The sequence below is a fragment of the Macaca fascicularis genome, chromosome 2 (assembly GCF_037993035.2).
Source record: "Macaca fascicularis isolate 582-1 chromosome 2, T2T-MFA8v1.1".
In the NCBI taxonomy this organism is placed as follows: Eukaryota; Metazoa; Chordata; class Mammalia; order Primates; family Cercopithecidae; genus Macaca; species Macaca fascicularis.
This window is the reverse complement of record NC_088376.1, coordinates 15628780-15772958: the sequence shown is the minus strand read 5'-3', so window position 1 is coordinate 15772958 and position 144179 is coordinate 15628780. Positions and strand designations below refer to the sequence as shown.

General features: G+C 43.1%; 1 protein-coding gene and 1 pseudogene across 18 annotated transcripts; both read left to right on the top strand.

The window, feature by feature from the left end:
* Positions 1-42973: 42973 nt before the first annotated feature.
* CNOT10 (CCR4-NOT transcription complex subunit 10) lies at positions 42974-142894 on the top strand. 18 transcript variants are annotated; one of them, XM_074030833.1, is made up of 21 exons: positions 42974-43268; positions 55434-55526; positions 55612-55868; positions 66215-66309; positions 67802-67963; positions 71982-72132; positions 76106-76248; positions 77606-77692; positions 78541-78624; positions 81730-81847; positions 86642-86791; positions 89159-89361; positions 95929-96050; positions 97298-97474; positions 100505-100585; positions 127195-127308; positions 131601-131731; positions 133338-133373; positions 133564-133691; positions 139142-139217; positions 142631-142894. In XM_074030833.1, the coding sequence occupies exons 3-21, from the start codon at positions 55652-55654 to the stop codon at positions 142783-142785; spliced, it is 2430 nt and encodes an 809-aa protein (XP_073886934.1). In that variant the 5' UTR covers positions 42974-43268; positions 55434-55526; positions 55612-55651; the 3' UTR covers positions 142786-142894. The 18 variants fall into 18 exon arrangements, with proteins under 18 accessions (XP_073886934.1, XP_045243017.1, XP_045243016.1 ...); XM_045387082.1 differs by lacking the exon at positions 55434-55526 and having other exon boundaries at positions 55776-55868; positions 100508-100585; XM_045387081.1 differs by lacking the exon at positions 55434-55526 and having other exon boundaries at positions 55776-55868.
* Positions 119646-121159, top strand: LOC102121568 (protein SGT1 homolog; annotated as a pseudogene).
* Positions 142895-144179: the final 1285 nt, after the last annotated feature.

Genomic DNA, 144179 nt, shown 5'->3' with positions numbered 1-144179 from the left:
AACTGTTGGCTGGCACTGGGGATTTTTCAAGATCTGGTTTTTTTTTTTAAAAAAAAAAAAAAAAAAGAGGAATACGCTTACCCTATGCCACATAATTTATTCTTGGTTAAATATCCCAAAGGAATTTTGATACTGGCCCATCTGAAGACAAAGGAAACAGTATTATCATAGTCTAGTTTGTATTGATGGGAAATTGGATGCAGTCTGAGAGGTCACACTGGAGGAGTCAATAGGCAAAATATGGTGGAACACCATGCAGCTGTTAGAAGAAAGGGATTAAATAAATATATAGCAACACGAACAAATCTTTAAAACAGTGCTGATGTAATTATGAGAATGTCACTTATGTTAATTCAAAATACATGCATACAAATCAGCAATACACATTTAGAAGGAAGACCGGTAAACAAAATGTGGATTTTAAATGCCTGCGAGTGTTTGCCAGCAGTGGGAAGAGGATGGAAAGGGAAACGGGAGTAACAAGAGGATCAAGAAATAAAATGCAAGAGGTCTTGTGTGGACTGTGATAATGATGTCATGAACAATGACATCACTAACTCAGCCCCCTACATCTGAGGTTCAGCAAAAGAGAAACGTAAGAATTGCCCCGATCAGATAGATGTAATTGAGAATATTTTTTTGTGTGAAAGAAATGGTTTAATTCCCAAAGGAAATTAAAGACGGCCACAAACTCCTTGGTGCACTCTATTTCTCTTCCCTTAAATCTGGGCTCTGTGACTGCTTTACCAATAGAACTGTGGCTAAAGTGACTGTGTACTAATTCTGGGCCAGCAAAAGTTCTGGGCTTCTGCTTCCTCCCTCTCGGAATCCTCACTCTTGGGAAACTCCCTCTCAGAACCCAGACACATGCTGTGAGAAGCCCAAGCCACGTGGAGAGGCCACGTGTAGACGTTTCATCAGAGCGGCCCAGCTGAGCTCCAGCTTGGAGCTGTGAGCCGTGACAGCCAGCTAGGCTTTCCAGCCCAATTAAGCCCCAGGGCAACTACAGCCCCAGCTGATATCACAGGAGCAGGAGACCCAGCAGCTGAGCCCAGTCAATCCACAGAATCATGAGGGTTTACACATATTGTTTTAAGCCTGCCATATCTTGGGAAATTCGTTACACAGTGACAAATGAACCATATAATTGCCACATCGTTAAAGAATAATCAGAAGCATCCAAATCGCAGTAATGCTCAGAGTGATCCCCAAACCACAAATCGTTTCTTCAAAATTTACAAAAAGAAAAGGCAAAAAGCAAACTAATACTTTAAGAAGGGATGTGGTGATATTGCAAATCAATCAAACAGGATGAGATTTTACAGCTTCAGAAGGGTGGAGGTTTAGTGGTCTGCCAGATGTCCTACGCATCCCAAATGGCCCCGAATGTTGGGGAGGCCACAAGGTCTCTGTTTCTTTCTCACTTTTCCTGTCCTCTCATACCTTGGTATTTCAGCCCAACTATTTGATCTGTAAACAAGAATTCTCTAATTTATTGCATGAGATAATGTATATAAAAATACTTGATAAAATGTAAATACCTATAAAACAGTTTTTTTTAAATTTTAATCTATTTATTTTGAGACCAGGTTATGAGACTGGCTAATTTTTGTATTTTTGGTAGAGATGAGATTTCGTCGTGTTTTCCAGGCTAGTCTCAAACTCCTGAGCTCAAGCAATCTGCCTGCCTCAGCCTCCCAAAGTGCTGAGATTATAGGCATGAGCCACTGCACCTGACCAAACAGTTATAATTTTTAAGTTTAATTAACAAAAAGGCCTTCTATTACTGTATCCTCAATTTCTAGGTATAAAGAATTTTAAAGGCCGGGCACAGTGGCTCATGCCTGTAATCCCAGCACTTTGGGAGGCCAAGGCAGGCAGATCACTTGAGGTCAGGGGTTCGAGACCAACTTTGGCCAACATGGTGAAACTTTGTCTCTACTAAAAATGCAAAATTTAGCCAGGCATGGTTGAGTGTGTCTGTAATCCTAGCTACTCGGGAGGTTGAGGCAGCAGAATCACTTCTGGAGGCGGAGATTGCAGTGAGCTGAGATCACGCCACTGCACTCCAACCTGGGTGACAGAGTGAGACTCTGTCTCAAAAAAAAAAAATTTTACAAACCACTATATTCAGGTTGCTTTCATATTTAGTCTGATGAATATTTGATCTGGACAATGTTATATGTATTTGGGACATCCATTTACAATCAGGAGATTTCACACAAAAATGTAAACGTTTATTTTCTCCTGAAAAATTGGAAGACGTGACAACATGAAGTCCTTGCATTTTCTAACGTCAGCAATGGATGTCTTACCCCAAGCTCCACTCAAAAAAGCAGAAACAGAGACAAGGATATGTGTTCGGGAGTTTGTTTTGGGAAAAGATCTGGGGACAAGAGAGAAACAAGGAAGGGATGCCAGTGCAAGGATGTGTTGCAAGGTCACTGCTGTAGGCACCTGGAGCTCAATTCCACTGGGGACTCTAAGGAGCTGTGTAGGATGAGCCTCAGTTTTGTGCCAGAAAATAGAAGAAGGGTTATTTATCTATTAGTTCCTATCTCCCCTTGGTCAACAGTTACACCATAAGGTGTTAACTCTCGAACTTCCAGGTTTGCCAATGCAACCGCATGGCTGAACAGATTCTTGCAGCCATCTCATTCAGCAGCATGGCTTTCAGAAGCCCCAGGGGCAGAAAGCAAGAGATACACAGGGCAGCTGAGGCAAGGTATTGTTAGGTTACACTTGTTCACGGCCAGTTTCTGCAGCAACTACTGGAAGAGATGGTCAAAAGGGGGGAACATGATGTGGAGGAGCTGAGCAGCAAGTACCTCAGGTCGCCAAATTTAACAAATTAGGATGAGCTTGTTTTCATCTATGAGAATCCACTGAGAGCTGTTGATTTTTAAAGCTTTTATTTATCATTTTCTTCTATTTTTGAGCACCATGGGCTCCTCCGCTCCTGCCCCAGTGTATACAAGTCTCCACAGAGAGGGCAGCAACGTGTTATATCTGCACAGAGACTCTAGCTTGGACGAGCTACAAAGAGGTCAGTGACCTCCCAGGATGCCAACCTTCTGTTTCCATAAGTCAAGACATAAGTGCCTAATAACCAGCTAGGAGGATCTGACTCTTCTTAGGTTCTGCTCCTGCTTATATTTCCAGATATTAAAAGGCAGCCGATTTATTAAAAGTATAAACTTGCCCGAGTTTGAATTGGCTCCACCTCTTACCGTGTCCTCTCTGTACCTGAGATTTCTTATCTGTAAAACAGAAATTTAATATAACCTATGTCACAGGCTTATGGTTAAGATTCACTGAGTTAAGCTGGACATGGTGACTTACACCTGTAATCCTAGTGACTCCGGAGGCTAAGGCAAGAGGATCGCTTGAACCCAGGAGTTAGAGGCTACAGTGAGCTATGATCATGCCACTGCATTCCAGCCTGGGTGATGGGGAGACACCTGTCTGCTAGAAAAAAAAAATTCCATGAGTTAATACATGTTAAGTATTTAGAACATTGAGTAAGCCAGCCCTTGGTAAAAATCCAGTTCCGTGTTGTGCACACACAGAACCAACTCCAGCTGTTCTCTTTGAGTAGGAGGAAAAACTGGTATGCATCTAGTTATTGAGGGGTTAACAATGCCAGAATCCACTGCCTTTGTTAAATTCCCCACAGTGCAATACATAGAAAATACTATTGATGGGGATCAGGACATGCCACCCTAAAATATGACGGTAGAAGACCAGAATATGCTACCCTAAATGTGCCCCTGTGGCATAAGGATTATTTTTGAGAAACTGCAGACACAGGAGAAGCTCAGAAAAGTTACCCTTTTGAAAGACAAACTGACATTTATGAAGGAAATCTCCATTTTTAAAGGTGTGTTTCTCTCTGCACCAGAAAGAGAAGGATAACTAAATCACTAGAGACTCTTATCAATGGAGAAATAATTGACTTAAAATGTCATAACAGGCTCACACCTGTAATCCCAGCACTTTGGGAGGCTGAGGTGGGCAAATGGCTTGAGCCCAGGAATTTGAGACCTGCCTGGGCAACATGGCAAAACCCCATTTCTACAAAAATTAGCTGGGCATGGTGGCACATGCCTACAGTCCCAGATACTTGGATGACTGAGGTGGGAGGATCACCTGAGCCTAGGAGGTAAAGGCTGCAGTGAGCTGAAATAGAGCCACTGCACTCCAGCACTGGCAACAGAGTGAGACCCTGTCTTAAAAAGAAAAGAAAAAGTCATAACAAACCTTGCCCTTATTCAGATGCTTTTCTTGATCATCTCTCCCTAACCAGGCTTTCCCCATACCCTTCTTCCTTTGTTTCAGGAAACATAGTATTTAAGCCCGAACTCTAAGACAACTTTTTGAGATCTATTCTAGGAGATTTACTTATTTCTCTGGGTATCTCTCATATGTACAGGAGATACACTGCTATTAAACTTCTGTTTGCTTTTCTCTTGTTAATAAAGAGTAATTAATAATGCTCCTCTTTTTACAAATGGGGATACTCAAGTATCAGAGTGATACAAATAATGAAAGCTCACACCACTTGTTCCTGGAGGTGAGATTTAAGCCCAGAGGTTGGGTGCTATGGCCACTCCCTTAACCATTCTTCTAGAGCTGGTGTTCTCCTGCCTCTGCTCCTGGCCCTTCCAGGATGCAGCTCTCTAAGGCAGCTCAGGAGGGTGATCATGTCCTCAGGCCTTTTGTTTTTTGATTGGAACATCTGGAGCTACAAATTCCTTCATGGCCCAAAAGGAATGAGGCTACATTGGTAGAATTAATAGGCAGTGGTAAGACTTTAAGCTTGTGCACTCAGCCTTGCAATGTCAATAATCTTCCTTCTAAAAACATTGTCACTGCAATAACCCCAGCCCAGTTAAAACTGCTCAATGTAGGCCAGGTGCAGTGGCTCATGCCTATCATCCCAGCAATTTCAGAGGCCAAGGTGGGCGGATCGCTTGACCTCAGGAGATCAAGACCAGCCTGGGCAACATAGTGAGACGCCATCTCTACTAAATATACGAAAAAATAGTCAGACATGGTGGTGCACACCTGTGGTCCCAGCTATTCAGGAGGCTGAGATGAGAGGATCGCTTGAGTACGGGGGCAGAGGTTACAATGAGCTGAGATCATGACACTGCACTCCAGCCTGGGCAACAGAGTGAGACCCTGTCTCAAAAAAAAAAAAGATTGCTCAATGATAAGGACAATAATAACAAACATTACAGAGTACTTACTAGGTGCCAATTCCACAACAAGTGCTTGACAAGTCTCATTTAATCTGCTAAACAATGAGTTGAGTACTACTGTTACCCCACCATGTTTCAGATGAGGAAACTGAGGCTTACAATGCTTAAGTTAGGGTCACATGTAGCCAGGAAGCAGTGCTGCTGAAATATCAATCGAAGGAGCCCAATCACTTCCTTCTGTAGTATTTTATTTCCAGAATGTCTCCTAAACCACTAGCTTTTCTATAAATCTGTATGCACGCACCATCACCCGGACTACAATAAAAAAAAAAAAAATCAAATGATAACCTTAATAAAAGCATTTAAAACATTATTTTTCATTTCCAAACCTGTATTTGTTCCAATCTGTGTTTGAATGGGAAGGAGGAAATTCTGTTAACCTCCTTGTTAGTCAATCCTCCCCCACCAGACTGATTCAGCCCCATAAACAATGGATATAATTATACTGAACAATGGTGTGTTCATTTCTATGTCTAGACATAGAGTTTACATTTGAAAACAAAAGAGAACAGAAAAGAGAAGGCACCCTACTGGTTTCTTCGTTTTAAGACAGAGTCTTGCTCTGTCGCCCAGGCTGGAGTACAGTGGTGGGATCTCGGCTCACTGCAACCTCCACCTCCCGGGTTCAAGCAGTTCTCTTGCCTCAGCTTCCCGAGTAGCTGGGATTACAGGTGCCTGCCACCACGTCTGGCTAATTTTTGTATTTTTAGTAGAGACAGGGTTTTGCCATTTTGGCCAGACTGGTCTCAAACTCCCAACCTCAGATCATCCACCCACCTCGGCCTCCCAAAATGCTGAGATTACAGGCGTGAGCCACTGTGCCCGGCCCCTACTGTTTTTTAATTATTTGTAGCAAATTTTTCTTAGCCTGGATGCTTCCCTTTTGATTAGGATATTCAGAGTATCAGGAATTTTCTTGAAAAACATTCTTATGTAAAGCTAACAGTGTTAATTTAGGAGTAAAACACAAATACATTTACACAGTCTCTAGTGTGAGTAGAAACAAGTCATTTTAAACCATAGAGGATTTAGAAAATCATGAATGTGTGAAAGTCTGATGAAGAATAAGTCATTTTCATAGTATCAAAGTATCTTCCCACAAACTACATGTTAATTGTAAAAAGAAAAATAGTAACTTGACAGTGACAAAACCTGGACAAGCTTCATCAAATGATCCAAGTTAACATCATCAATATTGGGACAAAGTGACATCAGGAAAACCGATGTTGTGTGTCTCCAGAAATGATACACTAAGAATGGCACATCATTTCTGCTCAAAAATGCATAACCTGAATCTAATCATGAAGAAATTTCAGATAAATTCAAATCAAGGGACATTGTACAAAATAACCAGCCTGTGTTCTTCGAAGGTGTCAGTGTCACAAATAACAAAGAAAAACTGAAGAACTACTTTCAGATTAAAGAAGAACAAAGTACAGTTGAATGGGTTTCAGCACGTTTACAGAGTTGTGCAGTCATCACCACTATCGAATTCCAGAACATTTTCATCACCCCCCGAAAAAGCCCATTCCTATTAACAGTCCTCCCCACAGCCCCTGGCCATCACTGATCTTTCTATGACTATGGATTTGCCTATTCCAGACATCTCTTATAAACAGAATCACAATATGTGGCCTTTGGAGGCTGGCTTCTTTCACTTAACATGTTTTAAGGATAATCCATGTTGTCATGTGTATCAGTACTTCATTACTTTTTATGGCTGAATACCATTACATTGTATGGATATACCACATTTTGTGTATCTATCTGTCATGAGTTGACGAACATTTGGGTTGTTTGAATATTATGAATAATGCTGCTAGGAATATTTATATATAAGTATGTATAAGTACTTGGGGGACTTTTTTTTTTTTTGAGACAGCCTCACTCTGTCACCCAGGTTGGAGTGCAGTGGTGCGATCTTGGCTCACTGCAACCTCCACCTCCCAGGTTCAAGTGATTCTCCTGCCTCAGCCTCCCAGGTAGCTGGGATTACAGGCATGTGCCACCATGCCTGGCTAATTTTTTGCATTTTTAGTAGAGATGATTTCACCATATTGGCCAGGCTAGTCTTGAACTCCTGGCCTCAAGTGATCCACCTGCCTCAGTATCCCAAAGTGCTGGGATTACAGGTGTGAGTCACCACACCCAGCCTCAAACATATGTTTTCAATGCTCCTGGGTATATACCTAGGAGTAGAATTGCTAGGTCACATGGTAACTCTATGTTTACGTTTTTGTTTTTTTTTTTTTTGAGATGGAGTCTCGCTCTGTCACCCAGGCTGGAGCGCAGTGGCCGGATCTCAGCTCACTGCCTCCCGGGTTTACGCCATTCTCCTGCCTCAGCCTCCCAAGTAGCTGGGACTACAGGCGCCCGCCAACTCGCCCGGCTAGTTTTTTTTGTGTGTATTTTTTAGTAGAGACGGGGTTTCACCGAGTTAGCCAGGATGGTCTCAATCTCCTGACCTCGTGATCCACCCGTCTCAGCCTCCCAAAGTGCTGGGATTACAGGCTTGAGCCACCGCGCCCGGCCATGTTTACGTTTTTTATGAACTTCCAAGTTGCTAGCAAAAGTGGTTGTACTGTTTTACATTTTGACCAGGAAATAAATATATAAGGGTTCCAATTTCTCCACATCTTTGCCAATACTTGTTACTGTCCATCTTTTTTATTATAGCCATTCTAGTGAGTATGAAGCAGTATCTCATTGTGATTTTGATTTGCATTTCTTTAACAATTAATGGTGTTAAAGATCTTTTCATGTGCTTTTTGGCAATTTGTATGTCTTTACAGAAATGCCTGTTTAGATCCTTCGTCAATTTTTAAATTGGGCTTTTTATGACAGGGTTGTAAGAGTTTTTAAATATATTCTAGATACTAGACCTTATCAGATATATAATATTCGAAATATTTTCTCCCATTTTGTAGGTGGTCTTTTCATTTTTTTGAGAGTGTTCTTTGATGTTCAAAAGTTTTTAATTTTGATAAAGTCATTTTATCTATTTTTTCTTTGGTTGCTGTACTTTAAGAAATTACTGCACGATCCAAGGTCACAAAGTTTTATGCCTATTTTCTTCTAAGGATTTTATAGATTTAGCTTCTTGGGATTTTGAAAGCAAACATACTATATTTGGGTGTGCTGCTCCAACCCACTTAGCGTAAAGGAACCAATTTTGAGTGATGTCCCAAAGCAATAAAAGACTCTGCAGCAAATCCAGGCTGTGGTGCAAGCCACTGTGCCACTTGCGCCTTTGGACACATAACACTTTGAATGTTCTTTGGTTAAAATATATATTTTTTTATTTTTATTTTATTTATTTATGTATTTATTTTTATTTTTATTTTTTTTTGAGACAGAGTCTCACTCTGTTGCCCAGGCTGGAATGCAGTGGTGCAATCTTGGCTCACTGCAAGCTCTGCCTCCCAGCTTCACGCCATTCTCCTGCCTCAGTCTCCCCAATAGCTGGGCCTACAGGCACCTGCCACTACGCCCAGCTAATTTTTTGTATTTTTAGTAGAGACGGGGTTTCACTGTGTTAGCCAGGATGGTCTCGATCTCCTGACCTCTTGATCTGCCTGCGTCGGCCTCCCTAAGTGCTGGGATTACAGGCGTAAGCCACCATGCCCAGCCAAAAAAAAAAAAATTTTTTTAAAGGCACTAGACAAAGCCACTGGTGAGCCCCAGGAGGAGAATCTTAGCACACATATGTATAATTCTGGAGCAAAGTCATGCCCTCTTTTGCTGTTAATTATTCTCCTTTTAAGAAACAGTTTCTGATTTACTACTAAGCCCTGCTAAAGACTGAATGTTTGACTATGGGAAGTCAAGCACAGCCATGTGCTTTATCATGACATTTCTTTTTTTTTTTTTTTTTTGAGATAGAGTCTTGCTCTGTCGCCCAGGCTGGAGTGCAGTGGCACAATCTCTGCTCACTGCAAGCTCTGCCTCCCAGGATCATGCCATTCTCCTGCCTCGGCCTCCCGTGTAGCTGGGACTACAGGTGCCCTCCACCGCAGCTGGCTAATTTTTTGTATTTTTAGTAGAGACGGGGTTTCACCGTGTTAGCCAGGATGGTCTCAATCTCCTGACCTCGTGATCCTCCTGTCTCGGCCTCCCAAAGTGCTGGGATTACAGGTGTGAGCCACTGCGCCCGGCCACTATCATGACATTTCAATCAATCATGAACCACACATACAACAGTGGTCCCATAAGATTATAATGGAGCTTAAAAATTCCTGTTGGAAGGTTGGGCATAGTGGCTCATACCTGTAATCCCAGCACTTTGGGAGGCCAAGACAGGAGGATCACTGGAGGCCAGGAGTTTGAGACTAGCCTGGACAACACAGTAAGACTCTGTCTCTACCAAAGTAAAAATTTAAAAACTCTAAAAATGAATTCCTGTCACCTAGTGACATTGTAGCTGTTATAACATTGTAGCACAACACATTACTTGTGCATTTATGGTGATACCGATGTAAACAAATCTGTACTGCCAGTTGCGCAAAAGTGTAGCACATACAATTAGGTAAGCAGATAATACTTGATAATGATAATAAATGACTTGTTACTGGCTTATGTATTTACTTTTTTTTTTTTTTTTTTTTTTTTTTTTTTTTGAGACCGAGTCTCACGCTGTTGCCCAGGCTGGAGTGCAGTGGCGCGATCTCGGCTCACTGCAAGCTCCGCCTCCCGGGTTCCCGCCATTCTCCTGCCTCAGCCTCCTTAGTAGCTGGGACTACAGGCGCCCGCCACCACGCCCGGCTAATTTTTTTGTATTTTTAGTAGAGACGGGGTTTCACTGTGGTCTCGATCTCCTGACCTTGTGATCCGCCCGCCTCGGCCTCCCAAAGTGCTGGGATTACAGGCTTGAGCCACCGCGCCCGGCGTATTTACTATACTATATTTTTAATCATGGTGTCTACTCTTTGTACTCATTAAAAAAGAAAAAGGGGTTAACTGTTAAACAACCTGAGGCAGGTCCTCCAGGAGGAACTCCAGAAGAAGACATTGTTATCATAAGAGATGACAGCCCTATGCATGTTATTACCTCTGGAGATCTTCCAGTGGGAGAAAATATTGAGGTAGAAAATAGTGACATTGATGACCCTGACCCTATCTAGACCTAGGAGAATATTTGTGTTTGTGTCTTACTTTTTTTCTTTTCTTTTCTTTTTTTTTTTTTGAAGTAGAGTCTGGCTCTGTTGCCCAGCCTGGAGTGCAGTAGTACAATCCCAGCTCACTGCAACCTCTACCTTCCAGGCTCAAGCGATCCTCCCACCTCAGCCTCCTGAGTAGCTAGGACCACAGGCATGCACCACCATGCCCAGCTAGTTTTTTGTATTTGTAGTAGGGATGGGATATCACCATTTTGCCCAGGCTGGTCTTGAACTCCTGAGCTCAAGTGATCCTCTCTCCTCATCCTCCCAAAATGCTGGGATTACAGGCATGAGTCACTGTGCCCAGCCTTGTGTTTGTGTCTTAGCTTTTAACAAAAAATTTAAAAGTAAAAAACAAAATAATTTTTCTTTTTTTGATACAGCCTCACTCTGTCACCTAGGCTGGAGTTCAGTGGCGCAATCACAGCTCACTGCAGCCTCAACCTCCTGGGCTCAAGCTATCATTTCACCTCAGCCTCCTGAGTAGCAGGGACTACAGGCACACACCATCATGCCCAGCTAATGTTTATATTTTTCATAGAGACGAGGTTTCACCATGGTGCCCAGGCTGGTCTCAAACTCCTGAGCTCAAGAGATCCACCTAGCTTGGCCTCCGAAAGTGCTGAGATTACAGGCACACACCCCTGCCCACTGTGCCCAGCCCAAAAATTTTAAAATAGAAAAAAACTTGTATAATAAGGATATAAAGAAAGAATATTTTTGTACAGCTGCGCTGTGTGTTTGTATGTTAAGCTAAGTGTTATTACAAGAGTCAAAAAGGTTTCTTAAACTTTATAAGGTAAAAATATTATTGAAGAAAAAATATTTTTTATACATTTAGCATAGCCTAAGTGTATAGTGTTTATAAAACCTACAGTAGTGACTGGGCACAGTGGCTCATGCCTGTAATCCCAGCACTTTGGGAGGCCAAGGCGGGCGGATCACCTGAGGTCAGGAGTTCGAGACCAGCCTGCCCAACGTGGCAAAACCCCATCTCTACTAAACATACAAAAAATTAGCCAGGCATGGTGGTGGATGCCTGTAATCCCAGCTACTCAGGAGGCTGAGGCAAGAGAATTGCTTGAATCCAGGAGCCGAGATTGTGCCACTGCACTGTAGCCTGGGCAACAAGAGCAAAACTCCGTCTCTAAATAAATAAATAAATAAATAAAACAAAGTTTACAGTAGTGCACAGTAATGGCCTAGGCTTTCACATTCACTCACTAACTCACCCAGAGCAACTTCTAGTCCTGCAAGCACCATTCTTACGTGCCCTGTACAGGTGTACTATTTTTCATCTTTTACACTGTATCTTTACTGTACCTTTTCTGTGTTTAGATATCCAAATACTTACCACTGTGTTACAATTGCCTACAGCATTCAGCACAGTAACATGCTGTACAGGTTGTAGTCTAGGAGCAATAGGCTATACCGTATAGCCTAGGTATGTAGTAAGCTATACCACCTAGTTTTGAGTAAGCACACTCTATGATGTTCACACAGTGATGAAATTGCCTAACAATGTATATCTCAGAACACATCACTGTTGTTAGGTGACGCATGACTGCAACTCTATGAACAAGGAACTCTCTGACCTGCTGATATGAGTTGGCTCTGTGTCCCCACCCAAATCTCCTGTCCAACTGTAGTTGCCAGTGTTGGAGGAGGAGCCCGATGAGAGATGATTGAATCATGGGGGTGGACTTACCCCTTGCTGTTCTCGTGATAGAGTTCTCACGAGATCTGGTTGTTTGAAAGCATGTAGTACCTCACCAGATGCAATGGCTCACTCCTGTAATCCCAGCACTTTGGGAGGCCAAGGCAGGTGGGTCACCTGAGGTCAGGAGGTCAAGACCAGCCTGACCAACATGGTAAAACCCTGTCTCTACTAAAAATATAAAATTAGCCAGGTGTGGTGGCGCATGTCTGTAATCCCAACTACTCAGGAGGCTGAGGCAAGAGAATTGCTTGAACCCAGGAAGGGGAGGTTGCAGTGAGCTGAAATCGTGCCACTGCACTCCAGTCTGGGCAACAAGGCAAAACTTTATCTTAAAAAAAAAAAAAAAAAAAAGGTCTTTAAGTAATTTTGAGTTGATTTTGGCTAGGCATGGTGGCTCATGCCTGTAATCCCGGCACTTTGGGGAGCAGAGGCAGATGGATCACCTGAGGTCAGGAATTCAAGACCAGCCTGACCAATACAGTGAAACCCGATCTCTAGTAAGAATACAAAAATTAGCCAGGCATGGTGACCCGCACCTATAGTCCCAGCTGCTGGGAAAGCTGAAACAGGAGAATTGCTTGAACCTGGGAGGCGGAGGTTGCAGTGAGCTGAGATTGCACCACTGCACTGCAGCCTGGGCGACAAAGTGAGACTCCATCTCAAAAAAAAAAAAAAAAAAAGAAAGAAATAAAGAAAGTGTATAGCGCCTCCCCTTTTTCTCTCTCTCCCTCTCTCTCCCGCTAGCCATGCGAAGATGTGCCTGCTTCCCCTTCACCTTCTGCCGTGATTGTAGTTTTTCTGAGGCCTCTCCAAAAGCAGAAGCCTGTACAGCCTGCAGAACTGTGAGTCGATTAAATGATTAAATCTCCTTTCTTTATAAATTACCCAGTCTCAGATACTCAGGTATGTCCTTTTTTTTTTTTTTTTTTGAGACAGAGTTTCTCTCTTGTCGCCCAGGGTGGAGTGCAATGACGCAATCTCAGCTCACTGCAACCTCCGCCTCCTGGGTTCAAGCAATTCTCCTGCATCACCGTACCGAAGTAGCTGAGGTTACAGGCACCTGCCACAATGCCCAGCTAATTTTTTTGTATTTTTAGTTGAGACAGGGTTTCACCATGTTGGCCAGGCTGGTCTTGAACTCCTGGCCTCAGGTGATTCACCGCCTTGGCCTCCCAAAGTATCAGGATTACAGGCATGAGCCACCGCACCCAGCCATCTTTTCATTGAGACAGAGTTTTGCTCTGTCGCCCAGGCTGGAGTGCTGTGGTGCAATCTCAATTCACTGCAACCTCCACCTCCCAGGTTTAAGCAATTCTGCTTCAGCCTCCCAAGTAGCTGGGACTACAGGCACCTGTCACCATGCCTGGCTAAATCGGGTTTCACCATGTTGGCCAGGCTGGTCTTGAACTCCTGACCTCAAGTGATACACCTGCCTCAGCCTCCCAAAGTATTGGGATTACAGGCATGAGCCACCATACCTGGCCTCAGGTATGTCTTTATAGCAGTGTGAGAATGGACTAATACACCTGCCAAGCCATGAAGTGAGGCATGTGCAGCAATCCATCATCAGATGGTGGTGGTATATATGATACGGAATGAAGCATGCCTAGAAGGCATAAGTAAGTCATATAGGCACATGGCTCTGACTTGTTCAATATCTGCTCCTCCTTTGACACCTACTCTTGATGCATTGCTGCCCCTCCATCAATCCACATCCATGGTCTTGTGTAGACTCTCCTATGACCAGCTTTGCCAAAAAGCTCACACCTGGCTGACAGATATGTCCGTACAATGCACTGACTAATGGCTACTGGACAGTGCAAATATTGTATATTTTTATCATTGTAGAAAATTCTATTAGAAAGTGCTGACTCAATTTTGTTGATACATTCTTCCTGGTTTATTTAACATGTTCTTCTGCCTTCCAAATTTTCTGTAGTTGGATCTAGAGGCTTAATCAACTTTGTTTTTTTGTTTTGTTTTGTCTATTTGCTTGCTTGCTTGATTGATTTTTTGCCAAGACTGCTTCATATTGTGTTCTTCAGTTAGGAGGCACATAACAACTTTATCTCTCATCATCAGCTATTGATGGTCAATAATAGATCAACAACTCCATTAGGGATTTACATGTAGTTATATTCTAATTTTTTCATTTCTTCTTTGTGTATTAGCTGGACTACTTTTATAAAGAACACTTCCACTTCCCCTCACCTACTATTTGGTGACATAGAAGTACTGTACCAAATGGCGGTACTGGAAAGGCAGCAAACATACCTGATTCTCTACTTTTATTTTCAAGCTTTCCAAATGAGTTATTTTCTACCATCCTGCAACAGTGACTAAATAATTTGTTTGAGCAGCACTATAAACTCATGAATTTACATTTATTTTATGTGTTTCAATCCATTGCAATTTTTTTCTTTTTCTTTTTCTTTTCTTTTCTTTTTTTTTTTTTTTTTTTTTTTTTGAGGCAGAGTCTCTCTCTGTCACCCAGGCTGGAGTGCAGTGGCGCGAACTTGGCTCACTGCAAGGTCTGCCTCCCGGGTTCATGCCATTCTCCTGCTTCAACCTCCTGAGCAGCTGGGACTACAGGAGCCCGCCACCACACCTGGCTAATTTTTTGTATTTTTTTTTAATAGAGATGGGGTTTCACCGTGTTAGCCAGGATGGAACCATCCATTGCATTTTTAAACACTCAGATTATCTCACATTTGACCAGCGCAACCTCTTTAAGGTGATTTCTGAATACTTTTGACACCAACCTCTTTGATAGCTTCCTAGAAAGCTGCTTTGACAAGATGCTCCAGGCTTATCTTGCACGTTTCATTTTCTATCCCAGACTTCGAAGCAGCCATTTTCCCCAAAGAGTCTTGAGTTTCCCAGTATGAAATGGTCTTTGAAAACCACTCGCTGGGTGCTTGGGGTGCTCATTTCTCTTTGGTTTATCACTGTTTCTAGACCTTTTCAATGGACAGATCTAGGAAATGTAGAGAGAAGAAAAAGACCATCAACCTTATAGAAAAATGGACTAGAGATTTTAAAAGACACTTCACAAGAAAACAAAATGCAATGTCCTTTAGCCATAAGAAAAGATGTACAACCATGTTCATAATAAGAGAAAACTAAACTAATTCTGACAATTTCTCATCTCCTACACAGACAAAATCTAAAGTTTGACAACACACTCTCTTGGCAAGTTTGTGCAGAAACAGACACTCAAGTGTTGCTGGGGAAATGCAAACTAGTAAAGCCTATGTGGAGGAATCTGTCTATATCTAGCACAGTTACATATGAATTCATTTTTTAACCCAGGAATCTTATCTCTCAGACTCTATCTTAGAATATCCCGATGGGAAACGGCCGGGCGCAGTGGCTCAAGCCTGTAATCCCAGCACTTTGGGAGGCCGAGACGGGCGAATCACGAGGTCAGGAGATCGAGACCATCCTGGTTAATACGGTGAAACCCCGTCTCTACTGAAAAGTACAAAAAACTAGCCGGGCGAGGTGGCGGGTGCCTGTAGTCCCAGCTACTTGGGAGGCTGAGGCAGGAGAATGGCGTGAACCCGGGAGGCGGAGCTTGCAGTGAGCTGAGATCTGGCCACTGCACTCCGGCCTGGGCGACAGAGCGAGACTCCGTCTCAAAAAATAAAAACAAAAAACAAAAAACAAAAAAACAACAACAACAACAAAAAAGAATATCCCGATGGGAGATGATTGAATCATGGGGGTGGACTTACCTCTTGCTGTTCTCGTGGTAGAGTTCTCATGAGAACTGGTTGTTTGAAAGTGTATAGTACCTCACCAGGCGCAGTGGCACACGCCTGTAATCCCAGCATTTTGGGAAGCCGAGGCAGGTGGATCACCTGAGGTCAGGAGTTTGTGACCAGCCTGACTAACGTGGTGAAACCCCGTCTCTACTAAATACAAAAAAATTAACTGGGCATGGTGGCGCATGCCTGTAATCCGAGCTACTTGGAAGGCTGAGGCAGGAGAATCGCTTGTACCTGGGAGGTGGGGGTTGCAGTGAGCCGAGATCGCGCCATTGCACTCCAGCCTGGGCAACAAGAGCAAATTCTGTCTCAAAAAATAAATAAATAAATAGGTAAATAAATAAATAAATACAAATAAATGTAAGATATATACAGAATAAAATACTATTCAGCACCCCAAAAAAGAAAAGAAAATTCTGTCATTTGTGGCAACTTGGATGAACCTGGAGGACATTATGCTAAGTGCACTAAGCCAGGAACAGAAAGACAAACACCCCATGATCTCACCTGTAATGGAACTCATAGAAGTAGAGAGTAGAATGGTGACTACCAGGGGCTGAGGGGAGGGAGTGGAGGGAGAAAGAAGAACTGTTAATCAGTTTGGCGAGATGAGTAAGTTCTAGTGAGCCACCCCACAGCATGAGTATAGTTAATAATAGTGGACTATATCTTCCAAAATTGCTCAGTGAGATTTTCAGTGTTCTTATCACAAAGAAATAAGTATGTGAGGTGATGGATATGTTAATTAGCCTGATTTAATCATTCTACAATGTATTCATGTATCAAAACATCACACTTTACCCCATAAATATATACAATTATCATCTGTCAATTAAAAATGAAATATGGCCAGGCACGGTGGCTCATGACTATAATCCCAGCACTTTGGGAGACCAAAGCAGGCAGATTGCTTGAGTCCAGGAGTTCAAGACCAGCCTGGGCAACATGGCAACATGGTGAAACCCTGTCTCTACAAAAACAAACAAACAAAAATTAGCTGGACATGGAGGTGCATTGTTATAAACCTAACTACTAGGGAGGCTGAAGTGGGAGGATCGCTTGAGCCTGGAAGGTCGAGGCTGCAGTGAGCTGTGAGCATGTCATTGCACTCCAACCTGGGCAACAGAGCAAGGCCCTGTCTCAAAAAAATAATAAAATGAAATAAAAGATAAGGGACATGAAATAAAGCAAATTACCATGACAGGAAATCAGATAACAAGCCTTGCCAGTCTACAAGTGCTTTGGGACAAGATGTAGCGACAGCTGAGTGGGATTTCCCAGCGTTTCCCGCAATTGAGCAAGGTCCAACTGCTTGCAAGGTTAATGAAATATGGCTGGTCACCAAAGGAAGTTAAACAGTAGCAAAGATCCAAAACAAAGTTACCTGCAGGACAAGATACCTAGGTTTATTTCCATTTGCATTATTTGCTATAAATAGTGAGGCCTTGGCCTCCTTGTACGACCCTAAGGAAATGGACTATTGTTCTTTCTTTGGTTTTATTGATAAATGAAAGGGCAAAGGTGGAAGACGTAGCCACAGTCAATAAAGTTCTCAGACTGAACCAGTTGAACTGAGGAGGAGAAACAAGAGATGGTATGCATAGGGATATCTGGTAGTCCAGACAGAAATAAGTCAGAGAAGAGATATTTCTTCTCTGAGATGTATCAGAAAGATAGTGGCTAATCCATCACAGACACAACAAATACAAGTTGAGTGGAGGAACACAGACCCCAATCAGTCTCACTATGTGGTTACTTATGTATGTAGTTCAGCTAAGTTCTTTACATTCATATTGGAACTGGACCCACAAGGTTTAAACCTGCCAGTTTTGAGGGAGACATTATCAGACACTCTCAAAACAAGAAGCCTGTCTAAAAATGCCTACCCTGACTGTAGAATAATTTGTGATATGGTACCACCTAGTGGTCAATGGCAAATGTGTGTTTTCAACTTAGGTATGTACAAGCAAAGGCACAAAAGTATTCAATACTTACGTAAAATGCATGTCTCCAAGGATCACTGTCCTTTATAACCTGATAGTCAATGTTTTGAAAACCATTGTTTTTCATATGTATTTTTTCCCCCTTTTAAATTGTTTTCTCTACCTTTTCCTTAATGGTAGTTAGTATTCCATGATAGTCTCCATTTATCTAGCCAATCTTCCACAATGATCATGTGAGATATTTTCCAATTTTTTGCTATTTCAAAGAATATTACAACCACCATCTTTTTACATGTAACTTGTCTTCCTTTGCATGATAACTGTGCAGACACATGTCAATAGAGGGCTCTGGCCGGGGCCGGTGGCTCACGCCTGTAATCCCACCACTTTGGGAGCCCAAGGCTGGCAGATCACCTGAGGCCAGGAGTTCGAGACCAGCCTGGCCAACATGGTGAAACCCCGTCACTGCTAATAAAACAAGAATTAGCCAGGAGTGGTGGTACACGCCTGTAATCCCAGCTACTTGGGAGGCTGAGGCAGGAGAATTGCTTGAACCCAGGAGGCAGAGGTTGCAGTGAGCCAAGTTCGCACGATTGCACTCCAGCTTGGATGACAAGAGCAAAACTCCATCTCCAAAAAAAAAAAAAAAAAGTTCATTGCTGTCTTGTGCAGAAATAAAGTATAACACATACAATTATGTAGAGCACATAATACTTGGTAATGATATTTTAAAATTATGTTACTAGTTTATGTATTTACTATGCTGTACTTTTATCATTATTTTAGAGTGTACTCCTTCTACTTATTACAAAAAAAGTTAACTGTAAAACAGCCTGAGGCAGGTTCCTCAGCAGGTATTCCAGAGGAAGGCATTGTTTTTCTTTTTGTTTGTTTTGAGACAGAGTCTCACTCTTTCGTCCAGGCTGGAGTGAAGTGGCATGATCTTAACTCACTGAAACCTCCACCCCCGAGGTTCAAGCAACTCTCCTGCCTCAACCACCCGAGTAGCTGGGACTACAGGCATTCGCCACCATGCCTAGCTAATTTTTGTATTTTTAGTAGAGACGAGGTTTCGCCATGTTGGCCAGGCTGGTCTCAAACTCCTGACCTCAGGTGATCCACCTGCCTTGGCCTCCCAAAGTGCTAGGATTACAGGCGTGAGCCACTGCACCCAGCCAGGCATTGTTATTATAGAGTTAACTAAGGTTAATTTATCATTGAAGAGAAATGGTGTTCTGGCCAGGTGCAGTGGCTCACACCTGTAATCCCACCACTTTGGGAGCCCAAGGCTGGCAGATCACCTGAGGCCAGGAGTTCGAGACCAGCCTGGCCAACATGGTGAAACCCCGTCACTGCTAATAAAACAAGAATTAGCCAGGAGTGGTGGTACACGCCTGTAATCCCAGCTACTTGGGAGGCTGAGGCAGGAGAATTGCTTGAACCCAGGAGGCAGAGGTTGCAGTGAGCCAAGTTCGCACGATTGCACTCCAACTTGGATGACAAGAGCAAAACTCCATCTCCAAAAAAAAAAAAAAAAAGTTCATTGCTGTCTTGTGCAGAAATAAAGTATAACACATACAATTATGTAGAGCACATAATACTTGGTAATGATATTTTAAAATTATGTTACTAGTTTATGTATTTACTATGCTGTACTTTTATCATTATTTTAGAGTGTACTCCTTCTACTTATTACAAAAAAAGTTAACTGTAAAACAGCCTGAGGCAGGTTCCTCAGCAGGTATTCCAGAGGAAGGCATTGTTTTTCTTTTTGTTTGTTTTGAGACAGAGTCTCACTCTTTCGTCCAGGCTGGAGTGAAGTGGCACGATCTTAACTCACTGAAACCTCCACCCCCGAGGTTCAAGCAACTCTCCTGCCTCAACCTCCCGAGTAGCTGGGACTACAGGCATTCGCCACCATGCCTAGCTAATTTTTGTATTTTTAGTAGAGACGAGGTTTCGCCATGTTGGCCAGGCTGGTCTCAAACTCCTGACCTCAGGTGATCCACCTGCCTTGGCCTCCCAAAGTGCTAGGATTACAGGCGTGAGCCACTGCACCCAGCCAGGCATTGTTATTATAGAGTTAACTAAGGTTAATTTATCATTGAAGAGAAATGGTGTTCTGGCCAGGTGCAGTGGCTCACACCTGTAATCCCGGCACTTTGGGAGGCCAAGGTGGGAAGATCGCTTGAGCCCAGGAGTTCAAGACTAGCCTAGGCGGCATAGTGAGACCCTGTCTCTTTTTTTTAATTAAAAAATTAATAAATAATGCCTGGCGCAGTGGCTAACATCTGTAATCCTTTCACATTGGGAGGCCAAGGCAGGTGGATCACCTGAAGTCAGGAGTTTGAGACTAGCCTGGCCAACATGGTGAAACCCCATCTCTACTAAAAATACAAAAATTAGCCGGGCATGGTGGCACGTGCCTGTAATCCCAGCTACTCGGGATCCTGAGGCAGGAAAACCACTTGAACCCGGGAGGCAGAGGTTGCAGTGACCTGAGATCATGCCACTGCATTCCAGCCTGGGCAACAAGAGCGAAACTCCGTCTCTATATAAATAAATATATAAATAATAAAGAGAAAATTTTGTTTTCTATAAATGCAGTGTAGTTTAAGTGTACAGTGCTTATAAGGGCTACAGAAGTGTACAGCAATGTCGTAGGCTTTCACATTAACTCACCACTCACTCACTGACTCACTCAGAGCAACTTCAAGTCCTGCAAACTCCATTTGTGGCAAGTGCTCTATAAGGGTGTACCATTTTTTATCTTTTGTACTATCCTTTACTGTGTCCTTTCTATGTTTAGGTACACAAATATTTACCATTGTATCACAGTTGCCTACAGTATTCAGTAAAGTAACATGCTGTTCAGGTTTGTAGCCTGGGAGCAATTGGCTACACCATAGCCTAGGTGTGTAGTAGGATATACTATCCGGGCTTGTGTAAACACACTCTATGATGTTCACACAATGATGAAATCAGCTAATGACACTTTTCTCAGTAGGTATCCCTGTCCTTAAGCAATGCATGGCTGTATTCCTGTAATATCCTTTCCCAAAATGTATAACCTTATTCTAACCATGAGAAAACATCAAACAAACCCAAATTGAGGGACCTTCTCCAAATTTCTCCAAATTGACCAGTAGTCTCCAAAAACTGTCAAGATCATTGGAAGATAAAGAAAGACTGAGGACATTAGGAGAAACTCAGAGTCTGGGCCATATGGCAAGACTCTGTCTCTCAAAAAAAAAAAAAAAAAGGTTTGAAAAAATTAGCTCAGCATGGTGGCATATGCCTGTAATCCTAGCTACTGGGGAGGATGAGGCAGGAGAACCACTTGAGCCCAGGAAGTCAAGGCTGCAGTAAGCTATGATTGTGTGACTGCACTCCAGTCTGGGTGGCAGAGCAAGACCCTAACTCTAAAATAACAGCAGCAAAAGACTAAGGAGAAGGCTGGGCAACAAAGTGAGACTTCGTCTCTACAAAAAAACAAAACAATGAGGTGAGTGTGGTGGTGTGTGCTTATAGTCCTATCTACTAGCTACTTGGGAGGACTATAAGTACACACCACCATACTCACCTCATTTTTTTTTTTAGGAGGCTGAGGTGAGAGGGTCACTCGAGTCTGGGGGTAGAGGCGGCAGCGAGTCATGGTCATGCAGTGCACTCCAGCTTGGGCGACAGAGTGAGGCGCTGTCTCAAAAAAAAAAAAAAAAAAAAAAGAGAGAGAGAAATAATAACTAAATGCCATGTGAATGTGAAATCCTGGAATAGGAAAAGGACATCATTGGAAACGCTGCTGAAATTTGAATAAGTTCTATGCTTTAGATGATAGTACGGGCACACCTTGGAGATATTGCAGGATTGGCTCCAGATCACTGCAATAAAGTATTGCAATAAACCACACCACATAAATGTTTTAGTTCCCCAGTGCATATAAAAATTATGTTTACACTATACTTTAAGTCTGTTAAGAGTGCAATAGGGAGCATGCCACTGCACTCCAGCCTGGGTGACGAGCAAAACCGTGTCTCAAGAAAAAAAAAAATACTTTATTGCTAACAAATGCTAATAATCATTTGAGCCTTCAACAAGTTTTTAATTATTTTGCTGTTAGAGGGTCTTGCCCCCATGTAGATGCTGCTTACCGATCAGGGTGGTTGTTACTGAGGGTTGGAATGGCTGTGGCAGTTTTTAAGGTAAGACCACAGTGAAGTTTGTCACATCAATGGACTCTTCCTTTCATGAAAGATTTCTCTGCAGCATGCGATGCTGTTTGATAGCATTTTACCCCACAGTAGAACTTCTTTCAATATTGGAGTCAAACCCTGCTGCATCTTTATTAACTAAATGTAGGTAACATTCTAAATTATTTGTTGTCATTTCAACAATGATCACTGGCCGGGTTACAGTGGCTCACACCTGTAATCCCAGCACTTTGGGGAGGCTGAGGCAAGCAGATTCCTTGAGCTCAGGAGTTCAAGACCAGCCTGGGCAACACTGTGAAACCCTGTCTCTACAAAAAATACAAAAATTCACCAGGCATGGTGGCATGTGCCTGTAGTCCCAGCTACTCAGGAGGCTGAGGCAAGAGAATCACTTGAACCTGGGAGGCGGAGGTTGCAGTGAGTTGAGATCACACCACTGCACTCCAGACTGGGCCACAGAGCAAGACTCCATCTCAAAACAAAACAAAACGAAACAAAACAAAACAAAACAATGTTCACAGCATCTTCACCAGGAGTAGACTTGGTCTCGAGAAACCACGTTCTTTTTTTTTTTTTCTCAAGACCAAGTCTTGCTCTGTCACCCAGGCTGGAGTGCAGTGGTGCAATCTTGGCTCACTGCAACCTCCACCTCCTGGGTTCAGGCGATTCTCCTGCCTCAGCCTCCTGAGTAGCTGGGATTACAGGTGCCCACCACCACGCTGGGCTAATTTTTGTACTTTTAGTAGAGATGGGGTTTCACCATGTTGGCCAGGCTGGTCTCAAACTCCTGACATCAAGCGACCTGCCTGCCTCAGCCTCCCAAAGTGCTGGGGTTACAGGCATGAACCACCATGCCTGGCCAAGAAACCACTTTCTTTACTCTTCCGTAAGAAACATCTCTTATCTATTTAAGTTTTATCATGAGGTTGCAGCAATTCAGTCACATGTTCAGGCTCTACTTCTAATTCTAGTTATCTTGCTATTTTCTACCACATCTGCAGTGACTTTTCACTGAAGTCTTGTACTCCTCAATGTCTTCCATAAGGATTGGAATCAACTTCTCCCAAACTCCTATGAATCCTGATATTCTGACCTCCTTCCATGAATCATGAGTGTTCTTTAATGGCATCTGGAATGGTGAATCTTTTCCAGAAGGTTTTCAATTTACTTTGCCTGAATCCATCAGAGGAATCACTATTTATTGCAGTTATAGCCTTACAAAATATATTCTTTAAATAATAAGACTTGAAAGTTGAAATTACTTCTTGATGCATGGGCTATAGACTGAATGTTGTGTTAGCAGGTATGAAAACAACATTCATCTCCTTGTACATCTCTTGGGTGACATCTCTTGGGTGACAGAGCTCTTGGGTGACAAGGTATATTGTCAATGAGCAGTAATATTTTGAAAAGAATCTTTTGTCTGAGCAGCAGGTCTCAACAGTGGGCTTAAAATATTCAGTAAACCAGATGTGTAAACAGATGTGCTGTCATCTCGGCTTTGTTGTTCCATTTGTAAAGTACAGACACAGTAGATTTAACACAATTCTTAAGGGTCTTAGGATTTTCAGAATGGTAAATGACCATTGGCCTCAACTTAAGGTCACCAGCTGCATCAACCCCTAACAGGATGAGTCAGCCTGTCCTTTGAAGCTTTGAAGCCAGGCATTGACTTCTCCTCTCTAGCTATAAAAGTCCTAGATGGCATCTTGTTCCAGTATAAAGCTGCTTCATCTACGTTGGATATTTGTTGTTTAGTGTAGCCATCTTCACCAATGATCTTAGATCTGGGTAACTTGCTGCAGCTTCTACAACAGTGCATGCTGCTTCACTTTGCACTTTTATGTTATGGAGATGGCTTCCTTCCTTTACCTCATGAATCCACCTGTGCCAGCTTCAAACTTTTTCCTGAAGCTTCCTAAACTCTCTTAGTCTTCATAGAATTGAAGATAGTTAGAGCCTTGCTCTTGATTAGGCTTTGGCTTAAGGGAATATTGTGACTGGTTTGATCTACCCAGACCAGTCAAACTTTCTACGTATCAGCAATAAGCCTATTTTACTCTTTTAGCATTTGTGTGTTCACTGAAGTAGCACTTTTATTTATTTGTTTGTTATTATTTTTTGAGACAGAATCTTGCTCTGTTGCTCAGGCTGAGTGCAGTGGTGTGATCACAGCTAACTGCAACCTCGAACTTCTGGGCTCAAGCGATCCTCCTGCCTCAGACTCCTGAGTACCTGGGACTACAGGCTCATGCCACCACATCTGGCTAATTTTTATTTTCTATTTTTTATAGATATAAGGTCGCATTATGTTGCCCAAGCTAGTCTTGAACTCCTGGGCTTAAGTGATCCTCCTGCCTTGGCCTCCTAAAGCACTGAGATTACAGGTGTGTGCCACCATGCTTGGCCTAGAGTACTACTTTTAATTTCTTTCAAGAACTTTTCCTTTGCAATCACAACTTGGCTAACTGTTGGGAGCAAGAGGCCTGGCTTTCAGCCTGTCTTGGCCTTCAACATGCCTTCCTCACTAAGGTTAATCATTCTCACTGCTTATGTTCAAAATTGTACTGAAAGTTCTAGCTTTTGGTTTAAAGTGAGAGATGTGGGACCCTTCCTTTCACTTGAGCACTCAGAGGCCACTGCAGGGTTATTAATTGGCCTAATTTCAGTATTGCTGTGTCTTAGGGGATATGAAGGTCCAAAAAGAGGGAGAGAGAGCAGCAGTTCCCACCTTTTTGGCACCAGGGACCAGTTTCGTGGAGACAATTTTTCCATGGACTGGGGGATGGGGAAGTAGTTTGGGGGTGATTCAAGCGCATTACAATTAATGTGCACATTATTTCTATTATTATTACACTGTAATAGGTAATGAAATATTTTTACAACTCACCATAATATAGAATCAGTGGGAGCCCTGACCTTGCTTTCCTGCAGCTAGACAGTCCCATCTGGGAGTGATGAGATACAGTGACAGATCATCAGGCATTAGATTCTCATAAGGAGCACACAACCTAGATCCCTCACATGTGCAGTTCACAACAGGGTTCACACTCCTATGAGAATCTAATGCCGCTGCTGATCTGACAGGAGGTGGCGCTCAAATTGATTTAACAAACAAATTCTTCAATGTGAGCAATGGGAATGGCTGTAAATACAATACAGATGAAGCTTTGCTGGCTCGCCCGCCTCTCACCTCCTGCTGTGCAGCCCGGTTCCCAACAGGCCATGGACTGGTACTGGTCTGTGACCCAGGTGTTGGGGAACCCTGATATATGGGAATGGCCGATCCACGATGTAGTCAGAACACACATATTGATGAATAACCTTGCTGTTCTATGTGGGCACAGTCCATGGCACCCCAAAACAATTACATAGTAACATCAAACATCACTAAATACAGATCACCATAACAGATACAATAATATAATAATAATACTAAGGTTTGAACTATTGTGAGAATTACCAAAATGTGACACTATGACGTAAAGTGAGTACATGCTATTGGAAGAATGGTGCTGATAGACTTGTGTGATGCAGGGGTGCCACAAACTTTCAATTTGTTTAAAAAAAAAAATTGCAAAGCACAATAAAGCAAAGTGCAATAAAACAATGTATGCCTGAGTTATACCAAGATTAATTTCCTGGTTTTAATGACTACACTATGACATATAAGAAGGTAGCATTAGATGAAGCTGATTGAAAGGTATATGGGAATTCTCTGAACTTTTTTCTAAGTCTGAAATTAGATAAAAATAAAAAGTTTTCTGGTTTTTTTTTTTTATTTGTTTTTTCGAGACAGGGTCACTCTGTCACCCACGCTGGAGCACAGTGGCATAATCTCGGCTCACCGTAATCTCTACCTCCTGGATTCAAGCAACTGTCCCACCTCAGCCTCCTGTGTAGCTGAGACTACAGGCACACACCACCATGCCCGGTTAATTTCTTTTTTCTTTTTCTTTTTTTTTTTTTTTGTAAAAAAAAAAAAAAAAAAAAAGGCGCGGTGGCTAACACTTGTAATCTCAGCACTTTGGAAGGCTGAGGCGGGCGGATCACGAGGTCAGGAGTTTGAGACCAGCCTGGCCAACACAATGAAACCCCGTCTCTACTAAAAAATACAAAAATTAGTTGGGCATGGTGGCAGGCACCTGTAATCCCAGCTACTCAGGAGGCTGAGGCAGGAGAATTGCTTGAACCCGGGAGGCAGAGGTTGCAGTGAACCAAGATCACGCCACTGTACTCCAGCCTGGGCGACAGAGTGAGACTCTGTCTCAGGGGAAAAAAAAAAAAAGGTGTGTGTCTACAAATGTCAGTAGAGCATTTGGTGTAAAAATATTGAATATAGAATGATGTGAATATTAAAGCCAGTAGTTATTTCATATTCTTTTGCCCAGTTTTTAAAAAGTATTGTCTTATGTTTTAATAAGAAAACATATCTGAACTCCCAGAATGAGGGAATGGAACTAAGAAAGCAGTTAAAACCACTGTCATCCTGGAGTGACAGTGGGCACGCAGCCTTTTCCCTTAAGGAGCAGCAGTCTTTTCCCCAAGGAGCTTGATACAGTGAGGGGAGGCAGCGAGAACAGACTACACTAAAAAACCTAGCCAGTCACTAGATAAATCAACAGAGGAAGGGGACAGTATACAGAGTTACTATAATGTATTATCTAAAATGTTTCTGACAAAAACAATTATAGACATCCAAAGAAACAAGAAAGTGTGATTCACACTAGAAAACGAGCAACAAACAAAAAAAACAGGCAACAGATACTGCATGTGAGAGCAACCAGACTTCAGATTTAACAAACAAATTCTTCAAGGTATAATAGTGGTTAGAGATATGTTGGAACAAACTAAAGGAAACTATGATTAAAGAAGTAAAGGGGCTGGGTGCGGTGGCTCACGCCTGTAATACCAGCACTTTGGGAGGCCAAGGCGGGTGGATTATTTGAGATCAGGAGTTCAAGACAAGCCTGGCCAACATGGGGAAACACCGTCTCTACTAAAAACACAAAAATTAGTTGGGCGGTAGTGGCGTGCGCCTGTAAACCCAGTTACTCAGGATGCTGAGGCAGGAGAATCGCTTGAGCCTGGGAGGCCAAGGTTGTGATGAGTCAAGATCACGACCACTGCACTCCAGCCTGGCCAACAGTGTGAGACCCTGTCTCAAAAAAAAAAAAAAAAGAAGAAGAAGAAGTAAAGGAGGCTGGGCCCTGTGGCGCTTGCCTGTAATGCCAGCAGTTTGGGAGGTCGAGGTGGGTGGATCATTTGAGGTCAGGAGTTTGAGACCAGCCTGGCCAACATGGTGAAACCTCGTCTCACTAAAAATACACACACACAAAAAAAATTAGCTGGGCATGATGGCACACGCCTGTAATCCCAGGTACTTGGGAAGCTAAGGCAGGAGAATCGCTTGAACCTGTGAGAAGGAGGTTGCCGTGAGCCGAGATTGGGTCACTGCAGTCCAGCCTGGACGACAGAGCAAGATTCCGTCTCAAAAAAAAAAAGGTAAAGGGGTTGGGAGCAGTGGCTCACGCCCCTAATCCCAGCACTTTGGGAGGCTGAAGCTGGCAGATCACTTGAGGTTAGAAATTCGAGACTAGCCTGGGAAGCATCGTAAAACCTTGTCTGCACAAAAAAATTTAAAGATAAGTTGACATGGTGGCGCATGCATGTAATCCCAGCTACTCAGGAGGCTGAAGTGGGAGGATGCTTGGGCCTGGGAGATCAAGGCTGCAGTGAGCCATGACCGTGCCACTGCACTCTAGGATGAGTGGCAGAGAGAGATCCCGTCTCAAAAAAAAAAAAAAAAAAGACAGTTACAGACTGATTAGTAGTGAAATTACAGGTGTGGGCCATCGCACCTGGACTAACCTGCATATTTCTCAATAAAATATCCCAAGTAAATGTGGCAAACATTGAGCTTTTTTCAATCTGGGTGGTAAATAGACTTATCATATTATATTCTGTACTTTGCAGTGTTTTGAAATATAATGATGATGATAAAAATATTATTCCTCAAATTCCTTATACTTATAGTTGAAATAATTGATTGGATTTATGTTTTAAAGAGTAATAAAAGTATATCTAAAATATATATTTTTTCTTCACATGTAAATTTAAAATGTCCACAGGAGATGGCACCAATAGATCATTGAAAAACACTCTTCATTGGTAATTGGACACAGAATTACAAAATACAGATATAATAGGGAAAATCTCATTGTATTATTAATACTTCTATTAAAAATATATATATATATTTTTGAGACAGAGTCTTGCTCAGTTGCCCAGGATGGAGTGCAGTGGCGCGATCTCAGCTCATTGCAACCTCCACCTCCTGGGTTCAAGCGATTCTCCTGCCTCAGCTTCCCGAGTAGCTGGGATTACAGGCACCTGCCACCATACCTGGATAATTTTTGTATTTTTGTTAGAGATGGGATTTCACCATGCTGGCCAGGCTGGTCTCAAACTCCTGACCTCAGGCGATCTGCCCACCTCAGCATCCCAAAGTGCTGGGATTACAGGCATGAGCCACCAAGCCCAGCCTATCAACAGTATTTTGTATCTGCATAGAGATTTACTTTTCGGAAATCAAAAAAAGCCCCCATTTCCTTATCTATAAAACGGGTATGAATATCCATATCACAGGAATGTTAAGGATAAAAAGAGAAATAGGCCGGGCGCGGTGGCTCAAGCCTGTAATCCCAGCACTTTGGGAGGCCAACACGGGCAGATCACGAGCTCAGGAGATTGAGACCATCCTGGCTAACACGGTGAAACCCCATCTCTACTAAAAAATACAAAAAACTAGCCGGGCGAGGTGGCAGGCGCCTGTAGTCCCAGCTACTTGGGAGGCTGAGGCAGGAGAATGGCGTGAACCCAGGAGGCGGAGCTTGCAGTGAGCTGAGATCCGGCCACTGCACTCCAGCCTGGGAGACAGAGCGAGACTCCCTCTCAAAAAAAAAAAGAGAGAAATAATTGTATAAACTCTGCATGAAACCATCAAAGGCCATACAAAAGTAAAGACTGACAGCCTGATACAGTGAGGAGTTATATTTTAAAGTTGTGTGCTCACAGATATTACAGTGCTTACTAAGCATCAGGCACGTATACAAACTAATGGAAATACAATATGGATAATATTTAAAAGGCAGAATTTGGAGATTACAGTTAGGGTGGTAACAAGGGGATTTGTGCCAAGAGATTGTCCCCAAAGTGTAATAGAAGATTTGAAAGGTATTAGTACAGTCTTTTTTTTTTTTTTTTTTTTTTTTATTGAGACGGAGTCTCGCTCTGTCGCCAGGCTGGAGTGCAGTGGCGTGATCTTGGCTCGCTGCAACCTCTGCCTCCCAGGTTCAAGCGATTCTCCTGCCTCAGCCTCCCTAGTAGTTGGGACTACAGGTGTATGCCACCATGCCTAGCTAATTTTTGTATTTTTAGCAGAAGCAGGGTTTCACCATGTTGGCCAGGATGGTCTCAATCTCCTGACCTTGAGATCCACCCGCCTTGGCCTCCCAAAGTGCTGGTAGTACAGTCTTTGACAGTCAAAAAGTCTTCTTGGGAAAATGACACTTGTCCTTCCTTGTAAGGAGATGGCATTGCCTATACAAGAGAGTGTGTGACCGGCGCAGTGGCTCATGCCTATAATCCCAGCACTTTGGGAGGCCAAGGCAGGTGGATCACCTGAGGTCAGAAATTCGAGACCAGCCTGGGCACATGGTGAGACCCCACCTCCATTAAAAATACAAAAATTAGCCAGGCATGATGGTGCACACCTGTAGTCCCAACTACTCAGGAGGCCGAGGCAAGAGGATCGCTTGAACCCAGGAGGCAGAGGTTGTAGTGAGCTGAAATTATGCCACCGCACTCCTGCCTGGGTGACAGAGAGACTCAATCTTAAAAAAAAAAACAAACAAAGTATGTGGGGTGGAAGCTAAAGGGGATTATAGACAAATGCCATGGCAAATGCAAAAAACAATGTAGTGCCTCTGAGGAACCCCAGTAATATGGCCAAAGTGGTGAGTATGGAGACATGAAGCCAAAGGTCAGAGACAGATTGTGAAGGGCCTTAAAAGTCCTTTTAGGCTGGGCACAGTGGTTCACACCTATAATCCTAGCACTTTGGGAGCCTGAGGCAGGTGGATCACCTGATGTTAGGATCTCGACACCAGCCTGACCACCATGGGGAAACTCTGTCTCTACTAAAAGCACAAAAAATTAGCCAGGTGTGGCAGCAGGCGCCTGTAATCCCAGCTACTCCAGAGGTTGAAGCAGGAGAATCACTTGAACCTGGGAGGTGGAGGTTACAGTGAGCTAAGATCGCGCCATTGCACTCCACCCTGGGCAAGAGCGAAACTCTGTCTCAAAGAAAAGAAAAAAGAAAAAGAAAAAGTCCTTTTAAGGAGTTTGGACTTGGTGCTAAGAGCATTGAATTGTCTTAAATGGGTGTGGATATAATCCGATTCGTATTTTTAAAAATCTTTGGCAAAATGGAAGCATTCTGGGCCGGGCGCGGTGGCTCAAGCCTGTAATCCCAGCACTTTGGGAGGCCGAGACGGGCGGATCACGAGGCCAGGAGATCGAGAGACGATCCCGGCTAACACGGTGAAACCCCGTCTCTACTAAAAAATACAAAAAAACTAGCCGGGCGAGGTGGCGGGCGCCTGTAGTCCCAGCTACTCGGGAGGCTGAGGCAGGAGAACGGCGTAAACCCGGGAGGCGGAGCTTGCAGTGAGCTGAGATCCGGCCACTGCACTCCAGCCTGGGTGACAGAGCAAGACTCCGTCTCAAAAAAAAAAAAAAAAAAAAAAATGGAAGCATTCTGGAGGAAAACAGAAAAGATGACAAGGTTGAAGTGGCGCTGGTCTCAGTGGGAAAGGATTTAGGCTTAGGAACGGAGTGGCAGTGAGAATGGGAAGATCCAGCCTATTTAAGAAGTAGAACGCACAGACCTTGGCTGGTTGAACCAGATGGGGAAATGAATTAGTAGATGTTTCAGTTACCTGTTGCTGCACAACAAAGCATCTTCAAACTTAGCAGTTTAAAAGAATAACATGGACATCTACATGAAAAGAATAAAGTTGGACCTATAGTTCACACTATATGTAAAAATTAACTCAATGTGAATCAGAGACCTAAATGTAAGAGCTAAAACTTTATAATTGTATAACTTTCAGAAGAAAACATAGGAGTAAATCATGATCTTGCATTAGGCAGTGGTTTATTACATTTGACACCAAAAGCAAAAGTGGTAAAAGAAAAAGTTGATAAATTGGACTTCAGTAAGATTAAAAACTGACCCGGCATGGTGGCTTACACCTGTAATTAATCCCAGCATTTTGGGTGGCTGAGGCAGCAGGATGACTTGAGGCCAGGAGTTTGAGACCCGCCTGGGTAGGATTTTGTCTCTACAATGAAATAAAAAGCTTAGCCAGGTGTGCTGGTGCATGCCTGCAGTCCCAGCTGCTCGGGAGGCTGAGGTGGCAGAATCGCTTGAGCCTAGTAGTTTAAGGCTGCAGTGAACTATGATTGCATCACCACAATTCAGCCTGTGGCAAGACAGCAAGACCTGTCTCAAAACAAACAAATAATAGATTAAAAATTTTTGTACATCTTATATCAGATAAAACACTTGTATCCAGAATATATACTTTTACAACTCAACAATAAAAAGACAAACAGGCCAGGCACGGTGGCTCATCCCTCTAATTCCAGCACTTTGGGAGGCTGAGGCAGGCGGATTGCTTGAGTCCAGGAGTATAAGACCAGCCTGAGCAACAGAGCAAAGCCCCGTCTCTACTAAATATACAAAAAATTAGCTGAGCATGGTGGCACGTGTCTGTAGTCCCAGCTACTCTGGGGGCTGAAATGGAAGAAGTGCTTGAGCCCAGGAGGTCTAGGATACAGTGAGCCCTGATCACACCAGTGCACTCCAGCCTGGGTGACAGAGTGAGACGCTGTTTCAAAATAAATAAATAAATAAATAAAATAGAAATAATAATTTTTTTGTTTGTTTGTTTTGTTTTTGAGACAGAGTCTTGCTCTCTTGCCAGGCTGGAGTGCAGTGGCGTGATCTTGGCTCACTGCAACCTCCGCCTCCCAGGTTCAAGTGATTCTCCTGCCTCAGCCTCCCAAGTAGCTGAGATTACAGACACCCGTCACCACCCCAAGCTAATTTTTTTTATTTTTAGTAGAGATGGGGTTTCACTACGTTGGCCAGGCTGGTCTCGAACCCCTGACCTCAGATGATCCACCCGCCTCAGCCTCCCAAAGTGCTAGGATTAGAGGTGTGAGCCACTGTGCCTGGCAATAAAACGATTTTTTTTTTCCTTGAGATGGAATTTCGCTCTTGTTGTCCAAGCTGGAGTGCCTCAGGCTCCCAAGTAGCTGGGATGACAGGTGCCTGCCACCATGCCTAGCTAATTTTTGTATTTTTAGTAGGGATGAGTTTTCATCAGGTTGGCCAGGCTGGTCTTGAACTCCTGACCTCAGATGATCCACCCACCTTGGCCCCACAAAGTGCTGGGATTACAAGCGTGAGCCACCACACCTGGCCAAAAAAAATTGTTTTAAAAAGACAAATAATAGCCAAGCATGGAGGCTCACACCTGTAAACCCAGCACTTTGGGAGGCTGAGGCAAGAGGATCACTTGAGCCCAGGAGTTTGAGACCAGCCTGGGCAACATAGTGAGCCCCATCTCTACAAAAAAATAAAAAAATTAACTAGCATGGTGGCACATGCCTGTGGTCCCAGCTACTCAGGAGGCTGAAGTGAGAGGACTGCTCAAGCCCAGGATGTCAAGGCTGCAGTGAGCTATGATCACACCACTGCCCTCCAGCCTGGATGACAGAGTGAGACTCTGTCTTTAAAGGAAAAAAAAAAAATGACAAATAATCTACTTTGGGGGAAAATCTGCCAGGTGTGGTGGCGCATGCCTGTAGTCCCAGCTACCAGCTGCTTGGGAGGCTGAGGTGGGAGGACTGAGGTTGCAGTGAGCTATGATTGAGCCACTGCACTCCAGTCCCGGGTGAGGCCCCAACTCTTAAAAAAAAAAAAGACAAATAATTCAATATAAAAATGGGCAAAGGACTTGAATAGACACTTCTCCAAAGAAGATGTACAATGGCCAATAAGCACATGAAGAGGCTGGGCGCGGTGGCTCAAGCCTGTAATCCCAGCACTTTGGGAGGCCGAGACGGGCGGATCACGAGGTCAGGAGATCGAGACCATCCTGGCTAACACGGTGAAACACCGTCTCTACTAAAAATACAAAAAACTAGCCGGGCGAGGTGGCGGGCGTCTGTAGTCCCAGCTACTCGGAGGCTGAGGCAGGAGAATGGCGTGAACCCGGGAGGCGGAGCTTGCAGTGAGCTGAGATCCGGCCACTGCACTCCAGCCCGGGCGACAGAGCAAGACTCCGTCTCAAAAAAAAAAAAAAACAAAAACAAACAAACAAAAAAAAAGCACATGAAGATAAGCTCAACATTACTAGCCATCAGAGAAATGCAAAACAAAACCACAATAAGGTAACCCTTTCCATTCTCCTTGGATAGCTATAATCAAAAACACAATAACAAGTGTTGGTGAGGATGTGGGGAAATAAAAACTCTCATACACTACTAGTGGGAACATAAAATGCTACAGCCACTTTGGAAAACAGTTTGGCAGTTCCCCCCAAAATTAAACAGTTACCCTATGACTCAGCAATTCACTCATAGCTACAGATACAAGAGAAAACATATATCATACAAAAACTTGCACATGAATGTTTACATAACATTATTTCACAGTAGCTGAATAACAGTAACAAATCAAATGTCCATCAGCTGATGAACAGATAAACAGAATGCGATTTTTTTTTCGAGACAGTGTCTTGCTCTGTCGCCCAGGCCATAGTGCAATGGCTTCCCGAGTTCAAGCGATTCTCCTGTTTCAGCCTCCCAAGAAGCTGGGATTACAGGCATGTGCCACCATGCCCAGCTAATTTTTGTATTTTTCGCAGGGATGGGGTTTCACCTTGTCCAGGCTGGTCTCAAACTCCTGACCTCGTGATCCGCCTGCCTTAGCCTCCCAAGCTGCTGGGATTATAGGTTTGAGCCACCACACCTGGCCCAATATATTCTTACAATGGTATATTATTCAGCCGTAGAAAGGAATGAACTTCTGATACTTGCTACAATGTGGATGCATCCTGAAAACATTATGCCAAATTAAAGAAGCTAGACATAAAAGGTCACATATTGTATGATTCTCTTTATATGTGATGTCCAGAATAAGCAAATCTCTAGAGACAGAAAGCAGATTAGTGGCTGGGGGCTGGGAGAAACGGACAATGACTGCTAATGGGTACAGAGATTCTTTGGGGGGTGATGAAAATGTTTTGCAATAGATAGTGGTGACAGTTGCATGACTTTATGAATATACTAAAACTCATGGAGTTGTGCACTATAAAGGGATTATTTACATGGTATATGAATTATACAATTTTAAAAATTAGATATTAAAAGAACACAAAAGACAATGGTTTATTACTTTTCACAATTCTCGGAGTTAACTGGGCAGGCTTTCTGCTTTCATATAGCTAGGATCACTCATGTGACTGTATTTAGCTGGTAGCTGGGCTGGACTGGATGATTCAAGGAGGCCTCATTCATATGTCTGGAACCTTGGTGCTGGCTGTCAGCTGCAACACCTTGGTTCTCCTCCACATCTTCTCTCTCTCTTTCTCTCTCTGTCTCTGTCTCTAGCAGAACAATCTGAGCCTCCTTACAGCATGGCAGCTGAGCTCCAAGAGAGAGAAATGGAAGTTGTCATGCCTTTTAAGGGCCAGGCCCAGAACTACCTCCGCATCCCTTGTGCTGCATTCTATTGGTCAGAGCACAAGGCCAACCCAGACTCAAGGGAAGGAGAACTTGACACGACCTTTCTTCACCCCCCAGCTTTACTGAGGTATGATTGAACAAATAAAAAGTGCATATATTTAGGGTATGCAATGTGATGTCTTGATATACATATACATTGTGAAATCATTACCACAACCAAGCTAATTAACATATCAATCACCTCACGTAGTTACCATTTTCTGTTTGTTTGTTTGCTTTGAAAAAGGGTCTTTCTGGTCTGTCAGAGTGACTGATGCCTGTAATCCCAGCACTTTAGGAAGCTGAGGCAGGTGGATCACTTGAGGTCAAGAGTCCGACACAAGTCTGGCCAATATGGTGAAACCCTGTCTCTACTAAAAATACAAAAATTAGCCGGGTATGGTGGCTCATGCTTGTAATCACAGCTACTTGGGAGGCTGAGGCAGGAGAATTGCTTGAACCTGGGAGGCAGAGGTTGCAGTGAGCCGAGATCACACTACTGCACTCCAGCCTGGGCAACAGAGGGAGGCTCCATCTCAAAAAAAAAAAAAAAAAAAGCAAAAGAAAAAGGGTCTTTCTCTGTCACCCAAGCTAGAGTGCAAAGTGCAGTGGCATGATCACAGTTCACTGCAGCCTCCCAAGCTCAAGTCATCCCCTCATATCAGCCTCCTGAGTAGCTGGGACTACAGGCGTGCACCACAACACCCAGCTAATTTTTAAAATTTTTGTAGAGACAGGGTCTCACTGTGGTGCCCAGGATGGTCTCAAACTCCTGGGTTCAACTGATCCTCCCACCTCTGCCTCCCAAAGTGCTAGGACTATAGGCATGAGCCACTGCGCCTGGCCCGTGTGTGCGTGTGTGTGTGTGCGTGTGTGTGTGTGTGTGTGTGTTGTGAGAACACTTGAGGCCTACTCTCCTAGCAAATTTCAAGTACAGAAGGACTTTTAAAAGTTCATGCAGGCCCAGCGCGATGGCTCACACCTGTAATCCTGGCATTTTGGGAGGCCGAGGCAGGTGGATCGCCTGTGGTCAGGAGTTTGAGACCAGCCTGGCCAGCATAGTGAAACCCCATCTCTACTAAAAATACAAAAAATTAGCTGGACATGGTGGTGGGTGCCTGTAATCCCAGCTACTTGGGAGGCTGAGGCAAGAGAATCACTTGAACCCAGGAGGCGTAGGTTGCAGTGAGCCGAGATCAAGACATTCCACTCCAGCCTGGGCAACAATAGCAAAACTTCATATCAAAAAAGAAAAATCAAATTAAAAAGATAAACTTCATTTCTTAACATAAGCTTCATTGAGTTCGAGACACTTGTAAATGATGATACCAGCCATTTAGTTCATCCCTAAAGAACTGAGGGGCCTGGGAATTTAACCTATGTCAATACATGTCTTTTTTACATTGTTAGCTGAAGAAACATGGGTGCCCTTTAAGATTTTTTTTTAATGGAGTCTCCCTCTGTTGCCCAGGCTGGAGCGCAGGGGCATGATCTCAGCTCACTGCAACCTCCACCTTCCAGGTTCAAGTCATTTTCATGCCTCAGCCTCCGGAGTAGTTGGGATTACAGGTGTGCACCACCACACCCGGCTTATTTTTAGTAGGAAGAGGGTTTCACCAAGTTGGCCAAGCTAGTCTCAAATTTCTGACCTCAAGTGATCTGCCTGCCTCAGCCTTAAGGTTAGAAAAAAATAAATAAATCAGAAGAAGGCAAATCATGACTGTAAGGTGGATGCCTAATGATTTCCCATCAAAACTCTCAAAAATTGCCCTGTTTGATGAGAGGAATGAGCAGGAGCGTTGTTGTGGTAGAGAAAGACTCTCTAATAAAGCTTTCCTGTGTGGTTGTTTCTTTTCTTTTGTTTGTTTGTTTGTTTGTTTGTTTGTTTTGTTTTGTTTTGAGATGGAGTCTCACTCTGTCGCCAGGCTGGAGTGAAGTGGCGTGATCTCGGCTCACTGCAACCTCCGCCTCCCTAGTTCAAGCGATTCTCCTGCCTCAACCTCCCAAGTAGCTGGGATTACAGGCACACGCCACCACATCCAGTTAACTTTTGTATTTTTTTAGTAGAGACAGGGTTTCACCATATTGGCCAGGATGGTCTTGATCTCCTGACCTCGTGATCTACCCACCTCGGCCTTCCAAAGTGCTGGGATTACAGGCGTGAGCCACCGCACCCGGGATTTTTTTTTTTTTCTAAATCTTCAGCTAACTTTCTTAAAACACTCTCATAATAAGCAGATGTTATTATTCTTTGGACCTCCCAGAAAGTCAAGAAGCAAAATGAGTTGAACATCCCCAATAACTGTTGCCATGATCTTTGATCTTGATTGGTGTGCTTTTGCTTTGACTAGACCCCTCCCACCTCTTGGTAGTCATTGCTTTGATTATGCTTTGTCTTCAAAACTATACTGGTAAAGCCATGTTTCATTTTCTGTTACAATTCCTAGAAGAAATGCTTAAGAATTTCGATCCCATTTGTTTAAAATTTCCATTGAAACCTTTGCTTGTCTACAGTTGATCAGCGTGCAACTGTTTGGGAAACTATTTAAGGGAAATTTTGCTCAACTTTAATTTTTTAGTCAGACTTGTGTAAGCTGAACCAATTGAGATGTTTGTGATATTGGCTATTGTTTCTGTTGTTAATTGTCCATCTTACTCTATTATGGCACAAACCAAGATATATTTTTTCCTTGAAAATTGATGTGGATGATCTGCCACTTGGCACTTTGTCTTCAACATTGTCTCATCTATTCTTCTTCTTCTTTTTTTTTTTTTTTTTGAGATGGAATCTCACTCTGTCACCCATGCTGGAGTTCAGTGGCACGATCTTGGCTCACTGCAGCTCCACCTCCTGGGTAGGTTCAAGCAATCCCCCTGCCTCAGCCTCCTGAGTAGCTGGGACTATAGGCACGCCCCACCATGCCTGGTTAATTTTCGTATTTTCTCAGTAGAGTCAAGGTTTCATCATTTTAGCCGGGCTGGTCTTGAGCTCCTGACCTCAAGTGATCCATCCACCTTGGCCTCCCAAAGTGTTGGGATTATAGGCATGAGCCACTGCACCTGGCCATCTCATCCTTTCTTAAAACGAGTTATGCATTTGTAAACTACTGATTTGGGGGGGGCATTCTCTTTATAAACCTTTTATAAAGGATAAATTATTTCACCATTCTTCCATCCAAGCTTTATCATAAATTTGGTGTTTGTTCTTGCTTCAATTTTAGCAGAATTCATATTGCTCTGAAAGGGGCTCTTTTCAAACTGATGTCTTATCTTTCTTAGTGCCTCAAACTGGATCCTATTTTGACATGTTATAATAAGTTAGTATGAGTTTATTTTGGTGCAAAAAGAGTTTGAAATCCATGCATAGTTTTTTCATAATACATATTTTCCATGAGCTTTTTGAAGACTCCACATATACATTATTATTATTATTATTATTGAGACAGGATCTTGCTTTGTTGCCCAGGCTGGAGTGCAACCTCTGCCTCCTAGGCTCAAGCAATCCTCCCACCTCAGCCTCCCAAGTGGCTGGGACTACAGGTGCATGCCACCACATCTGGCTAATTTTTGTATTTTTTGTAGAGACTGGGTTTCACTATGTTTCCCAGACTGGTCTCAAACTCCTGGGCTCAAGTGATCCACCTGCCTCAGTTTCCCAAAGTGCTGGGATTATAGGTGTAAATCACCACACCCAACCTTACAATATATTATTATTAACTATAGTCACCATGCTATACATTGGGTTTGACTCAATCTCCTGATGGGTGGGAGGAGCAGCATGTGCATATTGGGATGGTAAGAGTTGTCAACCAAGAAGCTAGACGTAAAAGGTCACATAGTATATGATTCTCTGGAGGCAGTCTTCCACAAGCAGTAAGAATCACATATAGGCCAGGCACGGTGGCTAACACCTATAATCCCAGCACTTTGGGAGGCCGAGGTAGGTGTATCCCTTGAGCCCAGGAGTTTGAGAACAGCCTGGGCAACATGGCAAAACCCGGTCTCTACCAAAAATACAAAAAATTAGGCCAGGCGAGGTGGCTCATGTCTGTAATCCTAGCTCTTTGAGAGGCTGAGGTGGGTGGTTCACCTCATGTCAGGAGTTCGACACCAGCCTGGCCAATGTGGTGAACCAAAACAACAAAAATTAGCCAGGCATTGTGGCTTGCACCTGTAATCCCAGCTACTCGGGAGGCTAAGGCAGGAAAATTGCTTGAACCCAGGAGACAGTTGCAGTGAGCCAAGATCATGCCATTGCACTCCAGCCTGGATGACAAGAGAGAAATTCCATCTCAAAATAAATAAATAAATAAATAAATATTTTAAAAATAAAAAAAATTAAAAATAACAAAAATACAAAAAATTAGTCAGGCATGGTGGTGTGCACCTGTAGTCCCAGCTACTTGGGAGGCTAAGGTGGGAGAATCACCTGAAACTGAGAGTTAGAGGCTGGAGTGAGCCATGATTACACCACTGCACTACGGCCTGGGTAACGGAGTGAAACCTGTCTCAAAACACACAAACAAACCTACCAACCACATACAGTCTAAAGTACTGTGAATGGATAGTGGTATCATTATTAGCTAGAGGCAAAGTGACTCACCATAGTTTATGACAGAGCAAAGTCCTACTGAGTTTTTCCAACTCCCACTCCTGAATTAATTCTCTGTCATTGATGTCAGCCTGACTGTGATAAAAGGGAAAGCTGCTGATATTGAAAGTGGAGGGAAGAGAGCCCAAATATCTTCAATATAATAGCAAATCCTAGAGTCTAGAATGTAGTGGTTAAGGTAATAGCCATTTACCAGTCTGGTGGCTTGGGAAAGTGGATTAACATCTGTGCATCAGTTTCCCTATCTATGAAATGGGGGACAAAAACCAACATACATGTGACCACATGTGAGAAAGTGAAAGGGGGACTAAGAAAATAAAAAAAAAAAAATAGTTCTGTTAGTAGAATGTTCCCAACTAGACACAAACAGCACTCACAGAATATGAACAATGTCCATAGACAGTTTCACCATGATCATGTTTTGGACAAGACAGAAACAAGGCCCTCAACAACCATAAAAATGAGAAAACATCCCCTTCTTCTAATATGAGTAATTCTGGGTTTTTTTGTTGTTGTTGAGAAAGAGTCTCGCTCTGTCCCCCAGGCTGGAGTGCAGTGGCGCAATCTTGGCTCACTGCAAGCTCCGCCTCCCGGGTTCACGCCATTCTCCTGCCTCAGCCTCCTGAGTAGCTGGGACTACAGGCGCCCGCCACAGCGCCCGGCTAATTTTTTGTATTTTTTAGTAGAGATGGGGTTTCACTGTGGTCTTGATCTCCTGACCTTGTGATCCGCCCGCCTCGGCCTCCCAAAGTGCTGGGATTACAGGCTTGAGCCACCAAGCCCGGCCTGTTTTTTTTGTTTGTTTTTTTTTGTTTTTTTTTTTTTACCAGTGACAGCTGTAGCTTGCTTTGTTCCTCCTTCTGTTTAGATAAAACCAAGACTGAATTGCCTGTTTCCTGACAGCATCCAATTCAAATTTGGCCTCCTACTTTCCCAATCCCGTTAGCATAAGCCCAAATTCTATAGGAAGTTCCTCCTAATTCCTTCTCATTAAGAGGCTCCCTACTACACTTCAGGTGTGCATTTTTATTATTTTTAATTATTTATTTATTATTATGTATATATTTATTTTTGAGATGGAGTTTTGCTTTTGCTGGCCAGGCTGCAGTGCAATGGCACGACCTCAGCTCACTGCAACCTCCACCTGCCGGGTTCAAGCAATTCTTCTGCCTCAGCCTCCCAAGTAGCTGGAATTACAGGCACCCGTCACACTGTCCAGTTAATTTTTGTATTTTTTTGAGTAGAGGTGGGGTTTCACCATGTTGACCAGGTTAGTCTCAAACTCCTAACCTCAGGTAATCTGCCTGCCTCGGCCTCCCATAGTGCTGGGATTACAGGAGTGAGCCACCGCACCCGGCCAGGTATGCCTTTTTATGGTGGGCACATATTCATCAAAAGTCATACTAGAGTATTCATATTGGCCATATTTGAAATAGATATAATATCCAAATGCCCAACAACAAAATGAATACATAAATTAAGGAACAGTCACATAATGTAACATAATAATATATGTAACAATGAGAAACAAATACAACCTCACTCAACAATGTGAATAATCTCATACTATCAAGCAAAAGAAGCTAGATCCTAAAACATATATTGTATAATGTGTATTCATTAAGTGTAAAAGCAGGTGAAACTAATCCATAGTGTTAAATGTCAGCATAATGATTATCTTTGTGGAGAGATGGGAAGAGGCATGAGGGGAACTCCCAGGTACAGGTAAAGCTCTGTCCTTTCTCTGGGTGCTAGTTACATGTATTCGTTAAGTTGATGAAAAGTCAATAAGCTGTACTTATGATTCATGCACTTTTCTTTGTGTATGTTAGCCTGAATTTAAAAGTTTAAGAAAAAACAAATACCTTTTTTTTTTTTTTTGAGACAGAGTCTCACTCTGTTGCCCAGGCTGGAGTGCAGTGGGGCGATCTTGGCCCACTGCAATCGCCGCCTCCTGGGTTCAAGCGATTCTCCTGCTTCAGCCTTCCAAGTAGCTGGGATTACAGATGCACACCACCACACCCGGCTAATTTTTGTATTTTTAGTAGAGACCGGGTTTCACCATGTTGGGCAGGCTGGTCACGAACTCCTGACCTCAAGTGATCCACTGGTCTTGGTCTCCCAGAGTGCTGGGATTGCAGGCATGAGCCGCCGCGCCTGGCCAAAAACAAATACTTTTTTAGAAGAAAGTTTAAAACAAAAGTTTTTTTAAAAAAAGAAAAAAACAGGTATAAACCTGAAAAATCTCCCAATTAACAAAGCTGGGACAATTTTAGCAACAAAATAATGTAGTATTGGAATGTAACCAGTATAAGATAAACATCCATGAGTCCATACTGATACAAATAGCTAAATGAGGGAGAAGAGGCAAATTTCCCTGGGGGAAGATAATTTATGTACATACTCCCCACTGCAGGAGGTTGAGCTTAAATACCCCACCTTCCCACCTTGAGTGTGGGTTGCATTTATTGACTTGGTTCCAATGTAGTGTGGAAGGGTAGGAGGAGTAACTTCATAGCGGAGAAAACTGGCAAGCACTACCTTCGAAAGGTAATCAAGGTTAACATGATCAGTGATGTCATTTTGAGAGCAGGTACCTTTGATTCTATGTGATGAGAATAGCCAGTCACCTTGTGGTCTTCCTCCTAAACACCCAAAACACCAGTCTAACCATGTGAAAAACATTGGCCAAACCCAAATTGAGGCACATTCCACCAAATATCCGAGGAGTAACTCTTCAAAACTGTCAAGGTCATCAAAAACAAGGAGAATCTGAGAAACTGCCACAGCCAAAAAGAGCATAAGAAGACATCATGAATAAATGCAATATGGTGTCCTGGACAGGATCCTGGAACAATAACAAAGAAAGGACATTGAAAGAAAGCTGGTAAATGTGAATGAAATGTGTAGTTTAGTGAGTAATAATGCACCTATCAAACTGGTTTATTGGATGTGATCAACGTACCATAGTAAAATAATTAAGATGTTCATACTAGGAGAAACTAGGTGAGGAGACAGGAACTCTAGGTGTCATCTTTGCAACTTTTCTGCACAACTACAACTATTCTAAAATAAAAAGCGTTTGTTTTTAAACGGGGATCCTCAACAGCGCCTCTCTCACGGGGTTGCAAGAAATCATGAGATAGTACAAACCAAGTGCAGGGCTCAGTGCTTAGCACATAAATGTCAGATGTGATTACTGTAATCTTATGTGACATTGAGGGACAAAAGCTCTGACACTTTGGTATTTTAATCAGAATAACCAAAGGACAGAGGTGCTTACGTCCCACCGCATCCGCCCTGCGAACATGCAGAGGTTCCAGCCAGAGTACGTCCGGCCGGGGGCGGGGCGCGGAGGGGACGTCGGCGTGGGGCGGGGCCAGCAGCAGTTCCCACGCCGGCGCTCCAGGCGCGGCAGGCTGCCGCCCCCGGAAGTAGTGGGTACCGGGACGCCGTGGGGCGGAAGCTGTGGATGGCGGGAGGCTGTGGCGCTCTCTGGGTGGGGAAGCTGTTGCTGTTGCTAGACGACGCGAACTAGCGCTCGTCACTTCCTCAGCCAGCCGTCTGCCCACTCCCCAAGCCGGAACCTGAGGGCCCAGAGCCGGGGTAGGCACAGAGTTGTCCTCATAGGTCCAGGACAGCGGCCAGCCCGGCGGCGGGAGTCAGGGCCACGCCACCTGCAGGGAAGAACCCAAGCCGAAGCGGGAAGATGGCTGCAGACAAGCCTGCAGGTAGGACGCCAATGTCCCGAGCGACGAGACGGCGGGACGTGCGGGGCCGGGCGGACCCTGAACTCGGAGGCGCGGGGCCCCGGATGGGGACTCCAGGGCGACTTGAATTTGGGCGTGCATTTCTTTACCCCATCCTCTATCTCGGCTGTCGCTAACATGAGTCTTCGGGCCCCGGGTCCAGTAGTTGTTTTACTCAAGTGCAGTGTGAAGTCGCTGCTGGCCGCCTTTGCCCTGCTCTCCAGAATAACTCCGGCCCAAAAAGCTTAAGTGTATTTTGCCGCTTCGCAGAATTTTCCGCTTCTTCGTGGGAAAAGCAGACAAGAGAAAGTCACCCTGGAGCACACATTTGCCTATATCTCGTGGTTCAGGCTGGGATTCACCTGGGCTGTTCTGGTCACACGTGGCTTCGTCTGGTCATTGACTTCTATGGAATTAACTTTGTAAAAACCACTTTTTTTTTTTCCTTAATAGAGACGGGTGGGGGTCTCGCTCTTTTGCCCAAGCTGATCTCGAACTTCTGGGCCCAAGCGATCCTTCCGCCTCGGCTTCCCAAAGTAAACCACTTATTTAAATAGGCATATTGCCTCTCTACAGTCTATGCTTGTAAAATCTTGGGTTTGGTACCTAATTGCCGTAGTTCCTCGAAATTACTTAATCTCGATGGTTTTCTTTATGGATTATTGCTCCCATTCCTAGAATCTTCCCCATTAAGGAACATAAAATTATTTCCTGACCGTGTCCGGAATGTTTCCCGCAATAAATTAATATTCTTTGTGGCATCCAGGTTTTATTGGAAAGAACTTAAGTGACAGAATTTAAAAGTGATGGAACTTAAAATTTTTACAGTGAATTTAGTTTAAAATCTCAGTATCCTGTGGATTTTAGTAGGTTCTGATCGCAGTAACTGACAAGTGAACTTCACTTGGAAATTTAAGCCAATTATATTTTAGATACAGAGGAATAAAAATCGTTAGAGGATCTCTTCAATAATCTTCTAAGAAGAAAAACAACAGAACAAAGACCTAGAGAGGGTATAAGGAATGTGCTGTGAAATTTTGGATAGGTTGATCAGGGAAGGCCTCTGGTGAGATATTTGAGCAGATACCTCAAAGAAGTGAGGGAATGAGCGGATATGGAATGGGGAAAGGTGGATGAGGGAGAGACTATTAGACAGGAAAGAGGCATGGCCTGTCCAAGTCTGGACAAGGGGACCAACATCCTCCTGATTTTAGAATGGTGTCTGTGTTCCCCACATTTACCATTCCTACTTGCTCATACCATTGCGCTTGCCCGAAATCACCTTGTTAGACCTAAAGCCTATCCAGTTTTCAAATCCTCAGTCATAAAGTCTTCTACTCGTTCATTTATTCATTCGCAACGATTGAGTGTTGAATAATAGATGTGACACACTCCCTGCATTTGAAGACCTGCTGTTCAGTCTGTTGGAGGAGACGGACATATCCTAGCTGCACTCCTGTTTAGTAAGAGCTGTGTAATGTGTGTAGTTGAAGAATAAGGTCCACAGGGATTAGGAGACTGTTTTATTCGTTGGTTTAAGTTCAGAGGCCATGTTGAAGGAAACTTCCTGCTTAGATATAAGGTTAAATTTGTATAAAATAGATGAATGTTTAGTGTGGCTCCTTTGAATTTCTGCTCATGTCCATCTCAACTGCTGTGTTTCTGGCCTTTGTCTTTTAGTATGATCTATGTCGCACTAAGTAGTCTCACTGGTGTTTGTCTCTTGTCTCTTCCTATCCCATCCATTTTCCTCACTGTCACCCTGCCCCCCCCCTTTTTTTTATCCCCTAAGGCATTCATTGAATCCTATCATTCCCCTTCCTATGAAGTTTTTAAGACTGTACATGCTTTGGGCATCAAGTCATTCTTTTTATTTAATTTTTATTATATTTTCTTTCTCCTTTTAAGTCCTTTTTTTTTTTTTTTGAGAGTCTCCCTCTGTTGCTCAGGCTGGAGTGCAGTGGCAGGATCTTGGCTCCCTGCGAGCTCTGCCTCCTGGGTTCCCAGGTTCACATGGTCTCCTGCCTCAGCCACCCCAGTAGTGGGACTACAGGCACCCACCACCACGCCTGGCTAATTTTTTTGTATTTTTTAGTGGAGACGGGATTTCACGTGGTAGCCAGGATGGTCTCGATTTCCTGACCTTGTGATCCTCCCGCCTCGCCCTCCCAAAGTACTGGGATTACAGGCGTGAGCCACCGCGTCGGACCGTCCTCACTCTTTAATGTGGTTTGTGAGCATCTTCAAAATCTATTTCCAGCTGGTTTTTCTATATCAACCTACCCAGCTCTTCACATCATAAATTACTGTTGCAAAGCATTGTGCTTTTTGAGCTTCTCAGCCGTAATGTCCTTTCTCTTCTCAGTCTGTTGAACACCATTCATTCAAAGTCTGTCTTACACGCTGCTTCCTCTCTCAGCTCATGAGGTCAGTATCTTTGTCATGGAGGGTCTTGTGTGTGTGTTCTTCATCAGGTAAGAAAAAAGGGTCATGAAAGGACCTAAGATGAGTGATCTGATCACGCTGAGAGTTGTAGATGGTGGATTTAAATGAAGCAAGATGGGAAGCCCAGAGACCACCTAAGACGAGCTAATGTTGTGATATTAATTTATTCAGTAAATATTCACCAATGGCCTGTTTTGCCAGGTACTACTTTAGGAACTGGGCAGGAACAAAACAAAGTCTCTGTTCTGGAGCTTATGTAGTATGAAGGACAGATAAGCATGTAAACAAAATGAAAAATAAGATGATTTCAAGTTGTGATAGATACTCTGAGGAAGGCTGAGTGTGGTGGTTCACGCCTGTAATCCCAGCACTTTGGGAAGCTGAGGAGGGTGGATCACCTGAGGTCAGGAGTTCCAAACCAGCCTGACCAACATGGTGAAACCCCATCTCTACTAAAAATACAAAAATTAGCTGGGCATGCTGGCCCACATCTGTAATCTCAGCTAGTCAGGAGGCTGAGGCAGGAGAATTGCTTGAACCCGGGAGGCATAGGTTGCAGTGAGCCGAGATCGCGCCACTGCACTCCAGGCTGGGTGACAGAGTGAGTCTCTATCTCAAAAAAAAAAAAAAAAAAAAAACTCAGAAGAAAAAAATGAGGAAGAGAGGCCGTCTGCAGTTGCTTACGCCTGTAATCCTAGCACTTTGGGAGGCTGAAGTGGGAGGGTTGCCTGAGGCCAGGAGTTTGAGACAATCCTGGGCAGCATAAGTGAAACCCTGACTCTAAAAAATAAAAAGCCAAACATTGTGGTATGTGCCCATAGTCTCAGCTCCTAGGGAGGCTGAGGTGGGAGGATTGCTTGTACCTAGGAGTTAAAGGCTGCAGTGAGCTATGATCAGGCCACTGTGGGCAACAGAGTGAGACCCTCTCTCAAAAAATAAAATAAAAGGCCGGGCATGGTGGCTCATGCCTGTAATCCCAGCACTTTAGGAGGCCGAGGTAGGCGGATCACAAGGTCAGGAGATCGAGACCATCCTGGCTAACACAGTGAAACCCCTTCTCTACTAAAAATACAAAAAAATTAGCTGGGCGTGGTGGCAGGCACCTGTAGTGCCAGCTACTCAGGAGGCTAAGGCAGGAGCCTGTGAACCCGGGACGCGAAGCTTGCAGTGAGCCAAGATTGCACCACTGCAGTCCAGCCTGGGCGACAGTCAGATTCCATCTCAAAAATAAATAAATAAATACAATAAAAATCAGTAAGAGAGTTGGGCGCAGTGGCTCCGCCTGTAATCCTAGGACTTTGGGAGGCTGAGGTGGGCAGATCACCTGAGGTCAGGAGTTCAAGCAGGCTGGCCAACATGGTGAAACCCTGTCTTAACTTAAAATACAAAAGTAGCTGTATTCCCAGCTACTCGGGAGGCTGAGGCAGGAGAATCACTTGAACCCAGGAGGCAGAGGTTGCAGTGAGCCAAGATCGTGCCATTGCACTCCAGCCTGGGCAACAAGAGCAAAACACCATCTAAAAAAAACGAGAGAGAGAGAGAATAGAGGATGACTGAAAGCAGAAGCCCTATTTTTCAGATAGGTTAGTTAGAGAAGGGCTTTCTTAGAGTTGACGTTTAAACAGAGACGCTAAGGATAAAGAGCCATCTGTGTTGGGAAGAATGATCCAGGTAAGAGGAACAATGCATGTACAAATGTACAGAACCCTCGCTTGGAAAATGTTTAAAGAACATCAGGCTGACCTCTTGAATACAAGCTCCCCGAGGATACAGACTTTTGTCTGTGTTAGTTGTGTTCTAGCTCTAGTCCCTAGAACAATATCTGACAAATAAGAGACAACACATAGTTTCAGGCTGGGCAGAGGTGCTCACACCTGTGGGAGGCTGAGGTGGGAGAATCGCTTGAGGCCAGGAGTTCAAGACCAGCCTGGGCTACATAACCAGACTCGTCTCCATAAAAAATAAAAATTAAATAAAAAATAGCTAGGCATGGTGGCGTGACCCTGAAGTCCTTGCTACTCCAGAGTCTGAGGTGGGAGGGTGGCTTGAGCCCAGGAGTTCAAGGTTGCAGTGAGCTATAATTGGGCCTCTGTACTCTAGCCTTGGTGACAGTGAGACCCTATCTCAAACAGAGAACAAAACAAAAAAGCCAATACACATAATTTATAGCATAGTGAGCAAAGGCAGCATGGCAAGAGATGAAGTCACAGTTGTGTCAGGAGTTGGTGTATGTTGGGCATTATAGGCTATGGAGGGAGTTTGAATTGCCAATGGAAGTTTTCAACAAGGGCATGATGGTGTGATCTGATTTATATTTAACTGAGCCAGGTGAGGAATGATAGAATTAAGAGTAAGGGGTTTGAAATCAGACAGTTTAGATTCATCCTAGCTGTACTACTTGGTATTTGTGTGACATTGGGCAAATTTCAAGAAGCCTTTTTTTTTAAACTTTAGCTTTCCTGCATGTAGAATGAGAATGATGAAAGTGTCTACCTCACAGGTGTAGTAACAGGTTAAACGATACAATCTCAGGCCCTGAGTTTTTTTGTTTTTTTGTTTTTTTGTTTTGTTTTGAGACAGGGTCTCACTCTGTCACCCACGTTGGAGTGCAGTGGCACCATCATAGCTCACTGCAGCCACGAACTCCTGGGCTCAAGTGATCCTCTTGCCTTAGACTCTTGAGTAGTTAGGACTACAGGTGTGTACTACCATACCCAGATAATTTTTTTTTTTTTTTTTGAGACGGAGTCTCGCTCTGTCGCCCAGGCTGGAGTGCAGTGGCGAGATCTCGGCTCACTGCAAGCTCTGTCTCCCAGGTTCATGCCATTCTCCTGCCTCAGCCTCCCAAGTAGCTGAGACTACAGGCGCCCACCACTACGCCCAGCTAATTTTTTTGTATTTTTTGTAGAGATGGAGTTCCACCACGTTAGCCAGGATGGTCTCAATCTCCTGACCTCATGATCCGCCCACCTTGGCTTCCCACAGTGCTGGGATTACAGGCGTGAGCCACTGTGCCCGGCCTGTACCCAGATAATTTTTAAATGTTTTGTAGATACGGGGTATTGCTATTTTGCCTAGACTGGTCTTGAACTCCTGGCCTCAAGCGATCCTCCCAGCAGATCCTGGTGTTTTCTAAATGCTGACTATTATTAGTTTAGGGTAGTGGTAGGATGGGGAGGGGAGGCAAATGGGAGAAATTTTTTTTTTTTTTTTTTTGGAAACAGAGTCTCTCTGTCACCCAGGCTGGAGTGCAATGGCGCGATCTTGGCTCACCGCAACCTCTGCCTCCTAGGTTCAAGCGATTATCCTGCCTCAGCCTCCCTAGTAGCTGGGATTACAGGCATGTGCCACCATGCCTGGCTAATTTTGTACTTTTAGTAGAGACAGGGTTTCTCCATGTTGGTCAGGCTGGTCTCGAACTCCCGACCTCAGGTGATGCGCGCTCACTTTGGCCTCCCAAAGTGCTGGGATTACAGGCATGAGCCACCGCGCCCGGCCAGGAGAAATGTTTAAAGATTAAAATTGGCAGATTTTGGTGACTAATTAGAAAGCCGTGCGCCTTGGGAAAACGTATTAGTTGAGCCTCAGTTTCCACATTCATAAAATGGGGATCCTAATAGCTTTCTGTTGTATTTGCTTCACAGGGTTTTTAGCTTGTAAGGTTCACCTGAGGTAAGTTGTATGTTTTAGCCCACATCCTCTGGGAAGCAAAACTCAATTAAGGTGCTACCTTTTTATTTGAAAGATACAAACCTGGGGTAGTGAAAGTAAGGGAGAGAAGGAAGTAAGGCAAAGGAAGACACAGTAGGTTACATCCTTGGCTACTGCTTCACTTTGAGCTGTGAAGAGATAGCAGGTCACTTGCATGTGAGAGTCTTCTGGAGGGATTTTGAGGAGAAACTTAAGAGAGAAAGGAGGGATGATTTATCTGTCTGTTCCTCCTATTTTCGGTTGCCAGCTGGTTAGGACTCACCCCATGGGGAACTAATTTACCTGTGCTTCTGGGTTGCATGCTTTCTCAGTGATGGATCACCCAGCTGATCCCACATCCTGAATTGTATTTCTTTTTTTTTTTTTTTTTTTTTGAGATGGAGTCTCGCTCTGCCGCCCAGGCTGGAGTGCAGTGGCCGGATCTCAGCTCACTGCAAGCTCCGCCTCCCGGGTTTACGCCATTCTCCGGCCTCAGCCTCCCGAGTAGCTGGGACTACAGGCACCTGCCACCATGCCCGGCTAGTTTTTTGTATTTTTAGTAGAGACGGGGTTTCACTGTGTTAGCCAGGATGGTCTCGATCTCCTGACCTCGTGATCCGCCCGTCTCGGCCTCCCAAAGTGCTGGGATTACAGGCTTGAGCCACTGAATTGTATTTCAACCAAATCCTACAGTGAGGGGTGTCTTAGGTTGTAGGTAGGTGCAACAAGCAAAAACAAAGGGGCAGTGGAAGGTTCACAAGGTTTGTGTGTCTATATAGCATGGAAAAGTAATATGAAGCCAGTGTCATTCTTGACCAAGGAAATAAATACCAACAGTGTTTTAGGATTTTTTTTTTTTTTTTTTGGTACTTTTTAGGGTTATTTGAAAGGAGAAGGTAGCTGGAGTTAGGACACAAAATCCCAAATTTGAAGTTTTCTGAGAATTTGCACTAGGAAGATGGTGATGGTAGTCTCAGTAAGAAAAGATTGATAGCATTATGAAGAAGGGAAAAACAGAACCAGATGAGTAATAAGAAATCAAGACAAGAGTACTTTATGATGTTGTCCGGGCATGGTGGCTCACACCTGTAATCTCAGCACTTTGGGAGGCTGAAGTGGGGGTGGGTCACCTGAGATCAGGAGTTAGACCAGCCTGGCCAACATGGCGAAACCCCGTCTCTACCAAAAATATAAAAACTTAGGCCAGGCATAGTGGCTCACTTAGGCCCAGCACTTTGGGAGGCCGAGGCAGGCAGATCACGAGGTCAGGAGATCGAGACCATCCTGGCTAACATAGTGAAACCCCGTCTCTACTAAAAATACAAAAAAGCCAGGCATGGTGGCGGGCGCCTGTAGTCCCAGCTACTCGGGAGGCTGAGGCAGGAGAATGGCGTGAACCCAGGAGGCGGAGCTTGCGGTGATCCGAGATCGTGCCATTGCACTCCAGCCTGGGCGACAAAGCGAGACTCCGCCTCAAAAAAAAAAAAAAAAAAAATAGCCAGATGTGGTGGCATGCACCAGTAGTCCCAGCTACTCAGGAGGCTGAGGCAGGAGAATTGCATGAACCCGGGAGGTGGAATTTTCAGTGAGCCGAGATCGTGCCACTGTACTCCAGCCTGGGCAACAGAGTGAGACTCTATCTCAAAAAAAAAAAAAAAGAAAAAAGAAAAAAAAAGAAAAGTTTTAAGCCAGGACAACCAGAAAAACTGTAGGAAGAACGAACAAATGAGACTATTTTAAGTCAAGACTATTTTTATTTAGGCCGGGCACTGTGGCTCATGCCTGTAATCCCAACACTTTGGGAGGCCGAGGCAGGTGGATCACCTGAGGTCAGGAGTTCAAGACTAGCCTGGCCAACGTGGTTAAACCCTGTGTCTACTAAAAATACAAAAATTAGCTCGGTGTGGTGATGGGCACCTGTAGTCCCAGCTACTCTGGAAGCTGAGTCAGGAGCATCACTTTAACCCGGAAGGCAGAGTTTGCAGTGAGCCGAGATGGTGCCACCGCACTCTAGCCTGGGTGACAGAGCAAGACTCCAGCTCAAAAAGACTATAAAACCAAATGTAATCCCAGCACTTTGGGAGGCTGAGGTGGGTGGATCACAAGGTCAGGAGATTGAGACCATTCTGGCTAACACGGTGAAACCCTGTCTGTATTAAAAATACAAAAAAAAAATTAGCCAGGTGTGGTGGTGGGCGCCTGTAGTCCCAGCTACTTGGGAGGTTGAGGCAGGAGAATGGCGTGAACCTGGGAGGTGGAGCTTGCAGTGAGCCGAGATTGCACTCCAGCCTGGGGGACAGAGTGAGACTCCATCTCGAAAAAAAAAAAACCAAATGTATAAGTTTTCTATACCTACCTACCTAGTCTCTCTTTCCACTAACTAGTACCAAGTTTGCCATTCTTCCACACTTTTTCTATTCCTACAAAAGCTCATATTGTATTTTAAGTCATCTATATATAATTTACAGAGATGAGTTGAGTATACTACAGCAACACTGTCCTGCTATTTGCTTTCTTCAAGGTCCAGTGAGGAATCTGCATTATTTGGTTTGTTTGTTTGTTTGTTTGTTTTTGAGACAGAGTCTCACCCTGTCACCTAGGCTGGGATGCAGTGGTGCAATCTCGGCTCACTGCAACCTCCGCCTCTCGGTTCAAGCAATTCTCCTGCCCCAGCCTCCCAGGTAACTGGGATTACAGGCGTGCGCTACGCCCAGCTAATTTTTGTATTTTTAGTAGAGATGGGGTTTCACTATGTTGGTCAGGCTGGTCTCGAACTCTTGAGCTCGTGATCAACCCACCTCGGCCTCCAAAGTGCTAGGATTATAGGTGTGAGCTACCGTGCCCAGCCTGTGTTTTGTTTGTTTTTAAGATGGAGTCTCGGCCGGGCGCGGTGGCTCAAGCCTGTAATCCCAGCACTTTGGGAGGCCGAGACGGGCAGATCACGAGGTCAGGAGATCGAGGCGACGATCCTGGCTAACACGGTGAAACCTCGTCTCTACTAAAAAATAAAAAAAAATTGTCGGGCGAGGTGGCGGGCGCCTATAGTCCCAGCTACTTGGGAGGCTGAGGCAGGAGAATGGCGTCAACCCGGGAGGCGGAGCTTGCAATGAGCTGAGATCTGGCCACTGCACTCCAGCCTGGGCAACAGAGCAAGACTCCGTCTCAAAAAAAAAAAAAAGATGGAGTCTCCCTCTATTGCCCAGACTGGAGTACAGTGGAGGGATCTCAGCTCACTGCAACCTCTGCTTCCTGGATTCAAGTGATTCTTCTGCCCCAGCCTCCCAAGTATCTGGGACTACAGGCGCATGCCACCATGCTCGGCTAGTTTTTTTTTGTATTTTTAGTAGAGATGGGGTTTCACCATGTTGGCCAGGCTGGTCTCGAACTCCTGACCTCGTGATCCTCCTGCCTTGGCCTTCCAAAGTGCTAGGATTATAGGCATGAGCCATCGCACCCGGCATTATTTGGCATTTTTTCAACTTTTTATTGTGAATGATTGCAGACACCTAAAAAATTTAAAAAATAAAGTGAATGTCTATATATCTACCCCCTAGTTCAGCAATTGTTATATTTTACCATATTTGCTTCCTATATCACTAGCTATGACTCTGTATTTTTTTTTTTTTTTTTTTTTGAGATGGAATCTCACTCTGTTGCCCAGACTGGAGGGCAGTGGTGCAATCTTGCCTCACTGCAACCTCCACCTCCCGAGTTCAAGTGATTCTCCTGCCTCAGCCTCCCAAGTTGCTGGGATTACAGGCACACACTACCACACCGAGCTGTTTTGTTTGTTTTGTTTTGAGATAGAGTCTCGCTCTGTTGCCCAGGCTGGAGTGCAGTGGTGCGATCTCGGCTCACTGCAGCCGCCGCCTGCCGGGTTCAAGTGATTTTCCTGCTTCAGCCTCCTGTGTAGCTGGGACTACAGGCGTGTGCTACCACGCCTGGCTAATTTTTTGTATTTTTAGTAGAGATGGGATGTCACCATGTTAGCTAGGATGGTCTCGATTTCCTGACCTTGTGATCCACCCGCCTTGGCCTCCCAAAGTCCTGGAATTACAGGCGTGAGCCACCGTGCCTGGCTGCGCCCAGCTACTTTTTGTATTTTTAGTAGAGATGTGGTTTGACCATGTTGGCCAGGCTGGTCTTGAACTCCTGACCTTAAGTGATCTGCCAGCCTCGGCCTCCCAAAGTGCCAATGTGAGCCAACACACCCGACTCTAGCTATGACTTTTCATGTTGAATCATTTCAAAATAGGTTATAAACATCATAACACTTGTTTTCTGAATATTTCAACGTGCATTTCTTTAAAATAGGGACATTCACCTACATAATCACAATACCGTTGTCATGTTTTAGGCAATTCATGTTTTAATATGTTAAAAATTTCCTGCCAGCCGGGCACGGTGCCTCACACCTGTAATCCCAGCACTTTGGGAGTCTGAGGCGGGAGGATCAGTTGAGTTGAGGAGTTAGAGACCAGTGTAGGCAACATGGTGAAACCTCATCTCTACCAAAAATGCAAAAAATTAGTGGTGGCGCATGCCTGTCATCCTATCTATAAGGGAGGATGAAGTGTGAGGATCACTGGAGCCTGGGAGGCAGAGGTTGCAGTGAGCCAAGATTACACCACTGCACTCCAACCTGAGTGACTGAGACCTTGTCACCAAAAAAAAAAAAAAGCCAATTTCCTGCCAGGTATGGTGGTTCATACCTATAAATCCTAGCACTTTGGGAGGCCGAGGTGGGTGGATTGCTTGAACCTAGGAGTTCAAGACCAGCCTGGGCATCATGGTGAACCCTGTCTCTACAAAAAATACAGAAAGTTAGCTGGGTGTGGTGACATGTGCCTATAGTCCCAGCTATGACTATATGTTTAAAATTTATTTGTAGGCACAGAGTCCCAATATATTGCCCAGGCTGGTCTCAAACTCTTGGCCTGAAGGAATCCTGCCAGCTTGGTCTCCCAAAGTGCTGGAATTACAGGTGTGAGCCACTGCCCCAGCTTTATCTCTTGTATTTTCTTAAACTCTGATTTATTTCTACAGGCTTGATTAGATTTAGGTTCAACATATTTTTGAGATACTTTGTGGTTGATGGTATATACTTTATTTTCTGTACAAAGTACATGATGTCAGGTTATCCAGTATTAGTGTTGCTAAATTTGATCAATTTGAGGTGCTGACAGGAACATCTTTTTCCATTTTCAGTTAGAGTTAATTTATGGAGTAACTGGCATTTCGTAAATATCCACTGTTGTTGTTTCTTTCCTCAATCAGTTGTATTATTGAGGGTTACAAAATGATTTTTACCTAGTTCTATTGTAGTTTCTACATTTGTTAGTGAATGTTCTTTAAAGAGTAGCTCTCCTGGGCTGGGTACAGTGACTTATTCCTGTAATCCCGGTACTTTGGGAGGCCAAGGTGGGCAGGTTGCTTGAGCCCAGGAGTTCAAGAGCAGCCTGGGCAACATAAGGAGAGCCCGTCTCTACAAAAAGATTGAAAAAACTTAGTCGGTGTGCTGCTGCATGCCTGTAATCCCAGCTACTTGGGAGGCTGAGGTAGGAAGGTCACTGGAGCCAAGGAAGTCAGGACTGCAGTAAGCTGTGACCACACCACTGTACTCTAGCCTGGGCTACAAAGCAAGACCCTGTCTCAAAAACAACAACAAAAAGGAATAGCTTTCCCATATTGACTATTCTTCCCAGAAAGACATGTTAAATGCTAAAAGCTTAATTCATTCTTTTCAATTACCAGTTTTCAGAACAAGGAGTTGATGTGGTAGTGACCAATGTTTGATATTTAAAGTGCTTTTTTTTTTTCTTTTTTAAATTTAATTAATTTTTTGAGGCAGGGTCTCACTCTGTTGCCCATGCTGGAGTACAGGGGCATGATCTTGGCTCACTGCAGTCTTGACCTCCCGGGCTCAAGTGATCCTCCCACCCCAACCTCCCAAGTAGCTGGGACTACAAGTGCATGCCAACACACCCAGCCAGTTTTTCTATTTTTTTGTAGAGACAGAGTTTTGCCATGTGTCCCGGGCTGGTCTCAAACTTCTGGACTCAAGCAAGCCTCCTGCCTTAACCACCCAAAGTGCTGAGATTACAGGTGTGAGCCACTGTGCCCAACTTCTTAAGTGTTTTTAATATTAGAATTTACAGTAATATATTGGTCTTTTTTTTTTTTTTTCTAGACCGAGTCTCACTCTGTCACCCAGGCTGGAGTGTAGTGGCATGAACACTACTCACTGCAGCCTTGACTTCCCAGGCTCAAGCAATCCTCCCACCTCAGCCTCCCAAGTAGCTGGGACTACAGGCACGCACCACCACACCTGGCTAATTTTTGTATTTTTTGTAGAGATGGGGTTTCATCATGTTGCCCACGCTAGTCTTGAACTCTTGAGCTCAAGCCATCCTCCCACCTTGACCTCCCAAAGTGCTGGGATTACAGGTATGAGCCACCATGCCCAGCACTTATATTAGTCTTATGATTTCAATTTAAAATGTATAATTGACTGAATATTGATTTATACTTGTGAATTTAAATTGAAACCTTACTGTGGTTATTTTATTTTGTGGACATTAGAGAGTACCTAAGAGTCATTAGATTTATAAGTTATTCTCAGGAAAATTTTTTTTCTTGACATGTTAAAATACAAAAATGTTGTCTTCTTAAGTCTAACAATTATACTTAAAATTGAATATTGTTTGGGTTTTGTGGGAGGGGTTTGCAATAGTTCTCACTCGATAACATTTTTTTTTAATTAAGAAAAAGGTTTGGTACTCTACAGTTTTGGAGAAACTTCTCTAGTAATGAACTGTAGAAATGATACCTGAAAGTGTAGTCTTCATAAAATTGTTTAAGTAGTTAAATTTATGTTTGAAAATGTTATGTTGTAGGTGAACTTTGAAATGAGTTTAAACATTCATCAGAGGCCTTTAAAATTAGACCTCCAAGTAGAATAAGTTGTCTAAGTTCAGTGTAAAAGTTTGAGTAAAATCTAGGCGTTTTGGATTTGTAACTTTAGTAAATTAAGTATTCATATTTTAAAACGAGTAAATATCAGTCTTTTCTATGCATTAAAAACTCCTCCTCTTAGATGTGAAAACAAAATACTCATCAGCAGTGGCAATATTCTGCTTTGCCTAGCTTCCTTAAAGCATGCTGATACTGTTTTTTCAGTTTTGTTTTTTGTTTTTTGGTTTTGTCTGTTTGTTTGTTTGGTTTTGGTTTTTTTGAGACAGAGTCTTGCTGTGTTGCCCAGGTTAGAGTGCAGTGGCATGATCTCGGCTCACTGCAATCTCCACCTCCTGGGTTCAAGTGATTGTCCCGCCTCAGCCTCCTGAGTAGCTGGGATTATAGGCGCGCACCACCACACCCGGCTAATTTTTGTATTTTTAGTAGAGATGTGGATTTCACCATGTTGGTCAGGCTACTCTCAAACTCCCGACTTTGTGATCCACCCGCCTTGGCCTCCCAAAGTGCTGAGATTACAGGTGTGAGCCACCGTGCCCAGCCTAATTTTTGTATTTTTAGTAGAGATGGGATTTCACCATGGTGGCCAGGCTGCTCTCAAACTCCTTGACCTCAGGTGATCCTCCTGCCCTGGCCTCCCAAAGTGCTAGGATTACAGGCCTGAGCCACTGTGCCAGCCATGCTAATATTGTTGATTTGAATTTCTGTTCGTTTATTTCTTCATTTATGAGCAGGATGCTCAATTCTGTAGCATTGCTTGTTATGAATGGCTTATTCTTTGACTGCAAAGTGTGTGCTTTCCTATTTCTCCAGCTCCTCTTGTCCAGCTTAAAGTGGGGGGAATATGGTTTAGTGAATAAACCGTTTGAGGTTTTGGTAAGTCAAGTATACTTGTTCAGATGATAGAAACCATACGTGAGGTATGTTAACCTAGCTGAGCTGTATAGTGACATTAGTGGGCCTGAATTGTTTTTCTTCAAAGTGGCCTCCTCCTTAAGATTTAAAACTTTCCTTCACAAGGATATCATTGGTATTTTGTGACTGTGATCGTTGATCTCCTTAGGTCATTTAACATCCCTTTTTTCTTTAGAAAAGTTTTCTTTTCTTGATATATCAGTGGAGCTGTATTTTGATGAGTGTAGCTTGTAGTCTCCTCCAATCAGATTTGAATGATTAACATTCTGTATTGGAATGTGTCTGTGCCTTCAGTTAACTGATGATTTTCAGTTTTGAAAATGTGGTGCATTTCTTTTCTGCTTAGTTCAAACCTAAAGGCATTTGTTTGATTAGAAATGAAGTCTATTGGTGTAAAGACTGTCAAGGTTTGTGGGTCAAAGACCTCTGTACGCATAGAAGGTCAGCCATGTTCATTAGGCCAGAGTAGAAGGAAAGGCAAGCTTATGGGTGAACGGTCGTATACTCTTTCAATTGGCAATGGAGACTACTTTTGGACAAATAAAGAAATGCTGTGGGATTATGTGCAGACTCTGTCTGGTAAGAAGTCAGCAGTTATAAATAATAGATGTTTTTAAAACATTTCAAAAACTGATTACAAAAATGAATACCCATCTCTGGCAGAAAACTTGAGAAATGTAAAAATATATAACAGGAAAAATAAAAATAATCCTGTTGAAATATATATATATATATATATATTTTTTTTTTTTTTTTTTTTTTTTTTGAAATGGGGTCTTGGCCAGGCACGGTGGCTCATGCTGGTAATCCCAGCACTTTGGGAGGCTGAGGCGGACAGATCACTTGAGATCAGGAGTTCAAGACCAACCTGGTCAACATGGTGAAACCCCGCCTCTACTAAAAATACAAAAATTAGCCAAGCGTAGTGATGGGCGCCTGTAATCCCAGCTACTCACAAGGCTGAGGCAGGAGAATCACTTGAACCCAGAAAGCAGAGGTTGCGGTGAGCTGGGATTGTGCCACTGCACTCCAGCCTGGGCAATAGAGCGAGACTCCGTCTCAGAAAAAAAAAAAGAAGAAATGGGGTCTCGCTGATTGCTTAGGCTGGTAGTCACATACTAGGCTCAAGCAATCCTCCCTCCTAAGCCTCCTGAGTAGTGAAGTGTGTTTTTTTAAAAACAGAAAATTTTTATCCTGAAGCTAAAGAATGTAGGTAAAATAATGGTTTGTCAACAAGTAAAAGGTTATTTATTGAGCTCAGTTCTCAAACGTGTGTAGAAATGGGAATTTCAGAGACTCTTGTCAGCCTTAGAGTCCAGCTTATCTATTTATTTATTTATTATTTATTTATTTTGAGATGGAGTCTCACTGTCACCCAAGGAGTGCAGTGGCACAATCTCAGCTCACTGCAACCTCCACCTCCTGGGCTCAAGTGATCCTCCCACCTCAGCCTCCCAAGTACCTGGACTATGGGCATGTGCCACCACACCTGGCTAAGTTTTGTGTTTTTGGTAGAGATGGGGTTTTGCCATGTTGCCCTGAGCTCAAGATCCACCTGCCTCGGCCTCCTGAAGTGCTGGGATTACAAGCGTGAGCCACTGTGTCCAGCCCAGCTTATATATTTACTTTTTTTGTAAATTGGCTGCTCTCCTTTTCTGGAGAATTTTAGAAGACTTACATTTTATTTTTCTTTTATATTTCTTTTATTTTTTATTATTTTATTTTATTTGAGATGGAGTCTCACTCTGTCGCCCAGACTGGAGTGCAATGGCGTGATCTCGGCTCACTATAGCCTCTGCCTTCCAGGTTCCAGTGATTCTCCTGCCACAGCCTCCCAGGTAGCTGAGATTATAGGCGTATGCCACCATGCCCAGCTAATTTTTGTGTTTTTAGTAGAAACGGGGTTTCACCATGTTGGCCAGGCTGATCTGGAACTCCTGACCTCAGGTGATCTGCCCGCCTTGGCCTCCCAAAGTGCTGAGATTTATAGGCATGAGCCATCATGTCCAGCCTGAGATTTCCATTTTCTGGGGTTGCTGACAGCAGTGGCCACATGAACTACTCTGCTTTTAGTGGAGAATAGAAGCTCAAAATTTTCAACACCTGGGTGAATTGTTGGGGTTTTTTTTTTCCCCTTTCTCCTGTATTTCTAAGGTACTCTTACAGTTGGGGCCAGAAGTCCCATTAAAGAATGTCATCTAATCTAGGGCATATTTTACTTATTTATTTTATTCATATTTATTATTATTATTACTATTCTTGAGATAGGGTTTCACTCTATCACCCAGGCTGGAGTGCAGTGGCATGGTCATGGCTCACTGCAGCCTTAACCTCTGAGGCTTCAGCAATTATCCCACCTCAGCCCCCCAAGTAGCTGGAACTGCAGGCACATGCCACTATGCCTGGCTAATTAAAACAATTTTTTTTTTTTTTTTTTTTTTGAGACAGAGTCTCACGCTGTTGCCCAGGCTGGAGTGCAGTGGCGCGATCTCGGCTCACTGCAAGCTCCGCCTCCCGGGTTCCCGCCATTCTCCTGCCTCAGCCTCCTGAGTAGCTGGGACTACAGGCGCCCGCCACCGCGCCCGGCTAATTTTTTGTATTTTTAGTAGAGACGGGGTTTCACTGTGGTCTCGATCTCCTGACCTTGTGATCCGCCCGCCTCGGCCTCCCAAAGTGCTGGGATTACAGGCTTGAGCCACCGCGCCCGGCCCTTAAAACAATTTTTTAAAGTAGAGACAGGGTCTCGTTTTGTTTCCCAGGCTGGTCTCGAACTCCTAGGCTCAAGCAATCCTCTTGCCTTGGCCTGCCAAAGTGCTGGGATTATTGGTGTGAGCCACTGTGCCCAGCCAAGGGGCATATTTTAGAAGAAGCTTTAGAGATAACTTGATGGCAAACTAAGAATTTTTGGCATTTGGTTTAAATCTATTATGCTTCTTTATGAGAGAAGACACGTTTTTAAAAATGTTAGGTTTTCTAAAATATTTAATAATAAATGAAACATGAAAGGTATTTATATTCTTTGTTAAAATTTTATGGTGACAATATGGTGGATTGAGGATTCTGTTTCAATCTAAATTTCTAACTTGCTGTCTGAGGTCCTAAAGTCCTGTGTCCCATTTTTACACATTTTAAAATAATTGGTCCTTACCTTTTTTGTGCACCTGACAGTTTTGCAAAACACATGCGTTGGGTAAACAGTATGTTCTTGCAGTGAAACTCCTTGTTATTGACTTTCCAAAGAAAAAACTTTAACATTGTCTTTTGAAACTGGCAAACTTAATTCACTTAACTCTTAGCTTTTCCTCCTCCCTATTGTATGCTAAAGTGGAAATAAAATACTAATTGACCTGCTAACTTTAATTATCAGAAGTAACACTTTTAATAAGCCCAAATACTAGAATGCCTTTTTTTATAGAGCAGATAAGTTCTTAGATCTTAGATGAGTTTTTTTAAGTACAAGTTAACAGTATTACGTTGTTGTAAGTGGTGACTCTCAAAAGGGTGTGCAGTCTTCTGGAGGTTTCATAGTGATCTAAAGAGCTGTTTCATAGTCAAGTCACATGAAATTGAATTTTATTGTTAATTTTTATGTTTAAAGTACAAATGTAAATACATTTGTAAAAATACAAGAATTTTTAGTTCTGGTAAAAGGAAAGGGGGGAAGGGAGCTGTATTTATTTAGCATCTCCAATTAAAGACAGGCCAAAGAAAGACTGGACTGAAGATGTGACTGATTCTTTTAATTATGTCATATTGCCTTCTTGGAAAAAGGAAGTTGGCATTCTTCACTGACTGCTGACATGTGCCAGGCTAGGACTTCCCAAAGTTAGTTCTGTTGACAACTGGTTCTTTTATTTTTAGTTTATTAAGATGAGGTCTTACTCTGCTGCCCAGGCTGGAGTGCTATGGCACAATCTCAATTCACTGCACCCTCCACCTCCTGAGTTCAAGCAATCCTCTCACCTTTGCCTCCCTAGTAGCTGGGACTACAGACGCATGCCACCATGCCCAGCTAATTTTTGTGTTTTTTGTAGAGACGGGGTTTCACCATGCTGACCAGACTGGTCTTGAACTCCTGGGCTCAAGTGATCCACCCACCTTGGCCTCCCAAAATGCTGGAACTACAGGTGTGAGCCACCAAACCTGGCCAACAACTGGTGCTTTGAGATGCTCCTGGTGTCTAGGCAGTAATCACAAAGTGCCCAGATCATAAGTGCACATACAGTTTGATGAATAGTTTGCTGTGTATCCTTGTAGACTTTATTCTATACTTATTCAGAGGTACATATTTGTGTATATGTTTTTATAAAACATGGGATTCAGTTGTACAAAGCAGTTTGCAATCTGTTTCTTTTATTTAACAACATGTTGTAGATATTTTTCCACATCAAGTTATGTAGACTTAATAACTGTTAATGTGCCATGGTATAATTTACAATTATTTAATAAATAATGAGGCTGAATTTCATTCCCTGTTATTAAGCCATTCATATTTATTCTTCTTTCAGCAAGTTTCTGGTGTTTCAGGAACACTATGAAGGACTGTGGCAGGGTTCTTGAGGATAAGGGAGCTTGTTTATCTAGGCAACTCCTGGGAGCCATTATAGAGGGAGTCACACTTCCCAGTATCCTGGAAGGGGGCTTGTGATGGATGAGGTGCCAAAGTAGAGGCTACTGTGAAAGATGGAACTCTGGGGCACTATACTGGGGGAGCATTCTGCCAGCTCTAGCCCCAACTTGAGTCCATGTTGGCAGATCTGTTGAAGGAGAGGGAAGAATGGAAAGGAGACGGTAAGCAAAAGAACCCCATGACTGGTGTGATTCTTGACAACTTTCTGGAAAGTTGGTTGTAGGCACTCTTGAGGGGTAAACTTGGGGACAAGATGGTCTACTATTTCTCATGTGGGGATTTGTCTTCCATTGATACCTTAATTGGATATGAGTGCTGCTTTAGGAACAAACATACCAGTTTCTTTTTTTTTTTTTTTTTTTGAGATAAAGTCTTGCCCTGTCACCCAGGCTAGAGTGCAGTGGCATGATCTTGGCTCACTGCAACCTCCACCTCCCAGGTTCAAGTGATTCTCCTGCTCCAGCCTCCACAGTAGCTGAGACTGCAGGCATGCACCACCACACCCAGCTAATTTTTGTGTTTTTAGTAGAGATGGGGTTTTACCATGTTGTCCAGGCTGGTCTTGAACTCCTACCTCAGGTGATCCACCCGCCTTGGCCTCCCAAAGTGCTGGGATTACAGGCATGAGCCACTGCACCCCGCCTCAGTTTCTTTATAGAAGCGTATTTGGAGTTACTCAATCTGAGTTGGAAGGGATGCTAAAAACTATATAATACAGACTCGCATTTTAGTAAATAGGGAATCTGAAATTTGCCCCAGTTCCACTTCTGTAGCATCTGTTTAATTTCAGAAGTGACATTAAAGTTTTAGTCTTAGTTCAATTCTAAAAATTGTCTGTACGTCGCTGTGCAACCTGCCTCCCACTGTATGTTGAAAAGGATAGAATCTGCACTATTGTGCTACGTATTAGGGGTTTACTCTGCCAAGTACATGCCAATTACTTTACATATATTCTTACTAAAGCCTTACGATAACTTGAAAAAGGGTTTTCTTATCCCCCTTTTGCAGATAAGTTCAAGCTTTGGAGGTCTTTGAGTTTCAGTCCGAAGCAACAATTCTGTATGAAAAAAAAAATTCGTGTATAAATAAGAAATTCAAATATTGTGAGACTTTGAAATTCTTTTTTTTTTTTTTTTTTTTGAGACGGAGTCTCGCTCTGTCACCCAGGCTGGAGTGCAATGGCCGGATCTCAGCTCACTGCAAGCTCCGCCTCCCAGGTTCACGCCATTCTCCTGCCTCAGCCTCCCGAGTAGCTGGGACTACAGGCGCCTGCCACCTCGCCCGGCTAAGTTTTTGTATTTTTAGTAGAGACGGGGTTTCACTGTGTTACCCAGGATGGTCTCGATCTCCTGACCTCGTGATCCGCCCGTCTCGGCCTCCCAAAGTGCTGGGATTACAGGCTTGAGCCACCGCGCCCGGCCGACTTTGAAATTCTTTAAAGTCATACACAGTGACATTGCCATCACCTACCTATGTTTGCGGCCCATGACATCACATTTATGCAATGGTCACATTTCCTTTTAATGATATTTCCATTAGTGATGCATGGACCTTTTGCTAGTGAGTAGAACCAAGAAACAGAATATTCTTTGGGAGGTAATAAAATATAAAAGGCACCTTTTAAAAACAAATGATAAATGTTTTGCAGAAAAGAAAACTTAACATTAAAAATGACTAGGCCAAGTGCAGTGGCTCACACCTGTAATCCTAGCACTTTGGGAGGCTGAGGCCAGCAGTCACCTGGGAGGTCAGGAGTTTGAGAACAGCCTGGCATGGCAAAACCCCGTCTCTACTAAAAATACAAAAATTAGCCAGATGTGGTGGCAGGCGCCTATAGTCCTAGCTACTCGGGAGACTGAGGCAAAAGAATCATTTGAACCCAGGAGGTGGAGGTTGCAGTGAACCAAGATTGTGCCACTGCAGTCCAACCTGGGCGACAGAGCAAGACTCCATCTAAATAAATAAATAAAAAATAAATAAAAATGGCTAATTTTACATTACCTATGTAGTATTCTTGCCAGAAATGTTAAACTGCATGTAATATTGAGGAAATAACCAGAAAAATTCAGAATGTAGGGCATTCTGATTCTATTTAATTAATTCTAATTGGCTTAGACTCTTTTGAAAAAAATAAAAAACCAAAAAACAATGACCTAATGATATAGTGTAGCTCTGTGTCCCCACCCAAATCTCATGTTGAATTGTAAATCCCCAATGTTAGGGGAGGGACCTGGTGGGAGGTGACTGGATCATGGGAGTGGATTTCTCCCTTGCTGTACTGGTGATAGTGAGTGAGTTCTCACTAGATGTCATTATTTAAAAGTGTGTAGCACCTCCCCCTTTGCTCTCTCTTCTGCCGACCATGTGAAGATGTGCTTGCTTCCTCTTTGCCTTCTGCCATGATTGTAAGTTTCCTGAGAACTCCCCATGTGTGCTTTCTGTACAGCCTGCAGAACCATGAGCCAATTGAGTCTCTTTTCTTTATAAATTGTCCAGTCTCTGGTAGTTTTGTTGGTTTGTTTGTTTTTGTTTTTGTTTTGAGACAGAGTCTCGCTCTGTTGCCCAGGCTAGAGTACAGTGGCGCAATCTCAGTTCACTGCAAGCTCTGCCTCCCAGGTTCACACCATTCTCCTACCTCAGTCTCCCGAGTAGCTGGGACTACAGGCACCCACCACCACTCCTGGCTAATTTTTTGTATTTTTAGTAGAGACCGGGTTTCACCGTGTTAGCCAGGATGGTCTTGATCTCCTGACCTCGTGATCTGCCCACCTCAGCCTCCCAAAGTGCTGGGATTACAGGCGTGAGCCACTGTACCTGGCCTTTTTTTTTTTCCCTCAAGACAGAGTCTCACTCTGTTGCCCAGGCTGGAGTGAAGTGGCGTGATCTCAGCTCACTGCAACCTCTGCCTCCCAGGTTCAAGCGATTCTTGTGCCTCAGCCTCCGAAGTAGCTGAAATTACAGGCATGAGCCACCATGCCCAGCCAACAAAGACTCTTGAGAGAACTATAAAAAGTATTGAAGCATTTGTTAGAGTACTTAACACACTTTTGTTAAGTGAGTTAGTAGTTTTAGGTTTGGTTCAGCTGAGATTTTTACCTTTAATTTGGAATTCTATTTTCAAATTAAAACAAAAAGCAAAAAATCTAATATTTAAAATAGCAGATTATAGAGGTAGGAGGTAGTTTTCCCAGCTAAACAGATTATTAACCTTTACTGCGAATTTATATGGACACGTAACATATTAAAGAAACTTTTTAAATGTGTTAATCTTTTAGATTTCTGAGCCTATGAAAATATTCCTTGCCTGGAAATTAGCTGTAAGCCCTTATCAATGTAGTTTTCTGACTAAGTGTTACTACTTTCCAACTAAATTATAAATCTCTTAAAGGCATCGTAGGTGTGTTTATCTTTTTCTATCTCCAGCACCTGGCATAGTTGCTTGACTGTGTGGTACTGTATGTTGCTGAGTGGCAGATCTAATATTTTTTAAAGATCACAATATTCTCATCTTGAATGTCCTTATCAACAGAGCTTGTGGTCTTTATTTAAGTGGGCAGGTTTTCATTGTGTTTCAACTTGGCCAAAGGAAGCTTTTCAAGTTTTCAGAGGAGTAGCTTCTTACTAGCTTGTAACATTGGTCAGTCATTGTTGAGAGAGCCCTAACTTTGGCAACTTTATTAGGAAGAACACAAGATGAAAACTAGGGACAAATTCACTATACAGTAGTCCCCCACCTTTTCCTCAGGAGATACAGTCAGGGACCTCCGGTGGATACTTGAAACCACAAATAGTACTGAATCTATACTGCTTTTTTTATACATACATAACTATGATAAAGTTTATAAATGAAGCATAGTAAGAGATAAACAACAACAGTAATAAAATAACAGTTATCTGAGTGTAGTTTCTCTTTCTCAAAATATCTTACTATACCCTACTCACCTCTCTTCCTATGACCTATTGATCTGATAACCAAGATGGCTACTATGTGTCCAAGGGGAGGTATCTTATACAACATGGAATGCTGGACAAAGGAATGATTGACTTCCTGGATGGGACAGAGTGGGACACTGCAGGATGGCAAGAGATTTCATCATGTTACTCAGAACATTGCAGTTTAAAACTTAAGAACTGCTTATTTCTGGAATTTTCCATTTGATATTTTCATACCATACTTGACGTTGGGTAACTGAAACTGCAGAAAGTGAAACTGGATAAGAAGGGACCACTGTACAACTTTTATTTCTAAAGAACTGTAAAACTTATATGTTTGCAGATCAGGGAGCAGAGAAACATGAAGGCACAGGTCAGTCCTCTGGGATCACTGATCAAGAAAAGGAGTTATCCACCAATGCTTTCCAAGCTTTCACAGTAAGAAATGGCTTCTCTTAATCTGCTCAAGTTGTAGGGTTCTGTCAAATAAGAATCTTTTCATAGTGAATTTTTAAATTTACAATTTTTACTCTGTAATAATTCAAGAGTTAATTTAGAGATAAGTAGGTTTATTTAATTTTAAAAATAAATGTTTTAGAGTTTAAATATGGTAAAAGAAATGAGAGTAATTGGAGCCATTCTCAAGTTTTTGTGTTTTTGTAAACATGTTTTAACTCATATACTGTTGTTTTTAAGTCTTTTAAATTTAGATTTGTAAGTATGTGGATCAGTCTTTTCATTTCACTATGCCGTTCAATTCTTTATTTATTTATTTATGAAAATATCAGATTCAAAAATTATTTTCTTGAAGGTACTTTAAAATGGAACCCCAAAACTTTATTGGCAGAATTTTAACTTTTCTGACATTAAACAATATGAAAGAAAACCTTATTTGGTTATCAGGTTACGTGCATGTAAGCAGAAGAACTTAACGCTTGGGTATTCGAAATATATTTACTAGAAAATAAAATTTGGGCCGGGCGCGGTGGCTCAAGCCTGTAATCCCAGCACTTTGGGAGGCCGAGACGGGCGGATGACGAGGTCAGGAGATCGAGACCATCCTGGCTAACACGGTGAAACCCCGTCTCTATTAAGAAATACAAAAAACGCCAGGCGCGGTGGCTCACGCCTGTAATCCCAGCACTTTGGGAGGCTGAGGCGGGCGGATCACAAGGTCAGGAGATCGAGACCACAGTGAAACCCCGTCTCTACTAAAAATACAAAAAATTAGCCGGGCGCGGTGGCGGGCGCCTGTAGTCCCAGCTACTCAGGAGGCTGAGGCAGGAGAATGGCGTGAACCCGGGAGGCGGAGCTTGCAGTGAGCCGAGATCGTGCCACTGCACTCCAGCCTGGGCGACAGAGCGAGACTCCGTCTCAAAAAAAAAAAAAAAAAAAAAAAAAAAGAAATACAAAAAACTAGCCGGGCGAGGTGGCGGGCGCCTGTAGTCCCAGCTACTCGGGAGGCTGAGGCCGGAGAATGGCGTAAACCCGGGAGGCGGAGCTTGCAGTGAACTGAGATCCGGCCACTGTACTCCAGCCTGGGTGACAGAGCGAGACTCCGTCTCAAAAAAAAAAAAAAGAAAAAAGAAAATAAAATTTGGAGTGATTATATTACCTTTCTTGACTAGCCTCAGCCATTAATACCCTGCTAGCACTATGTGTATATACCAACATATTTATCATACCAATATATGTGTCTTATATGTGTCAATGTCAGGGTTTTGAGTCTTAGGAAGTAAATATCCACAGTTTCTTAACTGACATGAATATTGCTTTATCTAGTGACTTTGATTAGTATATGTAGGGAAACTACATCTTTCTTTTTAAGAACTTTTAAGATAAAGATGAATGAAATGTATTTGGAATGATATACTGTTCTTAAAGCTGGTATGTAATTTTGTGTGTGTGTGTGTGGTTTTTTTTTTTTTAGTCTGGAAATTATGATGCCTGTCTACAACACCTTGCCTGTCTACAAGATATAAACAAAGATGATTATAAAATAATTTTGAATACAGCAGTAGCTGAGTTTTTTAAAAGTAACCAAACAACAACAGATAATTTGAGACAAACACTTAACCAGCTGAAGAATCAGGTGATACACAAATGAATTTAACTATAAAAAATATTGTTCTGTTCTTTAATTTATCAAATACAAATAGTTAAGGAAAATAAATGTGATTTGTGTGGTATTTCTTGTCTGAAACATTTGTTAGCATTAATTTTATTTCCATAAAATTATTATTCCAGGAGATAAAAGGTATGTTGTGTGATTTTTTTTAAATTGGGGTTTTAATTAACTTGAACAGAATAGACTAATATACCAAATTCGAATGAGCTTTGAAATTTTGAGAAAGAAAGAACTATATGAAGAAGTTTAGCTATGGAGATATATCTTGTTTATGATTACAAAAATATGATTAATCCTAATGTCAAGTTGTTTTCGCATTTGGATCAGGAGATGATTGATTAAATAGAAGATATTCTGCTTTATATCTGGTTTGGGGCTTGAATTGCGGATTGGTCTGGTTATAACCCAATGTTTATTGAATCCTGGGGCTAGACTTTTGGTATTCAAGAGGGCTGATAACAGTGATGATGCTGATAGGATCAGCTAGCATATGTTAAGTGTTCACTGTGTGACAGGGCACTGCCAAGAACCTTGGATGCAACTTCTCATTTGTTCTTCTCAGTAGCCCTGTGAAATAACTATATAATTTTTCTTATTTTAAAAATGGGAAGGCCAAGGCACAGGTAGCTGTATAAATTGTCCAAAGACACAAAGTTTTTGAGTAGTAAGAGCTACATGAACTCAGTTGGGTTTAACTTTAGAGCCTGTAATTTTAGTTACTGTTTCATGCTGTTAGGGAGTCATGAGATCTTGCCTGTAATCATGAGTACCACGATACTGTATCGTATCACCCTGAAGTGTGACACAGGTAGAAGCAAGTGGTTCCTTCAGGCTCTCTATAAACCTTTATAGGCATAAAGTAATTTTTAAACCCCATTAAAATTCAAAAATGAGGCCAGGCGCGGTGGCTCACACCTGTAATCCCAGCACTGTGGGAGGCCGAGGCGGGCGGATCACGAGGTCAGGAGATCGAGACCATCCTGGCTAACATAGTGAAACTCCGTCTCTACTAAAAATACAAAAAATTAGCCGGGCGTGATGGTGGGTGCCTGTAGTCCCAGCTACACGGGAGGCTGAGGCAGGAGAATGGCGTGAACCCGGGAGGCGCAGCTTGCAGTGAGCCAAGAGCATGCCACTGCACTCCAGCCTGGGTGACAGAGTGAGACTCCGTCTCAAAAAAAAAAAAAAAAAATTCAAAAATGAGAATAACAGCTACCATTTATTGAATGCATACTTGGTGCCAAATTCTGTATTAAGTGCTTTTTATGCCTTATCTCATATAATCCTCACATTCAACTCTTGAGGCAGTAGGTGCTTATTATCTCAGTTTTAAAACCAGGGTTTAGGAAGTCTAATTTAAATTTATACAACTAGGAAGGGGAAGACCAGATTTAAACCAGGCCTTCTGACTCTTGCGCCTGTTCTCCTACCTGTCTCAGTCTTCATAAATTCATATGTCCTCACGTTTCCTTATTACTCCAGTATTATTACTGATGACTTTATCTGGTGTTCTGGAATCAAAGGAAAAATGGTGCTTACTGGTAATCTAGTACATGCACCCTATGACCCATAGACAGTTTCTTCCAGGACAGATTTGTTTGGTTTTTGAGAACAAGTTCAGCTTTTAAACTTTTTTTGAATAAGCAATTCCTGCAAACTTCCAGTTAGGCCAAAAAAACTTTGTGAAGTTCTTTCACTAGCTTTTATTGTTTATAAGGTTTGTTAGGGCCTTCCAACTCTTGAGTTTCCTAGAAGTGTTTGTACTTGTGGTTACTGGCTTCTTTAAATCATACTTCTGTTCGCAGTCACATGTCTTGGGCACAGTGACATACTTTTTCAACCTATTCCATTTTAATTAACAAACGTCTAATTTCACTTAATGAGTAGTTTTTCTTTTGGCTGGAGCAATTACTAGACTATTTAGGTGAGTCATAGAATATGTGGCAAAGTTATTCATGTGATAATTATTCAACCATTGCTGAATCCAAAACGTCATAGTTTATCTAAAAGCTTTTGTGGCTAAACTCTTAACTCATTCTGTCTCCGTTACCTAACTACAGAAAGAGTTGCCTTTGGAAATTGAGTTTTCACTGTTTGAAGATACTGTTTTTAATCTCTTTAAGATAGTGACTTGATAAGTGAAGATTTTAAAGAGTTCCCAAACTCATTGAGATGCACATGTTGTTGGTCAGCTAAGACCACTTGCTAACGTTTGAATCGTGTCAAGCTTAACCACATGGGTGATTGATGTCTGTTGAAGTCCAGTTACAAAATTTACAAATCACTGTGTGTTGTGAACCTTCAGGTTCCTTGCCATTAGTCAAACCAAGGCTGTTAAATCCATGTACTGTATATCAGAGTTCTAAGGAAGTGTTGGTCTTAGAATTAATTACTTAATATTGAACAATAATTTATTGCAATCTTCATAATGGCAAAGTTTAGTTTTAATACAGGTAGACTTCCAATTTCATGTGTTATATGGAATTGTGCAATGGTTGTAAAGCTTGATTAAAATTTAAAAACCTGTTGCTACAGCTTACAGAAGGGGGTATACAGTTTCAGAATGCAAAGTGTCATGCTTTTTGTTTTTTCTTTTGGTGTCAGTTACGGATGTTAGCCTTTAGTGAAGCCCATAAAAGCCTTTTCTAACCATCATGTGTGCAACAATATATTTTTGTTATTGAGTACTTTAAAAAATCTGTCCTTTTTTATGGGAACAAAACCTGAAAATATACTTTCTAGCCCTATGGTCTTGGGTAAGATAATTAAGTTTTCTGTGCTGATTTCCTTATGTATAAAGTGGAAATGAAATTATTTATGTCCTTGGCCAGGTGCGGTGGCTCATGCCTGTAATCCAAGCACTTTGGGAGACGGAGGTGGGCAGATCGCCTGAGGTCAGGAGTTCAAGACCAGCCTGGCCAATATGGTGAAACTCCATCTCTACTAAAAATACAAAATTAGCCAGGTGTTGTGGCGCGTGCCTGTAGTCCCAGCTACTCAGGAGGCTAAGGCAGGAGAATCGCTTGAACCCCGGAGGTGGAGGTTGCACTGAGCTGAGTTTGTGCTACTGCACTCCAGCCTGGGTGACTCCATCTCAAAAAAAAAAAAATTATCTATGACCTTGTGGTATGGTCAGGATTAACCTGTAAAAATTTTAACATAGCACGTCTGGCACATGGTAAATAGTTAACTATTTTCATTTTGTTTTGTTTGATACAGAGTTTCACTATATTGCCCAGGCTGGAGTGCAGTGATGTGATCTTGGCTCACTGCAGCTTCTGCCTTTTGGATTCAAGCAAGTCTCCTCCCTCAGCCTCCTGAGTAGCTGGGACTACAGGCGCGTGCCACCACACCCAGCATTTTTTTTTTTTTTTTTTTTTTTTTGTATTTTTAGTTGAGACGGGGTTCACCATGTTGACTAAGCTGGTCTCGAACTTCTGACCTCAAGTGTTCTGCCTGCCTTGGCCTCCCAAAGTGCTGGGATTACAGACATGAGCTGCCATGCCTGGCCAGCTGTTATTAACATTTAAATTTTACCTAAGTTTTTACAAAATGAAATCAAACTATGAATATTACGTGACATTTTTATGGGAAAGGTCATTTTGAGTTTGTTGCGTGCCTGGTGTAGCCTCTTGTAGGTCGTGAGACTAGGAGGTGGGAATCCTGCACAGAAGCCCTGTTACCAATTGAAACAGGGAAGATAGCTTCACAGTGACAAGGAAGATAATTGTCTAGCCATGTGCTGGGTACTTAATAAAGTCTCATCAAAACATTTTAAAATTTTATTATGTGTGGCATAGAAGAATGAAAATAATTTTTAGTATGTGAGAGTAATTAAAATCTAAAGATAGTGTTGAAAGTATGGAAAAATTCAGAATAAGAATGTTGGCCTGTGTTCCTTTTTATTCATGTGAATTATTTCACTTTTGCTTTTTATTTCCTTAATGTTGTTAAAATATAATCTCTGTTGATTGCTTTATAGGTCCACTCAGCTGTTGAAGAAATGGATGGATTAGATGATGTTGAAAACAGCATGTTGTACTATAATCAAGCAGTCATTCTTTATCATCTGCGGCAGTATACAGAAGCCATATCAGTTGGTGAAAAACTTTATCAGTTCATAGAGCCTTTTGGTATGTTATCTGTCAAGTCAAAAATTTCCCTATCTTCCCTATACTTGCAAAGTTCTCTGGTACTTTTACCTAGATAACCTAAATCTGAGAAGTCCATGTCAATATTCAAAGAAAAAAAGAAAAACCGTATCAGCTTTGCTTAATGGTTAGAAAAGATAAAAATATAATCCAGGTTTTCTTTGAGTGTCCTTTCCCAAATTTTGAAGATAACTGTTAAAAATGCTGTTGGAAAGTATTGAAAACACTTAGTGATGTTTGTGGGGGTTTTGCTGTTTAAACGCTATTTTATTATACCTGATCCTTTCTTTCTTTAGTACGTTAAGGAAGTAGCATTTTGGAATGTTAGGGGACAGTGAGGTATTTCATTTTTGCCTATTGCCTAACTGAAATTTTTGGCGGTAGTTATGGAGTAGGAAGTATAGAACATTAGTTTTTTTGCTATCTTAATTCGCTTACTAACCTCAAGGAGGAGTAGCAAGAAAAGTAAGGGCAAAGGAAAAAAGAAGAGCAAAGGAGAAAGCTGGACCCAGGAAATGGTTGTTAGAGAGGGCTGTTGGTTCCTAGCCCACAAGCAGTCAAATTCCATTTGTGAGTTACATTTTTGTCTTTTTTTTTTTTCATGATTGCTTTCTTTTACATCCAAAACACAAATGAGAATTCCTAATTTATCAGGAACGCCTGATTGCTGATGTGGTTACCACAGGACAAGTGGTGGGGTGTGATAGCACTCTGTGGTGCTTTGGGAGGAGGTAGAGAGTCCCCTTTTGCTGACAGTGGTTGAACAGCTGATTACTATGGCTCCAAAGAGCCATTTTGAGGTGCTTCTCTTCTTTCCCTCAATCCTGAGAGCTTGGTAGCTGGACAGGCTGGGCAGGAGAGCCAGCAGTGGTAAGGGATTATGTAATTAGTGACCAGGTCCTTCTGTATAGCTAGAAATCAGAGTTACACTTTTAGGACTGTACACATTTTTCTATAAAGTTACTGTTATTGATGCTTCTTAGAATTTCCGGAATTCAGTCAGGTGCGGTAATCCCAGCACTTCAGGAGGCCAAGGTGGGTGGATCATCTGAGTTCGAGACCAGCCTGACCAACATGGGGAAACCCCATCTCTACTAAAAATTAGCCGAGCATGGTGGTGCATGCCTGTAATCCCAGCTACTCGGGAAGGCTGAGGCAGGAGGATCACTTGAACCCGGGAGGCGGAGGTTGCAGTGAGCTGAGATCGCACCACTGTACTCCAGCCTGGGCAACAAGAATGAAGCTTGTTCTCCAAAAAAAAAAAAAAAAAAAAAAGAATTTCCAGAATTCATGAAATCCTGTTAATCTGCACTGTGGCTGAACAGAATATATTAATAGTAATCAACTCGTCAGTATTCACATCCATTTTTCTTTGAAAATATTATGGCTTTTTTTTTTTTTTTTTTTAACTTTTACTGCTTGGATTTTTTAAAGACTATTTTTTAGAGAAGTTTTAGATTTACAGCAAAACCAAGAGGAAAGTACAGAGATTTCTCGTGTGTCCTCTGCCCCAACACATCCATAGCCTCTCTCATTACCATTATCCCTCAACAGTGTGGTGCATTTGTTATAATTGATAAACCTACATTGATACCTCATAGTCATGCAAAGTTCATAATTTACGTTAGGGTTCACTCTTGGTGTTGTATGTTCTATGTGTCTGGACAAATGTATTCATTATAGTATCATACAGAGTATTTTTCACTGCCCTAAGAATTCTGTGTTGTGCCTGTTAATTCCCTTTCTACCTATAACCACTGATCTTTTTACTCTCTCTATAGTTTTGCCTTTTCTACAGTGTCAAACTTAGAATCGTAACTACTCAGCTTCTTCCTTTTTTTTTTTTTGTTTTTTGAGATGGGGTCTCTTTCTGTTGCCCAGGCTAGAGTACAATGGTGTGATCTCCACTCACTGCAACTTCCACCTCTCAGGTCCAAGTGATCCTCCCACCCCAGCCTCTTGAGTAGCTGGGATTACAGTGAACGCGCCACCACACCCAGCTAATTTTTGTGTTTTTTTGCAGAGACTGGGTTTCGCCATGTAGCCAAGGCTGGTCTAGAACTCCTGGGCTCAAGCAATCCACCCACCTTGGCCTCCCAATGTGCTGGGATTACAGGTGTGAACCACCGTGCCTGGCCAGTACTCAGATTCTTCATACAACATATACTAATTGAGGACATGAGCCAATACTGAGGGCCAGACACTGTTCTGGGTCTAGAGATAATGCAGTGAATGAAATACAGAAACTCTTTACCCCCGTTAAGCTTCTATTCTAATGGGAGAGAAAGCAACATAATAAAAAAACAGCCATCCCTTGGTATTCAATGGAGATTGGTTCTAGGACACCCTTCCTCAGATACCAAAATCTGCTGATACTTAAATCCCTTATATAAAATGGTGTAGTATTTACATATAGTCTGTGTACATCCTCCTGTACATTTAAAATAATCTCTAGATTACTTATAATACCCAATACACTGTATATGCTATGAAAATGTTTTCATACCGTATTGTTTAGGGAACAATGACGGGAAAAATGTCTGTACATGTTCATTGCAGATGCAACAACTCTTTTTTTTTCTTTTAATATTTTCAATCTGAGGTTGGTTGAATCTGTGGGTGCAGAACCCACAGACACAGGGGGCTGGCTGAATATTGAATGTTGTGAAGTAAAGCTAAAATTGAATGAGAATATAGAGATTGAGTGGGGATCTTTTAAGTAAGGTAATCAAGCAAGGCCTGGGATGAGATGATATTTGAAATGAGACCTGAATAAAGAAAGGACGTTAGCCTTGCTGCTGTTTAGAGAGAAAGCATTCCCACTGGAGGTAATGGGATATGGAGAAGACCTGAAGTGAGAGGCTGTATTTGGTGAGAGCAATAGCAGCAAGGTCATCGTGACTGGAGCTAGGTGGGGAGGATAATAGGAAATAAAATCAGAAGTAGCCACAGGCTCAAAAAGTTTTGGATTTTGAGGCTGGACACAGTGGCTCATACCTGTAATCCCAGTACTTTGTGAGGCCAAGGTGGGTGGATCACTTGAGCTCAGAAGCTTGAGACCAGCCTGGGCAACATAGTGAAACCCTGTCTCTATGAAAAAATTAGCCAGGCATGCTGGCACATGTTTGTGGTCCCAGCTGCTCAGGAAGCTAAGGTGAAAGGATCTCTTGAGCCTTGTAGGCAGAGATTGCAGTAAGCCAAGATTGCAACACTGCACTCCAGCCTGGGTGACAGAGTGAGACACCATCTCAAAAACAAAAAAAAAGTTTTGGATTTTGGAGGATTACAAATTTCAGATTTCAACATTTCAGGTTAAGAATGCTTAACCTCTATTGGAATTCAGGTTTCTTTTTTTTTTTTTTTTTTTGAGACGGAGTCTCGCTCTGTCGCCCAGGCTGGAGTGTAGTGGCCAGATCTCAGCTCACTGCAAGCTCCGCCTCCCGGGTTTACGCCATTCTCCCGCCTCAGCCTCCCGAGTAGCTGGGACTACAGGCGCCCGCCACCTCGCCCGGCTAAGTTTTTGTATTTTTTAGTAGAGACGGGGTTTCACCGTGTCAGCCAGGATGGTCTCGATCTCCTGACCTCGTGATCCGCCCGTCTCGGCCTCCCAAAGTGCTGGGATTACAGGCTTGAGCCACCGCGCCCGGCCTGGAATTCAGGTTTCTTTCCGCCTAAAGTAATTTCCTCATTACATGTGCTAGTGTTTAGTAGATATTTTCCCAAGGAAGATTTAATCACTGGAATTTCTGAAATGAGAGACCTTGCAATGCCTAATAAAATGACATTGTTGACATTGCAAGTTGCTCTCATTCATAGCTCTAGGTGATATGCATTCATTTGAGTAAAGATTTATGCTTTGCTATTTAAAGCTTTGTATCCTTGTTTGGAGGGTGGTCTAAGATGTGTGCTTTACTTTAGATTGTGACTATTCTTTTCCTGTGTTTTTTTCTCCCAGAAGAAAAATTTGCCCAAGCAGTGTGTTTTTTGCTTGTAGACCTGTATATATTGACCTACCAAGCTGAGAAGGCTTTGCATCTTCTTGCTGTCCTAGAAAAAATGATTTCACAGGGTAACAATAACAAAAATGGAAAGAATGAGGTGAGTGTTTAAAGGTAATCAGACTAAAATCTAAAATATGATTAATTCTCTCTGCTTGTTGGTTTACTGGATTAAAAAGGAGAAAACAATTAAAATATGATTAATATTTGTGATTATGAACTATTAACAGCTTTAAGATACAATTTGCATATTATAAGCTTTACCGTTTTAAAGTGTAGAGTTTAGTAGTTTTGAGTGTACTCGCATTTGTACAACCATCACTACTATCTAATTTCAAAATATTTTTATCACCCCAAAAAGAAACCCTGTACCATTTGCAGTCACTCCCCATTTCCCCCTTTCCTGAGCCCTAAGCAGCCATTAATCTACTTACTGTCTCTGGATTTACCGTCTGGACATTATATACGAATGGAATCATAATATGCAGCCATTTGTGACTGGTTTTTTTTACTATGCTTTCAAGCTTCATCCATATTGTAGCATATACTTTTTTTTTTTCATGTACTTCATGCCTTTTGTGGCTGAATAATATTCCATTCATTATATGAATATGCCACATTTTAAAAATTTCTTTATAAGTTGGTGGACATTTGGGTTCTTTTCTACTTTTTGGTTATTATATATAGTGCTTCTACGAACATTCATGTAAAAATTTTGTAGGGATATATGTTTTCAATTATCTTGGATATAATATTTAGGAGTAGAATCACTGGGTTATATGGTATCTTAACTCTATATTTAACCCTATACAAGACTGTTACAAAGTGATTGCACTTTGAATCATTTGAGCCCAAGAGTTTGACATGAGCATGGGCAACACAGGGAGACCCCTGTCTCTATGAAAAATTAAACTTAGCAAATAAATAAAACCAGCTCATCGTTACGTTATGTTCATTACGTTCTACTGTGAGCTTCTCATGAGTAGAGCTTCCTGTCACCCATTCTAGACTACTGAACCTCAGTCTCTAGGAGTGGGACCTGGGATTCTGCATTTTTTAAAGACAGGGTCTTACTCTGCCACCTCAGGCTGGAGTATAGTAGCACAGTCACGGCTCACTGCAGCCTTAATCTCCTGGGCTCAGGCAATCTTCCCACCTCAGCTTCCTGAGTAGCTGGGACTGCAGGTACATGCCACCATGCCCAGCTAATTTTTGTATTTGTAGAGATGGGATTTTGCCATGTTACTCAAGCTGGTCTCGATCTCCTGGGCTCAAGTGATCTGCCCACCTCAGCCTTCCAAAGTGCTGGGATTACAGGCGTGAACCACCATGCCCCACAAATTCTACATTTTGAAAATGCTCTCTAGGTAATTTAGGTTACCTCACTTGGAAATCACTGATTTAAATTGTGGTCAAAAATATTTAATTTTTATAAACTTTGTCTCATCACCCTGCAGACTGGTAATAACAACAACAAAGATGGATCTAATCATAAAGCTGAAAGTGGAGCTCTAATAGAAGCTGCAAAATCAAAGATACATCAGGTAGTGTAAATTTTAAAGGGGGGCAATACATCACATACATTTAATTGTAGTTAGGACAAATGAAGCAATGAGATAGATCATTGGAAGCAGTCAGTAATTCAAGGTGCATATATTTGTTTGTCTTTTGAAGTACTGTAGTTTAGAAGCACATTTATCGTAAATATATTTTGCTTAAGAGGATAATATAATTTATTTAAATTGCTCTATAAATAAAGTTTGAGAGAAATGGCATGGGAATGTACTGCATGATAAAATCAACTGGAATTTTAAAAAGTCATCATTAGCCATGTGCAGAAGAGGACTGATAGGATTTTTGCCTGGAACTTGAGTATTTAAGTTTTTTGTTTGTTTTTTGAGACGGAGTCTCGCTGTGTCACCCAAGCTGCAGTGCAGTGGCGCAATCTCGGGTCACTGCAACCTCCGCCTCCCAGGTTCAAGTGATTCTCCTGCCTCAGCCTTCCTGAGTAGCTGGGATTACAGTCGTGCGTCACCATACCTAGATAATTTTTTGTATTTTTAGTAGAGACAGGGTTTCACCATGTTGGCCAGGCTGGTCTCAAACTCCTGACCTCAGGTGATCCACCTGCCTCAGCCTCCCGAAGTGCTGGGATTACAGGCGTGAGCCACCACACCTGGCCAAGTTTTTATTCTACCATGAGTTTAGTATTTTGAAGTATATTCAAAGAGTACAGTGAAAATAGCATATTTTCTAAAATTGCAAACTTGTTTTAGCAAGTAATTAGTATAACTATGTTGTAAATACATTGGGTTTAATTTTCCTAACTAGAAAGTAAAACTTTATGTAAATCTACCATAGTCTTAACGTAGTAACATTTTCACTTTGACAGTACAAAGTACGAGCTTATATCCAAATGAAGTCTCTGAAAGCATGTAAAAGGGAAATCAAGTCAGTCATGAATACAGCTGGAAATGTAAGTTTCTTCTGTACTTTTGTTTTTCAATTTGTGTCTTTCTTATTTAGACTATGGGTATTTGTCAGTTTTAAATAATTTATCTTAGTCTATTATATATACTGCCAGATATGAACCTTGCTGTTTTAAAGTTGGGAAGTAGTAATAATACTGTGTCTGTAGTTTAATTTTTTTTTACTTAAAATTACAACAAGCACTTTTCTATTTTATGTAACCTTCAAAACCACCATTTTAAATAACTGCCTATTGTTCTGTGACTGGTTTATCACAATTCACTTAAACATTTTGCTAATATTAGACGTTTAGGTTATTTTAGAATTTTTTAGTATTATACTCAAAACATTTATGGCCAGGCATAGTGACTCACCTGTAATCCCAGCACTTTGGGAGGCTGAGGTGGGAGGATCACCTGAGGTCAGGAGTTCAAGACCAGCCTGACCAACATGATGAGACCCTGTCTCTACTAAAAATACAAAAATTAGCCAGTGTGGTGGTGTGTGCCTGTAGTCCCAGCCACTGAGCCACTGGGGAGGCTGAAGTGGGAGGATCGCTTGAACCCAGGAAGCAGAAGTTGCAGTGAGCTGAGATTGTGCCATTGCAGGCTAGCCTGGGTGACAGGGTGAGACCATGTCCAAAAAAAAAAATTTTTTTTATTAAAAATCTAACAGTCAAGTTGTAGCCAAAACCTGCCCCTTCCAAATGACTTTTGGCTTGACAGTACCTTCAATTTAACTAGTACTAAAGTATTTGAGATAGAATTACTTCTTCCTTCCACTCCCTCCACCCTAATCTTTCATTGATAATTTTTAAGATGGTGTAGGAAAGAAACAAAATTGTGAACAATCTTGATGCTTCTAGGAAAACTATAAATTTAGAAGTATAAAGCCATGAGAAAATATGGTTAAAAATCTCAGGCAGGATCCAGATTAGTCACTGAGTTAGTTAATATGCTAGTGATTTTTTATAACAGTTGTGGCCTAGACCTGAGCCTAAGAGGGAGAAGCCCAGTGAGCCAGCCAGCCAGCCATTATCAGACCTTTTTTTTAAATGATAAAAGACATAATTCCTGCTTTAAAGGAGACCATAGTCATAGAGGAAAGACAAATGAAAATTATTATAATTCAGTGTAATAGTCATCCTAAATCAGCGAAAACTTCAGAAGGAATAGCTACCACTAAGGATAAGTGCTGAAAACCCTTGTTTCCTTAGTGACCAGAACTTTGGGATGGGCGGGAGGCAGAGCAAAGGATAAACTAGGATTTAGAAGGAAAGCCTGTTGCTAAATTAAGTGAATACATAGGCCAGGTGTGATGGCTGATGCCTGTAATCCCAGCTCTTCAGAAGGCTGAAGCAGGCAAATCACCTGAGGTCAGGGGTTCGAGACCAGCCTGGCCAACATGGGGAAGCCCCATCTCTACTAAAATAAAAAAATTAGGCCGAGCACGGTGGCTCACGCCTGTAATCCCAGCCCTTTGGGAGGCTGAGGCAGGCAGATCCCAAAGTCAGGAGTTTGAGACCAGCCTGACCAACATGGTGAAACCCCACCTCTACTAAAAATACGAAAATTAGCCGGGTGTGGTGGCATGCGCCTGTAGTCCCAGCTACTCAGGAGGCTAAGGCAGGAGAATTAGCCCGGCGTGGTGGCACATGCCTGTAATCCCAGCTACTCAGGAGGCTGAGGCAGGAGAGTTATTTGAACCCAGGAGGTGGAGGTTGCAGTGAGCTGAGATCGTGTCACTGTACTCCAGCCTGGGCGACAGAGCAAGACTCCGTCTCAGTCAATCAATCAATCAATCAGGATTCCAGATGTCCTCCTGGATGGATGTTTAGTCTCCAGAGCTCTCTGCATGCTTTTGTACTCTAAACAGGTAGTACTATCTAGAGGGTCCTCCACCATGAGGATGCTTAGGAGAAGTGAAAAGTGATCTACTATTCAAAATAATAATCTTGGAACAGCAAGATTAGTGCTTGCCAATAAGGCATTCTGTTGAAAAATTCTTCCATTTGTAGAATGACACTTTTTTTTTCCTATTTGGAAAAGTATTTGATTATTTATATCTCTGTAGGTGCTAATGAAAGGTGCATTTGTATCCTAGAAAGTAAGAAAGATCACCAGTCTCTCTAATAACTATTAAAATGAAGGACATAGGCCGGGCGCGGTGGCTCAAGCCTGTAATCCCAGCACTTTGGGAGGCCGAGACGGGCGGATCACGAGGTCAGGAGATCGAGACCATCCTGGCTAACACGGTGAAACCCCTTCTCTACTAAAAAAATACAAAAAACTAGCCGGGCGAGGTGACGGGCGCCTGTAGTCCCAGCTACTTGGGAGGCTGAGGCAAGAGAATGGCGTAAACCCGGGAGGCGGAGCTTGCAGTGAGCTGAGATCCGGCCACTGTATTCCAGCCCCGGCGACAGAGCAAGACTCCGTCTCAAAAAAAAAAAAAAAAAAAAAAAAAATGAAGGACATAGATTGTGCTGTCAAATTGGTTTTCAGTTAGTCGTATAGTAGATGAACACAATCAGTTGATAATCTACAGACTGTATTTTTTTTTTTTTTTTTGAAACGGAGTCTCGCTCTGTCGCCCAGGCTGGAGTGCAGTGGCGTGATCTCGGCTCACTGCAAGCTCCGCCTCCCAGGTTCACGCCATTCTCCTGCCTCAGCCTCCCGAGTAACTGGGACTACAGGCGCCCACCATCATGCCCAGCTAATTTTTTGTATTTTTAGTAGAGACTGGGTTTCACTGTGTTAGCCAGGATAGTCTCGATCTCCTGACCTCGTGATCTGCCCTCCTCGGCCTCCCAAAGTGCTGGGATTACAGGCGTGAGCCACCGTGCCTGGCCCAGACTGTATTCTTATACATATACATATACCTATATTTATTTTTTCAGGTGGACCCTTAGTAATTCTTTTTACAAAGTGCTCTCTGACAGGTTCAATTTTTTAGATTGTGAGAGCAATGAAACATTTAGAGACTATATAGTTTTTTGTGACTATGACTTAATTCATTTATGGTTTTGAACACATGTCAGTACAACAGTATAATTAAGATCTTACATTAGGCATCTGAAAACAAATTATCAGTAACTTTTATATTTTCTCTACAGTCTGCACCCTCTCTCTTTCTTAAAAGCAATTTTGAGTACTTACGAGGTAATTATCGAAAAGCTGTGAAGCTATTAAATAGTTCAAACATTGCTGAGCATCCAGGATTCATGAAAACAGGTAAAAGAAAATTGTGAAATTTTAACTTTTTTTGCCTGACTCTTCTACCCCTTCTTGCTTGTCCAGCTCCCAACACCCAGTCTTTCAAGTGATTTATGCTCATTTTTTAATGAAAATGTTTTAATATTTCTACTGCAAAAATTTCCATCCTGTTTCTACTTTAGAAGAAACCTCATTACTTCTTTCTTTTACTTTGCTTTCTTTCCTTTTTTTACTTTTCCGTGTTGGATCGCTTTCCTCCCCTCCCCGCATCCCCGCACCTTCTTTTTTTTTTTTTAAATAGTCTTGCTTTGTCGCCCAGGCTGAGTGCAGTGCCACAATCACAGCTCACTACAGCCTCAACCTCCTGAGCTCAAGTGATCCTCCCACCTCAGCCTCCCAGGTAGCTGGGACTGTAGGCATGCACCATCATGCCTGGCTTACTTATTGTAGAAACAAGGTCTCATTATGTTGCTCAAGCTGATCTCAAACTCCTGGGCTCAAGTGATCCGCTGACCTCGGTCTCCCAAAGTACTGGGATTACAGGCGTGCACCACTGTGCCTGGCCCAGATAGCTTTTCTTTTTTCTTTAACCTGACTTGCCCGCCGTCCTGCCCTTCCTTCCTTCCTTCCTTCCTTCTTTCCCTTCTTTTCTTTTCTTTTCCCTCCCTCCCTTCCTTCCTTCTTTCCCTTCTTTTCTTGTCCCTCCCTCCTTCACTTCCTTCCTTCCCTCTTTTCCCTTTCTTCCTTCCTTTCTTTTTTTTTTTTTTTTTGACAGAGTCTTGCTTGGTCGCCCAAGCTGGAATGCAGTGGTGACAACATCTTGGCTCACTGCAACCTCCACCTCCCTCCTGGGTTCAAGCAATTCTCCCACCTCAGCCTCCTGAGTAGCTGAGATTACAGGCACGCACCACATGCTCAGCTAATTTTTGCATTTTTTGGTAGAGACAGGGTTTTACCATGTTGCCCAGGCTGTATCAAACTCCTGACCTCAAGTGACCCACCCGCCTCAGCATCTCAAAGTGCTGGGATTACAGGCATGAGCCACCGCACCTGGCCCTTTAATTTGTTTTTATAAGATCCTTGGACTTTTGCTTTATAAAGTAGACTTTTTTTCTTTCTTTCTTTCTTTCTTTTTTTTTTTTTTTTAGTGAATTACTCTCTGTACCAGAAAAGTGAGATCTTTTAAGTGAATAATATAATGTTTTTATTTCTTTCTGCCATAAAGGCAGTTAATAATATAATTTTTTTCTGTAACTTACCCAATTAATATGACTTATTTAGATCATTAACTATATCAAAAATCTTTCTATAAAGCTAGGAAAATAAGTATTATTACATATTCTTGCTTCTATTTAAAAAGTCTTATAAATCCCTTGATATTAATGGTAACATGAAAGTAAAAATTGTGACTGTCATTTAGGTTTATATCATCAGTATTTGATGGGGCAGGAGAAGGAAAATCACTTATTCAAGAAATGAGGATAAACTGTTGAAAATGTATGTTTTGCCTCAAGTTTAAAATGCAGACAATTAATATGTTTTTTGGTTTGTTTTGTCTTGTTTTGTTTTGGATTCTATTCAGATACACACACAGAATACACATGCAAACATACTCAGATCTTCCCCTATTTACCCTTTCAGTTCACAGGAGTGATGGAAGATGGAGAAAGGCCCTTTGTTCCTTATAATTCTCTTGTGGGTATTATTTCTCTTCTAAATTCCCATTTCTAATTCTGCTCGATTTTAGTGTTTTGTTTTCATTGTCAAAGTTTCTCCTCAGAGGTCCACTAACACAACATGCAATGATCCCTCAAACTAAAAAGATAATATACTTTGAGAAATTTTTGCTTAGGATTTTCTTGATGTAGATCTCAGTATTGACATTGTCAATCTTTAAATTGGAGGCAGGAGCTGGAAGCGGTGGCTCATGCCTGTAATTCTAATGCTTTGGGAGACCAAGGCAGGAGGACCAGGAGTTCGAGGCTACAGTGAATCATGATCATGCCACTGCACTCCAGCCTGGGCAACAGAACAAGGCCTTGTCTCTGAAAATAAATTAATAAATAAAGATGGCCAGGCAGGGTGGCTCACACCTATAATCCCAGCACGTTGGGAGACCGAGGCCAACATATCACTTGAGGTCAGGAGTTCAAGACCAGCCTGGCCAACATGGAGAAACCCCGTCTCTACACAAAATACAAAAATTAGCTGGGCATGATGGTGTGCACCTGAAATCCCAGCTACTTAGGATTCCAAAATGCTGGGATTGCAGGCGTGAGCCACCGAGCTCAGCCTTGTGTTTCTTTTTTAAATATTGTCGTTGCTTAATTTAAAAACATGTCAGGGCCGGGCGCGGTGGCTCAAGCCTGTAATCCCAGCACTTTGGGAGGCCGAAACGGGCGGATCACGAGGTCAGGAGATCGAGACCATCCTGGCTAACACAGTAAAACCCCGTCTCTACTAAAAATACAAAAACTTAGCCGGGCGAGGTGGCAGGCGCCTGTGGTCCCAGCTACTCGGGAGGCTGAGGCAGGAGAATGGCGTAAACCCGGGAGGCGGAGCTTGCAGTGAGCTGAGATCTGGCCACTGCACTCCAGCCTGGGTGACAGAGCGAGACTCCGTCTCAAAAAAAAAAAAAAACCATGTCAGAAGATTACCTTTAGTTTTTAGTGCTAAACCTTAAATATCCTGATTATTAATTTTGTCATTCTAGTCAGGCATTTTATACCATTAAGGGCTGTTGTTTTAGAATGTTTGGGTAGCTGTTTAGAAGAAAAATATTAAAGGCCGGGCGCGGTGGCTCATACCTGTAATTGCAGCACTTTGGGAGGCTGAGGCGGGCAGATCACGAGGCCAGGAGATCGAGACCATCTTGGCTAACATCGTGAAACCTCGTCTCTACTAAAAATACAAAATATTAGCCAGGTGGGGTGGCGGGTGCCTGTAGTCCCAGCTACTGGGGAGGCTGAGGCAGGAGAATGGCATGAACCCAGGAGGTGGAAGTTGCAGTGAGCTGAAATTGTGCTACTGCACAACAGAGTGAGACACCGTCTCAGGAAAAAAAAAAAAAAGGAAAAAAAATTAACACTTAGATTACTTTCATTACACCAAAATAAAATTCAGAGAGATGAAGGATTAACATTTAAAAATAAATAAAAGCAGTAAGACAAAACTTGGATGAATATTTTAATTTTGTGATGGGGAAGGCTTGAGTAAACATTTTCCAAAATCTAAATCTAAGTACCATAGAGTTTAGAAAACATTGCTAAATTTGACCACATTGAAATGTTAAACATTTTATGATTAAAAATGTAAACACACATACACATACTGAACCAAGTCACAAAACAGATAACAAACAGAGGTGGGCAGGAATATTTGAAACAGATGTGACAGAAGGTTTCTATAACATACAAAACAACTAATAACCAACAGAAAAAACATCTGTAACCAAATAAAGAAATAGATCGGCCAGGAATGGTGCTCACTCTTGTAATTTCAGCACTTTGGGAGGTCGAGACAGTAGGATCACTTGATTCCAGGAGTTTGTGACCAGCCTGGGCAACAAAGTGAGACCCTATCTCTGCAAAAAAATTTAAAAATTAGCTGGGCATGGTGGCCCACGCCTGTAGTCCCAGGTACTTAGGAGGCCAAGGCATGAGGATTGCTTGAGCCCAGGAGGTCGAGGCTGCAGTGAGCCCTAATTATGCCACCGCACTCTAGCCTGGGCGACAGAAGGAGACCCTGTCTCAGAGAAAGAAAAAAAATAATAAGGGTGAAAGACAAGAAGAGGCAACACAGGCTGAAAAATACAAATTCCCAAACATGAGAAGATGCTTAGCTGCAATGGTATTTAAAGAAGTGTAAATTAAAATCAGTGGAGACTTACGGTTTAACAAGCATACTCTGTTCTGTTCTTTTTTTTTTTTTTTTTGAGACAGTCTTACTCTGTCACCCGGGCTGGAGTGCAGTGGTGCGATCTCGGCTCACTGCAGCCTCTGCCCCCCAGGCCCAAGCAATTCTCCTGCCTCAGCCTCCTGAGCAACTGGGATTATAGGCGCCCTCCACTATGCCCGGCTAATTTTTGTGTTTTTAGTGGAGGTGGCGTTTCACCTTGTTGGCTGGGCTGATCTCGAACTCCTGACCCGAAGTGATCCACCTTCCTCAGCCTCCCAAAATGCTGGGATTACAGGCGTGAGCCACCGTACCCAGCCTCACTCTGTTCTTTTCTATATATTCTTGCTATTCACTTAATATACTTTGGTTGTTTCCATATATACTTGCTTCCTTGTTTCTAATTTCTATATAATATTTCATTGGTGGAGGCAATGTGTATACATTATATTACTGATGAACATATTTTGTCTTTTGCATTTTTGTATCATTTGTCTACAGTTACTAAAAATTAGCTGGGCATGGTGGCTCATGCCTGTAATCCCAGAACTTTGGGAAGCCAAGGTGGAAGGTGTTGCTTGAGCCCAGGAGTTTGAAACCAGGGTAGGCAATATAGTGAGACCCCGTCTATTTTAAAAATTGTTTTTAAAAAGGAAAAAAAAAATCAGTACAAAATTAGACTAACAAAATAAGACTGGTTTTTAAAAATAATTTTTATGAACTTTAACAAAATAGATTTTAAAAGGAATTTTAAAATTTTTCAGATATTTCCTAAATTTCAAATACCTTGTGAACTGTTCTTTAGGAAGTAAGTGGAATGGTAACAGTGTTAACTCATGCAAGACGAGCCCAATTCTTGTCTGAGGGACACCAACATTAAAATTTTTCTGTGGACAAATTTATTTGCATTTTTTTCAGGTGAATGCTTGAGATGCATGTTCTGGAATAACCTTGGTTGCATCCATTTTGCCATGAGCAAGCACAATTTGGGAATATTCTACTTTAAAAAGGCTCTGCAGGAGAATGATAATGTCTGTGCACAGCTCAGTGCAGGTAGCACTGATCCAGGTAAGCCCAGTACTGGGGTCCAGTTTGTATTTACTACATCAGAAAAGCATGATTTAAAAAGCATGAATGTGGTTAAAATACCCACCATATAGGCTTACATATAGTTAACTCTGATCTTACCCAACAAGTTTGGCTCTGGGGATTTTTAATAGATAATGCTACTTTGAATAGCAATAACAAGATGTTAAGAGTAATTTTGAATTTTCCAGAAATTTAAGTTGCATTCCATTTTTCATCGATTTGAAAAAATTCCCTATGGTAGTATTATGTAACAGAATGTTTGATTAGTCACAACATGACTGTGCCAAACTAGGTTTATTATAGTTTTGTTTGTTTTTTTTTTTTTTGAGACAGAGTCTAGCTCTGTCACCCAGCTGGAGTGCAATGGTGCGATTTCAGCTCATTTCAACTTGTGCCTCCTGGGCTCAAGTGACCCTTCCACTTCAGCCTCCTGAGTAGCTGGGACTATAGACACATGCCACTGTACCTGGCTAATTTTTGTGTTTTTTGTAAAGATAAGGTTTCGCTGTGTTGCCCAGGCTGGTTTGGAACTCCTGGGCTTAAGTGATCCTCCCGCCTCAGTCTTCCAAAGTGCTGGAATTACAAGCATGAGCCACTGTGCCTGGCTTATTATAGATTCTTTGCAGAGTTTTACATGTGATACTACTGGCAGCATCTGACAGTCTTTAAGCAATTTCCTCACATTGATCCTTTAATATGCATTATCATATGGATCCTTGATCTGAAATGCCTAAAATCAAACAATTATTTAGCTTTTAAAAATAATAACCTATTTAGGTTGGGTGTGGTGGCTCACGCCTGTAATCCTAGCACTTTGGGAGGCCAAGGCAGGCGGATCACGAGGTCAGGAGTTCGAAACCATCCTGGCTAACACTGTGAAACCCCGTCTCTACTAAAAAATACAAAAAATTTAGCCAGGCATGGTGGCAGGCGCCTGTAGTCCCAGCTACTCGGGAGGCTGAGGCAGGAGAATGGCGTGAACCTGGGAGGCGGAGCTTGCAGTCAGCCGAGATGGCACCATTGCACTCCAGCCTGGGCGACAGAGCGAGACTCTGTCTCAAAAATAATAATAATAATAACCTATTTAATTGATGCCAAATGTATTATAAATCAAGGTTGACTGAAACATTGAATAGATGATAACACATGGCAATAAAATGGTTAACCAAGATGAAATTTTTATTTTATTTTATTTTATTTTATTTTTTTGAGATGAAGTCTCACTCTGTTTCCCAAGCTGGAGTGGCATGATCTTGGCTCACTGCATCCTCCACCTCCCAGGTTCAAGCAGTTTTCCTGCCTCAGCCTCCCAAGTAGCTGGGACTACAGGCACGCGCCACCATGCCTGGCTAATTTTTGTATTTTTAGTAGAGACGGGGTTTCACTGTGTTGGCCAGGCTGGTTTTGAACTCCTGACCACTTTGGGAGGCCAAGGCAGGTGGATTACAAGGTCAGGAGTTGAGCCTGAGGAGTTGAGCTCAGGCGTGAGCCACTGAGCCCAGCCAAAAATTTTAAAAAGTGGAAACTTCATACAGACTCTAAAAATATTGGCTAGGCAAGATGGCTCATGCCTGTAATCCCAACATTTAGGGGAGGCCAAGGTGGATCACTTCAGTCCAGGAGTTCAAGACCAGCCTGGGCAACATAGTGAGACCCCCATCTCTACAAAAATAAAAGTAAAAAATAAAAGAGAATAAAGTAAAAATGTAGAAAAGTAGGATAAGGTTCAAAGGAGTGAGAGTGGGTCCCATCTCTTATCTTTGCCTTCCTGGAGCTTTGTTGCCTGAGGAGCTGGCAAATGAGAAGAGACATCTCTGGCTCTGCCAGTGTAGACAACTGAGATGACTCTGGAGAATATTTGTGGGGTTGAGGACGGAGACCACCATTGTTTTGTTTTTTTTTTTTTTTTTTTTTGAGACGGAGTCTCGCTCTGTCACCCAGGCTGGAGTGCAGTGGCGCGATCTCGGCTCACTGCAAGCTCCGCCTCCCGGGTTCACGCCATTCTCCTGCCTCAGCCTCCCGAGCAGCTGGGACTACAGGCGCCCACCACCTCGCCCGGCTAATTTTTTGTATTTTTAGTAGAGACGGGGTTTCACCGTGTTAGCCAGGATGGTCTCGATCTCCTGACCTTGTGATCCGCCCGCCTCGGCCTCCCAAAGTGCTGGGATTACAGGCATGAGCCACCGCGCCCGGCAAGAGACCACCATTGTTGAGAGCCATTATAACTCAGATCAGGATTATTGGTGTTAAACGTGGTAGTGTCTAAGTACTTAATGGAGTAAATGTTTTCAAGGTTACTATTACTTTAAATCTAATGATGTATTCTTATCTAATTTTTATCACTAGGCAAAAAATTTTCAGGAAGACCCATGTGTACGTTACTAACCAATAAGAGATATGAGTTGCTGTATAACTGTGGAATTCAGCTTCTTCACATTGGAAGGCCTCTTGCTGCCTTCGAATGTCTGATTGAAGCTGTTCAGGTTTATCATGCAAATCCTCGCCTCTGGCTACGGCTGGCTGAATGCTGCATTGCTGCCAATAAGGGGGTGAGTGCTACTTGGGTATCTTTTTGAACCCTATCTTCCCCCAACTTACTACATGGAATGTTAAAGAAAAAAAAAACCTTGGAAACATACATAAGACATCATTCTCTTTTTTTTTTCTTTAATTTTTTTTTTTTGAGACGGAGTTTCTCTCTTGTGCCCAGGCTGGAGTGCAATGGCACAATCTCAGCTCACTGCAACCTCCACCTCCAGGATTCAAGCGAGTCTCCTACCTCAGCCTCCCGAATAGCTGGGACTACATACACATGCCACCATGCCCAGCTAATTTTGTATTTTTAGTAGAGACAGGGTTTCAACATGTTGCCCAGGCTGGTTTTGAACTCCTGACCTTAGGCAATCCACCCACCTCAGCCTCCCAAAGTGCTGGGATTACAAAGTGCTGGGATTACAGGCGTGAAGGTTAAAAAGAGAATGATGATGGTCATTCTTTTCTTTTGATTTCAGTGAAATGTATATGTAGTCTTCCTTAACCACTGGTGAAAAAAAATTTAGTTTCAAAAAGTCATTTGATGACCGGGCGCAATGGCTCATGCCTGTAATCCAAGCACTTTGAGAGGCCGAGGTGGGTGGATCTCTTGAGCTCAGGAGTTCAAGACCAGACTAGACAACACAGTGAGACACCCACATCTCTACAAAAAATTATTAGGTGTGGCACCGAGTGCCTGTAGTCCCAGCTATTCAAGAGGCCGAGGTGGGAAGATCATTTGAGCCTGGGAGGTGGAGGTTGGAGTGAGACCAGATAGAGCCTCTGTACTCCACCTTAGGCAACCGAGCGAGACTCTGTCTCAAAAAAAATAAAAATGTATAAAGTCATTTGTTAACATTCTCATTCTTGGTAAGTAAGTGTGGCAACATTAAAGAGTTGAAGCCAGTGATAAAGTCATGTATGTTGGAACAGTGGTCTGCTAGCTGCTCCACGGCTCAGGAGCCATGCCATCTGCTGGCGTAAGCATAGTGTTGTGGCCGGGCGCGGTGGCTCAAGCCTGTAATCCCAGCACTTTGGGAGGCCGAGACGGGCGGATCACGAGGTCAGGAGATCGAGACCATCCTGGCTAACCCGGTGAAACCCCGTCTCTACTAAAAAAATACAAAAAATTAGCCGGGCGAGGTGGCGGCGCCTGTAGTCCCAGCTACTCGGGAGGCTGAGGCAGGAGAATGGCGTGAACCCGGGAGGCGGAGCTTGCAGTGAGCTGAGATCTGGCCACTGCACTCCAGGCTGGGCGACAGAGCCAGACTCCATCTCAAAAAAAAAAAAAAAAAAAAAGAATAGTGTTGTGTAGCCTGATAATTAGAAAAGGTCTGATAATTCAATGTGGAAAGAACTGCATTTTCTTCAATGCCTGAGGGTTTTACTTTGGTTTCAGTAAATGATACAGAGTTTATGGATTACACGAGGCTGTTTCTCTCTGACACATGATTGCCCGTGGTAGCTATGCAAATAGGCCAGTTTACATTGATGTCCATGCTTAGATTATCTCCAAATGGCAGTTGGTGGAAGCTTTTTGAATTTCAATTTGGGAGGGATCAATAGGAGATAGGGGAAAGATGAGTTGTATCAGAATTACCAGATGTGTGTATCTTCCATTTGCTACCCCACCCCCTGCCCTTGCTGTGAAACATTGGGAAGATATGATACCTGGAGGTTTTACCTTGCATGCCTGCCATAGGTGATGTTGAGGCTCTCCTGCTGCACAGCAGTTTCTGAGAAGTACAAGAACTAAGGGGATTAAAGAAGTGTGTTTGCTAGTTTTCATACATGGTACTTAGGTAGTTTATGATTTGAGTATACCAATAGAGGAAGAGATGAGTGATTTGTCTTTCAAAGACTTTAATTATTTAATTATAGTTTGCTTTTTAAAAGACAACTTACTTTTTTTTTTTTTTTTGAGACAGAGTTTTGCTCTTTTTGCCCTGGCTAGAGTGCAATGGCACGATCTCGGCTCACCGCAACCTCCGCCTCCCGGGTTCAAGCGATTCTCCTGCCTCAGCCTCCCAAGCAGCTGGGATTACAGGCATGTGCCACCACCCCGGCTAATTTTGTATTTTTAGTAGAGACGGGGTTTCTCCATGTTGGTCAGGCTGGTCTTGAACTCCCGACCTCAGGTGATCCACCTGCCTCGGCCTCCCAAAGTGCTGGGATTACAAGCGTGAGCCACCGCGCCCGGCAAGACAACTTTCTTATTGGTTAATTCTTAACTGATAAACAGTTCTAGGTAGAATTTATACTTCTTAAAGATAAAAGAAGCAAATAGAAATTGCCTATTCTCTTTAATCTGTTTATAAATTTAAGTGTTGGGGGCCTTTCTTTGGTATTTACTGGAAACCAGGGAGTTACTTTTTTCTGGGAAAAGAAAAAAGTAACTCCCTGATTTTGTAAAGTTCAATATTTTCTTTTTAAATTAACTGGTTTTAGAAATAGTACTTTTGGGATTGTGTTTGTTCTACAGAAGCCATTGAGCTTATGAGGTCTCCCCCCCTTTCCCCTAGAGGAGAAGGAGCGGGAGGGGAGGATAAGTATTTTCCATATTAATATGCTGCTAGTCCTGTTTTTTTTTTTTCCTAGAAAAGTTGTAAATTTGTAATTTTTTAAAAATGGTAAAGATGACTTTTGATTGCCATAACTTCATGAACACACAAAATTTGTGCTGCTAATAGGAAACTTGCCACCAGTAATATCTTTGACTGTGCTTTTCCTCCTAAAAAAAAACTTTAGGGTAACCTAAAAAACAGTAAAAACAAGCCCAAAACACTAATAAAATCAGAGGACAAATCTCAACAGGAGTAACTGTAAACTCCAAATAAAATTTCATAAAATTTGTTAAGTCAGGACAGGAGGTATGCTGAACAAAGCAGTTTGTACCTTCAGAAATAAATTCATTTTGGATTTTAAAAAATTAACTTGTTTATGCTAAGGAGGACATTTTGTCCTGAATATCTGGTACGTATTATTTTAGACTTGGCAGAGGCAAGGCTTGTGTTTACCTGGGCAGTGTATAATATATGGGAAAAGATCTGCTAAACAAAAATAGTCTCAGTATTTTAATTTTGTATGATCCTTTTACCTTAAAACTGATCTGGCACACTTTCTGGCTATCGGTGATTGAAGGTATGGATTATTGTACGTTTTTTAGTTCCGAACATTCTACCATGGGCCAGTTTGTTTTCATCTGTTACATCTTCAGATCTGGCCATTTGGATCAGTTAGCAATAAGTGGCCTTAGCAATAAGACAAGAGAATATAGATGAATCAATGTAAATTTATCACCACGACTAGGAAAATAAGTCAGAATGGAAGTCCTCACAATAATAGTTTAAAATATCCACTTTTTCATTAACATTGCATGGCATTCTCTATACACAACTAGTTTTGATCAGAGCAGTTTTATTGTATTTTTTAGCACTGTGTAGTATGTTCTTTATTAAAAGTCATGTATGGAAGTGCGACTATAATAAGTTACATTCAGAAGCAATAAGTAACAGTACAAAAACATTTGTGTTTAGAGAAAAGACTTTGCAGGGCAGAGATTAGTTTTGCAAATTCATATTGACTGACTCCAGTTTGTTCTGGTATGTGATAATTTGGATGTCATTATAAGATAACTACTTGGAGGCCGGGCGCGGTGGCTCAAGCCTGTAATCCCAGCACTTTGGGAGGCTGAGACGGGCGGATCACGAGGTCAGGAGATCGAGACCATCCTGGCTAACTCGGTGAAACCCCGTCTCTACTAAAAAATACAAAAAGCTAGCCAGGCATGGTGGCGGGCACCTGTAGTCCCAGCTACTTGGGAGGCTGAGGCAGGAGAATGGCGTGAACCCGGGAGGCGGAGCTTGCAGTGAGTTGAGATCCGGCCACTGCACTCCAGCCTGGGTGACAGAGCAAGACTCCGTCTCAAAAAAAAAAAAAAGATAACTACTTGGGATTCCACCTGCAGGTAAATTAGAGACTTGTTTTATTTTTCAAACAGGGTCTCACTCTGTCACTCAGGCTAGAGTGCAGTGGCGTGATCATGGCTCACTGCAGCCTCGACCTCCTTGGTGTCAAGTGATCTTCCCACCTCAGCTTCCCTAGTAGCTGGGGCATGCATGACCACACCTGGCTAATTTTTGTATTTCTTTGTAGAGATGGAGTTTCACCACATTACCCACACTGGTCTCAAGTTCCTGGGCTCTAGCGATCCACCTGCCTCAGCCTCCCAAAGTGCTAGGATTACAGGTGTGAGCCACCTTGCCCAGCTTAGTTTTATTTTTTAAATTAAAAAAGATTTGGCCTGGAGTGGTGGTTCATGCCTGTAATCCCAGCACTTTGGGAGGCTGAGGTGGGTGGATCAGGAGGTCAGGAGATCAAGACCATCCTGGCTAACATGGTGAAACCCCGTCTCTACTAAAAATATAAAAAATTAGTTGGATGTGGTGGCACCCACCTGTAGTCCTAGCTACTTGGGAGGCTGAGGCAGGAGAATTGCTTGAACCCGGGAGGCAGAGGTTGCAGTAAGCCAAGATAACACTACTGCACTCCAGCCTGGGTGATAGAATGAGACTCCTTCTCAAAAAAAAAAAAAAAAAAAAAATTAAAAAGGTTTTTCGGGGCCGGGCACAGTGGCTCATGCCTGTAATCCCACCACTTTGGGAGGCCAAGGTGGGCAGATCATGAGATCAGGAGATCCAGACCATCCTGGCTAACACGGTGAAACCCCATCTCTACTAAATATACAAAAAAATAGTCGGGCGTGGTGGCGAGCGCCTGTAGTCCCAGCTACTCGGGAGGCTGACGCAGGAGGATGGCGTGAATCCAGGAGGCGGAGCTTGCAGTGAGCCAAGATTGTGCCACTGCACTCCAGCCTGGGCGACAGAGCTGGACTCTCTAAAAAAAAAAAAAAAAAAATTTCGGGCCAGGCACAGTGGCTCACGTCTGTAATCCCAACACTTTGGGAGGCCGAGGCGGGTGGATCACAAGGTCAGGAGTTCAAGACCAGCGTGGCCAACACGGCCAACAACTCTAAAAAAAATACAAAAATTAGCTGGGCACAGTGGTGCACGCCTGTAGTCCCAGCTGCTCGGGAGGCTGAGGCAGCAGAATTGCTTGAACCTGGGAAATGGAGGTTGCAGTGAGCCGAGATTGCGCCACTGCACTCCTGCCCGGGCAACAGAGTGATACTCCATCTCAATAATAATAATAATAATAATAATAATAAAAGATTTTTCCTGGCTGGACATGGTAGCTCACACCTGTAATCTCAGTACTTTGGGAGGCCGAGGCGGGTAGATCACTTGAGGTCAGGAGTTTGAGACCAGCCTGGCCAACATGGTGAAACCCTGTCTCTACTAAAATACAAAAATTAGCCGGGTATGGTGACAGGCGCCCGTAATCCTAGCTACTCGGGAGGCTGAGGCAAGAGAATCACTTGAACCCAGGAGGTGGAGGTTGCAGTGAACCGAGACTACACCACTGCACCCAACCCTGGGCGACAGAGTGAGACTCTGTCTTAAAAAAAAAGAAAAAAAAAAATTTCCAGCCTCGGCAACTTGGCAAAACCCTGCCTCTAAAAAAATAAATAGAAAAATTAGCTGGTCATGGTGGCACGCACCTGTACCTGTAGTCCCAGCTACTTGAGAAGGTGAAGCAGGAGGATCACTTGAGCCCAGGAGGTAGAAGTTGCAGTGAGCCGAGATCATGCCATTGTACTCCATCCTGGGCAACAGAGCTAGACCTTGTCTTTAAAAAAAAAAAGAAAGGAGAAAAAAAAAGGTAGATACAGGGTCTTACTATGTTGCCCAGGCTGGTCTGGAACTCCTGGTTTCAAGTGATCCTCCTGCCTCAGCTTCCCAAAGGGCTGGGATTACAGGCATGAGCCACTGCACCCAACCAAATTAGAGGCTTAGAATGAAGGGGGGTGATAAATGAAATTATCACTGTGAGCTCTGTCGTGAGATAATATATCTTAATCAGATATCCTAAAGTAACTATGTATGTGTAAGTAGCTTTTATTATTTTCAGTTTAATATTTATTCATTTGGTTTGGGGATTTTAATGTCCTAAAAGGCAAGTATTGTGTCCATGTAAATTTTTACCATATACAGCTTATTAAAGTTTATATATTGTTGACAATGTAATTAATACTTTGAATTAAGAAGGAAATGATCTGTGTTTTAGGAAGTGGAGCTGCTTCACTTTTCTTTTACACTGTATTTTAGGCTCTCATTTTCCTTACTCTGATGTCAAAGTACCTGTAATATGTAGCATGGCACTGGAGGTATAGAATATTCTAAGTAAATAATTCTGAATAAATTTTGGGGACATAATTGAATTGGATTTTGTTCTTAGAATTTTCTCCAATCTCATGTAAACAAAATGTAGCATATATCCCAGATTTTCAGCCTTACGTACTTTTTCCACTAATACCAAACATGTTTTCATTGTCACCAAAAAAAGTCCTCGTTGATTTTAAGAACTTTCTTAAATTTAGAGTAATTGTGAGAGGTATTCCCCCATTTTTTATACCACATCTTACAATTCCCTAGAATTTACTGGAAATTATTTGTATTTTGTAGACCTCTGAACAAGAAACTAAAGGCCTTCCCAGCAAAAAAGGAATTGTACAGTCTATTGTTGGTCAAGGCTATCATCGTAAAATAGTTTTGGCATCACAGTCTATACAGAATACTGTTTATAAGTAAGTATTTTGCAAAGAAAAAGTATATATATTTAATACTAGTTTACATAATGTTACTTATATATAAAAGTATGCTTAGGATTTATCATTGCATAGGAGTACCCACTTTGTAACTAGGTTTATTGCTATTTCAACAAACAGACCCTCACGTGTAGGTCCATAGTGAATGTTATCTAACGTGATTTTGGTTTATCACGTCCATGGGTGCTGTAATTATTGATGGCCTAGGAAACCCTAGTCTGTTGAGTGCCATTATTAAGAATGTCCAGAAGAGGGCATCTTGGTATCTCCTTTTTATGTAGTTTTGGTTATCATTGATACTTTTCATTTAGGTATTTTCTTATAGTTCCCTAGGACTGAAAATACATGAAAGTGAATTCTTACTATTGGAAGAAAAAAGGTGTATGAAAACATAAAGCAACCAAAGCAGTATAGAAGCTGCAACATGTATAACGTTCGTTTGACAATTTGGAATTGCCATTATTTGTAAAGTGGCAAACTTTGCAAATAATTAACTGCCTTAATTTGTTTTTGTCAAAGAACAAAATTGTTCTCTGCCATTTAAAAGTGTTTCCAAAGTATAGAAAATATCTGATACACGATAATTTAGTCTTAATTTAGTTAAACTATGATGCAGGAATATTTTTTAAAACTATTATGATAAAGCATTTCAAAGTTTTAAAGCCATTTCAAAGTTGTTACTACTTTTCAAAATTTTGTTTTTCCCTAATAAAGATTCTATTTGGGCATATCAAACCAACAGAAAGTTGTATAAAGTGTCAATGAAATTATAAGACAAAAAGTAATGTTGCTGTTTCAAAGTGTATAGAGGCATTTTTGAAAGCAAGGATCAACCAAAGTAAGGCTCAAGTGTGAAAATCTATTTTCTTCCCTTTCATCCCATTCTTAATATACCGCTCCTTGCCCTCATTACAGTTGCCCTTGTCTGCAGTTTCTCTAGTATGTTAACATTAACATTGTGTACATCAAATTGTTTCTCCTTGGTCTCATTCCTAGAGACACAGTGTATGTAATTTATATACTTGCAACCCATTATTTATACTATTTGCAACCTATACTTAGGATTTGGGTTATTTAGCATGCTTTTACAACTGCTTATATTAAAATTTCTACCTATTAAAAGGCATAGCTTTCATTTATTATCGATTGGTTTTATTCCTCATAATAAAAAAGCCTTATTTTAAAATATTTTATCCACTTAGCTAATTTGGTTTTGTTCTTTTAAGTGATGGGCAGTCTTCGGCCATTCCTGTAGCCAGTATGGAGTTTGCAGCCATATGTCTCAGAAATGCCTTGTTGCTGCTACCTGAAGAACAGCAAGATCCAAAGCAGGAAAATGGGGCTAAAAATAGTAATCAATTAGGTGGGAACACAGAGAGCAGCGAAAGCAGTGAAACTTGCAGGTATTCTAATCCTTGTGACCTCCCTTGGCAAAATCCTTTCAGGACTTCTTTAGTAAACCCTTTTGTTCTTTAAGTAAATTCCTAAATTCTTCAACCTAAATTTCTGAAATTCTCTGTTTTGCATAACAAGAAAGGAAAGCATTTATGTTTCTAAGTCTTTCTGGAAGAGAGAAGTAAGGTGAAGGCTAAGTTAGGAGAGATCCTTGAAAAAGAAAAGTAGAAAGTAGCAGTTTTGGCCGGATGCAGTGGCTCATGCCTATAAAAGGCTGAGGCAAGAGAATTGCTTGAACCCAGGAGGCAGCAGTTGTAGCGAGCCGAGATTGTGCCACTGCTCTCCAGCTTTGGCGACAGAGTGAGACTTCATCTCAAAAAAAAAAAAAAAAAAGGAAGTATCAGCTTTTCATTGACAACGGGGATATTTGTAAGAAGTCCTGTTGTCAGACAGCTTTAAAAAAAAAAAAATTGACCAGGTGTGGTGGCTCATGCCTGTAATCCCAGCACTTTGGGAGGCCAAGGTGGGTGGATCACTTGAGGTTAGGAGTTGAAGACTAGCCTGGCCAACATGGGGAAACCCCGTCTCTACTAAAACTACAAAAATTGGGCCTGGTGGCGGGTACCTATAATCCCAGCTACCAGGGAAGCTGAGGCAAGAGAATCACTTGAACCCGGGAGGCAGAGGTTGCAGTGAGCCAAGATCATGTCACCGCACTCCAGCCTGGGTGACAGAATGAGACTCCGTCTCAAAAAAACAAAAAATTTGTTAAAATACACACTTAACTCCTAAAGCTGCTCATAGTTCTTATTATATTCTGCCTGTCCTCTTAATATAATATAATCACTAACCTCCAGAATATTTTTGTATGTTTCTGGTTTTCTAGTATAAATTCAAAATTATGCAAATCTGGGCAGGGTACTGGAGGAGGCCAAGAGTTAAGTCTAACCTGGGCAGCATAGCAAGACCCCATCTCTTCAAAAAAAATGTAAAATAAATAAAAATTATGTGACTCTATAGAAATTGGGAGAACTTTGTAAGGACAAAACAACATTTTATATATAGGAAATTCTGCTTTTTTTCTTTCTTTTTTTTGTTTGTTTGTTTGTTTGAGACAGAGTCTCCCTCTGTCACCTAGGCTGGAATGCAGTGGCACGATCTCAACTCACTGCAACCTCCGCCTCACAGGCTCAAGCGATTCTCCTGCCTCAACCCCCTAAGTAGCTGGGATTATAGGCACAGTGCCACTATGCCCGGCTAATTTTTGTATTTTTAGTAGAGATAGGGTTTTGCCACATTGTCCAGGACAGTCTTGAACTCGTAACCTCAAGTGATCCACCCTCCTCAGCCTCCCAAAGTGCTGAGATTGCAGGCATGAGCCACTACACCCAGCCGGAAATTCTGTTTTTTATACATGGCATCTTTAAACTTACGTCTCACATCCCAGCGTTTTTTCTTGATTATAATAGCAGTCGATACATGTTTACTATAAAAAATTTAGGCTGGGCATGATGGCTTACACCTGTAATCCCAGTGCTAAGGGAGACCAAGGCTAAAGGATTGCTAGAGGCTAGGAGTTCGAAGCCAGCCTGTCCAACATAACGAGACCCCATCTCTACAAGAAATAAAAAAATTAGCTGAGTGTGGTGCCGGGCACCATTAGTCCCAGCTACTTGGGAAGCTGACGTAGGAGGATTGCCTGAGCCCAGGAGTTTGAAGCTGCAGTGAGCTATGATGATGCCACACTGCACTCCAGCCTGGGCAACAGAGTCTCAAAAACCCAGTCTCAAGAAAAGGTGGGGTTGGGAGGGGTAAGGGGAATTAGAATAATGAGAAATGTGTGAAAGTTTTGAGTTATTTCCTTTATGTAGTAAAGATACTGTTTTCAGTTAGAGATTTTTTTTTTTTTTTTTTTTTGAGATGGAGTCTCGCTCTGCTGCCCAGGCTGGAGTGCAGGGGCCAGATCTCAGCTCACTGCAAGCTCCGCCTCCCGGATTTACGCCATTCTCCTGCCTCAGCCTCCCGAGTAGCTGGGACTACAGGCGCCCGCCACGTCGCCCGGCTAGTTTTTTGTATTTTTTAGTAGAGACGGGGTTTCACCGTGTTAGCCAGGATGGTCTCGATCTCCCGACCTCGTGATCCGCCCGTCTCGGCCTCCCAAAGTGCTGGGATTACAGGCTTGAGCCACCGCGCCCGGCTTCAGTTAGAGATTTTTTAAAGCAGTGTTGGGGGGCAAAGAAACTAAATATGCAATATAGCTTTTTTTTTTTTTTTGAGACAGAGTCTCGCTCTGTCGCCCAGGCTGGAGTGCAGTGGCTGGATCTCAGCTCACTGCAAGCTCCGCCTCCCGGGTTCACGCCATTCTCCTGCCTCAGCCTCCCGAGTAGCTAGGGCTACAGGCACCCGCCACCTCGCCTGGCTAGTTTTTTTGTATTTTTTTAGTAGAGATGGGGTTTCACCATGTTAGCCAGGATGGTCTCGATCTCCTGACCTCGTGATCCGCCCGTCTCAGCCTCCCAAAGTGCTGGGATTACAGGCTTGAGCCACTGCGCCCGGCCCAATATAGCTTTAACATGTTAGTGTTACCAAATTACTAAGCACTTCCATTGTTTAACTCTTTTACACTTTTGTTGTAAAAAGTTACATGGGAGGCAGGGTGAGGTGGATCATCCCTGTAAATCCCAGCACTTTGGGACGCCAAGGTAGGTGGGTCACCTGAGTTCAGGAGTTCAAGACCAGCCTGGCTAACATGGTGAAACACCGTTTCTACTTAAAATACAAAAAATTAGCTGGGTGTGGTGGTGCATGCCTGTAATCCCAGCTACTCGGGAGGCTGAGGCAAGAGAATCACTCGAACCCGGGAGGCAGAAGTTGCAGTGAGCCGAGATCGTGCAATTGCACTCCAACCTGAGCAACAAGAGCAAAACTGTCTCGAAAAAAGAAAAAGAAAAGTTGGGAGTAAGGATAGGGAAACAAAATTTTACATTTAATTTTTTATTTGTTGCTCTTCATAATTAAGACTCTTACCTCTATTTTAGCAGTAAAAGCCATGATGGAGATAAATTCATTCCAGCTCCACCTTCTTCTCCACTGAGAAAACAGGAATTAGAAAACTTAAAGTGAGTATCTAAACAAAATTAGCATTGCATCTATTGAAATGAACACATTCATGGCTGGGCATAGTGGCTCACACCTGTAATCCCAGCACTTTGGGAGGCCCAGGCTGGTGGATCACTAGGTCAGGAGTTCAAAACCAGCCTGGCCAAGATAGTGAAACCCTGTCTGTACTAAAAATACAAAAATTAGCTGGGCATGGTGGCGGGCGCCTGTAATCCCAGTTACTTGGGAGGCTGAGGCAATAGAATTGCTTGAACCCGGGAGGCAGAGGTTGCAGTGAGTGTGTCACTGCACTCTAGCCCGAGCAACTCTATCTCAAAACAAAAGAAATGAACACATTCTTTTTTATCTTGTTTATACTGTTAATATGATGAATTACACTGATCAAATATTAAACTAATCTTTCAATCTTGTGATAAACCCTACTTGGTCAGAATGTATTTCCTTTTGTATAAATTTTTAGATTTGATTTGTTAATACTTCATTGGGAATAAGTGCTTCTATATTCATGAGGAAGATTGGTCCATACTTTTCTTTCCTTGAAATTATTTTGTCAGATTTGGTTTCAGGATTATGCTGACCATATAAATGAGTTGAGAAGTACTTCATCTTCCTCTGTTTTCTGCAAGAGTCTGTGTAAGATAGGTATTACTCATGGACACGAAGAGGGGAACAACGGGCACTGGGGCCTCCTGGAGGGTGGAGGATGAGAGAGGATCAGAAAAAATAACTGTTGGGTACTAGGCTTAGTACCTGGGTCACGAAATAATCTGTACAACAAACCCCCATGACATAAGTTTACTGTATAACAAACCTGCACATGTACCCCTGAACTAATAAAAAGGACAGGTATTACTTCTTCCCTAAGTATTTGATAGAATTCACCAGTGAAACCATCCAGCCTAGGATATTCCTTGCTGGAAAATTTTTGATAATGAATTCAACTTGTTCAACAGAACACTTTTTTCAGATTTTGTATTTCATCTTTTTTTTTGAGATGGAGTCTCGCTCTGTCGCCCAGACTGGAGTGCAGTGGTACAATCTCGGCTCACTGCAAGCTCCGCCTCCTGGGTTCACACCATTCTCCTGCCTCAGCCTCCCAAGTAGCTGGGACTACAGGCACCCGCCACCACGCCTGGCTAATTTTTTGTATTTTTAGTAGAGATGGGGTTTCACCATGTTAGCCAGGATGGTCTTGATCTCCTGACCTCGTGATCTGCCCACCTTGGCCTGCCAAGGTTTGGGGATTACAGGCCACGCGCCTGGCCTGTATTTCATCTTATCTCAGTTTGGTTAAGTTTTATTTTTCAAGGAATTTTCCAAGTTGTCAAATTTATTGGACTAACATTGTTCATAATATTGTTTTACCTTTTTAATGTCTGTAGAATCTACAGTTATACCTCTATTTTCTTTCTTTTTTTCTTTTTTTTTTTTTCGAGATGGAGTTTCACTCTTTGTCCCAGGCTGGAGTGCAGTGGTGTGATCTCGGCTCACTGCAACGTCTGCCTGCTGGGTTCAAGCGATTCTCCTGCCTCAGCTTCCCAAGTAGCTGGAATTACAGGTGCCTGCCAGCACGCCTGCGTAAATTTTTGTATTTTTAGTAGAGGCGGAGTTTTACCATGTTGTTGGCCAGGCTGGTCTCAAACTCCTGACCTCAGGTGATCCACCCGCCTCAGCCTCCCAGAGTTCTGGGATTATAGGCATGAGCCACTGCGCCCAGCCAATTTTCATATGTGATATTTGTGGGATCTCTCGCTTTCTCTTCTTTCCTAAGCAATTCCGCTAGCGATTTACATATTGGATTGATGTTTTCAGAGAATAGACTTGTACTTCATTTTCTGTTTTCTCTTTCATTTCTGCTCTTTATTTTATTTTTCTACTAACTGTGAGTTTATTTTGCTCTTTTTTTAGCTTCTTACGCTGGTCACTGATTTTTAGATGGTCCTTTTCTACACAGTTCCCTTTAAGCCTGCTGTGACTTCATTCCACAAATAATTAGTTATGTTTTATTTGTTTATTTGACTCCATGGTGTCTTTTTTTAAAAATTAAACTTCATTTAGAGACGATTGTAGATTCACACATAGTCTATTGTAGATTCACATATAGTCTAAAAAGCAATACAGAAGCCTGGGCAACATAGTAAGACTCTGTCTCTAAAAAAATCAAAAAACTAGGCTGGGTGCGGTGGTTCACGCCTGTTATCCCAGCACATTGGTGGGATGCCGAGGCAGGTGGATCAGCTGAGGTCAGGAGTTCGAGACCAGCCTGGCCAACACAGTGAAACCCCATCTCTACTGAAAATACAAAAGTTGACCGGGCGTGGTGGCAGGTGCCTGTAATTCTAGCTACCTGGGAGGCTGAGGGAGGAGAATCGCTTGAGCCCGGTAGGCAGAGGTTGCAGTGAGCCAAGACCACACCATTGCACTCCAGCCTGGGCAACAAGAGTGAAACTCCATCTCAAAAAAGAAAGGAAAAAAGAAAAAAAAGTATCTGGGCATGATGTTGCATGCCTGTGGTTCCAGGTAGCTGGGAGGCTGAGGTAGGAGGATCACTTTAAGCCCTGGAGGTCATGACTGCAGTAAGCTGTGATTATACCACCAAACTCCAGCATGGATGACAGATAGAGGCTCTGTCTCTAAAAATAAAAATAATATAGAGACCTAATCTACCCTTTACCCAGTTTCCCCAAAGGTAACTTCTTACAGAACTTTAGTACTTGATGGGCGTGGTGGCTCATGCCTATAATCCCAGCACTTTGGGAGGCCGTGGTGGGTGGATCATGAGGTCAGGAGTTCAAGACCAGCCTGACCAATATGGTGAAACCCAATCTCTACTAAAAATACAAAAATTAGCCAGGTGTGGTGGTGCACGCCTGTAGTCCCAGCTACTCGGGAGGCTGAAGCAGGAGAATTGCTTCAACTGGGGAGGCGGAGGGAGGTTTCAGTGAGCCAAGATTGTGCCACTGCACTCCAGCCTGGGCGACAGACTCCGTCTCAAAACAAAACAAGAACTTTAGTACAATATCACAGTCAGGATATTAACATTGATACAGTCAAGATACAGAACTTTTTTTGTTTGTTTTACAATATTTTCATTACATTCAATTTCTTAAAAACTTTGTGGCCAGGCGTGATGGCTCACGCCTGTAATCCCAGCACTTTGGGAGGCCGAGGTGAGCGGATAACGAGGTCAGGAGATCAAGACCAGCCTGGCCAACATAGTGAAATCCCATCTCTACTAAAAATACAAAAATTAGCCGGGCATGGTGGCGTGCACCTGTAGTCCCAGCTAACTCCGGAGGCTGAGGCAGGAGAACCTTTTGAACCCTGGAGGCAGAGGTTGTGGTGAGCTGAAATCGCGCCACTGCACTCCAGCCTGGGCAACAGAGCAAGACTCCGTCTCAAAAAAAAAAAAAGAAAAAAGAAAAGAAAGAAAGAAAAAGAAACAAAACTGCCAAACTCTTTTAACAGAGTGACTGTACCATTTTACATTTCCACCAGGGATGTATAAGTGATCCAGGTTCTCTACCACAATATTTCATATTTTCTTTTTTAAAAAAATTATTTTTTCATCACATACTTGTTTTGATATTTGTGTGTGTTGTAGGTACTTTTTTTGTTTTTCGCCAGGCTGGAGTACAATAGCGTGATCTCGGCTCACTGCGGCCTCCACCTCCTGGGTTCAAGCAGTTCTCCTGCCTCAGCTTCCCGAGTAGCTAGGACTACAGATATGCACCACCACGCCCAACTAATTTTTGTATTTTTAGTAGAGACGGGGTTTCATCATGTTGGCCAGGATGGTCTCTTGACCTCTCAATCCACCCGCCCTGGCCTCCCAAAGTGCTGGGATTACAGGCATGAGCCACCGCACCCGGCCTCTTGTAGGCACTTTTTACTTTACTCATTCTAATAAGGAAATAAGATGTGTAGTGCTATCTCATTGTGATTTTTATTTGCATTTCTCTAATGAACTTTTTTTTTTTTTTTGTGAGACGGACTCTCGCTCTGTCCCCCAGGTTGGAGTGCAGTGGCGCGATCTCAGCTCACTGCAAGCTCCGCCTCCCAGGTTCACGCCATTCTCCTGCCTCAGCCTCCTGAGTAGCTGGGACTACAGGCTCCCGCCACCACGCCCGGCTAATTTTTTGTATTTTTAGTAGAGACAGGGTTTCACCGTGGTCTCGATCTCCTGACCTTGTGATCCGCCCGTCTCGGCCTCCCAAAGTGCTGGGATTACAGGCGTGAGCCACTGCGCCCAGCCATGAACTTCTTTTTATGTGGTATAGCTTTTCGTTTTGTTTTTGTGTGTTGTCATTGTTGTTGCTGTTGTTCTGAGACCGAGTCTCGCTGTATTGCCCAGGCTGGACTGCAATGGCAGGATCTCAGCTTACTGCAACCTCCGCCTCCCAGGTGCAAGCAACTCTCATGCCTCAGCCTCCTGAGTAGCTGAGATTACAGGCATGTGCCGCCACACCCGGCTAATTTTTGTATTTTTGGTAGAGACGGGGTGTCACCATGTTGGTCTGCTGGTCTCAAACTCCTGAGCTCAAGTGATCTGCCCGCCTCAGCCTCCCATAGTGCTGGGATTATAGGCGTGAGCCACCACATCTGGCCTTTACCAGTAATTTTGTAGTCTGTACACTGCTCTGTACCTTACTTTATTCCCATATCAGCATAAACCTTTGTTTCACTCTTTCTCATGGGTGCCTAGAGTTGCATTTTGTGGATATGATCTAATTTGTCTAACATTGCTTTTTATTGAGCTGTTTATAATGTTTTCAGTTTTTGCTGTTACAAATAATGCTGCAGTTAAGTATGGTTATACACATTTAAAGGGAATCCTTAATGAAGAAGACATTTGAAACAGTTTTTTAAACTTGATTTAATTTTTACAGGTTTACTTGAATGAATACTAATCTTTTTTTTTTTTTTTTTTTTTTTGAGATGGATTTTTGCCCTTGTACCCCAGGCTGGAGTGCAATGGCGTATCTTGGCTCACTGCAACCTCCGCCTCCCAAGTGCAAGCAGTTCTCTTGCCTCAGCCTCCCAACTAGCTGGAATTACAGGCATACACCACCACACCGGGCTAATTTTTTTATATTTTTAATAGAGATGGGGTTTCACGATGTCAATCAGGCTAGTCTCAAACTCCTGACCTCAGGAGATCCATCTGCTTCAGCTTCCCAAAGTGCTGGCATTACGAGTATGAGCCACCCACCCGGCTTAATGAGTACTAATTTTAGGATTGCTTTATTTATGTGTGCAATATAAGAAGTATATTGTTTCTGCCAGGTACGGTGGCTCACGCCTGTAATCCCAGCACTTTGGGAGGCCAAGGCGGGCAAATCGCCTGAGGTCAAGAGTTCAAGACCAGCCTGGCCAACGTGGCAAAACCCTGTCTCTACTAAAAATACAAAAAAAGTTAGCTGGGCATAGTGGCGCACACCTGCAGTCTCAGCTACTCAGGAGGCTGAGGCAGGAGAACTGCTTGAACCCAGAAGGCAGAGGTTGCAGTGAGCCGAAATCATGCCACTATACGCCAGCCCTGGGGGACAGAATAAAACTCTGTCTCTCACACACACACAAAAAGTAGTATAGGCCGGGCGCGGTGACTCATGCCTGTAATCGCAGCACTTTGGGAGGCCGAGGTGGGCGGATCACGAGGTCAGGCGATCGAGACCATCCTGGCTAACAGGGTGAAACCCCGTCTCTACTAAAAATACAAAAAAGCCGGGCGCGGTGGCGGGCGCCTATAGTCCCAGCTACTCGGGAGGCTGAGGCAGGAGAATGGCGTGAACCTGGGAGGCGGAGCTTGCAGTGAGCCGAGATCGTGCCACTGAACTCCTGCCTGGGCGACACAGCGAGACTCCGTCTCAAAAAAATAAAAAAGATAAAAAAATAAAAAAAAAGTAGGGCCAGGCGCGGTGGCTCAAGCCTGTAATCCCAGCACTTTGGGAGGCCGAGATGGGCGGATCACAAGGTCAGGAGATCAAGACCATCCTGACTAACACGGTGAAACCCCGTCTCTACTAAAAAATACAAAAAACTAGCCGGGCGAGGTGGTGGCGAGTGCCTGTAGTCCCAGCTACTCGGGAGGCTGAGGCAGGAGAATGGCGTGAACCCGGGAGGCGGAGCTTGCAGTGAGCCGAGATGGTGCCACTGCACTCCAGCCCCTGCGACAGAGCGAGACTCCGTCTCAAAAAAAAAAAAGAGTAGTATATTGTCTTATAATGGTTAAACATCTGCAGAGTTGTGTAATTTAACTTTACCTTCTGAGAATGTCATTAAAGAGAAGTGTGTATACAGGGTGGGATTACTCTCAAAGAGTTTTGTACCTTTCATGGGTACAGCTGTTTGCTTTGCATATGTCATAGGAGGATTGATGATTTTCAGAGAAAATAATATCACTTCCGTTTTTGTGTGTGTGTGTGAAAAGAAGCAAAGGGCTTCCATAGAGAATGCCGTCATGATAAAGTGAGGCAAGGGTGGATTCTGTAGTGTGTATGTATATATTTTTCTTATGGAGCAGATGGGAGGGAGAAAGGAAACAGTACAAGATGGAAGGAGCCTTAGGGTAGATTTATAAAAAGGACTGCTATGCCAGACAGTAGCAATGGTAATGTGGACACAAATGGTGAAGGGGAGGAGTTGTAAAAGAATTGTGTCATAATTTTCAAAGCCATAAAGCTCACAATGCAGTTGGATGTGTTAAAGGGCAGTTCTGTGGCAGGAGCCAGCTGTCTTCTATATAAGGAGCCTGAGCACTGTGTTTTAAGATTGTGGAATTCTTCGAGATTTCATCTGTTTCTGACCTGAACTCTTAGGTTATTGAAAATGTGACTAGTGTATAGTTTAGCTTTTATGGACTATTTTGACCCCTTGGGCTCAATAATACCCAAGACACCAATGCAAAGCCCCATTTTCTGTTTCCAGCATAACTGATACGCAGTAAATTAGCATGACTTTTCCAATGGCCACTTTTTATGATATGGGTTCATAGCCCCTTGAGTATTTTTGTTTATATACAAAAACTTTCATTCTAACCAAGTTACCAAGTATGGTTTTAGAAGGCAGATAATAATTAAAGAAGTTGTGAGATTCTATATTAAATCAAGGTAGTTTTCAGAAAAATATTCTCACAATTGAAATAAAAATGTGGCCCCAAATTAGGAAAATGTTTCAGAAATCAACTAACTAGTTTAATGGTAAGACTTGGATGAACTTAGAGATATAATGGATGAATAAAGTTACATAGTCATCCTTTGGTATCCTTGAGGGATTGGTTCCAGGGCCCCCGACAGATACCACAGTCCTCAGATATAAAATTTCTTATATAAAATGGTGTAGTAATTGCACATAACCTATGCATAGCCTCTCATATACTTTACTTATTTTTATTTTATTTATTTTTTTGAGACATAGTTTCGCTCTTGTCATGCAGGATGGAGTGCAGTGGCTCAATCTTGGCTCACTGCAACCTCCGCCTCCTGGGTTCCAGCGATTCTCCTGCTTCAGCCTTCCAAGTAGCTGGGATTACGGGTGTGTGCCACCATGCCTGGCTAATTTTTGTATTGTTAGTAGAGACAGGCTTTCACCATGTTGACCAGGCTGGTATTGAACTCCTGGCCTCAAGTGATCCACCCATCTTGGCCTCCCAAAGTGCTGGGATTACAGGTGTGAGCCACTGCGCCCAGCCTTCTTTCATATACTTTAAGTCATCTTTAGAGTACTTATAATACCTAGTGCACTGTATATGCTATATAAACAGTTATCATACTATGTTGGTTTTTAATTTTTAAAAAATTGTTGTAGTGTTATTTTTTATTTTTATATTTTAGAATATTTTCTATTTATAGTTGGTTGAATCTACAGATTTGGAACCTGTGGATTCCAAGCACCAACTGTATATATAATGACACTTTTAGAAATTTGCTTCAGTTTCTGAACTACTCAGTGCTGTATGAAGCTGTAAGTATTATTCAATTAAGGAGATAACACACTCACACAAACATTCTATGCTCTGGAATTAAATGCTATGACTTTGAAATTTTAAGGTGATTCTGTTCCTAGATGTTTATCAAAGAGAAACAGAAACTTGTCCACAAAAGAATTTTATAGTAGCTTTACTCCTGGTAGACAAAACCTAGACATAGCCGAGGTATTCGTCAGTAGAAGAATGGATAACTAAGTTGTATTACACTTGTATTTTGGAATACTAGTCAGCTATAAGGAAGAACCAATGAGATCGGGCACAGTGGCTCATGTCTGTAATCCCGACGCTTTGGGAGGTCCAGGCAGGCAGATTGCTTGAGTCCAGCAGTTTGAGACGAGCATGGGCAACATGGTGAAACACCATCTGTACAAAAAATTGGCTAGGCATGGTGCTGCGCATCTGTAGTTCCAGCTGCTCCGGAGGCTGAGGTGGGAGGATCACTTGAGCCCTGTAGGGTTGAGGCTACAGTGAACTGACGTTGCACCGATGCACTCCAACCTGGGTGACAGAGTGAGACCCTGTCTCAAACCAAAACCAATTACTAATACACAAGTTAACATGGATGAATCTCAAAACATTTTTGTTTCCTCTTTTCCTTCACATGAGGTATATACTGTATGATTCCATTTATACCATGACAAACAAAACTTTCTGAATAGACAAAACTAATTTATGTTGCTAGAAATCAGAACAGTGGTTGCGGGAATTGACTGGAAAGAAATGTAAACGCATCAATTTAAGCAGCAGACCCCAACCTTTTTGGCACCAGGGACCGGGATCATGGTAGACAATTTTTCTGTGGAAAGGGTTGCAGGGGAGGTAGATTCAGGATGATTCAAAAACATTACATTTATTGTGCACTGTATTTCTGTTATTATTACATTGTAATACATAATGAAATAATTATACAACTCACTATAATGTAGAATCAGTGGGAGCCCTGAGCTTGTTTTCCTACAACTAGATGGTCCCATGTGGGAGTGATGGGAGACAGTGACAGATCATCAGGCATTAGATTCTCATATGGAGCTCCTTACAGGCACAGTTCACGATAAGATATACACTCCTATGAGAATCTAATGCTGCTGCTGATCTGACAGGAGGCAGATCTCAGGCAGTAATGCAAGCCATGGGAGCAGCTGTAAATATAGATGAAGCGGGCCAGGCGTGGTGGCTCATGCCTGTAATCCCAGCACTTTGGGAGGCTGAGGCGGGTGGATCACCTGAGGTCAGGAGTTTGAGACCAGCCGGGCCAACATGGTGAAACCCTGTCTCTACTAAAAATACAGAAATACAAACATTAGGGTGTGGTGGTATGCACCTGTAATATATATATTTTTAGTAGAGGCAGGGTTTTTACCATGTTGTCCAGGCTGGTCTCAAACCCCTGACCTCAAGTGATCCTGAAGTGTTGGGATAACAGGCGTGAGCCACTGTGCCCAGCCAAATTTGGTTTCTTAACTAAAAAAGAAGAAAATACTTATCTACTTGTATTTAATATGTATTCCTTAGATTCTAAGGCTGCAGTATCCAAGCCATTCACCACATATGGCTACAAGCACTTGAATTGTGTCCAGTGTGAATTCAGGTGCACTGTTCAAGTGTAAGACACACACCAGGTTTCAAAACATACTATGAAAAAAATGGAAACTATGTCATTAATAACTTTTAAATCAATTATATGTTGAATTGATATTTTAAACATAGTAGCTTAAATTAAATATATTAAAAATAGGCCGGGCGCAGTGACTTACGCCTATAATCACAGCACTTTGGGAGGCCAAGGTTGGTGGATCACCTGAGTTCAAGAGTTTGAGACCAGCCTGGCCAACATGATGAAACCTCCTCTCCCTACCAAAAGTACAAAAATTAGCTAGGTGTGGTGGTGGGCACCTGTAATCCCAGCTACATGGGGGGCTGAGGCAGGAGAATCACTTGAACCCGGGAGGCGGAGGTTGCTGTGTGCCGAGATTGCACCACTGCACTCCAGCCTAGGTGACAGAACAAGACTCCATCTCAAAAAAAATAAATATAGTAAGCCAGGCGAGGTGGCTCACACCTGTAATCCCAGGACTTTGGGAGGCCAAAGCAGGTGGATCACCTGAGGTCAAGAGTTTGAGATAAGCCTGGCCAACATGGTGAAACCCTGTCTGTACTAAAAATACAAAAAATTAAGCGGGTGTAGTGGCGCGTGCCTGTAATCCCAGCTATTAGGAAGCTGAAGCAGGAGAATCGCTTGAACCCAGGAGGTGGAGGTGGAGGTTGCTGTGAGCCCAGGTGGCGCTATTGCACTCCAGCCTTGGCAACAAGAGCGAAATTCCATCTCAATAAATAAATAAAATAAAATAAAAATAATTTTACGTGTTTCTTTTAATGTTATTTTTTAAACGTGTCTGTTAGAAAATTTTAAATTACATTTATGGCTTCAATTGTATTTCTTCCTTTTTTTTATCTTTTACCAAAAAAAAAAAACGATACCACAAACTTTCACTACACCATACACAAACTTCTGGCCTCAAGCAATTCTCCCACTTCAGCCTCCCGGATAACTAAGACTACAGACATGGGCTGGGCTCCGTGGCTCATGCCTGTCATCCCAGCACTTGGGGAGGCCGAGGCGGGCAGATCATGAGGTCAAGAGATCGAGACCATACTGGTCAACATGGTGAAACACCATCTCTACTAAAAATACAAAAATTAGCTGGGCGTGGTGGTGCACGCATGTAGTCCCAGCTCCTCGGGAGGGTGAGGCAGGAGAATTGCTTGAATGCAGGAGGCAGAGGTTGCAGTGAGCTGAGATTGTGCCACTGCACTCCAGCCCAGCGACAGAGTGAGACTCCGTCCTCCCTAGCCCCCCCAAAAAAAAGACTACAGGCATGTACCGCCGTGCCTAGCTACTTTTTTATTTTTTGTAGAGCCAGAGTCTCGCTGTGTTGCCCAGTGTAGTCTTACACTCCTGAGCTGAAGCAAAACTCCTGGGCTCAAGCAGTCTTACCACCTTGGCCCCCCCAAAGCATTAAAATTACAAGTGTTAGCCACTGCAGTTGGCTGTGGGTCTAATTATATTTCTCTTGAATAGAACTGCTCTAAGGTTTTAAGACAAGTGTGTTTGGATGTTTGTATAACATGATTTTTACGTGTGTGAATGTTGTTACTATGCCACAGTTTTTTTGTACCACAAGTTTTAACTGAATTATTTATCTCTTTAGAAAATTTTTTTTCATTAAAAGGCCTAATTCCCAAAGGAATCATCTTAGAACATAGTTTCTTGGGCAGGATTGATATTTTGGCTATATGCTTTGATTTACATGTGAATGTTTGCTGCATCCATTTGGGAGATAATAGGTTTTTTAAATACAATGATTGATTATAATAGAATAATGTATTTTTCTTCTGATATGTTTTTTGGTATTTATTTATTTATTTATTTAGAGATGGAGTCTCACTCTGGCCCATACTGGAGTGCAGTAGCACAATCTTGGCTCGCTGCAACCCCTGCCTTCTGGGTTCAAATTATTCTTCTGCCTCAGCCTCCCAAGTAGCTGGGATTACAGCTGCCCACCACACCCAGCTAATGTTTGTAGTTTTTGTAGAGACAGGGTTTCACCATTTTGGCCAGGCTGGTCTCAAACACCTGACCTCAAGTGATCTGCCCACCTCTGCCTCCCAAAGTGCTGGGATTACAGGTGTGAGCCACCACACCCAGTCTGTTTTTGTTTTTTTGTTTGAGATGGGAGTCTCGCTCTGTCGCCCAGGCTGGAATGCTGTGGCGCAGTCTCGGCTCACCGCAACCTCTGCCTCCTGGGTTCAAGTGATTCTCCTGCCTTAGCCTCCCGAGTAGCTGGGACTACAAGTGCACTCCCAGCTAACTTTTTTCTATTTTTAGTAGAGACGGGGTTTCACCGTGTTAGCCAGGATGGTCTTGATCTCCTGACCTCATGATCCACCCACCTCGACCTCCCAAAGTGGTGGGATTACAGGCGTGAGCCACTACACCCGGCCACCTTTTTTTTTTTTTTAATAGCTTTATCGAGGCTGGCTGCGGTGGCTCGCCCCTGTAATTCTCGCCTTTTGGGAGGCCAAGACAGGTGGATCATTTGAGTTGAGGAGTTTGAGACCAGTCTGGGAAACATGGTGAAACCTTGTCTCTATAAAAAATACAAAAAAACTAGCCTAATGTGATTGTGCACACCAGTAGTCCCAGCTATTTGGGCGGCTAAGGCAAGAGGATCACTTGAGCCCTGGAGGTCGAGGCTGCAGTGAGCTGAGATCACGCCACTCCACTCCAGCCTAGGTAACAGAGTGAGACCCTGTCTCAAAAATAAAAAATAGTTTTATTGGCCAAGCGTGGTGGCTTACGTCTGTAATCCCAGCACTTTGGGAGGCCGAGGCGGGTGGATCACCCGAGTTCAGGAGTTTGAGACCAGCCTGACCAACATGGAGAAACCCCATCTCTACTAAAAATACAAAAAAATTAGCCAGGGGTGGTGGCAAATGCCTGTAATGCCAGCTACTCGGGAGGCTGAGGCAGGAGAATTGCTTGAACCGGGAGGCAGAGGTTGCAGTGAGCTGAGGTCATGCCATTGCATTCTAGCCTGGGCAACAAGAGTGAAATTCCATCTCAAAAAAAAAAGAAAAGAAAAAAGAAAAAATAGCTTTATTGTGGCCAGGCGCAGTGGCTCACACCTGTAATCATAGCACTTTCGAAGGCCAAGGCAGGTGGATCACTTGAGTTCAGGAGTTTGAAACCAGCCGGGCCAGCGTGGCGAAATCCCATCTCTACTAAAAATACAAAAATTAGCCGGGGGCAGGGAGCGAGTGTAGTGGCCCATGCCTGTATTCCCAGCACTGTGGGAGGCCCAGGTGGATGGATCACCTAAGGTCAGGATTTGAGACCAGCCTGGCCAACATGGGGAAACCCCATCTCTAGTAAAAATACAAAAATTAGCTGGGCGTGGTGGCAGCCAGCTGTAATCCCAGCTACTTGGGAGGCTGAGGCAGGAGAATCGATTGAACCCAGGAGGCAGAGGTTGCAGTGAGCCAAGATCGTGCCATTGCACTCCAGTCTGGGGGACAAGAGCCAAACTCTGTCTTAAAAAAAAAAAAAAAAAAATTGCCAGGTGTGGTGGTGTACAACTATAGTCCCAGCTACTCAGGAGGCTGAGGCAGGAGAGTCACTTGAACCCGGGAGGCAGAGGTTGCAGTGAGCCAAGATTACGCCACTGCACTCCAGCCTGGGCGATGGAGTGAGACTCTGTCTCAAAAAAAAAAAAAAAAAAAAGCTTTATTGAAACAATTCAAATGGCATACAGTTAATCCATTAGAAGTATACAATCCATGGTTTTTATTATTTTCATAGTATGTACAACCATCAGCAGTCAATTTTAGAACATTTTTATTACCCCCAAAACAAACCCTATACACTCAGCTATTACCACCCCCCTTCCTCATTCCTAACTAATCTACCTTCTGTCTTCATAGATTTACCTATTTTGAACTTTCATATAAATGGAATGATCTATATGTGAGCTTTTGTAACTGGCTTCTTTCACTTCACATAATGTTTTCAGGGTTCATCCAAGTTGTAGCTTGTATCAGTACTTTATTCCTTTTGATTCCATTATCTAGACATACATTTTATTTATCCATTCATCCATTGATGGAACATGTGGATTATTTATCTTTTTGCTATTGTGAATAATGCTCCTATAAACATTCATCTACAAGTTTTTGTGTGAACTTTTTTTTCTTTTTTTGAGATGGAGTCTCACTCTGTCACCCAGGCTGGAGTGCAGTGGCACAGTCTCAGCTCACTGCAAGCTCCACCTCCCGGGTTCACGCTATCCTCCTGCCTCAGCCTCCCAAGTAGCTAGGACTACAGGCGCCTGCCACCAAGCCCAGCTAATTTTTTTTGTATTTTTAGTAGAGACAGGGTTTCACCGTGTTAGCCAGGATGGTCTCAATCTCCTGACCTCGTGATCCACCCTCCTTGACCTCCCAAAGTGCTGAGATTACAGGCGTGAGCCACCGTGCCCAGCCATTTGTTTTTATTTCTCTTTGGTATATACCTGGGTGTGGAATTGCCTGGTCACAGATAGCTCTGTTTAATTGTTTGAGGAATTGCCAGACTGTTTACTTTTTTTATTTTTATTTTTTTGAGATGGAGTTTCACTTTTGTTGCCCAGGCTGGAGGGCAATGTCGCGATCTCCTCTCACTGCAACCTCCGCCTCCTGGGTTCAAGCGATTTCTCCTGCCTTAGCCTTCCTGAGTAGCTGGGATTACAGGCATGCACTGCCACCATGCCCAGCTAATTTTGTATTTTTGTAGAGAGAGGGTTTCTCCATGTTGATCAGGCTGGTCTCAAAACTCCTGACCTCAGGTGATCCACCCACCTCAGCCTCCCAAAGTGCTGGAATTACAGGCATGAGCCACCGCACTCAGCACCCAACTGTTTTCTAAACTGGTTGCACCAGTCCATAATCCCACCAGCAGCGTAAAGGATTCCAGTTTCTTCACATTCTCACCAACACTTATTATTGTACCACATCTTTTTATACATTGTAATGAGTAGCAAGTGGTATCTCATTGTGGCTTTGATATCCATTTCACTGAAGAACAATGAAGTTGAACAACTTTTCCTATGCTTGTTACTCAATTTGTATGTTATCTTTGGAAACATGTTTATGCAGATCCTTTGCCCATTTTTTAATTGGGTTATTTGTCTTTATTATTGAGTTATAAGAGTTTTTGTTTGTTTGTTTTTTGAGATGGAGTCTCACTCTTGTCGCCCAGGCTGGAGTGCAGTGGCGCCATCTCAACTCACTGCAAAAGCTGCCTCCTGGGTTCAAGTGATTCTCCTGCCTCAGCCCCGAGTAGCTGGGATTACAGGTGCCTGCCACCACACCCAACTAATTTTTGTACCTTAGTAGAGATGGGGTTTTGCCATATTGGCCATGCTGGTCTCGAACTCCTGACATCAGGTGATCCACCCACCTTGGCCTCCCAAAGTACTGGGATTACAGACATGAGCCACCTCGCCCAGCCCTTTTTTTTTTTTTTTTTTTTTTTTTTGCAGGGGAGGGGGCAGGGGGGATAGAGTTTCACTCTGTTGCCCAGGCTGGAGTGCAGTGGTACAATCTTGGCTCACCCACCTCCAGGTTCAAGCAATTCTCCTGTCTCAGCCTCTCGAGTAGCTGGGATTATAGACATGCATTACCATGCCCAGCTAATTTTTGCATTTTTAGTAGAGACGGGGTTTCACCGTCTTGGCCAGGCTGGTCTCGAACTCCCGACCTCAGGTGATCCACCTGCCTTGGCCTCCCAAAGTGCTGGGATTACAGGCATGAGCCAACGCGTCCGGCCAAGAGTTATTTATATGTCCTAGATGCAACTATCAGATATATGACTTGTAGTTATCTTTTCACATTCTGAGTGTTGTCTTTTCACTTTTTGAAGGTGTCCTTTGAAGCATAAACGTTTTTCATTTTGAGGAAATTTAATTCTTACATTGTTTCTTGTGCTTTTCATACTATATCTAAGACTTCTTTACTAAATCCAAGATCATGAGGATTTACCATGTCTTCCTCTAAGAATTCTAAGTTTTAGCACTTACATTTAGGTCTTTGATCCATGTTGAGTTAATTTTTTTTTTTTTTTTTTGAGATGGAGTTTCGCTCTTGTTGCCCAGGCTGGAGTGCAATGGTGTGATCTCGCCTCACCTCAACCTCCACCTCGGGTTCAAGCGATTCTCCTGCCTCAGCCTCCCAAGTAGCTGGGATTACAGGAATGTGCCACCACACCTGGCTAATTTTGTATTTTTAGTAGAGACAGGATTTCCCCATGTTGGTCACGCTGGTCTCAAACTCCCGACTTCAGGTGATCTGTCTGCCTTGGCCTCCCGAAGTGCTGGGATTACAGGCATGACCCACTGCGGCCTGCCTCATTTTGAGTTAATTTTTATAGATGAGGAGATAAGGTTCAACTTCATTTTTTTGGCATACTAGGATCTTATTAATAGTAGAGAAATATCGAGTGATGGGTGCACCAACTTGTGTAACCAAATACCTGTTCCCCCAAATACCTATGAAAATAAAATGAAGGAAGGAAGGAAGGGAGGGAGGAAGAAAGGAAATAGCTGGGTGTGGTGGCTCATGCTTGTGATTCCAGCACTTTGAGAGGCTGAAGTGGAAGGATCCCTTGAGTCCAGGAGTTGAAAACCAGCCTGGCCAACATAGTGAGACCTTGTCTCTACAAAAAATTTAGTCCAGGCATGATGGCTCACGCCTGTAGTCCTAGCTAGTTGGGAGACTGAGGTGGGAGGATCACTTGGGCCCAGAAGGTAGAGACTGCAGTGAGCCAAGATCACACCAGCCTGGATGACAGAGCTAGATACTGTGTCAAAAAAGTAAAGGGCTGGGCACAGTGACTCACGCCTGTAATCCCAGCACTGTGGGAGGCCAAGGCGAGTGGATCACCTGAGGTCAGGAGTTTGAGACCAAGCTGACCAATATGGTGAAACCCCGTCTCTACTAAAAATACAAAAATTAGCCGGGCATGGTGGCTCAGCCTGGGCAACAAGAGCAAAACTCCGTCTCAAAAAACAAAACAAAACAAAACAAAAATTAGCTGGGTGCGGTGATGTGCACCCAGCTAATAGTCTCAGCTACTCAGGAGGGAAAGACAGAAGAACTGCTTGAACCCTGGAGCCAGAAGTTGCAGTGAGCCGAGATCCCACCACTGCACTCCACCCTGAGCGACAGAGCAAGACTCCATCTCAAAAACAAACAAAAAAAAATAAAGAAGTAATTTCATAGATTTAGTCATGTAACAATATTTCATTGTTGCATAGTGGCTTAATAACTGTCATGGGTATGAACTGACTCTTACATGTTGCATATTATAGAACGTCTTTGTTATTCGTTCTGAGATTGTGATATTAGCTGAACTTAATGGAGGCTGTTCAAGAGTCTGGAAAAGAGTGTAACAGAACTGAAAAAGGTAGGAAATAATGTTGGAGCCAACATGGGAAATGTCTGTACAAGAAATTAAAATCAAAGTATACAAAATTTAAATAAGTTTTTTTTTTTTTTTTTTTTTTTGGAGACAGCGTCTTGCTCTGTTGCCCAGGCTGGAGTGCAGTCTTGGCTTACTGCAGCTTCTACCTCCCACGTTCAAGCAGTCCTGCCACCTCAGCCTCCCAAGTAGCTGGGACTACAGTTGTGCACCACCATGCTACACTAATTTTTAAATTTTTTTTTGTAGAGACAAAGTCTCACTCTATCACCCAGGCTGGTGTCAAACTGCTGAGCTTGAGCAGTTCTCCCATATCAGCCTCCCAATGTGCTGAGATTATAAACGTGAGCAACAGCACCTGGCCTGAAAATGAAATTTTAATTTAATTGGTCATTTCTAAAATGGTAGGCCACAAAAGGGATAAAAGGAAATATTTGGAGCAAATTTAATTAAGCCCATTAAGTTATTCCACAAGTGTAAATTATAAAGCTTAATTAGTTCTTTCAGACTCTAATGTGACACTTAGTGAATTATTTTCCATTCAATTAAAAGGTACCTCCTGTGGTCCAGTGTTTATAAAAGAAGATGAATCAAACAAATGGTTGATAACATAAATATTATAGACAGTTTTAGTGTGCTTAGGAAACCATATTTCTTCTGTTGTTAGCCCGTTGGTGATATTGTAGCCCATAAGACATAACTAAAAGAGGATTATGGCTAATAATCTTTTGAATCTTATATTGTTTTTGCTAGAGATCCAGCCCCATTTCAGTCTTACGACTGAGTGTGGTCCTTCTGAAACTTGTGCATCTAACAAACTCTACCATAGAAGGAGCCTGCCTGTGTGACGTTTCCTTCATGCCATCAGCAATTTGTGTTCACGTTGGCATGATTCACATCTGCCTCCAAGGATCTCATTTAGATGAACTGGTGATCAGATTGATCACAAACCAGGGTTAAAATAATTCTTCAGGCCAGGCGGGATGGCTCACTGTAATCCCAGCACTTTGGGAGGCCGAGGCAGGTGGATCACCTGAGATTGGGAGTTTGAGACCAGCCTGATCAACATGGAGAAACCCCATCTATACTAGAAATACAAAATTAGCCGGGAGTTGTGCGCATGCCTGTAATCCCAACTAGTAGAAAAGGCCGAGACAGGAGAATCGCTTGAACCCAGGAGGCGGAGATTGTGGTGAGCCAAGATCACACTATTGTACTCTAGCCTGGACAACGAGAGTGAAACTATGTCTCAAAAAAAAAAAAAAAATTTAGTGGTCAGCCATTCTGTGGAAACCACACAGGGACACTGATGTGGATAAATCATTCAACTCCTGTGGGCCGCCTTTTCCTTTTCTGTCAAATAAAGCAATTGAATTAGGTGATCTTAAGGTCCTGTCCATGTGTAAAATGCTAAGTCTCTGTGACTTTATATTTTATTTGCTGCCCAGGATAAGACTGGGTTCTTTGGGATGCTAGATTTGATAAAGATAAAACTTTTTTAGCTTTTTTGTGTTAGACTTCTATTTGTGTTAGATTTGGACTATGTCAACTATGTTTGTCAATAAGATTCTTTTTGCACAGAAGTGTTATTAGCAAAATGTTTACAGAAGACAAAATTAAAAACTAATTGAGGGGCCGGGCGCGGTGGCTCAAGCCTGTAATCCCAGCACTTTGGGAGGCCAAGACGGGCGGATCACAAGGTCAGGAGATCGAGACCATCCTGGCTAAAATGGTGAAACCCCGTCTCTACTAAAAAAATACAAAAAACTAGCCGGGCGAGGTGGTGGACGCCTGTAGTCCCAGCTACTCAGGAGGCTGAGGCAGGAGAATGGCGTGAACCCGGGAGGTGGAGCTTGCAGTGAGCTGAGATCCAGCCACTGCACTCCAGCTTGGGTGACAGAGCAAGACTCCGTCTCAAAAAAAAAAAAAAAAAAAACTAATTGAACATCTAAACTTCTGTTAAGAGTTGAAAGTTGGCCGGGCGCGGTGGCTCACGCCTGTAATCCCAGCACTTTGGGAGGCCGAGGTGGGCAGATCACCTGAGGTCGGGGGTTCAAGACCAGCCTGACCAACATGGAGAAACCCCTTCTCTACTAAAAATACAAAAATTGAGAAGTTTCCCCCTTGGGCAGTGGCGTAGGTGGTAACCGCGATAGTAGCAGCTCCGGCGGCAGCAACAGTGACTATGAGAGATGGCACCAGCTGCAGCAGGACCTGCAACATCCCAGAGGTTTTTCCAAAGCTTCTTGGATGCTGTAATAGACGAGGACCCCCAAGCAGCGTTAGAGGAGCTGACTAAGGCTTTGAAACAAACCAGATAATGCACAATATTCATGTCAAAGAGCTTATTGTCACATTCTTCTTGGGAATTACTGTGTTGCTGTTGCTGATGCAAAGAAGTCTGTCGAACTCAATCCAAATAATTCCACTGATATGTTGAGAAAAGGAATATGTGAATATTATGAAAAAAACTATGTTGCTGCCCTAGAAGTTTTTACAGAAGGACAAAAATTAGATAGTGCAGATGCTAATTTCAGTGTCTGGATTAAAAGATGTCAAGAAGCTCAGAATGGTTCAGAATCTTGAGGTGTGGACTCATCAGTCAAAAATCAAGTGTGGGCCGGGTGTGGTGGCTCAAGCCTGTAATCCCAGCACTTAGGGAGGCCGAGACGGGTGGATAACGAGGTCAGGAGATCAAGACCATCCCGGCTAATGCAGTGAAACCCCGTCTCTACTAAAAATACAAAAAACTAGCCGGGCGAGGTGGCGGGCGCCTGTAGTCCCAGCTACTCAGGAAGCTGAGGCAGGAGAATGGCGTAAACCCGGGAGGCGGAGCTTGCAGTGAGCCAAGATCTGGCCACTGCGCTCCAGCCTGGGCGACAGAGTGAGACTCCGTCTCAAAAAAAAAAAAAGTGTGACTGTTATCAATCTCAAGTAGTCATTACACTTACGATCAAGAATGTTCAGAAGAATGATATAAATGTGGACTTTTCAGAAAAAGAGTTATCTGCTTTGGTTAAACTTCCTTCTGGGGAAGATTACAATTTGAAACTGGAACTTCATCCTATAATACCAGAACAGAGCACATTTAAAGTAGTTTCAACAAAGATTGAAATTAAACTGAAAAAGCCAGAGGCTGTGAGATGGGAAAAGCTAGAGGGGCAAGGAGATGTACCTATGCCAAAACGATTCATAGCAGGTGTAAAGAACCTATCTATAGCCATCATCATGTCCTTATACAAGAAACTGGGATAAATTAGTGGGTGAAATGAAAGAAGAAGAAAAGAATGAAAAGTTGGAGGGAAATGCAGCTTTAAACGTTATTTCAGCAGATCTATTCAGAGGGTTCTGATGAAATGAAATGTGCCATGAACAAATCCTTTATGGAGTCTGGTGGTATAGTTTTGAGTCCCAACTGGTCTGATGTAGGTAAAAAGAAAGTTGAAATCAATTCTCCTGATGATATGGAATGGAAAAAGTACTAAATAAATAAATTTGCTCTCACAAAAAAAAAAAAAAAAAAAAAAAAACAACCACAAAAATTAGCCGGGCGTGGGCCTGTAATCTCAGCTACTTGGAAGGCCAAGGCAGGAGAATTGCTTGAACCCGAGAGGCAGAGGTTGCAGTGAGCCAAGATCATGCTATTGCACTCTAGCCTGAGCAACAAGAGCAAAAAACTCTATCTCAAAAAAAAAAAAGTGGGGGGGCCGGGTGCGGTGGCTCAAGCCTGTAATCCCACCACTTTGGGAGGCCGAGACGGGCGGATCACGAGGTCAGGAGATCGAGACCAGCCAGGCTAACACGGTGAAACCCCGTCTCTACTAAAAAAATACAAAAAACTAGCCGGGCGAGGTGGCGGGCGCCTGTAGTCCCAGTTACTCGGGAGGCTGAGGCAGGAGAATGGCCTAGACCCGGGAAGTGGAGCTTGCAGTGAGCTGAGATCCGGCCACTGCACTCCAGCCTGGGCAACAGAGCGAGATTCCGTCTCAAAAAAAATTTAAAAAATAAAAATAAAAAATAAATAAAAAAGTTGGGCCGGGTGCGGTGGCTGAAGCCTGTAATCCCAGCACTTTGGGAGGCCGAGACGGGCGGATCGCGAGGTCAGATCGAGACCATCCTGGCTAACACGGTGAAACCCCGTCTCTACTAAAAATACAAGAAAATTAGCCGGGCGAGGTGGCGGGCGCCTGTAGTCCCAGCTGCTCGGGAGGCTGAGGCAGGAGAATGGCGTGAACCCGGGGGGCCGGAGCTTGCAGTGAGCTGAGATCGCGCCACTGCACTCCAGCCTGGGGCACAGAGCCAGACTCTGTCTCAAAAAAAAAAAAAAAAAAAAGTTGAAGGTTGGCAAGTTTAACATTTTTGGATTATTGTAGACAAATTGGCATGATTTTTTTTCTTTTCTTTTTTTTGAGACAGCCTGGCTCTGTCGCCCAGGCTGGGGTGCAGTGGCCAGATCTCAGATCACTGCAAGCTCCGCGTCCTGGGTTTATGCCATTCTCCTGCCTCAGCCTCCCAAGTAGTTGGAACTACAGGCGCCCGCCACCTCGCCCAGGTAGTTTTTTGTATTTTTTAGTACAGAAGGGGTTTCACCGTGTTAGCCAGGATAGTCTCAATCTCCTGACCTCGTGATTCACCCGTCTCGGCCTCCCAAAGTGCTGGGATTACAGGCTTGAGCCACCGTGCCCAGCCATGAATTTTTTTCTTTAGAAATTTTATTTTACTTTTTTTTTTCAAGACAGAGTCTTGCAGTGTTTTCCAGGCTGGAGTGCAGTGGCGTGATCTCTCACTGCAACCTCTGCCTCCTGGGTTCAAGCGATTTTCCTGACTTGGCCTCCTGAGTAACTGGGACTACAGGCATACACCACCACGCCCAGCTAATTTTTGTATTTTTAGTAGTGACGGGATTTCACCATGCTAGCCAGGCTGGTCTCGAACTCCTAATCTCAGGTGATCCGCCTGCCTCAGCCTCCCTTAGTTCTGGGATTACAGGCCTGAGCCACCGTGCCTGGCCTCTTTTGAAATTTAAAAATCTCGGCTACTCTGGGCATACTGCCTGTGGGGTAGCCCTGCTCTCCAAGGACCATTACAAAAAAATATATAGATATTTAGTATATAATTTCCCATATTCAGTTTGTTGAAAGAAATTACATTATTGGCCGGATACGGTGGCTCACGACCGTAATCCCAGCACTTTGGGAGTCCAAGGCAGGCAGATCACCTGAGGTCAGGAGTTCGAGACCAGCTTGGCCAATATGGTGAAACCCCATCTCTACTAAAACAACAAAATTAGGCGGGTGTGGTGGTGCATCCCTGTAGTCCTAGCTACTCGGTAGGCTGAGGCAGGAGAATCGCTTGCACCCGGGAAGTAGAGGTTGCAGTGAGCAGAGATAATGCCATTGCACTCCAGCCTGGGTGACAAGCACAAAACTCCATATCAAAAAAAAAAAAAAAAATTACATTATTAGATTTTTTATTTTTATTTTCATTTTTATTTATTTGTTTTTTTGGAGACAGAGTTTCGCTCTTGTTTCCCAGGCTGGAATGCAATGGCATGATCTCGGCTCACTGCAACCTCCGCCTCCGAGGTTCAAGTGATTCTTCTGCCTCAGCCTCCCAAGTAGCTGGGATTACAGGCATGTGCCACCACGCCTGAGTAACTTTTTGTATCATTATTGGATTTTGTAAGCAAATTTTTCAAATGTTTGCTGTGAAGCTACTTTGTAAATTTATTTTCCTTTGACAAATGGTGACTGACTGGATTTACCCTCATTTTAGCCTTTTTTAATAAGGGTTAAACTATTTCAGATATTTGGTTTAGATTTCTTTAACTCACAGGATCTATGGCTTGACAAATTTTAATGCCCAGTCTTGCATAGCTTGTTGTAACTTGGTGCTTGAAGAAAATGTTTACTCTTTTCATTTCCTTTTTTTTTTTTTTTTCCTTCTTTTTTTATCTTCTTTTCCAAGGGTTGGCATTCTGGGGACCTAGAGCTAGTTCCTGCAGCATGTGAAGGGGAGAGTAGGGTTTTGTCAGATCCTCCACAGGGGGGAAAAGCTAGTGTCTCTTCCCTTGAGGTATAGTTCTTCCAGTCTGATGAACTGTCAGATCCACTGAGTGATTGGTAAAGCAGATTGGACAGTGACTCGAGGAAGTGGGGGTGGGGACAATATTTTAAGTAGTAACTATCAAAAGTAAAGTGATTCTCTGGGGGCTCAGTAGAGCCATGTATGCTTCTAGCGTTAGCAGTCTGCAGGAATTGTGCAGAGTGTGGTGGTGGTTTCTAAGAGGAAAAGGAGGATGAGTGTGAGAGTGATGAGAGGTGAGTTGGGATGGATTGTAACGCACCAAGAGAAGGGAACATAAATGTTGGTTTGAGTTTTGGGCAACGAAACTTGCTTAATCCTGATGGCTCTTAATCACAATGTCAGCCCTAAAGTTTCATATTCACAGTTGAGAACTTTTAATTGAATGATTATTTTTTATAGAGTCTTTTACCCTGTTTTGATTTAGAAGTTAAAGAAAGCAGATTTTTATATTGTACGTAATTATAGTTTGGGCTTCCTGGGAAACAGAATCCTGCTGCAAATCTTACATGACTGATTTCTGGACCCAAAGTGGGTTTGACAGTGGGCTGGAGCAGTAATAGCCCACCTACTGTCGGGAGAGGCCAGGGCAGGCATTTCCCAGCAAGCCTGCCTGAAGTGGGTCTTGTCCTAGACTCTAGGACCTAGATCATGCAGGAAAAGTCCCCTGTTTGTGGGAGCTGGAAAAGAGTTGGCTTCATCAGCAAAGTGACCTACCAACAGGAAAGGTGGGGGTCTGGAGAAGCAGATTTAAAATGTTGAAAGCTGTGTTTCTTTAACAAATACCTATTAAGCACCTACCGCCTATGTGAGATACTGCTCTAGTCTGTGTAGGAAACCACAGAAGTGTGCTTCTGCTTTTAAGGAGCTTATGTTTTACACTGACCTTTGGCAGAGTCACATATGAAAATGGATATTGGGCTGGGCGCGGTGGCTCACGCCTATAATCCCAACACTTTGGGAGGCCAGGGCGGGCAGATCACAAAGTCAGGAGTTTGAGACCAGCCTGGCCAACATAGTGAAACCCTGTCTCTACTAAAAAATACAAAAAATTAGCTGGACGTGGTGGCGGGCGCCTGTAATCCCAGCTATTTGGGAAGCTGAGGCGGGAGAATAGTTTGAACCCAGGAGGCAGAGGTTGCAGTGAGCCAAGATTGCGCCACTACACTCCAGCCCAGGCAACAGAGCAAGACTCCGTCTCAAAAGAAAAAGAAAAAAAAAAGGATATTAAATTTTGTGACTGTCATTCACATGGGCCCTGAACTAATTTTTTTTTTTTTTTGCAACAGAGTTTCACTCTTGTTGCCCAGGCTGGAGTGCAATGGTGCGATCTCAACTCACCGCAACCTCCGCCTCCCAGGTTCAAGCGATTCTCCTGCCTCAGCCTCCCGGGTAGCTAGATTACAGGCATGTGCCACCACACCCGGCCAATTTTGTATTTTTAGTAGAGACGGGGTTTCTCCATGTTGGTCAGGCTGGTCTCGAACTCCCGACCTCAGGTGATCCGCCTGCCTCAGCCTCCCAAGTGCTGGGATTACAGGCGTGAGCCACCGTGCCCAGCCACTAATGGTCTTCTTGAGCCTCTGGAGACCAGACCTTTAATAGTCTGTAGTTTTGTTCGTAAGCAGTACATATCTGATATGTTGTAGTTACTCAGTATACTTCTTGAATGAATGTCACTGCCATTTTAAAATAAAAATACAAGTAAGCCAAAAGGAGAAATGAAGTCGCCAGTCTTGCCACACGGACTTAACTACTAACATGCTTCTGAAGATGGGAGATAACTAGCCTCCTGCCGCGGGTCCCTGAGTCTTCCTTCATGGAGAGGGTTCATTGTAGAGACTGGCCATGGGACAACCTTGGTGGTAAAGCCAGCTGTTGAAGAGCCAGAGATATTGATAGTAGGCTTGCCAGGAAAATTCCTTTGGAAGTGGCACTGCTTGCTTGCTCTCAAATTACTATCCTCTGTAACAAGGTTCAGATTGAAAATTATATACTCAGGGACAAAATATAAACTTGTGTTTGGATTAAACTTTTCTTCCTGTTTAAAAAGAGAAGTTAGAATACCTGTGTTGTGTATGCCTAGAACTTAGAAAAATTACAATGTACAAGAATCTTTTCTGCTGTGTTTTTTGTAAGTGGTCTTGTGAGTTAATAAAGAAGCAATGTGATTGGATGGGAAGAATAGCGGATTGGGAGTCTACAATGTCAAATGTTAGTCCTAACTAATCACACAGTAAATTAAAGACTATGTTTAATCACTTTGAGTCTCAGTTTCCACATCAGTTAAGGAACCACACTAGACAGTCAGTCTTTCAGCCCTCCCATGGTAGTATAAGGCATAAACCTCAATTTCCTTACGCTTCTCCAGGACCAGTCTACTTTTCTGTGTCGTTAAGAGTTGAGGGGCTGCCTTTCTAAGATTCTGGGAACCAAATTCTAGGGTAGTTTTCTAAGATTCTAGGAACCAAAAGTTAGCAAGTGAAGAGGAAACAGAATACTTTTGAATTTGCCCAGCTGTGCTTTTTATAGGAAGAGCCATTTCTAATCAGAGGATTTCAGAGCATTTTAAAACTCTGTGGTGATATGCTGGTTACATTCTTCCTTAGACTAAAATTACAACCTGAATGCACTTAATGATACATATGTGTATTGTAATTTGTAAACATAACTCAAAACCCTGTATCTGAGTCAGGTCTTTTGTGGTTCGCCATTCAGACTTCATTTCTATTTGACAAGCGTTTATTTTAAGATTGCTTTGCGGAGCAGTTGTTTAACATTCAAGTGATCTATTAGTGTTAAGTCTTTAACCAGACTTGTTTTAAATGAGCTGTCTGTTAAGTAGAAAACCAAATATTATAGAAACTTAGATTTCCAATCCAACTTTGCAAAAATCAATGTAACTTAAATGTTGTCTTCACATATGTTTGTTTAACCTGTTTTTTCCTTCAGTATTCATTTAGAAAAATAGTAACTGTGTGAATAAAATTTTTTAGTTACTCTTGATACTATTGTTTAGCAAGAACTGTAGACTTAATTGGTTGAGAAAAGAACATTTAGAGTAAATGAATGCTTTAGTAAGTTAATTATTTCTTAGCATATCACAAATACATGTAGAAAGAATAAGATCTGATTCTATAGCTTTATTCCTAGGTTATTAAAAGCAAACTTCTATGGAAGTAAGTTCTCATTAGGCTCTCTATATATATATGTATACACACACATACATACATACATGCATGCATACATACATACAGGCTATGTATTGTAATCCATTTGGTTATTTTGTTGGCGATGTGGGTCAATTGGATGAAAGCCGAAGATGACTTATGTAAATAGCCAAACTATGCTTCAGAATTGTCTTATACATCAATCTAATTCTTACCATTAGTACTGTGGCTTCCTCTCCTCTTTCCTGGTGTCCAGATTGTCACAGTTAAAGGGCATTTTTTTCCTATTTAGCAAATATAACCATTATCAATTTTTAAAATGAGATTTTCGGCCCCTTCCCTTTTGTGTTGTAGGTGCTCCATACTTGCTTGCAGTGCCTATGTGGCTCTGGCTTTGGGTGATAACCTTATGGCTTTGAATCATGCAGATAAACTTCTTCAGCAGCCCAAGCTGTCAGGATCTCTTAAGTAAGTGTGACTTGCCCTGTGTGTCCCTGGTTTCTTTTGTTTTGAGGTTTCTCCTTGGTTTGTGGTTTATGTTGCTTCTTTTTATTCTTCCAGTGGAATATATATTTGTAAGGAAAGCAGCTGTTTAAATGAACTTTTTTTAAGCCATGCCTCAGCAGTGAAAATGTTTTCACTTGTGCTGTACTGAGCATTAGGAGACAAAAACTTCGGACTCTAGTGTCCACTTCTAGGCTTCACTGCAGCACTTTAATTCCCCAAATAAGTCAAGTCCTCAGGGAGAAGACCTACAAAAAAGGAGTTTGGTCAATGTGGTAAATCTACTTTGAGGGACCAGGTACAGTGGCTTACGCCTGTAATCCCAGCACTTTGGGAGGCCAAGGCAGGCAAATCACAAGGTCAGGAGTTCAAGACCAGCCTGGCCAACATGGTGAAACCCGCCTCTACTAAAAATACAAAAAATTAGCTGGGCATAGTGGCAGGTGCCTGTGGTCCCAGCTACTCAGGAGGCTAAGGCAGGAGAATTGCTTGAACCCAGGAGGCAGAAATTGCAGTGAGCCAAGATCACACCACTGCACTCTAGCCTAGGCTACAAAGCATGATTCTGTCTCAAAAATAATATTAATAATAAAATAAATAGACAAGAATTTTAAAATATCTTTCCAAGCTACTGTATCATTCCAAAATGAGCTAGTTTTAGTGAGACTCCAAATACTTCTTCGTTAATATCATTGTCATTCTAAAATTTTCCAAAGCACGTTATCTTTTTCTTTTATCAAAATTGAGTAAAATACAGGCCAGATGTGGTGGCTCATGTCTGTAATCCCAGCACTTTGGGAGGCCGAGGTAGGCAGATCATTTGTGGTCCAGACCAGCCCAGCCAACATGGTAAAACCCCATCTCTACTAAAAATATTAAAATTAGCCAGGTGTGGTTGCAGGCGTCCATAATTCCAGCTACTCGGGAAGTTGAAACAGGAGAATCACTTCAGCCTGGGGGGCGGACGTTGCAGTGAGCCAAGGTTGCACCATTGTACTCCAGGCGGAGTGACACAGCAAGACTCCCTCTCAAAAAAATAAAAATAAACTGCATACAGCTTGAAATTTTTGTGTGGTGCTGATCCTGGAAATTTTATCAAAAGCCACGAGTATTCTGCATAACATTAGAACAGTTGTTCTTTCATTCATCGTATAGGTATATACTTATAAATGCCGAAATATAACTACTTACTCTTTTGCTTTTTAGTGATCCCCAGACATACCTAGTGCTTTTTTTTTTAAAAAAAAAAAAAAAAGGTAATTAAGGCCAGGCGCGGTGGCTCACACCTGTAATCCCAGCACTTTGGGAGGCCTACGCAGCAAATCATTTGAGGTCAGGAGTTGGAGACCAGCCTTGCCAATATGGTGAAACCCCATCTCTACTGAAAATACAAAAATTAGCCAGGCATGGGGGCGCACTCCTGTAATCCCAGTTACTCAGGAGGCTGAGGCACGAGAATTGCTTGAGCCTGGGAGGCAGAAGCTGCAGTGAGCCGAGACTGTACCACTGTACTCCAAACTGGGTGACAGAGTGAGACTCCATCTCAAAAAAAAAGTACTAAGAAATCATTCAACAATATAAGAGACTTTGTCACAATTCAAATATAAGGGAACTCCTGCTCTTCTGCAAGAAAATCTTGTCCAATATTCAGGCTTGGAGATGGGGAAGATCCTAATTTTCAGTTCAAGGCATTTGGGTTGCCTCTAAAGTACCTTCCATTCTTACCATTGCCCAACTCAAAATACCAATGTTGGGAATTGCAGCTCCTGCTGGTGTTCAGATTGTGGTGTATACGGCCATTATGAGAGAACTGGACTTTGTGTGTGTGTGTGACTGAGTCTCTCTCTGTGACCCACGCTAGAGTGCAGTGGCGCAATCTCAACTCACTGCAACCTCTGCTATCTGGGTTCAGGTGATTCTCCTGCCTCAGCCTCCCGAGTAGCTGGAACTACAGGAGCCCACCACCACATCCGGCTAATTTTTTTTTCTTTTTTCGAGACAGAGTTTCACTCTGTCACCTAGGCTAGAGTGCAGTGGCATGATCTCAGCTCACTGCAACCTCTGCCTCCCCGGTTCAAGCGATTCTCCTGCCTCAGCCTCCTGTGTAGCTGGGATTGCAGGCGCACGCCACTATGCCCTGCTAATTTTTTTTTTTTTTTTCTTTTTTTGAGATGGAGTTTCACAGGCATGAGCCACCGTGCCTGGCTAGTTTTTGTATTTGCTCTTATTGCCCAGGCTGAAGTGCAGTGGTGTGATCTTGGCTCATCACAACTTCCACCTCCTGGGTTCAAGCGATTCTCCTGCCTCATCCTCCCAAGTAGCTGGGATTACAGGCATGTACCACCACTCCCAGCTAATTTTGTATTTTTAGTAGAGACGGGGTTTCTCCATGTTGGTCAGGCTGGTCTCAAACTCCTGACCTCAGGTGATCTGCCCGTCTCGGCCTCCCAAAGTGCTGGAATTACAGGTGTGAGCCACCACGCCAAACCTGGAGAGCTTTAAAACTGTAAAAGTTTAGTTTGTGTTGTTCTTATGTAGAAAGTCATTAAGATTTTGAGCAGATCAGAAGGTCCCCAGTTAAAAAAAAAAAAAATCAGGCGTGGTGGCTCACGCCTGTAGTCCCAGCACTTTGGGAGGCCGTGGTGGATGGATCATGAGGTCAGGAGATTGATACCATCCTGGCCAACATGGTGAAACCCCGTCTCTACTAAAAATACAAAAAATTACCCGGGCATGGTGGCATGTGCCTGTTATCCCAGATACTCGGGAGGCTCAGATGGGAGAATCCCTTGAACCAGGGAGTCAGAGGTTGCAGTGAGCCAAGATCGTGCCATTGCACTCCAGCCTGGCAACACAGCAAGAGACTCCATCTCAAAAAGAAAAATAAAAAGAGAGAGAGAGAGACACATTTTTAGCAGGGATGAAGTATGTCTAAGGCTATTTTAATTTTGAAAAATTCCATCAGGTGATCATCAGGAAAATGGCTCAAAGTAAGAGACTGGAAGAAGTAGGCTGTTGTAAGCCAGGAGGGTGTGCGTCTGACCTGGCATTCATGGGGATAAAATAGATGATGCGAAAGCACGAAACCTTTCAAATAGAATCTGATCTGGCGCTCTGGTGCTTTTAGACTCTTCCAGCAGCGGAGACTGGAGGAATCTGATTCTCATGCTCTACACACGGGCATCTATTCTTGGATCTCTCTCTATAGAACAGCATAAATTTGCCAATTGCGAACTACTTTCTGAATTGATATGTATACTTTGTTCTACTTAGCTAATATGAAAATTGTTATAGTACTTATATATTTTTTTAGAGACAGGGTCTCATTCCATGGTCCAGGCTGGAGTGCAGTGGCACAATCATAGCTTACTGTAGCCTTGAACTCCTGGGCTCAAGTAGTCCTCACACTCTGCCTCCCAAGTGCTGGGATTACACACATGAGCCACCACACCCAGCCTTAAGATGTTTTTAAAGAGATAAAATTTAAGTAACTCTTTTTTTTTTTTTCTGATACAGAGTCTCGCTCTGTCGCCCAGGCTGGAGTACAGTGGCGTGACCTCGGCTCACTGCAAGCTCCGCCTCCTGAGTTCACGCCATTCTCCTGCCTCAGCCTCCCTAGTAGCTAGGACTACAGGCACCCGCCACCACGCCCAGCTAATTTTTTGTATTTTTAGTAGAGACGGGGTGTCACCATATTAACCAGGGTGGTCTCAATCTCCTGATCTCGTGATCCGCCCGTCTTGGCCTCCCAAAGTGCTGGGATTACTGGCATGAGCCACCACACCCGTCAAGTAACTCTTTATTTTTATTTATTTATTTATTTATTTTTGAGACGGCGTCTCACTGTGTCATTCAGGCTGAGGTACAGCATGATCACCGCTCACTGCAGCCTCAGTCTCCCAGGCTTAAGTGATTCTCCCATTTCAGCCTCCTGAGTAGCTGAGACTACAGGCATATAGCACCACGCCCAGCTAGTTTTTGTATTTTTTTTGTAGAGACAGGGTTTTGCCATGTTGCCCACTGGGCTCAAGCAGTCCACCCACCTAGGCCTCTTGAAGTGTTGAGATTAAAGGCATGAGCCACTATACCCAGCCAGTTGATTCGTTTTACCTAAATAAATTTAGATTTCAATTTAAGGACATGAAATATGAGACATATATCCAGTGTATAATAACATAATATACCCAGCATTATTTTACATTGGGTATTTTTGTAGTGTTGTACTTTTCAGTTTGGAATCTGTTTTTTCATTTTAGGTTTTTGGGACATTTATATGCTGCAGAAGCCCTCATCTCTCTCGACAGGATATCTGATGCCATTACTCACTTGAACCCGGAGAACGTCACTGATGTCTCCTTAGGGATCTCTTCAAATGAGCAGGACCAAGGTTAATGAGGACACCTTTGATCCGAACTGGTCACTGTTTCCATTTCCTTCCTGTCATAATTCAGGATGTGTGGAAATTTCAGGGCATGGTGGTAATGAGGAGAAAAGTTTTAGGTCGGCTTTCCACATTTTTGTTTGTATTTACTTTGTAGCAGTTGTTTGCTAAGTAGACCTGAGAGTTAATGGTCACATTGTCTAAATTTTCACTTTTGAAAGGCTGGTACTGTTAGAATGGTTAATGTGGTTCTGATACTGTTTATTTGTTTTCCTTTGGAGTGATTCTAAAATCCACAGGGGCGTAAAAATACTGCATTCAAGAGTCAGTTTCAGGCCGGGCGCAGTGGCTCACACCTGTAATCCCAGCACTTCGGGAGGCAGTAGCAGGAGGATCACTTGAGCCCAGGAGTTCGAGACCAGCCTGGGCAACCTAGTGAGACCCTGTCTCTATTTTAAAAATAAGGAGAGAAAAGTTTGTTTTAAATCATTGCTAAATTTTTAAATAATTGCCAGGCGTGGTGGCTCATGCCTCTAATCCCAACACTTTGGGAGGCCGAGGTGAGCAGATCACCTGAGGTCAGGAGTTCAGGACCAGCCTGGCCAACATAGTGAAACCCCGTCTTTACCAAAAATACAAAATTACTGGGACATGGTGGCACGTGTGTGTAATCCCAGCTACTCAGGAGGCTGAGACAGGAGAATCGCTTGAACTCAGGAGGTGGAGGTTGCAGTGAGCCAAGATCACGCCACTGCACTCCAGCCTGGGTGACAGAGTGACAGTCTGTCTGGGAAAAAAAAAAAAAAATTAAATAATTTAAGCTGTATGACATTCACTTTACTCAAGATTAGTGCTCAGGTTTGAGATGGTAGTGGGGTGGTAGCATTCTGACATCTTTTAATGGAATCTCCACTACGTGAAAAGTAAATAAATTGCTTTATATTAAATTTCCATTTCATAAAGAAAGTTAGGTTTTTAGAAAATATGCTCTCGGCTGGGCACAGTGGCTCACGCCTGTAACCCCAGCACTTTTGGAGTCCGTGGTGGGTGGATCACCTGAGGTCAGGAGTTTAAGACCAGCCTGACCAACATGGTGAAACCCTGTCTCTATTAAAAATACAAAATTAGCCAGGCATGGTGGTATGCCCCTGTAATCCCAGCTACTCAGGAGGCTGAGGCCAGAGAATCACTTGAACTCAAGAGGCGGAGGTTGCAGTGAGTCGCACCATTGCACTCCGGCCTGGGGCGGCAACAACAGCAAAACTCCATCTCCAAAAAAAAAACAAACAAACCAGCCTGACAAACATGGTGAAACCCCGTCTCCACTAAAAATACAAAAATTAGCCAGGCGTGGTGGCGCATGCCTGTAATCCTAGCTATTCAGGAGGCTGAGGCAGGAGAATCGCTTGAACCCAGGAGGTGGAGGTTGCAGTGAGCCGATATCGTGCCACCGCACTCCAGCCAGGGCAACAGAGCGAGGCTGCGTCTCAAAAAAAAAAAAAAAAAAAGAAAAGGAAAGAAAATATGCCCTTTGCCTTCTGAGCCTGAGGAAAAAAAAAAGAAAATATGCTCTGTTGTTCTGCCCCTCAGATTTATTTTCATGTTTTTGTAGGATCAGACAAAGGTGAAAATGAAGCAATGGAATCCTGTAAGTAAGAAGTTTTGTGATACTTAAGTAGCCTGGCCTGCATTCCAAAAATTAGACTCTAAATCTTCTATGTTCGTTTTTCTGCCTGAGGAATACTGCTGTGCTGAGTGGCTCCTCAAGGCAATAGGTGGGGTTGCTCCTTTGTTGTTTGCACAGCCTCTTCACCAGTGTCTACACTCTTTTTCCTCAGCTGGGAAGCGGGCCCCTCAGTGCTACCCCAGTTCCGTCAACTCTGCCAGGACTGTGATGCTGTTCAACCTTGGCAGTGCTTACTGCCTGAGGAGCGAATATGACAAAGCCCGAAAGTGTCTCCACCAGGTGAGTCCAGACTGGGAGGAACTGAACCTTGTAAAGCAGCCAACACAAGTTTGAGGTTTATATATTTTTTTTGTTATTTTGTTTGAGGCATCTGGTCAGTTTGTTAAACATTGGAATATCACTTTCCCAGATTTAAAAATATTCTTGCAACATAAACAACTGATCAGCATTGTAAATTAACCTAGACACTTAATGAAGAGTTTTTCTTGATGATTTTACTTAATTTTTTTTTTTTTTTTTTTTTTTTTTTTTTTTTTTTTGCCGGGCACGGTGGCTCATGCCTCCCAGCATTTTGGGAGGCTGAGGTGGGCAAATCATGAGGTCAGAAGTTTGAGACCAGCCTGGCCAATATGGTGAAACCCCATCTCTACTAAAAAATACAAAAATTAGCCAGGTTGGTGACACGTGCCTGTAGTCCCAATTACTAAGGAAGCTGAGGCAGGAGAATCATTTGAATCCGGGAGGCGGAGGTTGCAGTGAGCCAAGATCGCGCCACTGCACTCCAACCTGGGCAACAGAGCGAGACTCTGTCTCAAAAAAAAAAAGAATGTTTAAATTTCAAATCAACAGAATAAAAAGTAACTTGGGGCCAGGCACAGTGGCTCACCCACACTCTGGGAGGCTGAGACAGGCAGATCACTTGAGTCCAGCAGTTTGAGACCAGCCTGGGCAACATAATGAGACCATAGCTCTACTAAAAATACCAAAAATTAGCCAGGCATGGTAGTGCATTCCTGTAGTCCCAGATACTTAGGAGACAGAGGTAGGAGGATCACCTGTGCCTGGGAGGTCAAGGCTGCAGTGAGCAAAGATCATGCCACTGCATTCCAGCCGGGGCAACTGGAGCAAGACCCTGTCCCAAAAAAAAAAAAAAAAAAAAAAAAAAACGAAGGAGTAACTTGACAGTTTTAATTATTAAAATTCCAAAAGATGGAAAACTGTCTAACAGATCACTTATATAAATAATAGTGCATCTGTACAGTTGAAGACAATGCAGCTATAAACTCTGGGTACTAAATTGAAAGATGTCCAAGACATACTAAATGAAAACAGCAAGGTGTGAAACAGTTTCTGTACAACCCTGTATACATGCATAAAAGATCTCTGAAAGGACACACCAAGAAACTGTGAATATTAGTTGTAGGGGTGGCAGGATGAATACTACATGGCTGGAGCAGTAGAACGGGAGACTTTTCAGTGTATACTCTTATGCTTTTAAATTTTAAGTTGTGTAAATCTTTTTTTCAAAAAGTGAATTATAGACTGGGCGCAGTGGCTCACACCTGTAATCCCAACACTTCGGGAGGCCAAGGCGGGCAGATCCTGAGGTCAGGAGATCAAGACCATCCTGGCTAATACGGTGAAACCCCATCTCTACTAACAATACAAAAAAATTAGCCAGGCGTGGTGGCATGTACCTGTAGTCCCAGCTACTCGGGAGGCTGAGGCAGAAGAATGGCGTGAACCCAGGAGGCGGAGCTTGCAGTGAGCCAAGATCGTGCCACTGCACTCCAGCCTGGGCAACAGAGTGTGACTCTGTCTCAAAAAAAAAAAAAAAAAAGTGAATTATAAATCCACCTTTCAGAAAGCCAATACTAGAGAAACTCCATACATACTAAAGAAAGCTGCTGGCAAGGCCGGGCGCGGTGGCTCACGCCTGTAATCCCAGCACTTTGGGAGGCCAGCGCAGGCAGATCCTGAAGTCAGGAGATCGAGACCATCCTGGTTAACATGGTGAAACCCCGTCTCTACTAAAAATACAAAAAATTAGCTGGGCGTGGTGGCAGACACCTGTAGTCCCAGCAACCTGGGAGACTGAGGCAGGAGAATGGCGTGAACCCGGGAGGCAGAGCTTGCAGTGAGCCAAGATTGTGCCACTGCACTCCAGCCTGGGCGACAGAGCGAGACTCCATCTCAAAAAAAAAAGAAAGAAAAAAAAGAAAGCTGCCAGCAATACATAACTAAAATAAACCTCTGAATTCTACCGCTGAAATGGTGCATCATGAAGCTTCAAGGAAGATTTTGATTGGATCTCTTTAGGTCACCTGCCAATCCCTGGACCAGTCATGGGCATGGAGCCATACCTGTCGTAGGGGACTAGGTATCACCATTGGCAGCCCCAGAGGAATCTCACAAAATTAGAAATAATTCCTCAAAAGGACATTCATCCAGCAAATATCTGTTGAGTACTTACTTCTGAGCTAATCCATGGGAATAAGACTGCAAATAAGCAGACATGCTACAACCTTGCCCTTGTTTGTAGACCTTTGCAGTTAGGAGACACCTTCCTAAAAAGGGAATTGCCACGCAATTCAGAGGGTATGCAGGATTTTAAGACTTCTGATCTAGAAAGTTTGTATCAAATGGTCCATTCTCCAGCAGCACTTGAGAAGGCCCACATCCCCACATGCTTGCCACAGCAACTCAAGTTGAAATTAAACCTCTTCTCAGGAGATAGGGTGGCTTTCAGCCAGACGCGGTGACTCACGCCTGGAATCCCAGCACTTTAGGAGGCTGAGGCGGGCAGATCACCTGAGGTCGGGAGTTTGAGACCAGCCTGACCAACATGGAGAAACCCTGTCTCTACTAAAAATGCAAAAATTAGCTGGGCGTGGTGGCTCATGCTTGTAAGCTCAGCTACTCGGGAGGCTGAGGCAGGGGAATTGCTTGAACCCAGGAGGCGGAGGTTGCAGTGAGCCGAGATCGTGCCGTTGCACTCCATCCTGGGCAACAAGAGCGTAACTCCGTCTCAAAAAAAAAAAAAAAAAAAAAAAAAGCCTATGTGACTTTCACATAGGTTCCTGCTTATGTAAGCAACCTTGTTGTGCCTAGAAGTGATGATGCTTTACCATGTGGAAAATAACTACAAATTCTATTTAGTCAACTTAATGGCATCTGGTCAGCATGTCTGATCCCAAATCAGACAAGTTAAGTCACAGACTGTCCAGGGTAACATGTTTGATACTATCTAGGCATTGAGTGTATGAGTTAAACCAGTAAGAGTTACAATGTTTCAGTCTTCCCAGTAGCAAGGCTAGGGTGTTTAACAGCCCCTCTCAAAGTGCCCCCAGACCCCAATCACTGCAGCAAACAGAGCTTTTGATCTAAAGTTACAGTGTGTACAGTCCAGCTCAGGTTCTCATACAGCAGGTGGCCATGGCTGCTGCCACGCTGGGAGAGACAGATGGGGTCAGGCCTGGTTCGGGGTCTGAAGGGGGTCTTGTTTTGGTCCCTTGGTTTTTAGGTTAATCCAATGGCTGGAACTTTGTTAATTGGGAGGCCCACCCTGCCTGGGAGGGAAGAACAGTAATGTGAAGAGTTGGAAAGGGCTCCGAGTAGATGTTTCCAAGGTTGCCTGCCCACTGCTAACCATTCTGAACAGCCAGTAAGCAAAATGCCATTAAGTATCATAAAGATGTTGTCTTGAATTCTTGTATTTTAAAAAAAGCTTCAGACTAGTCATTGCAAAAAATAGTAAATAAAATGTGTTACTAGCCACTTGGATGGAAAATAGAGATTTTAGTATCCACAAAATGGGCCTGGCACAGTGGCTCATGTCTGTAATCCCAGCACTTTGGGAGGCCAAGGCGGGTGGATCATCTGAGGTGAGGAGTTCAAGACCAGCCTGGACAACATGGTGAAACCCCATCTCTACTAAAAATACAAAAAATTAGCCGGGCATGGTGGCAGGAGCCTGTAATCCCAGCTACTTAGGAGACTGAGGCAGGAGAATAGCTTGAACCCAGGAGGCAGAGGTTGCAATGAGCCGAGACCGTGCAGTTGCAGTCCAGCCTGGGCAACAAGAGCAAAACTCCGTCTCAAAAAAAAATCCACAAAATGGTGTAAAGACAATCTTGCCTATACAGCTTACCTAGAAAGCTAGGCTTAGATGTATAAAATTTCATTTTCTGAAAAGAGTTGTTATACCTCAGTGATGTGGCGAGAGGAATAAAAGCTCCCCCACCTCATTCATGAGGAACTTCTTAGAAGCACGTGCTCTGGGCAAGATGCCCCACTAGTCTGGGATTTCTCCTGATGCTGCCAGAAACCAACCTAGTACACGTTTCTGGTTCTCCCCAACATCTCCCACATTCAAGCTTCTACTTAGACCTTCAGTACCATTTCTCCCCATTTTCTGCCTATGAGATATCTACCCTGCAAGGACTAAAGCAGGCCTCCATTACCCCAAAGCTCTATTTGAAAGAAACTTCTTTTCTTTCCATATTCACAGCACATTCACTGCCTTTCTCCCTGGTATTTATGTAACTTTGTTTGGATTACTGTTAGTTATTTGCATGGTTGTTTATTATCAGGGGAAGTCCCTGACTTATCTCCATACCCACCTCTGGTCAGTAAGTATTTGTAGAAGTCCATTATCTGATTAGATTAAGAGAAGAGGCAGAGCTGTCTGGAAGCAATGAGCAACTAAAACTAGATGGGGAAATACAAGTTGATAATAAGGTGAGGAATATTTTGGCTATAACCCAAAGAGGCCCAGACTGAAGAAATAAACCTGTAATTTCAGCACTTTTGTCCAGAGCAGTTCAGGCTTCTTTTCTCAGGACTGGATCAGAGAGAAACTGCTGGCCGATGCTGCGGCTCTTTCTCAGATCTAAGGGCAGCATGGTGCCTAAACTAGTAAATTATTTTATTGGACTAAATTGTACTGTGTTTCAGTCCTTAAGAATGGGGACACTGCCGGGCGCGGTGGCTCAAGCCTGTAATCCCAGCACTTTGGGAGGCCGAGACGGGCGGATCACGAGGTCAGGAGATCGAGACCATCCTGGCTAACACGGTGAAACCCCGTCTCTACTAAAAATACAAAAAACTAGCCGGGCGAGGTGGCGGGCGCCTGTAGTCCCAGCTACTCGGGAGGCTGAGGCAGGAGAATGGCGTAAACCCGGGAGGCGGAGCTTGCAGTGAGCTGAGATCCGGCCACTGCACTCCAGCCCGGGCTACAGAGCAAGACTCCGTCTCAAAAAAAAAAAAAAAAAAAAAAAAAAAAAAAAGAATGGGGACACCAAACATGCTATGTGGTACATTTTTTCTGTATTACTATTTACGTTTGAATTGTTATTCCTGACATTGACAACTTACAGTTTATAATACTGAGGTGTTACTTAGGAAAACAAATGGGCCTGCAGATTTTTATGTAAATGCAACTGTGTGTGTCTGTTGTGAAAGCCACCAGCAGACTTGCATGGTTGATTGTAGTATCAGGGTATCCAGTCACACATCTCAAAACCCAGAGTATTACATGTCTAGCTTAATTGGTAGGTTTTAAGACAAAAGGAGCTGAGGCTCATCACAGCAAAACAACAGGTAGTCTCTAGGAAGTCACGAGGGAATGAGCTTGAATAAATTTGTTACCTTGTTGGTTGGCAGATGTACTTGGAGTGTGTATCTTAAGCTGTTGGTTTTTCATGGGCATCTTTCTGTTTTGAGCAAAGGCGGCTTCAATGATCCATCCTAAAGAGGTGCCCCCTGAGGCCATCTTGCTGGCAGTCTACCTTGAGCTGCAGAATGGTGAGTAATTCTCTCTGTTTAGGACTGTATCCCTTCAACGAGCCCGACATTTTTTGGTTGGGGGACAGGGTCTCACTGTGTTGCCCAGGCTGGAGTGCAGTGGTACCATCAGAGCTTACTGCAGCCTCCAAACTCCTGGGCTCAAGCAGCCTTCCCACCTCAGCCTCCCAGGTAACTGGGACTACAGGTGCACACCACAGAGCCCAACTAATTTTTTTAAATTTTTTGTAGAGATGTGGTCTCGCTTTGTTGCCCAGGCTGCTCTCAAACTCATGGGCTCAAGCAATCCTCCCATCTTACCCTCCCTAGTAGCTGGGATGACAAGCATAAGCCACCATGCCCAGCCAAGGCTGGGATTTTTAATGTCTGTTTTTTCTCTTCAGATTCAAAACTGCCTTCCTTGAAGATATGACCCATCAAATTCTGTTTTTGTTTTTGTTTTTTTTTTTTTTTTGAGATTGAGTCATGCTGTGTCACCCAGGCTAGAGTGCAGTGGCACTATCTCAGCTCACTGCAACCTCCGCCTCCCGGGTTCAAGGTTCAAGAGATTCTCCTGACTCAGCCTCTCAAGTAGCTGGGATTACAGGTGCCCGCCACCATGCCTGGTTAATTTTTGTATTTTTAGTAAATTAATCCTGGGATTACAGGAGTGAGCCAGAGCGGATGACCCATCAAATTCTTCTACATAAAAATATAGTTAGGAGCTGGGCGCAGTGGTGCATGCCTATAATACCAGCACTTTGGGAGGCTGAGGTGGGCTGATCACCAGAGTCCAGGAGTTTAAGACCAACTTGGGCAACATGGCAAAACCCCATCTCTACAAAAAATACAAAAATTAGCTGGGTGTGGTGATGTGCACCTGTAGTTCCAGCTACTCGGAAGGCTGAGATAGGAGGATCACTTGAGCCCTGGAGGTTGAGGCTGCAGTGAGCTGAGATCATGCCAAAATGAGACCTTGTCTAAACAAATAATAATGGGCCGGGCGCAGTGGTTCACACCTGTAATCCCAGCATTGGGAGGCCGACGCAGGTGGATCATTTGAGGTCAGGAGTTTGAAACTGGCCTAGCCAACATGGTGAAACCCCATCTCTACTAAAAATACAAAAATTAGCCAGGCGTGCTAGTGCGCGCCTGTAATCCCAGGTATTCAGGAGGCTAAAGCAAAAGAATCGCTTGAGCCTGGGAGGTGGGAGGTTGCGGTGAACCGAGACACGCCACTGCACTCCAGTCTGGGCAACAGAGTGAGACCCTGTCTCAAATAGTAATAATAAAAAATATCTATATCTAGATAGATAGATTGACTGATAGATATAGTTGGGGAGTTTTTGGTATCCTACAAATACTCCTTACAAGTTAAGCTTATCTCCTTTTATCTGAGAAAATACAGAATCATAACTTCTGACACTTAATTATAATTAATCCCTATTAACCTTTCTCATAGGCAGCTAAATGACTAATTGAGAACATGAGTTAGACTGTAGTTGCTTTGAGTTGTACACCATAGTATTTTGAACACATATATTAACAAGTTTTACAGTAAGCCAGTTCTTGCTGAGAATTATTTATTCAAACATAAATTCAGGTCATGCCTCTAGGGCATATACGATCTGCAAGATGTATCTCACTAGAAGAAAGGCTGTCGGCTCTAGATATGAGATAGCATGAAGTAGAAAAGAGACATGAATGAGAGAGATTAGAAGGGACAGAACTAGGCCGGGTGCAGTGGCTCACTCACGCCTGTAATCCCAACACTTGGGAGGCCGAGGCGGGCGGATCACGAGGTCAGGAGATCGAGACCATCCTGGCTAACATGGTGAAAATAAATGTTATTTTCTCTGTCTCTACTAAAAATACACAAAATTAGCTGGGCGTGTTGGCACGCAGTTGTAGTTCCAGCTACTCAGGAGGCTAAGGCAGGAGAATTGCTTGAATCCTGGAGGCGGAGGGAGATCGTGCCACCACACTCCAGCCTGGACGACAGAGCGAGACTCTGTCTCAAAAAACAAAAAAGGGACAGAAATGAAGTCACAGCCAGGCGTGGAGTCCTAGCTACTCTGGAGGCTGAGGCAGGAGGATTGCTTAAGGCCAAGAGTTCAAGGCTATAGTGTGCAGTATTGCTCCTGTGAACAGTCACTGCACTCCAGCCTGGGCAACATAGTGAGACCCTGTCTCTTTTTTAAAAAATAAAAAATAAAAAAAGGCTGGGCACAGTAGCTCATGCCTGTAATCCCAGCTACTCTGGAAGCTGAGGCAGGAGAATCGCTTGAACCTCGGAGATGGAGGTTGCAGTGAGCCATAATCACCCCACTGCACTCCAGCCTGGGCCGCAGAACAAGACTCTGTCTCAAAGAAAACCCAGTGTTCAAAGGCATAACTCCTTGTTGACCATGGGAACTCTTACAAGGCTCCCCTTTTTTTTTAATAGCTGAAGAAGGGGTCTTAAGTGCCTGGCACCCAGCCAGACTTAGCCTCCTTAAAGATGTGATTAGGGTTAGTGCATTGCCCTAGACTGTTTCATTGTTTTTTGTTTTGAGATAGGGTCTCAGTTTGTCACCCAGGCTGGAATGTAGTGGCGTGATCTCAGCTCACTGCAGCCTTGACCTCCCAGGTTCAAGCAGCCCTCCTGCCTCAGCCCCCCACATAGCTGGGACTACAGACATACACCACCACGCCCAGCTAATTTTTGTATTTTTTCTAGAGACAGGGTTTCACCATGTTACCCAACCTGGTCTCAAACTCCTGAGCCCAGACGATCTGCCCACCTCGGCCTCCCAAAGTGCTAGGGTTACAGACGTGAACCAACCCTCCGAGCTGATTGTTTCTTTTATACAGCCCACCTATAACAAGTTCTCTATCTGGGCTGTACCTTAGAATCACTGGGAAACTTTTAAAAATTCCATTGCCTGGCCGGGCGCGGTGGCTCACGCCTGTAATCCCAGCACTTTGGGAGTTCAAGGCGGGCAGATCACGAGATCAGGAGATCGAGACCATCCTGGCTAACATGGTGAAACCCCGTTTCTACTAAAAATACAAAAAATTAGCTGGGCGTGGTGGCGGGCGCCTGTAGTCCCAGCTACTCGGGAGGCTGAGGCAGGAGAATGGCGTGAACCCGGGAGGCGGAGGCTGCAGTGAACCTAGATGGTGCCCCTACACTCCAGCCTGGGGACAGAGGGAGACTCCGTCTCAAAAAAAAAAAAAAAAAAAAAAGTTCCATTGCCCGGGCCATGCCCTACATCACTTAAATTGGAATTTCTGGGGATAGGATGGAGGCTTTATGGGATTCCAGTGTACAGCCAAGGCTGCAGATGACGGCTCTTCTAGATCATCTTTTACCTCCCTAGCAGGATTCTCATGGCTTGCTTTGTGTGTGGTAGTATTGTTGCTTGCTTTTTTAACGGGAAGTGTTTTTATAGGTAATACTCAGCTGGCCTTACAGATCATCAAAAGGAATCAGCTGCTCCCTGCAGTGAAAACACACTCTGAAGTGAGAAAGAAGCCAGTGTTTCAGCCTGTCCACCCGATCCAGCCCATCCAAATGCCGGCTTTCACCACTGTGCAGAGAAAGTGATACTTCGCTTTTGGAAAACTGTTACCTGAGACCCAGGGGAGTATTTACTGGCCATTTTACTTGTATCACAGCAGAATGAATAAAAGATGGTGAAGGCTGTTAATTTTGAGACGGTTCTACCCCTGACTTTTTGCCAAAAGCTTACTTAAAATTAAGGATTTACTAGGTCTCATCAGCTGGTTTTCTTTTGTTTTTTTTTTGTTTTGTTTTGAGACGGAGTCTCACTCTGTTGCCCAGGCTGGTGTGCAGTGGCTGGATCTCAGCTCACTGCAAGCTCCGCCTCCCGGGTTTACGCCATTCTCCTGCCTCAGCCTCCCGCGTAGCTGGGACTACAGGCGCCCGCCACCTCGCCCAGCTAGTTTTTTTGTACTTTTTAGTAGAGACGGGGTTTCACCGTGTTCGCCAGGATGGTCTCGATCTCCTGACCTTGTGATCCGCCCGTCTCGGCCTCCCAAAGTGCTGGGATTACAGGCTTGAGCCACCGCGCCCGGCCTGCTGTTTTTCTTAATTTCAGCCAGACTATTAATTTTGAGACATTATGTAATGTATGCCATAGGCAATTAAAACATAATTTTATCAGAAGTCTTTTCTTGACTCTTAGATTATTTTAGCATCTGAGGTTTTGTGTTAATGTTTAAAAATTGACAAAGAAGAATATCAACAGTAGATAGCCAATTCAGAAGCTGACCTGGGAGTAAAGGGGAGGGAAAGAGAGTTGATGTGTTTTATGTCTAGTGTGATGACTGAAAAGACGAGAAAATGTGTTGAGAAATTTGGTTAAGAAGACACAACTGGGCCAGGCACAGTGGCTCATCCCTATAATCCCAGCACTTTGGGAGGCTGAGGCAAGCAGATTCCTTGAGCTCAGGAGTTCGAGACCAGCCTGGCCAACATGGTGAAACCCCATCTCTACTAAAAATACAAAAATTAGCCAGGTGTGGTGGCACATGCCTGTAGTCCCAGCTACTCAGGAGGCTGAGGCAGGAAAATCACTTGAACCTGGGAGGTGGAGGTTGCAGTGAGCTGAGATTACACCATTGCACTCCAGCCTGGGCAACAGAACAAGACAGTGTCAAAAAAAGACACAACTGATCTGTTAGGAATCATTTGCTTAAAAAGTGCAAATACAACAGGGTTCAGTGTACTGGCCTTGTTCACTCTCCTAGGTTCTGGAGTCTGTTAGCAGGCAGTTCAAGGTTCATTACTAACCCTTTTGCAAATGCAAACAAGAATTTAATAGCTTTTTCCCAATAGACAGTTGTGTGTTATGGGATTGACAGTGAAAAACTTGTCAATAGGATGGATATATACTAACATTGAGTAGGGAGAAAAGAACAGTACAAGTGGGTACAGGGGCTCACATCTATAATCCCAGTGTTTTGGGAGACCAAGGC

Excerpts from the sequence above, each read along its gene's own strand:
- CNOT10 (XM_074030832.1), top strand. The coding sequence starts at position 55,652 with ATGAACACTACTCACTGCAGCCTTGACTTCCCAGGCTCAAGCAATCCT. Across the intron at positions 72,133-76,105 it reads TCAGTTCATAGAGCCTTTTG|AAGAAAAATTTGCCCAAGCA; the intron begins GTATGTTATCTG and ends TTTTTCTCCCAG. Across the intron at positions 131,732-133,337 it reads TTCAAATGAGCAGGACCAAG|GATCAGACAAAGGTGAAAAT; the intron begins GTTAATGAGGAC and ends ATGTTTTTGTAG.